This window comes from Aphelocoma coerulescens, chromosome 1A (genome assembly GCF_041296385.1).
Source record: "Aphelocoma coerulescens isolate FSJ_1873_10779 chromosome 1A, UR_Acoe_1.0, whole genome shotgun sequence".
Lineage (NCBI taxonomy): Eukaryota > Metazoa > Chordata > Aves > Passeriformes > Corvidae > Aphelocoma > Aphelocoma coerulescens.
Genome location: NC_091014.1, coordinates 4062380 through 4206558, shown reverse-complemented (window position 1 = coordinate 4206558; position 144179 = coordinate 4062380). Strand labels below are relative to the sequence as shown.

The following is a 144179-nucleotide window of genomic DNA, read 5'->3' as shown; positions in this document are numbered from 1 at the left end:
AGCTGCACTTTGTCAGTGTTCTGAGGAAACAAGGAAGAAACATGGGTCATATAAAAAACACAGGGAAGACCTTCAGGAAGGAGGTTTTGGAGGTGGAAACAAGGGTGGATGCCATGATCAAAAGCAGAGTCAGAGTAACTCAGCCATTGGGAAAGAAAGCTTTCCATGAACACACAGGATGGGATCACTCAGGAGATAACGTGTGGGCCACACTTATTTCCCTCTCCACCCTTGAAAATATTGAACAATGGCAATTGTGAAATGTGGTAGCCTGTTAACCCCCTGATTCTGTGACGCCATGTTCCCCCTGTTCCCTGCCCTAGCCCTGGCCACTCCCTCGGTTTCTCCCTATTTGCTCCTGTACTCCAACCCTGCCCAGGGATCGCCCCTGGGCCCCTGACAAAACCACCCCACACCCAGACCTCATTGTCTCTCTCTGAACATCGTGGGGACAAGATGTGATTAAAGCCATCTCAAACCCTCATGGGAGACCCTTCTCTACCTCTTTTACCAGCACTGCCCTGTAACGCTGCTGGCTGCCGGAGCCAGATCCGAAATGGACTCCGGGATGCGACTGATCGCACGGCCCGAGGAAAGCCTCGCTGAGCTCTCAGGGAGCTGCAGCCTGCTAGGCAGAGTCCAGCGGTTACAACAGTGAAAGGAACGGATTAGAATGAAGGCAAGGTCACAGCTTGGGTGTCCAGGCAGGATGGCATGGACTCCTGTATTCCCTGAATCATCCATGATCCCACTTGGGTAAGGGACAACACTGCAGGACACACTGTACCGAAGTTGAGTGTAACACACTTGTGCATTCCTGCTAATAGTTGGCACTCAAACCCAGAGAGGCTGCAAGAATTGGCAGTCCCTGGACAGCAGCCCTTGTTGGATACCTCCAGTCCTGGGTGGCCCATGGTGATTAAAGTTCCCTGGGGCAGGGATGAGCACATCCATGAGAGAGGGGAAGTTCGGAAGATGCTGAAATTTGAAAAGCGGAGACTTACAGAGGAGCAGAAGGGAGGGAACCACAAAGCTCTGCAGGGGCTGGAATGACTGAGAGGAAATCACTACGTCTGTGTTAGGTGGTTTCTCAGGACATGGGGAAGGGGATGGTTGCAAAGCACTTGTAGGGCAGAGTGTGTAAATCATCTTATTGCAGAGACCTTAGAGCCCCTTCCAGTACCTGAAGTGGGCTCATAAGAAGGCTGGAGAGGGACCTTTTGCCTTAAAAAGCAGCGATAGGACAAGGATTTAAGCTGAAGGAGGGTAGATTTAGATTAGATACAAGCAAGGAGCTCTTCCCTGTGAGGGTGGGGAGGCCCTGGCACAGGTTGCCCAGAGAAGCTGTGGCTGCCCCTGGATCCCTGGCAGTGTCCAAGGTCAGCTTGGATGGGGCTTGGAGCAACCTGGGATAGTGGAAGGCCCATGTCAGGGGTTGAAATGAGATGGGCTTTAAGGTCCTTTCCAATCCAAACCAGTTGATGATTCTATGATCTTCACAGAGCATGGCCCAGAGTTACTGATGTGTTACTGGTATTACTGGTGTGAATAGGGCTGATCTGCTGCTGCTGGGAGGATTTTTGCAGCTGCTCCAATAATGGAGATTCAGGGTGCTGATCCCACACTTCTGTGGTGGGGGTTGAATAAAGGGGCTGATTTCTTTTTGGGTTCCTGGAAAGGGTGAAGGGCATGGAATTTTCTTTTCAGAAGAGAGACATTGCTCATGCATGTCTTTTTGAGGAATTACGGAACCACAGAATGGTTTGGGTTGGAAGGGACCTTAAAGATCACCTGGTTACAACTCCTCTGCCATGGGCAGGGACACCTTCCACTAGATCAGGTTGCTCCAAGCCCTGTCCAACCTGGCCTTGGACATTTCCAGGGATGGGGCAGCCACAACTTCTCTGGGCAACCTGTGCCTCACTACCTTCACAGTAAAGAATTTTTTTCGAATACCTGATCTAACTCTGTCCTCTGTTGTTTTCCCCCTTGTCCTGTCACTCCATGCTCTTGTAAAAGGCTCCTCTCCACATGTTGCCCAGGGAGGAGGAGCAAGAGGAGGAGGAGGAAAATGGCATCACAGCCATCCATTTTCTGCAGACACTCCTAGGAATTGTCCTCAAATCACCACCAGCAGCACCAAGTGCCATTTCACAGCAGGAGCCCTCACACACAGGGAGGAGAAGGGGTTTGCAATTCAATCTCCTAAATGTCCCCCACCCCAGTGATTCCCAAAGCTGACCACATCCAGGTATTACAGCCCCGTAACGGAGACGAGCCTCTGACTGACTGACAGGACACCACGGAGCAGCTTGTGCATGGGGGAAGAGGGGGACTTTGACAATATTTGTCAAACCCACTGTCCCTGCAGCCTCACCTCAGGAGGGTTCTGACTCTGAAACCTGAATTCCTGTTGATGGTCAATGGGCAACACGACTCCCCAGAGCAAACACCGGCCAAGGATGGGAAGGAGATGGAATTTTTCTTTCCTGTGTTTTCTGCGCTGGAAGGAGTTTTTGTCATGAACGGGAAACTTGGTGACTGGGAGCATGTGGGGTCACCAGCACAGATGCTTACCAGGCAAAAGTGAAAAGCAGAAGTTCAGAAGGTCAGATTTCTTACACTTGAATCCAAAAGAACGGGAATTTCTCCTTTCAGAAAGATGCCCGGGTGCAGCCAGGGGATGGGAGCAGGGTAGTTCCTCAGTCAGGTGTTCTCCAGCAGCTCACTGGGCATCATTTCCAGTCACCTCCTACAAGGCAGAGCCCTTCTTGGTGGGGTGAGGTCATGAGGGGGCTTTGCCAGGCTGCTTCAAATCCCTAACCTGTCTTGGGAGCAATCATCAGTGCAATTCTGTCCCCTTGAGAGGATACCACCATGGGGAGAGCGCAGCAATTTTATGTGGACACTGTGGGGTGGATGAAGCCCTGTGGGAACAGATAAAAAGCCATCCTTCCTGTAGATGGGAGGTGATCTGGCAGGCAAGCATTAGCCCTGCAGCCCTCCTGGCATGCCAGGTGTTGTTTTCCATCATTCCCTGCTATCAGCTTTCTCCTGCAGCAGTGCCAGTGATAGGCAAACCCAGGCAACACCTACAACAACTCCCCAGCCGGGCCCACTGGCCAGCCCCAAAGAGACATCTCCCCTCCAAACACCTCTCTGGCTAGAAATTAGCTTCCTTTCATGAGACCTGTCAGAGAAGGGCTGGCTGGATACCTGCCCTTGGGTTTTGCCCCAGTGAGCTCAGCACCGCATCCTCTGGACTCCATGGTGGTCTCTGGAGGTAACAGGGGATGCCTGGGGTTCCTGTGGCCAGGGCAGGATCTGAGGCTGGCTGTCCATGATCATCCATGTCTATATCCTGAGTCTATAGGTTTTTGTCTTGCTACATGGTGTGTGTTTAAATCCAAAGGACCATAACTGCAGCTACCAACACAAACCAGCACTTGTGCGTGGAAGAGCCTCAACTGCAGCTCTTCACCTGGAAAATGACCCACTGGACTAATTTTCCTTGCTCTTTCCCCCATGTGAAAATGATGTTGGAGCAGACTTGCTGTCCCAGTGGAGCTACTTTGCACTACATCCATCAGCACAGTCCTGGCGGAATTTCCACATTTTCTTACAGAATCGCAGAATCTTTAATGATGGAAGGGAGCTCTTGAGATCAACCCCCCTGCCTGCCTAGAGCAGGTTACACAGGAACACATCCAGGTGGGTTTGGAATGTCTCCATAGAGGAGACATGCCCTCCCTGGGCAGCCTTTTCCAGTGCCACCCTCACTGTAAAGAAGTTCTTCCTCGTGTTGAGGTGGAAGTTCTTGTGTTTTAGTTTATAGCCATTGCTTCTTGTCCTGTCACTGGGCACCACTGAGAGGAGTCTGCCACCATCCCCTTGACACCCACCTTTACATTTCTATTTACTGATGAGATCTTACTCTTGCAAGGTCCTCCTGGTCCCCTCTGGGTAACAGGAGACAAGGATAGGAGGAGAATCCAGGTGTCCTGACAAAGAGCAGAGAATAAAAATCCCCCATTCCTAAGTCCAGTCTGTGAAACCAATCTCCTTTACATTTCACTGATTGGATTTAAGTGTGTTCCCTTCAATTTAGAGCTACTGCTGCAGGTTGGGGTTCCAGCAATGAAACAAAACAGTGGAGCTGAATATGTGAAGGCAAATGTTTAGTCCTGCTGCTTATGGCAGCCCAGAAACCTTAGTAAAAAAGAGGAAAACAGCCAACAAAACAAGTTACTGCATCAGACGGGTGGCAAACCCAGTGAGTCGATGTCAGAAGTGAACCTGTGTGCTTTAAACTCACTGAATGGTTCCATACCTGGGGTAATGCCATATAGGACCAGATCCAGAGGCACCATAAAAATAGAGAAAATGTCCCAGGTGGGATATTGTGGGTGCACATTGTGGGTGCAGAGGATATGTTATCACCCAGATGCTGAGCTCTGTCCCTAGGCTGAACTCAACCCAATGCAGAAGTTGTCCCTACCAACTCTGCTGGGCTGCCTCATGCTCCATAGCCTTGGAAGGAGGAGGTGACCACAGACACAGCCAGTGTACAGGCTGGTCTCCCTGGCTTTCAGGGCAAATTACAGGTTGATTTAACCTTTAGTGAGAGCTCCAGATACAGGGGAACACAAAGCCAGCAGGGGTGCTGGAGGTATCCATAGACATGGTATTCCATGGCACTGATTTCCACTGTGTGGGACTTTGAGGTTTGCTAGGAACCTTAAGAACTGATTTGCTCTTTCTAGGCATCAACTTAGACTTCAAGTGTTTGGTTTAGCTGGTGACTGGGGCCACTTAGCCAGGCTGAAGCAGCCCTTGCCACGTGCCTGTCTGTCCAGGAGTCTGTCAGCTCGTAGGGTGCCGCAGAACCAGTTTTCAACCAGCTCCTTCTCAAACAGCAAATCTGAAAGAAATAAATAAAAAAAAAAAGAAAAAAAGAAAAAAGGAAAAAAAAATGGAGCAGCTGCACTTGGTTTTGCTGCAGGAAGTTCTCTGATGGGGAGAAAACTTCCTTTTAAAAACAAGGCATTCATTAGCACTTCTTGTTCTTCGCTTCGCAGTTGCCTTTGGGTCATCGCAATATCGCAGCCTTTTTGCACCCATCATCCAGCCTGCTGTTGCCCCAGTGGACAATAATCCCCCCAGGAGTTCCAGGGGCCTCCACTCCTCAGGAACAAAATGCAACACTATTTTTTCCCTTGCAGTACTTTTCTTTGGTTTTTTTGCCCCCTGCTCCTGGGTGAGCCATTTTGCCTATGTGTCTCTCCTTCCTCACCTAAATCACTCCTGCTGGCAGTAATTTTTAGCTGTTGAGCTCAAGATCTAATACCAGCTAATATTTTATCTCCTGTTTCCAAACCAGCACTTCATAGCAGATAAACCTCTTTCCTCATTGCAATGATTTTTCATGTACCCTAAACCTGCTATCACCCCCACTTTGCTGAGGATATTCCTTCCCCTCCCCAATCTTGGCTGAGCTCTCTTTTTGGCCTCTACTTTGGCCACACATTTGAAAGTGCCACCAGAAAGGATCAGTTTGGGTGTCTCTGATGCAAATTTACCACCTTGGGCTAAAATGCCTGGGCTGTTGTCCAGCTCTCCCCACCTGTGGCATCACCACTGTCAGCTCAAGAATAATACAAATCCACAAATAGTGAACATTCTCTGCAACTAATAACGAGCTGAGCAAACACCAGCTCTGAAAGTGACCTGTAAGAGAACGATCTGGAAGCGTAAAACCCCAAAGCACAATTTATGGGCAACCTGGTCTAGTGGAAGGTGTCCTTGATCATGGTGAGAGGTTGAAAATAAAGGATCTTTAAGGTCCCTTCCAACACAGACCATTCTATGGCCCTGTGATTTCACAGTGAGGCAGAATGAAGGTTTCTGTTGTTGTAAGGTTTCTGTCAAGTGTTTAACCTTGCAGCATGGGAATGGTGCATGGGAATGACTTGGCTCCTCATGGGAATTCCTTAAGTTGCATCCATGGCTGCACCTGCCCCATGGCTTACACAAAAGCTGATGTGCTGGGACCAGAGGAAGTGTCCTTCATCCATTACCTGAGAAACATCACTTCTGATCATCCAGGCTGACATTATCAGCTTGTGTCTTCTCCTGACACCCTGCCTTCCCCCAGAAACCCAGAGGCACCACACAGATCCTCCTGCCCTGTCTCCTGCCAAGGCATCAATGCAGCTTTCCATGAATGGCATGGCCGAGATACCAAAATGCCCTGAAATTTCTCTGCAGGAGAGACAGCACTGAGAAAAACAGCAAGTTAACCTGTATTCTGTGAGGTTGGCAGAGAGAAACAGCCCTGTGCTGGCCAAAGCAGCAAGCCCTGGCATTTCCCAGCTCCATGACCTGCACTGGTAGAACCACAATGACTGAGGCTTGTACTGACACGGGCAGAGCTCCGGCAGCAAGAGTTGTTATTGAACTAAACTCCTGGCAGTTGCTGGTGAATAGGTCGACTTTGTGTCAAAAATCTCTCAGGAGCAGTAGAAAATGGAAGAAATTTACAGGATGCATTTGTTTCCAAATATGCCGGGAAATTATCCTGCTCTGCAGCTGACAAATGCCTGGGGAAGTTTTCCCCAGAGATGTGGATGGGCTGAAGGTGGGTTGTGGCCAAGGCAGCCCCATGGGAGAGCTCAGGGTGTAAATGGAGCCAAGCCCAGTGTGCAAGGAGAGGAGGGGAATCCTCCACATCTCCAGGGGTGAAGGGGGAAATGACTATTTTGGCTGCTTATCTTCATAAAGGAGAAAATTTCCAGGTCCCAGAGCAGCTGGTTTGGAGACCAGCCTTGTCTGTGGGTGGTGTGGCTTCCATGAGTGTGTGCTGCACATTCCCTGGGGTGCACAGACCAGCAGGACCGCCAACGCTGAGTACAGACAGCCTGGTCATCCCTCCATGCTCATCCCTCCATGCTTATCCCCCCATAGTCATCCCTCCATGGTCATCCTTCCAGGGTCATCCCTCCATGCTCATCCCTCCATGCTCATACCCCCCTGGTCATCTCTCTATGGTCATCCTCCCATAGTCATGCCCCCCTGGTCATCGCTCCATTGTCATCCCTATATGATCATCCCCCCATGCTCATCCCCCCATGCTCATCCCTCCAGGGTCATTCCCCCATTGTCATTTCCCCCATGGTCATCCCTCCATGCTCATCCCTCCATGCTCATCCCCCCATTGTCATTTCCCCCATGGTCATCCCTCCATGCTCATCTCTCCATGCTCATCTCCTCCATGGTCATCCCCTCCATGGTCATCCCTCCAGGGTCATCCTTACTTGGTCATCCCCTCCACGGTCATCCCTCCAGGGTCATCCTTACCTGGTCATCCTTCCATGGTCATCCCTCCAGGGGGAGTCTGGAGCCCTGTCCCCTTCCTTCCACCTCGTGCCTCTCCTACCCTTGCCCCCAGATCCCTCGTCCCTCCTGTTAACCCATCCCAGGAGGCTCATGCTCCCGGCAGGGTGGTGGCAGAAGGGTGCCCCGCCCCATGAGCTGTCCCCACTGTCCCCAGGAGCGGTGCCACATCCTCGGCAGAGCCAACGGTGCTCGAAGTCCCCAGCCAGCCCTGCTGGCCACGACCCTGCATTATGGGGTGCCCCTGAACCTCGTCTCAGCCCCCATGTCAGGTCCTCAGCTGTGAGAGGCACTGCAGAGAGGAGACGCGGACCCAGGCGTGTTCCTGGAGAGCCCAGCATCCCTTCAGCTGCTCCTTTCCCTGTGGCTTCCACCCACCGCCCTTCGCTGGCGCCCTGCCCAGCCCGAGGTGACGAAGCTGTCCCCTTCCTTCGGCTCAAAGCCACTCTGGGTGTCTGTGCACACTGTCCCCTCGCTGTCACAGCAGCTCTGGCGATGCCAGCAGTGCCAGCCCAGCCCCGTGCACATGGTTCTGCTTCCCTCTAGTGACAGTACGGCCTCACGTCAGCAGGATGACTGCTCTTCCCTGGCGCCTGGGGGAACGGGACCATTGGGATTGGAGCCCTGGCTGCAAGCCCCATGGATGGGGGGGGTGGGATCATCTCCATCCCCACTCAGTTGTGTAGAGCTTGACATGAAAGATTTTGTGTCCACATGAATAATCTTCATTTCTCAGTCCATGTCCTCTGCCTGCACCTGTTCAGTGTTGGGATGCTTGAGACCCTTGGGAAGGTGAACTGGGAAAGGCTGATTTGGAGAGGAGCTGCACAGGGAGGGGTCACTTGGTGGGAGACGTGACCCCTTCCCACAGAGACAAGCCCGGCTCCAGAGTCCTTCCAGCATTCATGGCCATCATCCTCACGGGGCAGCAATGAGGGGACGGGTGAGGATGGAACAGGGACAGAGCTGGACTCCAGTCTAGTGGCTGGAGCACTCAGCTGGGGAAAAAGCAGGCTCAAATCCCTTCATTTTCTGATAAAACACCCAAAACTCATGGACAAATAATGGTTCCTTGCTCTTCTGGCTCCTCTACACAGGATCCCTCCTACGGTGGCCAGAAGCAGACATGTCCTAATAACAAATCCATGCTTTTTGCAAGATGTGATCTCTGATGTCTCACTACAGATTTTTTTTTTTTTTAATCCCGAAGCTTCTGTACACAAAGCATTTTCTTCAAGAAAACCTGTTTCTCTCCACAATTTTTCCAGGCTCTCCTCATCACAATTGTAACAGCTGGACTGCTCCTCGAGGAGCTCTGAATGTACTTTCTATTAAATTTCAGCCACCCTCCAATGTTGTTCCATGACCCAAACCACAATCCCAATGTCTACTGTCTGTGATGCTCCAAGTGTCTCACCCCATGCCCCAAAAATGTGATTTGGAGCTTAGAGGGCTTTCCTGGTCCCTGGGACCCACCACCCATCCCACGGCAGTGCCCAACATCACCTCCTCTGCCCAGTTTAACACTTGCAGCCCACTTCCTCTTGCCTGAGACTCCTTGTCCTCCCATCACTTGGGGGCTGGCAGCCAGCTCTGGAGGAGCATCTCCAGGTGCTCCATGTCCCCACGGCAGCCCTGCAGCCCCTTTGCTGGGTGGACATGTTGAGGGATCATTGCTCCAGGTGCCTCTGGCAGCCAGGCCCCCCCCACCATGGCTTGTTTGCTCTAATTTATCCACTCCCTGATTGACTCCCCGACTTCTGGTCAGCCAGTCCTGCAGGTTTATTCACCAGGGGGAAACTCCCCTTTGCCTCATAATTGATTGTTTCTGTCTCTGCCGTTCTCGGCTTCATCACAGCCTTGTTTCGGGAACAGGGGCTTTTTGGGGAGATGATTCACTGCTCTGTGGATTTTCCTGCATACTCAGTTCTTCAGCTGCCCCATCCTCTCCCCCTTGCTGCTGCTTCCCCCGATTTACCCAGTCCCCAGAGCAAATTGATTCACCGTTGAGGTTTATTTTTGGCTTCCAGCTGTCGGGCTCCTCGCAGCTGCCTCGAGCTGGTGTGTTCCTCTCTGCTCCCCCAGAGTCTCTCCTCCTCCTCATTTTCCTCCTGCTGCTACTCCTGGCTATATTCCTCCATCCTATTCCCCTGCTGCCTTTTCCATGCAATGTTTGGGTATTTTTAATAGTCTGAGTCTGCCTCACTGATGACAACCAGAAGCTGGAGGGCAGCAGGAGTGTGGGGTAGCTTTTGCACAGCACAGATCTGGAGGCAGGACATGTGGGGTGAGTGGGGCTTCAGGGTAAGGTGCCACCAGCCTCTGGACACCAGGCTGAAGGGCAGCCACTCATTCCCTGATCCAGGCTGAGCACACAAGACAGCAGGATCAAGCCTATCCCTTCATTCCTCCATGTTCAGAAGGAATAAAATTCAGTAGCTGTGATTTACCTGAGGTGTCGCCACAAGCACAAGGTGTCCGGGTGGCTTTAACCACTGATCCCCACCAGATCCAAAGGAGCTGCTGTCTGTGAGTCTATGAAGCCACAGAGACGTGGAGGGGAGGATTTAGGCAGCTTGGTGCCAACTGCAGCACCTAAAGCCAAGCCCTGGGTCTGTCAATCCCCCAGCTCAGCTGTTATTTAATCCCAGAGGCGTCTCAGTTCTGCAACGCCCACGGCACAGTGGGGATGCTGGCCAGGCAGAGGCTGCATCCCAGGGAGCTTCCCCTGACCCTTCTGTTGCGTCAAACCCTCCTGCATGTACAAAATCCTGAGGGGTCTCAGCAGACGGGTTTAGTCCCTGGGTGCTCTCCAGGCCACCCACCACAGGAACCAAGGACTGGGGTCCCTTGGAAAAAGGTCATGGCAGTGGCAGGCAGAGATCCACCCTCGTCATTTGGGTAACACACTGAGCTCAGCTTCACCCTCTGAGAGTTTTTTTTTTTCCAACTTCTCCTCACTCCTGGGGCTCTCCTTTGAAATCCTTCCCATTTTTCAGCCCCCTTTTTGCAGCATGGACCCCAAGCCTGGGCACGGCATCCCTGTGCCGTTCCCCACACACTCTCCCTGCCCTGGTTTGGTATTCACCCACAGTAGCCCTTAGTTCAGGTGGTGTTTGTGTCTCCCATTTGGGTGATTACTGACCCAAAACCTGTGTTTTAGGGATTTTCCACTTCCCAAGTCCAGGTGCTCTGGCCTTGGATCTCATCCCAGACCGTACCAGGCTCAGGTTTACACAGCTGCAGGCGCCAGGCAATTCATCTCACCAATGACTTGTTTCCCCCCCAGTTTTGCCCAGCTAACAGTTTCTGCTCCAATTCCAGTTCCTTCTGGGGCTGGATGGAATAGCTGGGAGCACAGATTCAAGCCCAAGTGGACACTGCCGGGGGCAGACCTTTATCCACCCCGTTTGAGTCACATTGGTGCTGTGCTGGGTTTAACATGGGCCATGGGGGTGTTTGCAGCCTTTTCATGAGAATATAGAAACAGAATCACAGAATGGTTTGGGATGGAAGGGATCTTAGAAACCATCTAATTCCAACCCCCAGATCATTTAGGGCTAAACTGAACAACTCCTGGAAACCTGAACAGGTTACAAACCACTTTCTCAGGTGTGAAATCCTATAAAAATAAGTTGCACTATCACAGCCTCAACCAGGCACAAATTCCACAAGCTTCTGCCTTCCCCTCGCCTGAGACTCTGCACGTCTGGTTTTTCCCCACTAGGTCGCAGCATTAACTTCTATTTCCCTCTCCTTACCAAACCAAGAAACTGGGGACTTTTTTTTTCAGCAGGCAGCTCTGCCTTGTCACCCCTCCGTCCCCTCCTGGCTCCTGCTCGGGGTTCCCGGGGACTGTGGTGACTCAGTGTGGGGTGGCCGGAGCGTCCCCTGGGGTCCCCACAGAGGGCCCTCGGCTCCTATTTGCATCTGGGCTCGCCTTGCTCATATTCATTGTGAAATTAAAAGTGAAAATACAGTAATCGCTAATTACATCGCCAGCATGACGCCCTGAGGAAGGGGACAATGAAGGACCACCAACGCACTCCCTTATCTCTCCTCCCAGACAGCTCTTTCCCCCGGTGTTGATGGTGATGACTGAGAAGTTGTTCCTGCTGATTTACAGCTTCATCCTCATGAACTGGCACGTAGGAATGTTTCTAGCACGGAAAACATGAATGGTGTGTCAAACTCTTTCCCCTGGCCGAACCCTGCTGCCACCCTCTCCAAGGGCAGGATAGGATGCTCTGGAAGTTCTCATCTGGATGGGGCTAGGTCTAGCAGGGAACCTGGACCAATTGCCCCCTCCAGGGCTTCACATCTCCCCAGTTCAGCAGTCTGGAGGTGTCAGGTGTGGGCAGAGTTCTAAGCTGCTGTCTGGACCCCTGCACATGGACAGAAAGCCCCCAGCGTGGGAGACAGGGCTGGATCCCGTGGGAGATGCTGGTGCTGGTGACTCATCCCCCACAGGTGTGCCCACGGACGCTCCGGCTGCTGCCCTGGTTTTGGGGGAGCACAGCGGGGTTTGAAGGAGGGTTTCTGTGCTTTCACTATGAGCAAATGGTGCCAACAGTGGGGAGAAAGCTCTGCACAGCCCTGAGGAGCTGATGGTCAGCTAAGAACCGGCCCCAAACACATGAAAGGTGGGTGTAGAGACACTCCTGCCCACCGTGCTGGTCTGTGACAAAAGGCACTACTGGCAAGCTGGGACATGGGAGGCTCAGGCTGGATGTAAAAATCCCTCACTGGGAAACAGTGCTGCCCTGGGCCAGAGACGCCCTGAGCTGTACCCCCATACTTCGGGGTTTTAGGGCTTGGCCAGACCTTGGCTGACAGGCTGGCTGCAGTCCTGCTCAGAGTGGGAGGCTGGGATGTTCCTCGGACCCAACATTTCTATGCAAGTTTGATTTAAAATAATTGGTTTTCCTGCTTCTGTGTGTCCTCGAGCTGCTTTTGTGCTGTCTCTGCAGCCCTGAGCTCTCCAGCTTATGAAATATCGGTGTTTCCAACAGCAACAGTGATGCAGAGCTCCAGAGGTGGAGGAAGCAGTGAGGAGGAGCACAGGAATCCCCTGCGGCAGCAGGAAATGCCTGGACAGATGGGTGCCAGGTCCCCTTCGGAGCCATCCAGGCATTGTTCCATGGTGAATTACTATTCCTCCTGCTCCCAAGTCCTTCTCAGCTCCCTCCTACTCAAACCCACACCCCAGGGGCCTTATGAGGTCTCAGCTCACTGGTGCTGTGCTCATCTCCCCATCTCCTGTCCTGCATTTGGGATAGATCCTTTGCAAACTCACCAGCCATTAGCTAATGCAGCCTCACAAATCCTCTCCTCACTGCCCCACTGCTTCCCTCTGCCAAAGCCAACTGCAAGGTGCTGAGGCTGGAGGGTGTTTCCAGATGTGGGACACGGTCACTCAAAACCTGCCTGGCCAGAGGACTCTGCAGCAGAAATAAAAGGTGGATGTGCTGAAAGCTCCAGCTTGGAGGGAGCCCAGGACACGTGTCCTTGTGCGAATGGATCCGGCTGTGCCTGGGGCAGCTGAGAGCACACAGTGTTCAGCACGGCAGTTCCCAAGGGCTCCAGGGGCTGGAACATCTCAAGAGGAGCGCTGCAGCCTCACCCTCAGGGTTTTCCTGGCATTTAACCAAGTCCCACAAGTACAAGCTATTCCCAACACAACAAACACACGCTCGGTACCGCTGGCTTTCCTCTGCCCTCCCACTCCGCCCATGGTCTGCTCTGCTTCCCCAAACGCAATTCCTCCATAGCTGCCTCTGCTACAGCAACGATGGACCCAAACCCTGAGCACCTGAGGTAACCCCCAGGTTTTTCTATCCCAGATCCAGCCTCTTTGTGCTGCCTGTGCTCTGTGATGGGGCTCATGGGAGCTGCAGAGGGTAGGAGAGGTGAAGAGATCTCCACATTGCTCATGAATACTTTGGCTTGAATGATGTCCTGTTCTTTTCTTCCAGACCTGTGGCTTTTTACCTGCAGTGACCTTCCCTGACTCAGTGTTTGCCTTGAGAGAAAGGGAACATTTGCTGCCTAGTGGAGCTCAGCTACAGCTTTTCAGTCAGCGATCAAAACACTCGAAAACTAAGAGCAGCATTTGAATTTAAAAATCATAATTACAGTGCCCAAGAGGGAGAAGTTGGAAGAGGGCAATGAACAAAGCAGGGGGTTGGAAGAAAACAAAGAAAGGCATGAGAGGAATCTGCTCTTCGAACAGAGAGTCCTGAATATCTTGCACTGGCTACTTCAAATTGGGCACCTGAAATTAATAGATTCTTTGACCTTTGTTTCTCTGTGCTCTTGTTCTTTGTTTGTAAAGCAGAAACCACAGTAGAGCCTCACCAAGAAAAAAAAAAAAAAAAGATGCCATCACAGCAACTGCTCCAGCCAAAGCACTCGGATGCTGCAGAGATGAGAATGAAGAAGGGGAAAAAAAAAAACCCTCTATGGCTTTCCAGCAAGTGAGTACCAGCATCGCGTGTGGGGAGCAGGGCAGTGTCCTCTGGAATAAAAAATACCTCCCAGTCGTGTAATTAAGGATGAACCACATGCCCGCAGGGGTTCTGTGGGCAGCCTGAAGGCAGGCACCTCTTAACTTCTAAATGCTTTCTCAACCTTGTCACTTCTGGTGTTATTTTGATGGGTTTTATGCATAGGACTCTGCTATATTAAGAGCACGTCTACGTATATCACAAGTAACTCTGCCTGCAGAGGAAAGCCTGGCACAAACAAACAGAGCCTCAAGGCTTCTCCCTCTGGTCTGCAGAGATGGATATTGTGCTTGGGCAATTCCAAGAACAGGTACAGAGAATGGATGGGGAACAGCCCTGGGGAGCAGGACTTGGGAGTGCTGGTGGACGAGAAGCTCAACACGACCCAGCAGTGGCTGATGGCAGCCCAGACACCCCCCAGTCCTGGGCTGCATCACAAGTGTGGGCAGCAGGTCAGGGAGGGGATTCTGCCCCTCTGCTCCGTTCAGGTGAGATCTCCCCTGCAGAGCTGCCTCCAGTCCTGGGGCTCACAACACAGGAAAAACAAGGATGCATTGGAGTAAGTCAGGAGGAGGCCACAAAGATGCTTGTAGGGATGCATTCCCTCTGCTCTGGAGCCATGCTGGGACAGCTGAGGGAAAAAAAAAACCTGAGAGCCCCTTGCAGTGCCTAAAGGGGCTCCAAGAGAGCTGGAGAGGGACTTTGGACAATGGCATGGAGTGACAAGTGGGAATGGCTTCCCACTGCCAGAGGGCAGGGTTAGATGGGATACTGGGAAGAATTGTTCCCTGTGAGGGTGGGGAGGCCCTGGCACAGGGTGCCCAGAGAAGCTGTGGCTGCCCCTGGATCCCTGGAAGTGTCCAAGGCCAGCTTGGATGGGGCTTGGAGCACCCTGGGATAGTGGAAGCTGTTCCTGCAGTTGGCAGAGAATTGAAACTAAGAGCTCTTCAAGGTCCCTTCCAACCCAAACCATTCTGGGATTCTGTTTCGGTGACCATCACCGACCACACCACCACGTTATCTCACTGGACCTTAATGCTGGATCCCACTGGCTTTATTACACTTGGGTCTCTGCAATGGCTGCTCTTGCTGCTATGCAGGATGCAAGACTAAGGATAAAATCCACGTGCCCTGATTCTGGAGTCTTGCTCCTTTAAACAGATGTGGGAGGGAGGGTTGGTAAATCCTTGGACAGTTTTTCATCTTGCCTCGACTGGGCTGGGCTTCAGGCTCAGTCTGTTGTCTGGTCCCCTGTCATAGCTGCTGTTGTAATGATTCATCCATCTGGTTTTCTGGGAAAAGAAAATGAGCTAGGGAAATGTTTTTTTTGCTTTTTCTTTTTTTTTTGGCTGTATCTTTCCTGAAACAGTTACAACTTTGCACCCACTGGAGTTGACGGGGCGGGGGGCTGTGGGGGGTGGAGAGAAGGAGTTTTACACATCACTTTTCACTTGCTAGAGTAGAAACAGAAGTGCTAAGAATCCCATTCCTCAAAGTCAGACCGTGACGGTGTTGTCCTGAACTGTGTTTCCAAGGAGCAAAAAGGATCCAGCAAAAGCCAGCAGAAGATCCAGGCTGTCTTCAGCGGGTGCACTGGACAAAACCTCGTGCTGATCACTCCGAGGACACCCACTCCTTCCACTGGCTCCTCACCTGCCTGAGCTCTCCAGAAATGGTGCAGGATGAGCTGCAGGGAGGCAGCTTGGACAGAAATCCAGGTGCAAAACAAGGACACTGAAGGTCGTCTCAATGGATTGAAACAGCTACTCTCATGAATGGTGTAATTTATCATAAATCAGGTAATATGGAGGGGGAAAAATCCCAGGAGTTTACACTGGGTGACGTTCAGTCTGAGAGTGCAGCAGGAAGCCACACTGGACGTTTTCCTTGTTGGTTTGCACAGGGTGAGACAGTGTGCCCATCCAGCTGGAACACCAAGGCAACCACTTCTTGGTTAAGGAAAGTGGCACTGTGAAGTCTCTGCCAGCAGCCCTTAAAAACACTGTTATAAACCAGCCAGCTCCAGAGATCTCCTCCTTCTCCTCGCTCTAGGAATGCATCTTCCTTGGTCCAAGCTTGGTTAGAGGTTAGACTGGGAAAGCAGCAGCCTGTCTGGGAGCAATCACTCCTCCATTCAGACACGTTAATGAATTTCCACCAAAGGGGTCAGGTATCAAAGTTTTTTTTTTATGCTGCTGGAGCAAACCTTCCTGTGACAAATTCCTGCCCTTATTCCGGCTCCAGATCTGTTACAAGTGACTCCTGTGAGAATCAGATCCTCCTTGGACCCACCAGCACAGGAACTGCCCTCCTCACTGGTCCAGCATCCTTCCTCTCCCATCTCCCCCTTTCTTCAGGTCTCCTTCTCCTCACCAGCCTTCCCTAGCGCTTGCCCGTTCCATGATTTCATCCGAGGTGGGTGGTGAGCTCGCTCTCCCCCGCGCAGCCTCTTCCCAGCGGCTCCCGGGATCCCTGCCAGCTCCTCTCCACCCACTGCCTCTCCCGACGAGCCGAACCGCGCAGCTCCCGCTGCTGCCCGCGCCAAGGCAGCATCCCACATCTGGTGCGCTGGCTCGGCCAGGGGCAGGGGAGCCAAGGAGCACCTCACCTATCCCCCTGCACCAGCGCCTTCCAGGGGGTGGCATCTCCACCCCTGCATCCCAGGGGATCCCCAGCTTCCCAGCCAGGACACAGTGATGGGTCACTGAAGTGACTCTTGAATGCTCGGAAAGTGCAGACCCAAGTTTGAGTTTAGAAAACAGCTTTGCGGGTTGAAAACCAAATGAGAACTGCCCTCCCCCCCACCCCCCCTTTTTTTTTTTTTCTGAGTTACTCTTAGACATAAAACCTCTGTGTGGATTGAAGCATTCCCAGCCTGGCTAATGCAGGAGCACCAAGGAGTGAAGTCAACTGGTCCCACGGCTTCAGAGATTGAGGAGCTGAACATGGCAAAGCAGATTTCAATCAAATTTTGAATTTGTTAAACCAAAGTGTTAAAATTGAAAATGGAGCACAGGACAGCTTCTCAAACCTCTCAGGTTTGCTCTTTTGCCATGATTTTAGAAAATTATTCTTTTGACTATTCCTCCTGATGCCATTTCTGTGAGTCCTTAAAACCATTTTCTCCTTGTCAGAGAATTCCAACGCCGGTGATTTATAGGCTTTGCTTGGAACGCAGCACACAAGTACTTCACTTTTTCATTCGCCCTTTCTAAACGTTTTTAACGATCCGCTTCCTCGGATCTGTTTACATTTGGGACATTAAAAGCTAAGCAACAACTCCATTATGAGCAAGAACACCATAAAAATTCCACCATTGCCAGGAAACATCTCAATACAGTGACAAACGTAGCCACTCTCTCGTCCTGCTGCTCATCCGTGGGAAGACTGGTTTATAAATTATTCATGAGTGCCTTAAAATTTCCAAGCTAATCTCAACTAAAAAGTGGGGGTTTTTACACCATTGTTTCGCTCCCAAGTTCTCCAACTGGAATTTTGATTTGCATAGCAAAATCTGAAAATTTTCTTGCACTGAATTTCTTTCCTTCAAGTTGTGATTTCAGTTCTCACACTGGAAACATAGTGGAGAATCTTTACATGATAACTTATTTGGAAGCCTGGAAATCCTTCATAATTCCCATGAATTTCCTGAAAATTTAAGTTTTCCCAGATGTGTTTTTTGAGCAGGTTTGTATCTATAAGGTTTGTGGCACCTTTCAGCAGGCAATCCCACCACCTCAAGGCATTTTTAGTAATGATGAACTATCTGGGGACTATCAAGCCATTCTCTTCCCAGTCTGTTCCACAGTAAGGACAAGCAAGACTGAAGATTAAATCATGGCAAAATTTAACAGAGAAAATCACTTTGTGGTCCTCTGGAGACTATTAACAGACCAACTCACTCACCTGTGCTTGTGGATTTTACAGCTGTCAGTCTGTTCCGGGATTTAATCCGCATGGTGGCACTGGAGTATATTCCACGTAAAATCATCAATCATAAATAAATCCCGCTGGGTTTTTATGCAGTTAATGTTACAGAAGAACAAACAGTCACGATATTTGAAGGGGTGAAGCTAGAAGAGTTGCCTTATATTCCTCTTCATGTCCTTACTCTGCCATGCATTGCTTGGCAAACGGTACCACTGCCGGCTCCTCCACACAGCGCTTTGATGACTCTCCCCTGCCACTTCATCCCAGGCTGTGCTGCTCCAAATGAGGGTCAGTATCCAGCTTTCCAGGCTGAAATCCAGCCAGATATGTGCAGGGCTTGTCATGCTGATTGCTTTGGGAAAGTAGAGACCAAAAAAACCTTTCCTCTGTAGCAATATGTGAATAGTTCTTCCCTGTGAGGGAGGTGAGGCCCCAGCACAGGTTGATCAGAGAAGCTGTGGCTGCCTCTGGATCCCTGGAAGTGTCCAAGGCCAGGTTGGACAGGGCTTGGAGCAACCTGGGATAGTGGAAGGTGTCCCTGCCCATGCAGAGGGGTGGAACTGGATGGTCTTTAAGGTCCCTTCCAACCCAAACCATTCTGTGACTGAATTTCACTGGCACCAAAATACTGAACTCAAATCCTTGTGATCCCAAGGCTCACCTCTCCTTTTAATGACAAGGGGCCATTAAAAAACTTCTCTGACAAGGAAAAAATGGTTTTATGGACCTGCCCCATGACTGAAGACAGATCATCTGCTTTCACAGCAGGTTCTCCAGAGAAGAATCCTCTGGGAGAGACAGATGTGATGCTGAGAAGGCAGCACAGACAGAAACTGCATGTAAGGTGATTTAAATACCCAGCAATCCACGCAGCAGAGCAGGCAGCCAATCATCTCTCCATGGACTGTTCTTGGAAAGTTGCTGGAAATCAAGTGAGAATGACACCAGGAAAAACATTTTTTGCCTCCAGTTTCAAGGAGTTGAATGAGAATATCTTCCAACCCAGGGTCTGTAACCATTACACTGACCAGTACACACTGAACATCCTCTTGTCTGCTCAACAGCAGAGGTGGGAGCAGCCAGCTGGTTCAGCTTTTCTGCTTGGAGCCCTGAAGTTCTGCATGTTCCCAGAGGAAATGCACCTGCAGCACCTGGAGAAGAGAACCCAGCAGTTTGATGAACTGTTGTCAGAAACCAGGAGAGAAGAGCTGTCTTAGTGACACCTGAAAAGCGAGAACCTCTCGTTGCAGGCAGCTTAACCCAGGTTGCCTCACTGGAGTTTGCATCACTGCCCTCACTGGATCCAATTCACCAGATAGTTAGAAATTCTAACACTATTTTCATTAAGATTACCCAAACAAGGAAGAATTTGCTCTCCTGGCACCTTTACACTGCTGTGAGCTCTAACAGCCTGTTTTACTGCACAGCAAAGCTCTGCCAGCACAAGCCTCTGCTGTTTCATACATAGTAAAGGTCCCAGCAGGACTCAACCAGCCCACAGTGAACGCCACAATACCCAAATTTATCCTCCTCGTACCTCTGCTGCCCATTCTGGCACTGGAAATGTGTGCTAGGGACACAGCAGATCCCACACAAACAGGTTATTTTTGGTTGGCAAGTCTCAAACTGGCCTGGAATAAAATCAGGGAGCATCTTGTAGAATATCACAATTTTGTCTTGTTCACTGCTCCACTCCATGAGCATCTTATGCCTGGATGTTTCATCAATTAAATGTTGAAAATTTTATCAATTATAATAAAAATTACACTTCTGACCCTCAATTTATTTGCTGTGAAAACAAAGCCATTTTTCACCATCACCCCAAGCCCCTACTCAACATGATCAGGATGTTTTCCCCCCAGATTCCCAGTATAGGATGGATTTCACAGAACATACTTATGTAGAAGGCTGACATTTCGAGATTGTGATGCAAGATCACAAAAATCTCAGACAAATTAATTGCAGCAATTGAAGTTTAGGCTTGATGTAGTAGAATGAAGTGGCTTCATGACTCATTAATAAAAATTACGTACACTGTAAGACACTTCTGAAATATTTTTCCTTTAAAAATTTCCCAACAGACATCATCTTTCACTCCCTCTCATCCCACCATGCAGCGCATTTTGTATTAATCCAGAAGTGAGAGGACTTTTTGGGAGAAGCAGTTGACTTCCAGTGCTGCTTTTGGCTTAGTCCAAGCATTGATTTCATTTTAACATCATTCCACAACACTGGCAACAGGACAAACTTTTCTGGCCATGGAAACAATCCCCCTGCACACTGCATTTTGTGATTGCTGCAGGGTCTGTTAACAGGACAGAGCAGACTTGCAAACTAATAGTTTAAGTTATGCACTGTGGTACCTGATTGAAACTTTGAGACTGGTGCAGGTTTTGTAGGCACCATTTTCCATCCAAATTTGTGTGACAGGGAAGACTGTCTTCCAGTAGCTTCACTTCTTTAAAAGGCCAAGGGTTGAGAGCAAAGAGGATAAATTAAAAAAAAAAAAACAAAAACTCATTACATACACTTCCCTCTTCCTCAGATAGATTTTACACTGAAATGCTTCTATTTTCATCAAGCATTTTTCTTCCTTTTTTCATCCTTTCTTTCCCTGCTGCTGTAAGGAAGATCCAGCATGACCAGGACACAATCCTGTGTGTGAGCACACAGGCACACCAGCAGCAGTGCTCAGATTTGAAATACTGCCACGAGATCCAAGCACTAGGCAGCTCCATTTCCCTCTGTGGTGCAAACAGAAGAAATTACTACATCTTAAGAACTTAAGACAGAATTAAAATGTTATTAAACTTCATTTATTTCTGCATCACCTTGTAACTGGTTCTAACCTTAAGATTAGTTTTTGTGTTAACAAGTTTCCTGTAAGTCCAGACATTTTGATCCTACATGCACAGCACAAGCAGCAGAACTCCAAACAGATACATCTGCTCCTTCAGGGACTTCCCACAGGAAAACATTTAAGCAACTGTCTGCACGGGAGCTACTTAGGCAGTGGATGCACTTAAAACACAGAGATTACTTGCAAGTCACACTTCCAACACCACTTCATTCTGCACAGCTTTTAACCTCCCCAAGAACATCTGTCAAACCCCCTAAAACATGCAGCTCTCTGCATTGTACTGCAAACTCCCCATGCTGCTAAGCCAGTCTACATTTCCCTTATTTTAGTAATTTGTTGTGTTAAATTTAGGGGCTTAACTTACAGTCTTTTGTACTAAACACAGTATTTGCCACTTATCAAAGCTCCATCTAAAAAGAGACAGAGCATGAGGGTGGATTTCATGAACGGATGGAAGCAAGAAACTTGAAAGAGATCACCAAGTCCCTTTTGGTTTGTGATTATCTTAATTAGAAATAAAGACCACCTCATTCCAACCCCCTGCTATGGTCAGGGACTCCTGCCACTAGACCAGGGTGCTCCAAGCCCTGTCCAACCTTGGACAAATCCAGGGATGGGGCAGCCACAACTACTCTGGGCAGCCTGTGCCAGGGCCTCACCAACCTCACAGGGAAGAATTTTCTCCTAACATCTAATCTAATCCTGCTCACTGTTTGAAGCCATTCCCCCTTGTCCTGTCACTCCATGCCCTTGCCAAAATTCCTTCTCCAGCTTTCAGCATCTTTTCATACACCTAAAAAATTTGGAGGAGATAGAAGAAAGGTAAATTTGCTTCCAACAACCAGCCACAACCTTAGAAATTCCTCTTGAGTATTCAAAAGCTGCTCCACTTGTTCACAAAACCCCTTTCTTAATAAAAGAATTTCTGCAGTACAATGCAGAAACTTAAAAGTTTCCCCATATGGAATAGTGGGAAAAGCAGTACATTGCTGAATTCACCAGGACATCCTGGAAAACATCTCCCGCTACAGGGGATGCCTTGCTGCAGGTTGGTGTGTGCTGTGTTGCTGTAGGTTGGTTGGTGTTATTAACTCCCAAAAAGCTGGATGTAGAATGACCAGCTGATTGAAGGATGATTTTCAGAGATTATCTTCACGGATAATGAGATCCTGCTGGAACTGGGGACACGACCCAACCCACCTTTGACTCTGCCCCCGGTCAGTTGTGCCTCTGAAGAGCTGAAATTTCAGAGAAATTCTTATATATTTAACATCCTTGGAGAGATGACTCAGGTTTTTTATGGCTTACACTGCAAGAAGTGTAGGAGACAAAAATGCAAGAAGCTCTCAGGCTGGCAGGGAAAACCTCCGTGAGATCTTGCTTTTAGTATGTCTGGAGTATGGGAACTCAGATTGGGAGGTTTCCTGCTGCTCCTTTTATTTCCTCATACCTCACAGACAGATCATTAAACCAACAGGGAGCGGCTCTTCTTCTTTGATCCCAAGTCCACACTGGTTATTCTCACTGGGAAAACCACCTCCCTTGATCTTCCCTCTCAGCACTGTAAAGCTTTCCAAACCATTCCAAGGATCATCTTCACATAGAGGACCTAAACCAGGACCTTGCGTTACACACTTTACAATTCTCCACCTCCCACAGTTTAAACTTGTAGCATTTCTGAACTCAGCAACTCCATTCACTAAAGTAACACACTTCCCTGTTTTCAGTCCTGGGTAATACCATTAAAGCTTCTCTCTGGAGCCTCTTGTGTAAAAATTCATGAGGTGCAATTCCCCAATCACTATAACCGATTTCAAATGGTGCTAGAATTATTATTGACTCTGAACACCAAAAGAAATCAGTCATCCTCTAAAGGGGTTACGGAGATCTGCAAGGATGAAGAGTTAAGTGCTGGACAGTATTTTACATCGGAGAATCCCCAGATACTTGATATAATTCTTATTAAAGCACTGGTGAGAAAACAAAGGTTTGGACAGTGAAAATTTTCAAAACCAACCATCAGCTACATACATTTTTTAATACAGTACTTAAAAAAATATAATCTTGAAACACTTCTCCAGATTTCAGTAGACTTGGAAAAGGTGACCAACCACCTGTGGTCCAGTCCTCCAAGTCGCTGGCTATTTCCATGAGCACATCCGGCCACCAACCTACACGCTGGCAAAGCCTTGTCACAGAAAATAAATAACATATTCTGATCTCCCACAACAGAATACCAAACATGCAGGAGGGATGCAAACAGCATCCAGAACTCCCAGTACTCCAATGCAGAATTACCTGTTTCAAATTCTATAGTGTGCCTTGTATGATACATGTACAAAGTATTTACAAGCATGATGAAGTGGTAAGAAAAATGGATCTAGGTAAGGCTGAAAACAGGCTTTGAGTTAAAAATTTAGAGCACATGCAGTTCCCTTCCTTATCCCTCACCATGCTGTATGAACTAGTTGTATAGTTTTTACTAGTTGGGGCATTAAAATCAACATCTTCGATACTGAGTTGCAATTCTGTATTTTACTCTTTTGCCTTGTTTCTGCCTCAAAACCTTCTTGGGTTCTGAAGCTGCTGATCACCACTTAAAAATATTACAAATATGCTGACAGCAGAACTTCTGCCTTTGAGATCCCTCTTTACATTGCTCTCCCAGGAATCACCTGGGTCACAGACCCCAAGAGTCCCACCGAGGGATTTTGTTTGGTGGTGGAGATTAACTGGAATGGCACAACCACACAAGGAAAGATCTCTCTCTTCTTTTCCTCTGAGGCTCCCGAGGGTCCGTTTCCCTGACGAAGGCCGGCATTCTTCCTCCAAGAACACTGATTTCAAATGGTGCTAGACAATGAATAGTTAAATCTAAACCACCATATGAAACCAGCTTCCTGAGGGAGCTTGTGTCTAGCTGAGAGGATATTCCTGTAACAATAAATTGGAAATGCCACAGAAGAATACCTAGCCACGTTGGGTTTTTATTTTTCCTGTTAAACAGTTGATGCTTTTTTCTTATTCTTACCCTTGATTTTGGTTTGAGTCACTCAAATGTTCACTTCTGTTTTCTATTACAGCGCTACCAACAGCAAGAGAATTGCTTGCAGCAGTGTCACTCCGAGGAATTTTGTTAGTCAAGCTTGAACAACATGTACAAGGCTTTAACAAGGAATGAAGGACCTTCATCCTACTTGTGCTGCTGTCTCCTATTAACACAGTCTGTCTGCTGAGCTCTGCCCACAGCACGACTACATCCAGACACACCAGCACGGGCAGCACTGCTGCAAACTCCCTCTTGTGACAGCACAACATGTAAGGTGTTACCAAATCTTCCTTTCAACAGCAGCAGCACAAGGACCAGTGTGTGACACAAGCTACGTATCAGTGCCTAAAAGCTGAATATTCATCCCCAAGGCCACGCAGAAAGCCTGGAAACCTGCCCACCTGTCAGCTAGCTCTGGCTGAGGTGGGATTTGCAAACTGGGGGAAAAGTTTGTCTCCAAAACTAACATTAAGGACTGCGTTGATTACGGGCTATTCAGACCTGGCACTTGGCACCTGGAGACAGCACTGCTTCTTAGAAGTCTGACACAGGATTCTTTCCTGGAAATCTGCTACTGCAGTGTGTTCTAGACAATTTACTCCCTTTCAAACAGATTTTTTTTTTCCTTTCATAACCTCTCTGCAGCTCTTCATCTCAGCTGGCAGAACAAACATCAGACCCGAAGCCCATCTGCAGAGCGATGTCGAGCAAGTCCTGAGTGTTTGCACGGCCCCGCTCTCGCTGACATGTTCTGGGAAGCACTCAGGTACATCACAGTCCCTTGGAAAGAACAAATCACCCCAGGCAGGGGCACAGAAGGCACCACTAAGTGCCTGCATGGCAGAGGAGGCACAAAGACACCGCGTGCCCCATCCGGTGTAGAACAACAGAGTTTTAAGGGAAACAACCCATCGGAGCAGGCTGGGCCTCCGCAAGCGGGCAGTTCCTGCAGTTACTGGAAGAGCTGTCACCATGCCAGGCCACATCAGCACTGGATTTATTGTGCAGCTTTTCTGTCCAGAAAGTGCCTGTGTGGAGCAGAGCAGGCAGGAAGCAGCAGGACGGAGCTATGCCCGTGTCCCCGAGCTCTGCCACGAGCATGCAGCTGCCTGGGAATCTTCCACACAGGCTCAAAAAACACTAATGGGTGAAATAAAGCTGCTTTAAAGTGCAGGCAGAACCAAACTCTTTTTCCTTCAGCCATGCAGAAGTCTGAAATTTTGCCTTGCTGCACTGTTTTCAAGAAGAGTGAAGTATCTTTATTGTTTCCCTCCTGCAGTTTATTACTCCTGGGTGTGCTCTGTTCCTGCCTCTGTAAGCCCTGTGAAAGCTGATTTTAGTTGATTAGAACCACAGAACCACTGAGGTTGGAGAAGACCTCCAAGATTATTGAGTCCAACCTTTGATTTAATACCACCATGCCCACTAAACCGTATCATGAAGTGCCAGATCCACCTGTTTTCTGAACACTTCCAGGGATGGTGACTCCACCACTGCCCTCAGCCTGTACCAATGCTTAAACCACTCTTTCAGTGAAGAAATTTTTCCAACCTGAACCTCTGCTGAGACTTGAGGCTGCTTGCCATTGTCCTGTCACTTGTTATCTGGGAGAAAAGGCTGATCCCCACCTCATCACAACCTTCTCTCAGGTAAATGTAGGTCTTCAGGTAAATAAGGTCTTCCCTGAGTCTCCTTTTCAACCCTCAGCCAGTCCTTGGTAGAACTGACATTCCAGATCCTAAACCACCATGCAAGATGAACCCATCTGTGGAGTTCTGATGACAGGCAAATCTCTCAATCTCCTTCTCTTCAGGGGGAAGAAAACCACGTAAAAAAACCCCCAACTAATTACAACGGTTCCTCAAGTTTCATCACCTGCCAAGATGCAGCTCTCTCTTCATTTACCGCAAGGACAACAAATCCAACCAGCTCAGACTAGGAATCCAACTCCTAGATGGCTGAAGGAGGGAAATCAAACCAGTGTGGACAGTTCTCACATGGGAATCTGTCAGCAGCACAGCTAACACAATCCTCTCCCAGAAAATCTTCATGAGAAAAGCCCAAGAAACCTGAGATCCATCTGTGAGACAAGGAAAGCAGTGGCACTCGCAAGTGTCTCCCTTGGACAAGGGTAATTCCTGCTGCAGCATCTCTTCCATGCAGTTGTATCCATAACATCCAAGGATTTGAAGCCAAGGTCCAGCTGCGTGGCTCTGCCTTTACCACCAGCCTTAGGATGGCTGTAGACTACAGCATCTCCATCTGGCTATCCAGAGAGCAAATTCTGCCATTTAGTATCATTTGCACTTTTGAAGAAAGCATCTTTCAAAACTTGTAATAACTCTGTGTGTTTCTAGAACAGGCTAATGAGAAACACGCTCGCACCAGGGCTGTAAACTGTCATTTCTAAATTGGAAAACCAAATGAACTGCAGATAGAGAGCTATTGTGCTGCTCCAAGATGCCTCCTTCTAATTAGGTGCTCGAGGTTTTAAAACATTTTCAAATCTTGGACTGCTCCATCCTTCCCAGATTTAAAGACTGGAAGAGCTGAGGGCAATTTCCTCGCTGAACTGGGAAGAAGAACAACAGAGGAGTTAATGTCTATACATTTCCAAGTAGGAACTTGGGAAACAGGGAAGAACAAACCCAGAATTCAATGACTTAGATAAAAATGGTACCTGGAAGAGCATCTGATTACGCTTAGGTTTCTGCAGTTACAAATTAAGTGTTCTGTAATCCTCCAGAGAAAATTATGGGAATGACATGTCAGTGACTTCAAGCTCTAATCTTACAAGCTTCGTAATTCATGTTTTTATTTGACACTGATGGGATCACTTGAATGAGTAAAGTTTTGTCTGCAATTAAAGCACTGCAAGAATGAAGTTTACAAAGGCTTTGTTTTGCTTTTGAATAATTTTAGGGATTTACAGGTGGTTTAGGGGCATTTAAACACTTACCAGGGAGCCCTTTCTCTTCCACTGATGAATTCCTGCAGAATTCCTGCAATTGGAGTAACATGAGAACTTTCTCTGACTGCAAGAGACAATTGTGGGGGCACTTTATCCCATTAATCAGGGATAATCAGACAGAACAAGCACTGGGTGCGACTTGGAAAGACTTCCATGGTGGACTAATGATCCTGTACAGGAAATTCATTAAGAATCAGTCCTACTGCTTCCTTTCCATGCCCTGCCATAACAGAAGCCGTGTAAATGGATTTTGTTAGAGCTGTACTTAGGACAGCTTTACGATCCATCTGAAAGGCAGAGCCAGCCTGCAATCTGCAGACAATGGCCACATCTGACAAACTGCTCAACTTACTGTAACTTTTTTAATCCCTTTTTTAATAAAATGTAGAGCCAAGATGACAGAGTGACAAGTCTGCAGAAAGGCTCTGTCTGTACCATGGGAAGGGACTGTGTGAACTTCCTACTTAACGCCTGGCCATGGATCTCATTTATGAGCTGCTGCAGACATCCCATGGCATGGCCGAGATGGAGGAGCCACTGAGAAATTATGTGTCAACTGAAAAACCAACTAATACTAACTGCAGAGACAAAGAACTGTCTACCCAGATAGAAACTGGGATTGTGAAGTCAGTTACACATGTCTTTAAGGGATTTTTGTTTTTTCGGTCATTTTCAACTTGAACTTAAACCACAGCTATTGGGGAAAAGCTGCTTCATCTTTTCTTTTTCTGCACCATCAATCCCCCAGCGTTTTCACCACCAGCTTAATGAATTCCAACTATCAAGAGAGCTCATCCGCTCTGTAATTTGTCTTTTTTTGTTCCCTTCACTAAACAAGCAGGAAAAATGTTTTTAATTTGCAAGGCTGAATAAATACCTACTGTGTTTGCCAAGGCTTTATTGACATTCATGGCTGTCCACAAAACTGACTGACTTCTCACAGAGATGGTTTATCTCCTCAAGTAAAGAAAATAAACCTGCCCTAACAAGAAGATGTTAATCTTTCTTAATAAAATAAATGAAAAGCAGCAGTTCAATAAATAATCCTGTGGCTAGTGAAAGCCCTTCACTCAGGATACAGTCCCAGAGCAGATTTTTGTTGACAGCAAGATCACACAGCACTGGGACACCCTCCAGTGCTCACTGCTGCCTCTGATGCTGCACTCCTTGTCACCTTCAGCAGTACCAATACGACTGCCTGTGGGCCATGAAATTCATTCAAATGATTCTAATTCAAAGAAAAAAATGAAGCATTTCTTTTCTTGACTGAGTTATTTTCAGTCATCTGGTTTTCCACACAGTCAGGGGAGAGGTGGCACTGCATTGCTGCTGAGCTGGAAATGAATGGCTGGGAGTGGGCAGAAACTGATTAAGCTGGCACTAGCAAAAGACATGAACTGTGGAATTACACCTTGGATAGCATCAAATCCCATCTCTCTTGCTCAGCTGGTCACGAGGAGTTGAGATGAGTTTCAGCTTACAAGGAAACACAGTTCTTCAACTTTCACAAGAAAATCAATACACTGAACTCTGAGGTTCTTACTCAAGTTTTACTGGATTTTTACACAAGGTTCAACTTTTCCCACAGGCCTGTTTGGATTTTTCCGAGTTTCTCTCACTGAACAGTTCTGTCATCTTAAAATGTGCAACGTGCAAGGAACAATCAAAGCCTCCACAGCTGGAATTTAGTATCATCAGAAGGTCTGTGGTGGCTTGATATAAACACTAAGAAAAAAAAAGCATTTGAGTCGTTTGGGAGGAAAATAATGACAAACCATTACTGAAAAGATTCCTACACTGATGACAGTACTTCACATTCCTTCCTGTGCTTTGTTTAGCTGCACTGAGAAGTGCTATGAAGTAAAGAGATCTGGGGAACATTCCTCTGGAACAGGGAAACCAGCCCTCAAATAAAGACAATTATTTCCCACTAGTGAAACATCCAATTTACCCATTATGCAGGCACAGCATGCACTTATCTTTTTAATTTCAGAGCTCCTCAAAGCTTTGAGCAGGAAAGGTCTGATGGCTACAAGGTATTTACAACAACTGATACTAAGGAAGGACACAGATGTGCTGTACCTGAGAAAAAACAGTCTCCACCATTTCCAGCTTTATCCGTTGAACAATTCCTTACTGACAGGTTTGTCCTCAGAATCTGGAAGAAAAAAACACCAGAAGCTGTTTGAATTAGTCCCCTCTGCGTTGTTCTGCAAAGAGATGAATTAAAACACAACTTGAGACTAAATTTTCTCTTTCTCCCAGTTTTACCCTGACTTTTAACCATGTTGGGACTCCTCACAATCTGTACTTGTGTGACGGCATTTACAGTCAGAACAGGCAATCCAGGTGTGCCACATTAGTGTCTAAGTCCATCATGAAGTCCAGGCATCATGATCCCTATGGAAAGAGTAATTTTGGATTAGAGCTCCGAAATTCACCAAAAAAACCTGCTTTGTTTCATAACAAAGTGTACGTGTAAGCACTCCTTATGAGATGTATCCTAAGGTATCTCCAAACCTGGTAAAATGCCTCAAGCTGCAGCCCACTTCTGCACTGACTGTGGCAATGGTGCCACAAGGAAATAATTCTTTGTGGAGGCAGAATCCATAAATAACAGGTGCCAGAGAATCACCTGCTGCACAGAACAACATCCTTGACGTAGAAGTTGTCTCAGATTTACTCTGAACTCTGTTTTGAAATCTCTTCAGGCTGATTTTGGGGATTAGCAGGGAAGGAAATCCTAAAAATACAAAAGGAGGCTTATCAAGCTGGGGGAAAGGCAGTAAGATGTTTTTGTGACAAAGGCTTCAGGATATGAATTATGCATTACCAAAAACTGACTTCAGTCTGGATGGGAGGAGGGAGATTTCTGTGCATCCAAATCCCAGCACAACGGGCACAAGCTGCTCTGCAGGGAATTACATGCATCCTGTACAAACATTATCCATTTGAGAATCTCACTCTCCTTTTTGCCCAAGTATTATTTTGTGCTAATTGTGAGAATCTGAGGCAGAAAACCACAAATAACCTGTGAAATCCTTGGAATCAGTTACTATCCAATTCGGAGAGGGCTACTGAGACCGTAAGGAAGCAAGAACAGTCTGGCTTCAGCCTCCCTCTATTTCTGTCCACATTTCCACCCTGCGCCCATCACCACAGCAGCTGACTGCTCCTTCTGCAAAACACCAACCTTTGGGGCAGCAGAGGCAGGAAAATAGCGGGGTTTTTTTCCCAAATGCACCACCATTTGCTGGAAAAAAGCAGCTGATGTTTTCTTTTAGAAACTGGACAGGACAGCTGTAATAAAAAATGTGATTCCCTGTTGATTGCTGAGGTATGTTAATGAGGGTATGATAATGAAGCAGCCACCCACAACAAAACTCACTGTTGATTGTCCATGTCTTACATTATAAGAACACTTATTTTCATTCCCACTGCTGCCTTACACATTTAAAATCATCTCATTGGGGTCTGGGAAAAAAAACAATGACCATTAAGAATAAAAACCAAAGTTATTTCCTCAGCTTAAAATAGTTCTTCTGACTTACAGCTTTTGGGACATAAGAGCGATGAGCATCATTTTTAGCAACCACCCTGGCACCATGGCTGTTATACAAGTTTCAATAGCAGCTCTAATCTCACCCCTGAGCAGAAATGCCCCTGTCATGAAGCACTCCAAAGCTACACCTGCTGTTTGTATCCTCGTGCCATGAGCTGGATCACAGCCACTTCTGTCCCTACAAAGTGAGCTCTCAAAACCAGGCACTGGTTATCTGCTGCTCTGCTTATCTCCACACTGGATTAATTTGTGCTGCTCCACACATCATCATGGCACTTCTCCTGTCAAAGCATGAAAAGTAGCCTGGAAAGAACTGCTCTTAAGTATCTTTAAAAAATAACAATAAATGCACAAAAACATTTATTAGTCTGTGTTTTCTTTGCCTGATACAACACGGACTACTTCACGATTACCCAAGAGGAAGTGAAATTAAAATTATCACACAGAAAGATGATAACAATTAAGAAAGATAGGAAGTTCAATCAGACCACTTCAAGTTTTAACCCCAGCTGAATTCCCACGCCTCACAAACACACTGCAGAGGACCTTTCAGTCAAAGACAGATAGTCTGCACTCCTCCCATCCCGTATGACACTGCAAAAAAACCCCGAAACCCAAGCCAGAAATATTTTCAGAGTGAAACAAAACACTTTAGAACCTTTCCTTGTTATGCTGAAGAAGCAAAGAAGCTGGATGGGGCACTGAGCAACCTGGGGATGGTGGAAGGTGTCCCATCACACGGCAGAGGGTTGGAACAAGATGGTCTTGAAGGTCCCTTCCAGCCCAAACCATTCTGTGATTCTATGGTTCTCTGAAGCAGAAATCAGTATTTTTTAAAGATATTCACTTCCTACATTCTGCTGCTGCACAGTGACAAATATGTATGCCAGATACATTTATATACAACATACTTCACAGCAGGAAAAATAACCAGTGCAGAGATCTCATTCCATCAATGTACTGGAAACAGAAATTATTTACCTTTCAATTTGCACAGATTTGTAAGCAGGTTTTCCCTCACACAACATGTTCTTCCTCTGGCATATGCAAGATACCCTCATGAGATCAGCACCTGGAATTTACAAAATCGTTTATTTAAATGCATGTTTGCATTTCCACTTCAGCTTCCCCTCATGAAATGCAGAGAAGTCACATGGTTATGGTAAAAATAAAGATTTTGGGGATTAATTAATGCCCTTTTAGCTGTGCTAGGGACTGGAAGAGCCAGGAGATGAGAGGGATCTTCACTGTATGCTGAGCAAGGATCATCTGGATCAACTGGTGAGCATCTGGCAGTGCTGGAATCAATTACATCTGCACAACCATGCATGGCTTGGAATATTTACTGATCCTTACTCCTGAACCCTTTTTACTACTCAGTTTGTGCACATGACTTCTGTGACAGGACAGTCACATCATGAGGGTAAAAGCAGACACTGTGCTTCAGTAACAAACACTGATGCTGGCACCCACCATGGAAATTACAGAGCTAATTAGAGGACAACATAATGCTTCGTGTATTGAACACAGCCAGCCAAGGAATGAGAAAAGGGGATGTTGGAGTCTGAAAAAAAATTTGTTTTACAGACTAATTTTTGCTTTGATCTGCAACAGCTATTTAACAACTTTAGTTGCATTGGAAAAATATGTCCCTGTCCATCAGAAAACATAATGTACATACACCCAAACTACTCATGATCCTTTTAATCTCCTCCCCACAACTGCTCCACCTTTTGAAGCTACAAATAAAGTCAGCATCTCGTAATTGGGAGTGTTAAAGGATGGATGAAGTTCTGATTTTCTTTGGGACCTGAGAAACTCTGTTTGTGCAGTAGGTATTTAGCTTCCCAGTAATTTCCAAGGAAGGCAACTACTGTAGCAGGGCAGAGTCCCTCTCATGGATCAAGGCACACTGATCTAGAAGCTTCATATAAACAGAATAACATAAGCTTGGTTTCTAGTTTACTGCCTGAGGCAAGAAAGAGAGAAGAGACACAAAAAAGAAGAGAAAGTATAAGGAATAATAAGGCAATAAAATTTGATCTAAAGGCTGATTAATGCCCTTTCTACTCTAGATAGAGCAGGAATCATAGGAAGATACAGTTTTAAAACAGAAGCTTAAATACAAAGGTGTTTTTGTGGCATTTAGAGAGGGTTGGTATGGGAGAAAGCTCCTTTCTGTTGACACAGAACTGAGCTGCAGCAGATTGCTATCAATCCACGTGTACAAGCCACACAAACATCCTGGAAGGAAAACAAAATGATGCACACAGGTGCAGGTCTGGAACTTGACTACAGAGAGAGAGAGAGAAAGAGACTGAGTAATCAAATCCATTATTGCAATGGAAATCTGGGAAGAGAGAAGATGCAGAATGTGCAGAGAACATCCCTGTGCACATTAAAAATATGATTAAGAAAAACCACAAAAGCCCCCAGAATCATGGACATCCAGTCAGGATGGAATCTCAAGTGGAAACATAATTGATGCTGTTTAACGTTTGACCAGCGTAAAAAAGGAAGGATGTAGAAGGAGTGTTAATATTTGGTTTTAAAAAAGCAACTAGATGCTTCAAAGTTTCCAACGAATTCAAGAGGCAGATGTCAGTCTGGAAGTGGTGTAAGATGGAATTACAGAGGTGAACCCTAAATTGCAAATGACTGGTGTAACTTCCTACTTCTAAAGATGTGGCCATTACTAAACTAAGGAAAAATAAACCTAAAAAAACCCTAGTGATTCAGTCAGTGAGAGCTTTCACTGTTTATTCTGCCAGCATTCAAGTTCTCCTGTTTGTAACAGACATATTAAGTTAATTCATCAATTACTAAATGAGTTCAGTTAGTTCACAGCGGGTAATTAATTTATTCTCCTCTGTTAACAGGCACATCCTAATGTCACTTTGCACTATTTTGCAAATTCAATTTAATTTACTAGACACAATGAGAAAAAGGGAATTCTGAAAGCAGAAAATAAAACTGCAGCAAAGACAGATGCAAAACCTATGGAGATAATGTCCAACATAAATAGCATCTGGCAGCAAGGTCCCTTCCCTGCCCAGCAGGGCTGACTGTTTTGAATTAACTGTTTTGTGGTTGGAACAGGTCTGGGATGTTGGGTACAGGAATGTGGCAGCTGCCAGCCCATGGTGGTGTCCCCACAGCCATTTCCCTGTAGCTGGACTGACTTCTCATTTCTCTCACCCCTTTCAGTCCTTTGCAAACAGTTCCATCAAGAGATCCCTTTTTTCATGTAACTGCTCTGGATTTCTTTGTGGTTTTAACAGTGGCCAAGGAAATTCACTCAAGATACTCACTCAAGAGGAAATTCACTCCCCATAATTCCTGTAGCCACTGTGAAGGTTAAAAGGATTAAACGGTTGAAGTGATGACTGGGATAATAAAGTATGTGCTGTGTAACGCCAGCTGCACAGGCCTTGACAGAGTAAAGCTTAAGAAAAAAATAGAAGGGGAAAGCCTTTAAATATAAAACCTGACAGTCCCTTAACATATCTGTACTCCAAAGTCCACGTGTAAAGCAGGAGCTGGGAGGAGAGCTCAGGATGGGTGTGGGATGGAGGTTTCTGCAGCAGTGCTGAAGTGGGAGCAACCCCAGCTAGATCAGATCTGCCTCTCACACTCACCAACCCTTCCAGCACAGATGAAAAATAGTGGCAGACACACCCTCAGCCAGGGAGGGAAATCAGCTGAACCATGATAACGGTAATGGACTGCAATTACAGCTTCATTAACAGGAAAATTAAGTTAGGTTTCCATCAGTAACAAGCCATAAAATTTTTCTTGTGTTGGAGCAACACACACATGGCTGGAGCTCCCGGAAGGCCAGTCCTGTTTCATGGGTGATGCAGCACCAGGCAGGAAGACATGGTAGTCCTACAGTGTCCCCTGCCATGAGACTGGGAGTCTGCAGGCATCAGCCACGTGGCCTGTCTCGGTTCTGCCTGGATTTTGGCAGCATTTAGGTGCCTACACTCTGGAGTGATAGAACTTTCTATTCAGTAGCTGCTGGGACATCAGCAGGTGCTGTATCACAGTCAGAGGTGTCCCAGCTGGAGTGAGGGAACCTGCTTCTCACCTAGACTTTTCTGCAATCAAAAAGCAGCCTAAACACCACTAAGTCCCCTGGGAGAGCCTGAAATCCACCAAACTCCATGCCACCACCAGAACCCTTTCCAGAACAAGGCTGCACAGGAGCCGTGGTGGTCACTACCTACCACTGGACACTGAAGCACTGCTCAAAAAGCAGGAGAGACCCTTTCTGTGCCTGCTCAGCCTTAAGCTTCACACTACCCTGGGAAACACGTAAGGCTGAACACGTCTCTGCATCATTTGTATGGCTCCTGGTACCCAACAGGCTGTTTCAGAGCCAACCTGAACTTCCCTGCCAGGCAAACACACCCTCAGAGCAACTGATGCCCAAATCCTGGTCTAATGCATCACAAACAAGGTCCCTCTGGAGTGTTTCACTCTACACTGGTTATTCTGATACCAAAATTTCATTACATCCATACCCTTGCCACCTTCTCAACACTTCAAGGGTCCCCCCCAGCCTTTTCAGTCTCATTCTGTCCCATTCTGGTGGAAGCTCAGCTCTGCCCTGTGATCCAGGATTTTTTCGCATCACATGTAGGAAGCATTTCCTAATTCTGGCCCAGGCAGTTGAGTTCCACACCCAAGGGCAAAAATCCAGCATGGATACACAAACAAACTGGGCACCTGTGTGCTTTAAAGTGATTTAAAACTAGCTCAGTACTGGATATTTCTGAAGAGGGTGTATGTTGAATGTACAAGGGGACACAGCTAAGCATCATTTTGAGCTGAAGCTTAAAATACACAATCTTTCCTGAACTCTTTCTGTATTTGCATGGAAAACTGGTAATATTCTTGATGAAAAATGAATAATTAAAAGGATTTTGAAAGTGCTTAAAATGATAGCAACAGAGAGAAGACAAAACTGATTCAGAGTACAGCACAGCACTGCAGTGAGACAAGGAATGACTATGATTATGTTTGAGGTACTGTAATTTAAGACAAACTGTAGCAGAACTGCTACAGCAGCTTGCTAATTCTATTACTAATCCTTACATCACACTTTCCAGACTCCTTACGGATTTCCCTCCTAACAGCCTCTGCTTTATCAGCATTTTTTTTGGCAAAAGAAATTACAGTAACTTCTGCTACGAGGGAATAATTGTGTCAGGGGGTTGGTGAGGAATATTCCCTTGCATTTCCAGACTGGAGCAGCACTCTGCTTACTGCGCTCTCTTCAAGACTGAACTCTTAACAACCCTCATCCTGCCCTCAGGGCCATGAAAGGTGTATCAGGTTTCCAGCTAAGGTGAGGATGATGTGTATCCTGTGTGGATGTGACAAGATAGGCTAAACCAGTTAAAATAATTGAAGTAAACATGCAAACTGTACTGTACGGATCTGTAAAACACTGTACAGATGTATAAAATAATGCAGACTTTGTCAGAAGTCTGACAAACCATAGGAATACAGATCATGAAACCATGAAAATTCATTTAAAGCTGTATAATTAAGCCCATGCAACAAATACTTCTTTTTCTTCTTCTTAAATACAACATCCCTCACTTCATGTGTCAATATTATGAATATATTGTCTTGTATTACTGCCCATGGGTACAAACCTCATTCTTTAAACACCCCAGTCCCAGATATTTTCAGATGCAAAGGAATGGAGAAGGATTGGCTACAATGCCCCAATCAAACTTGTATTTTTTTTTTCTGCCCAAATCCATAGTTCTGTATCCTAAAAGACAGATGCTGAGCATATCTGCTGCATCATTTCCCTGAATCCCTGCCAGCTCTATCTGCTCTCTGAAATCCCCTGTGGAGATTTCCAACACACCGTGAGCCCTGCACAGCTCCGCCTCCGACCCTTCCTGTTAGGGACTCCTGAGCAATGGGTTTTATCTCATTAATTCAGTGTTTTTTAGGAAACTACTTTTCCCTGCCAGTTTTTAAACCCAGAGGAATTTTCTAGATGTGCAGTGACAGCGCATGAGTAATAGCTCCCTCATTAAACTACCAGGGAGTCATAAAACAAAACAAATTGTTCAGCTTCCCAGTGTTTTTCCGATTTGCTTTCCCTTTCCAAGTCCTGTAGTGCTCACAAACATCCAAACTATCTAAGTGACGTCATTTCTAGTCAGAATTCTTAAAGGAAACAACATGTCCTTTACCCGTTGCTCAATCCTCTGGTATTCTTACAGTCATGTATTTGTGTCCTAGAGCAGTTTCAAACAATTTTATTTTTTAAGTCAAGAGCTAGTTGTGCCCATGTGAAACATATACTTCCAAAACACACCATGAAAAGCTTGTCTGGCATGGCAGAAGAGCCGTGTTGTGTTTGCTCCCGCTGGGAACAGGTTCTTTATCCCATTTTGAAACCTGGGAGTCAGAACTATACCACTGTGAGCAGCCAATTCAGTTTTGCTGCGCCTCAACAATGGCTGTCGAAGGCATGTGGAAGAGGGGGTGCAGCCTCGTCTCGGGGAAGACTTCGCCTGGCAACACCCCACACGAGGCCGGCAGCAGGAGACACTGTGGGGGAGCCTCTCCCATCACGTCACGAAAAGGTCTCCGCCAATGGACGGCAAAGAAAGGTTGGACTGGACCAATGGTTCGCTGTTAGCGAGCGGACTTTGGAAAACTGACTGCGTAGCTGCTCGCTGGGGAGGCCCCGGCCCCGGCCCCAGGCCCCCGGCCCCGGCCCCGGCCCCCCGGCCCCGGCCCCGGCCCCCGGCCCCCCGGCCCCGGCCCCGGCCCCGGCCCCCGGCCCCCCGGCCCCGGCCCCGGCCCCGGCCCCAGGCCCCCGGCCCCGGCCCCAGGCCCCAGGCCCCGGCCCCGGCCCCAGGCCCCCGGCCCCGGCCCCGGCCACCCCTCTGGCTCTCCCGCCCTCGCTGGCTCGCCCTCGCACCTGTCCTGCCTTCCCTGTGCCCCTGACCGCCGCCTTGCCACTTCGCCTCGTGTCTTTACCCGGACTGCCTGCTTCCTTCCCTGCCGCCGCTATCCAGCCGTCACTGCCCGCCCTGCCCAGGCTCCCGCTCCTCCCGTCCGAGCGCCGTCTCACCGCGTGCCCGGGGCCGTCGCCGCGGGAGCCGCGCCCCGCCGGGAGCCGCGCAGGCTCGGTCAGAGCCCACAGCCCTGCCTGGGCACCGACAGCCCTGCCTGGGCACCGACAGCCCTGCCCCGCCTCGCTGCTGGTAACGCCCTCTTTCTGTCCCCTCTCTCTCTTCTCCCCCATTCCTTTTCCATTTTCCTTTCTTCTTTTCTGTCTCCTCTAGCCGTCTTTCGCTCGGGCAGCTCGTTTTCCTTCTCCTTTTTGTTATCAATAAACGGTTCTCTGACACAATGTTTGTGCCTCGTTTGGCTTCGTTTTGTTCCCGACCACCCATTTTTGAAAGAACTCTTCGCAGTTTCTCACAGTGGAACGCGACAACAACATACAGAGCAGTGATTTCAAGGAGCACTTTGAAAGGCCACAACTTCTGCACTGGTTTGTGAGAATGAGACAAGATCTCAGTCATCCGCGTTGCTGTTCAGGATGAAGAACAAGATACCAGAACAAGATACCAAACAAACCTGGGAGGTAAAAAGGCTTAAAAATATTTGCATTCAGTATGTATTTTGGCAGCCTGCAGAAGTGCTAACTACCATCGTTTTCAGAACAATCCTTTAAGGTGCTCTTGCAATCCTCACCTTAAGATAGCAAAGGAAGGACTGAGTAGAGTCAGTCTAGGGTGACCTGAATTCATTGTTCAGTGTTTTTACTGAAAAATGCTTCAGGAAAACTTCTGCTCCTTTTGCCTGAACAAAATCTGGGAGATGCAGAATGAAAACCATTTCAGACAGCCCAGACATCTCATACCACTGAGATTTTAATTCTTTTTTAATCTTTTAATGAGCAGCAGAAAGCAAAGGAATGAGATAAACTGGGAGCTCCAGACCACACAGTCCCTAAAACATTCTGGCAGCTGCAAGGAGACCCATTACACACACCAAGCTCACTGACCTTGCAGATTTCTCTAAGATAAGCTGAAGGCTTATTCCCTTTTACAGGGAACCGTGCTCTCTGTATCTACAAGTCAAATGTTTTGATGCTGATGAATAATCAGCAGCTTTAAATACACACCTGAGTCAGGCAAAGAAGTGATAAAAGTCAGGGAAAAACTACTTGAGCAAAAGGTGAGCAGAGACCCCAGCCCAGAGCCTCAGGGATGCTCAAGAGCCTCACTGCTGATGATTTCACTATGAGTTAGGTATTCAAACACCTCTAAGGACACGGGCTGTCAGAATTGGCCTCTTTACACTGCTCTATAGTTGGGAACAGAGGTGGGAACAACTTGCCAGCTTTGCTTGTCACATCATCCTTACGACAGCGTGTGGAGGTACCGCTGAGGAAGGGGGATTTCGTCAGGACTGAAATACATCGCAGACACTGTGGCAGATGGCACTGGGTGAACTGAAATGGAATTGAAAAGTTCAGGGTATTTCAGAGAAGGTTCATTTAAGATGAAATGAGGTAACAGCTTCAGAAATACAGAGCAGTGAAGGGAGATAAAAAAGTATCCTCTTCATCCTTCTCCTGACATACGGAGACGCTCAATGAACTAAAATGACTGTAAATATTTTGGCATTTACATCATGGCCACAACTGAATGCTGACTTGTCCCAGTACACTGGAAACTCCCCAGACACACAGCCCCCACTGCCCTGCACATTCTGCAGTCCAAAGGGCGAGGAAATCTCTCTTGGCATCTGTTTAAATGCAAAGCACAGGTGAAGTGGGGACCTCACAAAAATATGCCAAGAACAGAGAAAGGTTAAGAAATCAAGTTTCTGGACAGATAATGGAAACACCCAAGATTATTAGACTAGTATGTAAGAGCAGAAATAACCCGTTGAATCTTTAGTAATTGCTCTCTATAAGGACTCCATCACCTCTCCCCTGATGTCTTTGGTATTGGCTGCTGTCAGGGACCTTACTAGAAGGGGCACATCACAGGTCTGAGACTCTGCTGATGCCCTAAGATTCAACTGAGTTTGACATTTCAGAAACAAGCCTGCTACTGGAGCAGAGTTTGGACAGCATTCCCAAAGCCACAGAGCCCATCAGGCCTGTGGATAGCTCCTCAATAAAAGAAGCAACAAGGAACAAAACCCCAACCTCTTTTCCAGGCAGTGAATGACACCAGCATGAGACTGACAACTTTCAGGATGAGGTCACCTCCGTTTCCCTTCAGAAATGAAGCTGGCAAGTAAATTAACAATAATTAAAAACTCCTTTCACAAAGGGACACTACACTTTTATTATCTCTGCTGAAGCCTAATCAAAAGCATCACAATGGGCTTGTTGATTTTTTTCAAACCAAGACATGATAAAAGACAGAAAGAAACTGGCAATTAAGAACAGAAACCCTATTTTCTTGGGTGCCACAGTATTTAGGCTCAAAATACGTATTGTCCCCTGCTTCCCTAAAAGAAATGCAGTACTTACTAGATAGCCATGGGAAAACATATCCAAAAATTTTAATTTACCAAAAAGAGAAGCTTAATGGATAAATAAAAGCGCTTATGACCCTGAAAAGTTATATGGTAAGTGTAAGCAACAAGCTGTAATCACAGTCATAAAAAGTTCCTGGCATTGGATCTAATGATTTTCTTCAGCACAGAGCTCCAGCTGCATTAAGTTCCTTTGCATCCCAATTTACTATTAAAAAAATAATTGTATGAGAGCCAAACCCCATCCATGTATTCTGCTGCACATCTACAGGGCAATAATAACTTTATTAACCCTTTAAAATGTTTTTATTTTTGCTGTGGACACTGAAGCTCCCACTGCTCTTTATCAGGGAAGGTGTTTTGCTGCCAGTGTCTCCCCCCATATGCAGGCAGAACTGCTAGATCAGATTTATCAGCAGAGCTTTAGGCTGCAGATTAAACCTTGGCAATTTCACTCAGAAACTTGAGTGCTTAAATCACACTTCCAGAAGTGTGATTACTTTTGGAAGATTTAGTGTTACAACCCCAAAATGACCCTGCTGCTGTGCCGAACAGGCTGCGCTCCCAAGCGATCCGAGCGGCATCGCGCACACGGGTCCTCCTCTCCCAGGAGCGTGGGTGGACAATTTCCCCAAGACTGAGCCAATTTTAGGACAGAAGGGTAAGCCTAGGAACTGAGGATTGAGAGGGTTAAGTGGGAAGCAGGCAGAGTGGAGGGTGAGCCAGCAGCAGGAAGCCCACCTGCCCGCAGGAGCGATGCCCGCCGGACGAGGAGCGGTGCCAGCCCACAGCCCAGAATAGCAGCGGGGCTGGCGGAAGGGAAGGAAATGTACAGTCTTAGGCAAGAGGTCACCCCAGTCTGAACACATCAGCACTTGAAGTATGGTTTTCCAAGGGCCTGACTCCACAAATCCCCGCTGGTACCACGGGTTGTGACTCAAGAGGCCAAGGACCAAGGACGCTGTGACACGATCCGGTCGCTCTGTCACTTCATAGACAGGGGCTGAGTGTAAACAGGGAAGTCACGTGGCACCCACAGTGTCATGTAGTGACTTCTTGAGTGCCACCCGGGCTCAGAACATCGCCTGCAACATCTCTTAGCCCACACAGCGTCTGCAAAAATGGGAACCTTTAAGCACCTCCTATTACCGACAGCCCTGCCCGCCATCCTCCGTGACTCAGGAATCCGTTTCTGGATGCTAGCGTGCATTTCCCACTTCCTTTCCCTGCAGTGCACAGAACAGAAACGGAGCTGAATGCTGACACAGTAAGTAGATTGATTGCAGTATTTTGCTTTTTGGACTGAGTCCCAATTTCAGTCTGATCTGGTTCTCAGATAGGAGGCTGTACATTGTCACAGCGTTTGTAAGAGCGGTTGCTACACTGATTCCACAAGATAGGCGAGGCTGTGCATCTGCATATCAGAAAACCAGATCGTGCAGGCTGCAGATGCATCGAATTTTCTCAGAATAATAAAGTGGAGAGACACTGAAAACAGCATGGAAATCATTTGATGGGCTTCTTCCAAAGATGCTGATATAAATACAGGTCAAATTTGCAGAGAGTGTTCAAATTTGCATCGTTATGTTTTTAAAGCCTTTTGAAAAGCGAAGATTTTCTAACAGTTCAGACAACAAGCCTAGGAGACAGCAGATTTTGGACTGATTTCTCCTATTACTACAACACTGACCACAGATCTTGCCAAAGAAAAACTCAACTTTCAGTCAACTGCTCAAATAACAGGTGAAATTTTCCCAGTGCTCAGCATCCAGAAGATGTCCCCACAAGCTGGAATTAAGCACACAGGTGCTTCCTGCTGCCTGGAAGTTGAAAATCACATCTTAAAAGGATGGTTATACTCTTAAAATGGAGCTGTATTAACCAGTCCATATCACCAAATATATCTGAAGTACACAAGCAGCTCAGAAGCTCCTTTCCTACATATTATAATCCCAACAGATCCCTGTCCTTTTCTTTTGACACTGTTTTATTAAGTTTACTCAATAAAGAATGCAGCCTTGCTAATACATGGCACTGCAATGATAATCTTTTAACAGTTGTACCATTTTGAGACCATTTTTGACAGGAATTCACATGCTATACCACTAGGACTTGATCTACACATATTTTAGACCAAAACCTTAAAGCTTCCAGGCATCTCCTGAAGAACTGGAGGAAGGAAGGTCTTCAGACACCTCACTTTGTGTTAGTTGCTCAGCATTTCTTCTGGTAAATGAACCATAACCTTCTCAGGCAGACAAATTGCCTCTCACAAATGTACTGGTTCTACCAGACTGAGTAAGACAGACAAACAGTGAAAACTTATTTCTGACAATAAATAAATAACAAGCTGCTTTGAACTATTTTTCAGCCCAGAATTGCAAAGTAACAAGTCCACGCACAGTCTCCATCAGAAAGCACTGTAATATGTAAAAGGATGCTATGAATTTTAATACAAAGGTGTGTGACATTATCTTCCAGATGGGAAGCATTAGAAGAAATGTTATTACACACACATATTTTTAATATTAGGCAAATGAGACATCTTACATTCAGCCACGTTCTTGGGGCAGCAATCACAACTGAAATGCGTGGTTGATCGTAGGGAATTAAAAAAAAATATTCAGACAAAACCACAGAATCACAAGGGATGGGTGATGTATTTTTTACCACCCTCCTTGCCCTACCCCTTTGCAGCAACTTAAATGGTTTCAGCATGTTAAAAAAAAAAAAAAAAGGAAAAAAAAGAAAAAAAATAATCTTACTTCTTGAAGCTGTCTTGGTTGTTTTCCTACAGACACTATCTCAGCATTATGCAGCCACTACAGCCATGAACTGCTGCTTTCTGGTTTGCTGAGATCAAGTGAGTGGTTCCCTTCACTTTCTCTTGAGCAACAAACAGAAAAACTCTGGGTAATGAAAGCATTAGAAGATAGAATCTCCAGTAATAAAATCTATTTTACAACAGCAGGAAACAAATTTAAGGTAATATGTAGGGACTTCAGGGAGACCTTGTAACAGCTTTCTCCCACCTAAAGGAGCTCTATGAGAGCTGGAGAGGGACTTTGGACAAGGACATGGAGCGACAGGACACAGGGAATGGCTTCCCAATGACAGAGGACAGCATTAGATGGGATATCGGAGGAAATTCTTCACTCTAAGGGCAGTAAGGCAGAGGCACTGCAACAGTTGCCCAGAGAAGCTGCCCCATGCATGGAAGTGTTCAAGGACAGGTTGGATGGGGCTTGAAGCACCCTGGTCTAGTGGAAGGTGTCCCCTGCCCATGGCAGGGGGTTGGAACAAGAGGATCTTTGAGGTTCCTTCCAACCCAAACCATCCTGTGATCCTGTAACTTCATGTCAGTGTGGTGTTTCAAACAGGAGCTGAAAGGCTCAGAACTCTCTGGGGCAGAATGAAGTGAAACAAGCCAAGACAAAGGGTTTTATTTCTCATCAATGCACCTTTCAATTGTGCTGTTCCCAACTTTCTCTGTAGTGTCTGAAACATACGGATCCCTTTCGTAATCCAAGCCTTGGAAAAGTCAGTAACCTCTACTCCTGTAGTAGCTTCCTGCACCTGCCCCTACAGGTAATAAAGGATTACACGGATGAGAACTGCAGTGTTTATGAAAGTTTGTTTTTTCTGCTCAGCAAGCAGCTCGTTTATTCTTAAAATGAAAGGAGTGGCTGTGTTAGGGGGGGGAAAAAAAAAAAAAAAGGGAAGAAAAACAACATAATGAAAAGGAAGAACACACCCATATGGAAAAAAATGGCCAAAGACAAAGCAGGCTTATTGCAAATGCTGTGCAAATGCTGTCAATGACAAAAAACAAACTACTAATTAACCAGAAGAGAAACTTCAAGGTTCTCATTCCTGTGTACACTTAGAATCTGTCCACACTTCTACAGAAGTCTCACGCTGCTCTTATGATTGTTGTGGTTAAGTTTTCATATCAAGCAGAACAATAAACATACTTCTAGTTAGGCCTGCCACTGTAAATATTTTAACTGTGTCTGTGCAGACCCACAGGTGGCAATTGGGAGCAGTGTTTTTTGACAAAGCAGTTCAATTCCTGCAGTTCCTAAAGCACGTGTAAACACCACCAGGATCCCTGCTTATGTAAGAAATGCAAATTTGGGGCTTTGACAGATCTACAACCCAACAGGCTTGTATTAAACATACCCCCACGTTCCTCTGGATTTTATTCTGCACAGTTACTACAGCACTTGAACATCAGCAAGAGATTTGGGCTTTTTTAATGGTAAGAAACATCTGCTTAAGTACAGCAAATTGTTTCTGGATTTGTCTAGGATTAAAAAAATGAGTAAACACTGACTACTGTACAAGCTGTCTTGGCTGCAGTTCCAAGCTTTATAGGAAACTTACTTTGCAACAGGTGACCCTGGTCAAGATGAGGAAGATTTCACTAAAATGCTCCAAAGTGTGGAGCACATCTGATACAAGGAAAGGCCAAGGGAGTTGGGGTTGATCAGCCTGGAGAAGGCTCCAGGGAAACCACAGAGCCCCTTCCAGGGCCTAAGGGGGCTACAAGAGAACTGGAGAGGGACCTTGGACAAGGGGGAATGACTTCACACTGCAGAGGGCAGGGTTAGATTTGGTATTAGGGAGAAATTCTTTCTAGGGAGGGTGGTAAGGCACCTTATCCGGCTACTGATGAAAACCTGCGGGGACTGATGTTTTCAGAACAGGGCATATGAAGTTATTCCTTAGTAAATACCTTTCTGGCAGCTAAGACCTGTCACTTCCTGCAATCACTCACCTCTATTTGGGCTTCAAAAAGGATTTGCTCTATTACAATAAATATTGAGAATGTACTGTGTACAACTTAATATAACTGAACAGGGCAGCAGAGACCTTACCTTGGACAACAGCCTGACTGCACCTGACTACAGAGTGGTCACAGCTGGGACAGTAACTCTGCCATAGTAATTAAGAACAGGTGCAGATTAGTTACAGTGAACTATATCCAACCTTACAGCACTTATAGTAAAAGATCCTAATAAAAGCCTTGTGTCACGCAGGGTCTGATAATGATTTAAAGTTACTTTGCTTTCCGATCTCATTCATTAATATTAAAGGAACTTCAAGTTAGGGAGATGTCTTTATGCTGAGGCATTGCAGGTTTGTAATTCCAGCATATCCCTCATCTTCACACCTTTTATTAGCCAGGTAACTCCTTCCCCCTGCAGCTCTCTGGTCATTTCAGCTCCTGGGAATGCCCACTACAAACTACAAGGATCCAGACAGACTAAAAGTCTCTGTCTGTGACTTTGTTAGAGCCAAAAAAACCTGCAAATGCATAATTATGGTCCTACACCTTTCTGCAGGAACAGCAGCAGCATGCAACCAGCTGACCAAGGTGAGGATTACTGTTTACTGCATGCCCAGACACAGTGAAGTTCAGGCAGAGTAAATCACAGAGTGCCACCCAAACCAGCTGGGAAGCAGCAGGAGGGTCTGTGGAGCTCTCCATCTTCTCTGCCTGTCTCGAGGAGCGTGGTTGTTCCCAAAATTTCAGGTATCCTCACAGAGCCAGCCCGTAATGCTACTCCAACTTTTTGCTACCTCCCTCCCCCGGCACTCACCCCCCTCTCCCACCTCCTCTCTCACTTGCCAGTCTCGTTCCCTGCCCACTCACACTTTCCCTTACTCACTCCATAACCCACCCATTTACACATTCCTCATTCATCTCCCCGTTCACTTACACAACCTGAGCCTCAAACACCTCCAATCCACTCAGGGAGAGGAACTTTGCCTCCCAAGACCCACCTTCCAGATCTCTCTCATCAACATTCCCACGCCCTGCATCCAGCTTCCCAGAGTTTGAGGGAAGATGGCTTACTGCTCCGTGCTCCCTGTGTCCATGAGGCTCCATAAATCAATCCCTCCACTCACACCACTGCTAACCTTCTCCTGACATCCTTTCTGGATGAGCCAAACACTTTCTTTGGACACAGCGAGGATGGATGGTGGGATAAGGACTGGGCACTGCTGGCCCTGCCTCTGCCATGTCCATGCACGCTGTGCCCTCCAGCAGTTCCACCCTGCAAAAACCCCATTCCTGGAGGCTTCCAAGCCAACCCTCTCAACCTCTGGGATACTCTGGAAAGAAAAACAGAGGTAATGCTTCAGGAACGAGTCAAAGACTGGGGTAAAGGTGCTGGATCATGACCAGAGGGCAGCTCTGAAGGGACTGGCTGAAGCCAGCGTGGCCGTGTGCCAGCTCACACCAACCACCCTGTCTTTCTCTCCTGGGGTTGACTGCAAAAAAAAAGTCCATTTGTCCTTTTTATAGCCACTGAATGTTTTTCTTTAAGGAAGGGATACTGATCTAGCTCTTAGTGGTCAAGACGAAGGAAAACTTTTGAGACAACCCTCGTCAGGCACCCGAAGCTTCTGGTAGTGAAGAGCAAGCCCTGAGGAAGAAACAGCAAGCAAGCAAACCCCAAATTCCACAGAAACAAGTACAACTATAAAAAGAAACAATAGTTATGAAGAAGTTGAATGGAAAGCTGGGATGGGGGGTTGGGGAAGACTCCAGTAACTACACTGCAACTTCCACTAATTCTGTCACTAACAGAAAACTAATTTTTTTGGTTTCCCTGCAATGCCCTCTGCAGACTTGCCTGCACACACAGCTTTCCCAGATTAAATGCCACAATGGAGTTAAAAATCACTTGAATTTTATCTCCTCCATACAAAAACATTTTCATTTCCAATTCAAATTGGCCTTTTCAGGTAATTTTCAACAATTTCTCAAATGACTCCAGAACAGACCACTCTTATACTGTAATAAAATATGTGTCTGAGAAATTATACTATTAGCAGTTAAATTTAAAACCGATCTTCAATCAGTAGAATTTTCCCAAATCTTGAAAAACTGAACGTGCAGCACTTAAGGTAAGTGATACATTTAATATTCAAGAGCACAGAATACTATTCCACTCACATTTATGGGCTGTTAACACCAGAGAGAATTACTGAAAGATGAGAACGTAGACTTGAAATAATAGGAAATATTACGAAATAAAGAAATGGAAAAATTTAGGGCACATATTAGGCAAAGAAAAATCCTGCCATCAAACTTTGTGGGAAAGATTCCAGAGGATCAAAGTGGAAGGCCAAGTTCTTAGAGTATCTCTATCCATAAAGTGCAGGGAGATAAAAAAAAAAAAGCAAAACCCAACAAAACAACCACCCAAAACCACGCAGCAGGAAACATGTACTGGCAAGACAACGGCCTGGATGATCTAATGCACCTTCCATCTCTAACATCTCTGATTCTGTAATTCCATAGAAGCTCTTAGCACAGGGCTGGCCAACTTCTGCAGCAACTCAATCATCTGATTGGTGTGTGATAATCACAGTGCTCTGTTAAAAGGAGGCCCTTGTAGCTGGGTGTTGTAGCTACTCCCCATCAAAGCCATGCCAGTAGGGATGTGACTGGCAGGGGCTCGGTAATGACAGGGTTGTGGGGAGCTCTCCTAAACAGGCACAACAGAATTTATGTCATTAAAGAGAAAATCATCATCTTCCTTGCAAAATGCCTGGGGTCAGCTTTTGACAGTGGATTTGATAACGCCGAGTTCAACTGTGTCAACATTTATGTATGCAAATAACTCTGCTCCTACGTGCCAGCGAGCCTTAGTGTGGCTGGATCTATATTATACAGCATTTTTAACTATTTACTCTTGATTTGTGCACTGAGAAAATCTTCCCTTAGGGTAAAATACCAGCTTGTTTCTCAGATCATGTGCTTTGTTTGCTATTTTCAAGTTGTTAGGTAAGCACACACGCAGGAAGAAGACAGCGCAGAAGGACATACGGTATGAGCTCACCTCTGGTGTTTTAAAGAAGGTAGTTATGAGGGAAATGGATTATAGCAACAGCACTAAGAATCAATCAGGAGAATTGAGAGAAAAATGCAGAAGAAGAGAAAGAACTCCAAAGCAGAAGAGCAGAAAGCAGAGGCATGTAGAAAGATAATCCTTCCCAACACGCAGAACTGTGCTGTGCCTGCTGGAAGCTGACTGCCCCAACTATTGCTGCCCCAAAACCTCCTGCAGAGAGATGAGTCCAGGGGTATTTTGCCCTTTTTTTTTTTTACCCTGGCCAGTGGAAATTCTATTACAAGAGGATGTGATTTGTGGACTAATAGACAAAGGGAAGTTTTGTGAAAAGCGTGAACAGAAGAACAATTTGTGACACTTTGAAAAAACGCCAGTTTGAAAAATGCCATGAGCCTATCAAGGCTATCTATAAAGTTTATTTCTATATATTTATTTTTAACAGTAAGATTTAAGGTTGAGATTGGATATTGGGAAGAAATTCTTCCCTGTGAGGGCGAGGATCCTGGCACAGGTTGCCCAGAGAAGCTGTGGCTGCCCCATCCCTGGAAATGTCCAAGGCCAGGCTGGACAAAGCTTGGAGCAACCTGGGAGAGGGGGAGGTGTCCCTGCCCATGGCAGGGGTGCTGGAATTAGGTATCCTTAAGGTTCCCAATTCAAACCATCTTTTGATTCTATGATCAATAACCAGAAATTTTAGCAAGGGATGGACCCCTCTCTGTCACTATGCAGTATTATTATCCCTTTTCTTAGGTACTTCTGCTCTGAACAGATGCTTAAGCTAAATGCAGACACCTAAAATCCAGATGCCAAAGGAACACAGGAAACAGTGTTCAACAGATTGCTTGTTTTGGAGAACAAGGTTAAATCAGCTCTTCCTCAAGCTCCACTGTGATGAACAGACAAGAGAGGTGAGGTTTCCTGAACATGCTGATGAACTTCATGCAGGTGCCACTGTAAGGGACAGTGTCACCTCTTCCTTTGCTTCTGGCCATGAATTCCTCCCACCTCCCCATCAGCACCAGCAGCCCTGCAGCCACGCCATGGCATGGAGCAGCTCGAACTTCCCTAGAGAAAAGAAACGCAGAAGAAAAATCTCTTTTTCAAACCAGCTCAGCAAATGGAGCTGTTCGGTCTGGTGCACTCCGAGGCCACGTGGCCATCAGGGATGGCCATGGAAAGGAGCTGAGCTTGAAACCACACGTGAAACCTGCAGAGCAGGTACCCTCTGCTCACACTGACACACCAAAGCAAAACAACATCCAACCACCACTGCAACCCAAAGCCATGTCCACAGAGGACAATACTGTCACCTCTAAACAGTATCCTGGCGGTCAAGAGCTCACCTGGGAGGCTGGGCACTTCTCCCAGGGCTGAGTATTTTTCCCCCTGCAGATCCCACCTCCTGTGAGTCCCTGAACCAGCAGGCTTCAAGCAGAGCTTGGGCTGAGGCTGCCTTCTGCCCTCCCACTGGAGCCAGGCCAGCTCACAGAGGAATTCAAAACTCACAAAGCCATAAAGAGAAAGCCCTGCAGGGCAAGTATGACTCCATGAGAAAGAGAGTAGGGAGTAGGGGCAGAGCCCTATATTCTGGTCTCTTCTCCAGGAATTGCTCATGCCTACTGCACTGAAGATTAGATAAAATGTATACATAGCTCCTTTTATACTAAAGCTTCAAAAATACATCCTATGAGCTATGTAAACACACCTAAGAGCCAGTGAGAGCTCTGCCCTAACAGGAGAATGGCATATTCCTACCTGTATTTTTGGAAATATTTTTATACTTGGTGGATAAAAGTAAATCAAAGAGCAAAGCTGAGATCTTCCCAGTTATGACTCACTTCTGCCAACCTCATGTTTTGGCAATAAAACTGCATATACAGTCTCACCTGAGCCTGTAATAACAGGTCATATAGGGAATTTCTGTAGCCACTTGGGTTCTTAAAGGTAAAATTCAGGAGCCCAAACTTTGGTGAGAAGTGAAAACTGCCTGTCAGTGTCTGTTTGCTGCACCCAAAGTCCCAGCAGGGCATGGCAGCACTGCCTGGAGGTGGCCCAGTTTGGCAGCAGACACAAATCCAGTTCTGGATGTCCCATCCCTGGAAATGTTCCAGGGCAGACTGGACAGGGCTTCAAGCAACCTGGTCTAGTGGAAATTTTCCCTACCCATGGCAGGGGGTTGGAATTGGATGGTTTTTAAGGTCTCCAACCCAAACCATCCTGTGATTTTATGATGCGGGAAGGAAGTGAGGGGATGAGACACCAGGGATCATCACACACAACTCCACTCTGAAAATGCACCCATAAAAGTGGCTTCCATTCATACCTCATGCTTCTGGAAAACATGCACTTTTATTTGCCTCAATTACCTATTTTGTTTTAGATGTTGGTGTTACCATTCCAGTGGAGTGATGGAATAGGAAGACTCCTCACTCCTCTTTTCCAGGTCCAATTTTGAGCTCACTATTTCCTATGCAAACTTTAGCTGCAAACTAAAGCTAAACGTAGCTGCTACGGGCCATAAAAAAACCTTGAAAATTTACAAAACAAACAACAGCCTGTGAACTTCCACATGGGAATCCCTCAGATATCAGTACAAATCAACACTATCAAAACACTACCCAGACCTAAAACATCAAGCACTGTGTTGGAACACACCTGTGCATCCAAGTTTGGACTCTGTTAAAAGTGTTTTCCTTACATGCAATTTATGGCTTGTGTTTCAAAAGCTACTATTTATGATGAAGGCTTTTTTCTTTTTGGTTAATTTTTGTTAGTTTGCCTGGTATTTTAAAAACTCCAGACTTTCATTAACTACTGCAATAAGCAATACTTTGCTTCAGAGACAAAGTGCTGTTCCACCCTCCACGTGCTGCTTTTTGGCTCAATAACCAAAGGCATGGAAAAACATCACCTTTGCAACATATAATTTAGATTCTTTCAATCATATTAGGTGACATTTTAAAAGCTGCCAATAAAAGGAGATACTGCTTGCATGACCAACTCTGCAAATTCTATGATTCTATGACACTATGTAAAAAAATCCCGTTTAAAATATTTTTTTTCAATTATTCTGGGTGCAAACCATCCCTGTGCACTGCATCAAAGGTAAAAGCCAGTTTCCCAAAACAGGTGATTTTAAAGAGCAGCAGTTTTGCTGTCCCACAGGTGGGTACACAGCAGTGAGCTCAAGATCTAAGACTCCTTCTCCTCAAACAGGGCCTGCTTGGGATTTTTAAGTAAATGGAACTGCTCCACTGTGATCCTGAGGAAATTTGATCCACTGCTTCAATACAGGTTTAACAGTTAACAATTTAGCGGCAATAAAAAATCTGCAACTTCCTTTCTTTTCATCTGAAGTGATAAGAAAACAATGATTTTTTCTTTTTTTCTTTGGGGAAAAAAAAAAAATCCCTCCTGAGAACATTCTGATAAGCTTACGGTTAAATAAATGATTTTCAGGAGATACGCAGTTAATCCACAAAAATATTTGGCAAAAATCTATCTCTGAATATCTAATTCATATAACGTTCTCCTTTATTTGTTTAATTCAAGTAAAATATTTTCCTCCATCCTTTCCTTTTCATAGGCTTTTCACACCCACATAACAACCAAGTGACTCTTCCCTGACCCGGCCTCCCACGCCTTTTGGTACAACTGCTCTCCACTCTTGAGCTCTTCTCCCAAGATCCAGAGGAAGCACTTAAGGAAGGGAAGAGGAAACCCAGCACAATGCTGAACCTTCCTTTTTCTTTTCTTTTCTTTTTTTTTTTTTCATTAAACCACTGGGTTTATTTGCTGTTCCGCAGGGATGTGTGGTGCACGGACTGCCTCCTCTGTGGCTGTTTTGGAAAAAAGGGAAAAAATATCCCTGAGTGCCTTCTACAAGTGCCAACACAAGTGGGTTTGGGAAAGCAAGGTGTCCTGGTGTCCCCATCCAGGGAAATAACAGCAGCAGTGAATCCCTCCCTTCACAGAGAACCTGCAATTGCTACAGCTGTTGTTCGGAGAAGACATGTCACAGAGCAAGATAAATTCAATAATCACTATTCTGCTTTTCCCATTTTCTAATAATCTCAGCATTCCTAACAGTGCTCTGGAAATCCAAGAGCTCCAGTATCCCATATCAGCATCCTCTCTAAATGGAAAACACAGCGATAATGCTGGCAAAGCAACGAAGGAAAAGTTAAATATCACTGCCCTCATTTCATCGACAACTAAAAAAAAAACGACTTGCCCAAGAAGCTCCCCCCTCCAAAGAATTCCTCCCAAATACAGTGACAGTCGACAGCAGATTCAGGGAGCACAACTTCCAGACCCAGCTCTGCCAGCCAATGTGATTCCTTCCAGCCAATAGTATGTTAATGATTTGGGGTTTTTTGAGAAACCACTAATTGATATCTTTTTTTCTTGGCATTTTTCAGAGCCACTTGAAAATAACATCGTTTCTATTCTAGGCGTATTTTAGGGAAAGTATCATTAGATTTAATTCCAGAGATGAACATCTGATTTTCATGTGAAATTCTGGAAGACCAGAGCCTTGTTCATTAGTGTAACAGGGCAATTACAGCTTAGCCATGACTCTGGGATGATGTGATCCCAAAGCTGGAGCTCTGGCCCATCTCCTTTGCTCTGTACCAATGTCAGCAAAGGTTTATAGGTGAAAGGTGGGAGGGAAAAGCAGTTTCAAACTGTTTCTGTCACCCTGATCAAGAAAGTTTCCCTCTCATTCACAGACTCCCAACCTGTGGCAGGGCAGGCAGTGCTTTCTGTAAAAGCTCCAGCAAAAAAAAAAATGAAAGCACCTCTTCAAAGAGCTGCTGACTTTCTCTCAATCACATTTAGCAAGATACCATCTCAGCACTGAAAATAAGCATATAAACTTACCAATGCACTATCGGGAGAAGCATCAGAAATAAAGTTCAGGTGTTACTCAGCCCATCAGCACCTCAGCTCCTCCCTGGCACCAAGTAAATCCCACAGCAGCAGGTACCAGAACTGCCTCTCCTCTGCTGCTCACACCCGAATGCTCACAGCTGGGCTCTGAATCTGCCACCAACAAAAGAAACCACAGGAAGACTGCTTCCCTAATGCTTCAGAACTGAGTCAGTGGGTCAACAATTCCTTCGGTTTAGGAGCCAGACCAATTCCCTTAAACACCCCCTTTTTTTTTTCTGATGGAGAAGCCAACTGTCTCCTGCCAGTGGCAGCCCATCTGCTTCCAGAACAGAACCAAACCACTCCAAACCACCACCTCGTTTTGGCACAGGCATCCGTCCTGACGCAACTCCATTTTGTCTCCCACGTCTGGGAAAAGCCATGAGAAAATACTTACAATTGAAAAGGCAGCCGGGAAAACTGCTCCGTGTGCACCTTGCACAGGCTGTGCCGGCTCGCAGCCCACGCTCCCATCTCCCATGCCTGGGATGGAGTGGCACGAAGGAGAGCACTCCACGTGACCCCAGACCTGTTGCCCGCGTGGCCTCGTTCCGTGCAAGCACAGAATATCCCGGGTGTGCATTTCAGGAGCACTGCTTGAACAAAGAGAAAGCTCCGGAGCTGCTATCCCTCTTCCCCATCCATGACTCAAAACGTCTGGTTGAAAATTGGTTTCGTAATAACCCTTTAGTACCACCTACTCACATCACAGAGCGATTCTTGCAGCAAATGTACAGGAAATCACCAACGAGTGCCAATGGAGCTACTATTCCAAGAACCAGCTCTTTCGGTTATTCCTTCATCACTTGGAAACCAAGATGCTTTTACTTTCCCTATTGCACAGAGTGCAATTTTTTTTTTAAGATGAGCCTTTAACTATGATCCTGTAAAATACTTTGTTGATAAATCACCAGCTGAAAACTTGCCCACTGTATTTAAAAAAAAAAAAAAAAAAAAAAAAGAGAGAGAGACAGAAAGAATTTCACAATAGTCATTCCAGAAAATACAGTAACTCCTTTCTGGAAATAACTCACTGGACGAATCAAGCGGAGAGAATTAATTTTTGGAGACAGTTTGCATCCTGCAGAGCACACAAAGGTGGTGTCGTCAGCCACGTGCCTTTGTGACCACCAACAGCAGACCCCTGACTCACCCAACCACGAGATGAGTCGCTATGAATGGTTTCCTCTTCTTCCACGCTCCCCAGGGGTGCTCTGTGCCACCGGCATATCCTGCGCCTAATCCCGATTTTGATGGAAATTCCAAAACTCATCTGGGAAGGCTGTGGCCACGAGCTAACGACGTGGCCATCTGCTCCCTCCTGCTTTGAGTCACCTGTCAGCAATACAAAAGGAAATTACTCAGCAGCAAGCACGTGGAAGCCTCTGCTACAGCCTCTGGCGTGCCCCTTACGGGAATACAACATTCTGGAGCACTCGGATCACCCTGAAAGGAAAGTGTTACGTCCTGTAGCACTCCCATTCAAAAAAGTGAAATTTGGTTTAAAATAAAGATAAAGAGGAATGCCAGGAGTGCAGGGAGAGCACGTTTCAGCTGGGTTCTCAGTGCCAGCATCACTGAGGCTGCCATGGAAGGGGGGACAAAAATAAAAGAAGACATTTCACAAACACGAGACCTTCACTGTGCGTGACAAGAAAAATAATTAAAACAACTGAGAGAACTAATCTGTGGCTGCTTAGGAAGTTAACTCTTCGAAGGAAGTGATTAAGAGAACAAAAGCAAAGTGTTATGTTTATCAAACAAGTGAACTTAACCCGTGGAGAGGGCTTACTCCTGCGAGTAAAGGCAGAGTACTCCCACAGCCCTCCCTGCAGGCATCAGTTCACACCAGGCTGGGATCTTAGTGAATATTAAGAAATAATTATTTCAAAGAAATAAATCTTATTAGAAATACGAAGCACAGCTTTGCCAAAACACCAAATACTAGCAGAAAGGCAGCCACAATGTCCTGTGGCTCTCTGCAGAATTCCCTTGATCGAATGCCTATTCAGGACAAAATTCGCAAGTATTTTCCTGGGAAGACCTGATTAACCACTTACAACATTCACAAATTCAGTCCCAGCCACAGACATTTTTTGTTTCATCACACATTACGCAGCACACGAATTCAGCCCTCTGAAACAAGGCTCCCAACTTCTCCCCAAAAAAACAACCCACAAATACAAGACAGTTACTACAAACACTGCTTTGAATCTTCAGGAATTTCATAAAAATTAATTAAGACTAAAGATCTAATTGTCTAACCTGCTTCTGCATGCAGAAAGAGCCAGACCTGGTGCCTCTACAGGGGGGGAGGGAAGCGTTTCTTGTTCCTGTTTCGTACTTGACTTTTTTCCTGCGCAGGAGATGATCTAATTATCCAACGTGTCAGTATATTGCTTCACCCTTCCTCGTGTGTCTCCTTACATTAACATATTTTAACAATTCAGCTCATTAGGAAGGAGGCGAGGAACAAAATGGCAAATTATCCTTAAAAATCAATCACAAAGGCAGAAGTCTTTCCATGTTTTGTCCTGTATCTCTCCAAAACTCTACCGGAGCACACAACCAACAATGCTGAATGTAAACAGGTCACAAATCTCCCCCAAATCCCACATCCTCACGCTGCTCAGATGGAAGCGTACCTGTTGAAGACAGGAGCCTGATGGGTGAGCTGTGCAAGGGAGTAATTTTGGGTCCTGCCCAATTAGAAGGGAAAGAAACTCCCAAATGCCAGCCCCTTATTGTTCCCAACCGTGCTGATGCTCAGCTGCAGGCACTGTGGCTGCGAGGGGGCTGGTGGATCTCATGTATAATAACTGGGGATGGGTGATGAAAGCGAGCCATCAAACCACATAAGGCTGCTACCCATCGCCTTGAAATGGATCTGAAAAACCCTGAAATCCAAATATAACATGGACAGCACCTGCATTTGCATATGTAGGATGCCAGCCGAAGTTTCCGAGCCTTTTTATCGAATGCCTTTTTTTACAGCCAAGAGCCATTCAACACCCAGCCCTGTCTGCAGACGTGGATTTGAGAGATGATCTTGTGTTTTAAACCTTCCCCTGAACTCCTACAACAGGTTTAGCCTGAGCAGAGTCCCCATGGCACACAGTAAAACCACGGGATCTCAGGAAACATTTCTTCAGCAAGTTTTGTGTATAATAGCAGTGTCTATATATAAACGTGTTTACGGCTATTCCCGAAGAAGAGCCTGTTCTGAAGCAGCTCCTTTATTGTGATCGAACACGCTGGATTCATTCCCAGTTTTAAGCCTTATATAAGGCCTTCAAGGAAACAGAAACTTATTTTGTACAAAATCATGCCAGTATAGTAGTAGGTGCAACGGAATTATTCTGTTACACATTAAGTTTTACTAATAAAAGACCTTGCCTTGCCGTCATAAAGTCAAATGCTGCTTCCCACTAGTACAAACAAATATTTCCTGCCAGGTACGTCCACTCTGACTAATAAATAACACAGCTTTCTGAACCGTGGGCTGCAGCATAAACCTGTTAGATTATCCCTGTGGCCTGTTATGAGGGAGCACAGCCCAGCATGCTTACAGGGATGGCTCACTCCAAAAACCCTCAAGGATGCAGCACAGGTCAGGCCATCCCAGGTTTCATTCCCACATCCCCATGCAGGCTTCTGGCCCTGCTCCAGCAGAGTCTACAGTTCCCAGGACCACCAGGGAGTCAAATCACTCCAAATTCAAACTGTCATTAGGACCAAAAAGCTGGGTATGTGACCAGGTCTTAAAAACTCAAGCTCTTGTACTCATAATAAAACCACTAAATTGGTAATTAGCATCAGAAGCTTTAAAATGAAAAACACCACCAAAACCCAACAAACCAACAAAAAAACCCACTTGACAGAAATGACAGGTTATGATTAACATCTTATGATGGTCTCCATGCTGTGCTGCTGCAGAGAAATCTGCTTGGGCAGAACACAGCCATGCCTTACGTGGCCTGGGAGGACAGCGCAGCTCCCTGAGTGGTACAGGCAGCACAGACACAGCCAGAGAGACAAAACCACCCACCTCAGTGTCATTTAGGTGTCTACATCCAAATAAATAAATCAGTCTACACTGGATTAGCACATGCATTTTGCACAGCACCTCATCGATAGCACCAAGGCTTTTTTCCCTGCAGCCATGTCCCATTTTGTGTTATCACACAGAGGCAGCTCAAGGACTAAACCAGATCAAAACTAAACCTCCTCTTGCTTAAGATTAAATTATTACAGGACTGACCTTGCAGATACCTTGGCCCAGCCTTTCAGAGGGGTTCACAAGCCAGCACTAAGGTTCAGCACAAAGCACAACACTAAAATTTTCTTTGGGAAAGAGACGCTACTCACTCTTCTGCATCCTCCCATTGCAAAGTCTCTTCCCCGGGACGTGGGAGACTTGTAGTCTGTTTTTCCCTCCTATGCCCACAGCCTGGCACTGTGCTGTAATTTTGATACTACACATTTATGAGCTCAGTAGTGACCTCTCACTCCTCCTTCTGAAACACACCACTGCTCCCAAATCACATAAAAGATTTAGAAAGAGACAATATGCAAGCACAGCTTGACCCTTAACCTACAGAGAAAAGGACTTCTCTGGGCATTTGGAAGTCTACATTTTGATTTCTCTTCTTAATTCTGTTTAAGCAGACCCCAAGTCAGGACACCATTTAATATTGCCACACCCTTTTCTTCCCACTTCACTTGCTGGCAAGACTTAGATGCTTAACTCTTCTTATTCATTCTACAGGCATCTGCTGTATTATAAATTTTATGTCTGCAATTCCAGGGTTGGCTGTTTTTTAGATTTCATTTCATGGGCCTGCACACAACCCATGTTCACAAATACATTCTGGAGCTGTAGAAGCTGACAGGAATGGCTGAATTCTGACCCTGGCATGGAAAGGATGACGTGAGGGGCAGGCGAGGCAGGACGGAATTGCTCTCCTGACTTACTCTGGTAGCTACAACAGATGGATCACATAACCCAATGCAAACAGCGAGCAAGCTTCTTGGTCATGAGAGAAAAGGACACGATGACCTCTAGGTAAAAATCCTGGGAACAGCAAGCACACATAAACATCAACCTGAGCAACTTTAATTCTGTGCCAGAGCCTGAACTGAAGATAACAGCAAAGACAAACACCCAAGACAGATTTAATTCAGGCTGTAATTCACTGCATGAACATGCCAAATTGTGGTACAAACCTCATGCCTTTTAACACTCCTCATTGTAAGGCCTATTCTTATCTTGGTGATGAATGTAGGATTTTAGAAAGATTGTTTGGTTTTTTTTTTGAGCCGTTTGCAATTTTTGTGCTCCCTGCTTTAGCTGGGAGGAAGCTGGAAGTACTTCAGGTTATGAGCTGGGGTGGAATATGTCCTAGTACTGATCCACAAACACAGGGCATCTCATGACAGGGCGCTGATAATGAATTGTTGCATGGATACAGACAAGCACATTACTGTTATCCTCCTCTCCCCTCCTCCCCAGAAAAGGGTGTTTTAATTTAAGATTTATTTTGTTTTGCAAAGTTGATTCAGCTCCTCCAATGGGAGGCAACAGCAGCACGAACTGTTTTCTTGGTATGAAGGTACAGATCTCTTAGCATATGCTTTAAATAACAGACTAAAAACTCCCTGTTCCTTCTTCTGATTAAGAAATCCTTGAACAGCTCAGTTCCCCAACATGTAGAAAGCCCAACAGGGCAGCAAGGGCCATGAACACTCATTTTATGCCCCAAACACGGGAACACTTCAGAAATAACGAGCATTTGGAGGAGGGTGGATTTTTGGGGGGGATTTCCTTTATTTTGAGTGCTCCAAGCTCATACCACTAGATGGCACGTTTGAAACTCCTGGCATCTCCGTGAAATCACAAGTCTCTGCTCGGCATCGCACCATGTTTATCCTCTCCTGGGATGGAAAAGTACAGGTAAAATGATATCTCAGGAGCCAAAGAACCGGGACAGGCGGACAATGGCACGGAAAAATGCGCCTGCATGCAAAGGCAGTGTCTGCCAGCGAGCTGAGGGAGGGACTGCTGTGCAGAGCTGAGCTCCAGCACTTCCAGCTCTCATCTTGCTGTGGCCTTGGAAAATCTCTTCATGTCTTGGGAGAGTACCTGAATGCATGTGCCAAAGGGAGCTGAGACAAGAGGAATATGGCAAAGGAAGGGGAGAGTTGAGCCTTTGGATTCACAACACCACATTCCACTGTGAGCTGAGCAATGCCCTGCTCTCTGCACGTCCCTGAGAGCTCAACAGACCAAAAACCATCCACAGCCCCTCCAACACATCACTGCCATGAGCTGACAGGAGGGAGACATTCAGGGCACCACCAAACAGCAGGGGAAGATGTGGCCAACCCACAGCATCCCATGCAAGATGTGACTTTTCCAGAAGCGTCAAGCACTTCCCGTCCCACAGACCACCACAAGAGATAAGCAAACACACAGCAGCCCATGACACTGAGTCACAGCCTCATGGGCAAGTCACCTCTTGTGCAGGACACGTTCTGGAGTGTACCTGGATGTGCCCCACTGTACTGGCCTTGGCAGGGATGCCAGAGCCTGGCAGCACCACTTCCTTAAGGCTTCTGGCTCGTTCTTGCTGCCAGTTCCTTAATTTAACTCAACCCACTTAGAAAGTGCATTAGCACAAGCATGTACCAACATTCCAACCAAGCAAGTAACATTCCCTCAAAGAAGAACAAGTCGGTTCAGCGCCACTGTAACGATCGCGGGCACTCGGAGCTGGTACTTGTCATGGCATTGCACCCCACATTCCCTCCATGGGCAACTTCAATAGACAGGGATTAACAATCTACTATGAGCACTTCAACATCTGACTCAGTCCTTGGAATGGGCACTCGTGTCAATGGAAAAAAAAAAAAACCTGTCAATTTGAGCTGGAGAAAGAGAGAGATGTTGTTGATAGACCCCCAAGGGCACTGGCAGAGAGTGCTCCTTGTCTGGGTGGAAGAAGAAATACCATCTTCCTTCTTCTAAGAAAGAACAGCTCAGTCCCAGAACTGCAGCAAAAAAAAAAAAAAAAAAAAATCCTTATGTAGGATTTAGCTTTGCAGTGCCCTCACCATCATCATCCTCAATGAAGGACTAAAATACACTCCTGAGGCAGCACAAGAAAGCTCTGCTGTAGCACCATCCATCCTACCCGGGTCTTTGGGAATTCTGCTCTTTCCTGATCCATCAGTTTGGCACTACTTTGTGTATTTACATGCTCCTGTTTACACAGTATGGACCTGCTGGGCAAATACTCCTCAAAACACACCATTTTTGTGCTGATGTCTGCAGGCTCTGCCAGCAAGTCTGTAGACATCAACATGTGGCTGTAGCACCCTGCTGAAATATTCCAGCAGTGCCTCTAATTTCAATGGACAAACAACTCAAGAGAATTCAATTTCAAACATAATGATGCAATAATCTCATCTGAATCTTTCCAGTCCCCTTGGGCCTGCACTTTGGATGCAGCTCTGTCCCTCTAATCATCCCTCTCTCTAATGGTGGGTGATGCTGAACCTCTTCCAAACAGGAATATACCATGGTGTGTCTTGACTGCTTTTAAATGAAAACCACAAGTACTCCAACAGACAGGTAAATTCCTCAGTGTAACTACAAACCCCACTGCAAACTTTTGTGGGGGGGAAAAAATGGTGGATCATCTACAAATGAAAATCCTTGGAATTCTGGTTCAGATTTTTCCTCCTAAGGCAATGAAACATTCAGTACACTGCATCCCAACTGAAAGCGAGGAAAATACTTCAGGAGTGGGATTATTCTCACTTCTATTTAAATACCTGCAGCACAGATGTTGGTATCTGGGTTAGTCACAGGGAACTCCTTTAAAGTCAGCGCAAAGAAACTGTCACTTGCATGACATGATTCATCTGACTTATTCCAAGCAGTTACTTGGGATGTTTTCCCTCTCAGAAGGGAAGCCAGGAACGTCACAGCCCTGTCAGATGAGTTACAGTGACACCAATTCTCAAATGCTGTTTTAAGCTACTGTAAAAAAATGGGAACTTTTAGATAATGACTTGTGGCATAAACTTTTATGTACTTATTTAAGTGGAAAACCACAAGGAAGAATGGTGCCCCTTAAGAGTTTTAATTCCAATAATCTTCTTCCTCAAATTTGCAAACTAAATTTTGCAGTGCTGGCGCAGTGCACAGAGATGGACAAAGAACTTTGGGCAATGTGAAAGTAACTGATCCATTTCCCTCTTCAAAGAATTAATTTGAAAGCAAACACAGTAACCTAAAGAGCAGACAGTGGATTTCATCACGCAATACCCTTTTACGTTAATAAAAGGATGTTTATGAGGAAGGAGGAGTAATCTTATGGTTAAGGGCAAGATGTTCAAAGTGCACTGCTAGCTCTGGACTGCATTTTTCACCACTCAGTCTCCACCTCAGTGTCACACACATTATGTTTATTGCCTCAGATTTACATTTTTGGAGAGGACACAATCAGGGAAGGAGGTCTTGGGAGGAAGATGAGGCTGTTTTTTCTCTAGCACAGTATCAAGAGCTGAGCCCTCCTTGTATGGAAAAGCTGACTGAGAAGAGGACGGATCTCACGGACAGTCACAAGGACATGGCTATTAATGAGCAGAGATGAAACTCATGACCTTGCTCTGACCTCTGCAGCATGGCTGCATTTGATGTATCTTATCTGGAAACTCCCTGGCCCCTCAGCCTTGCTCTCAGCGCAAGGAGAATGAGCACCAGCATTTCCTTAGCCTCTCTGCCCTTGCTGCTCTCCTCCTGAGCAGACAACCACATGTATATAAACAGCTTTCTGAAGAAACTGGAGAGAGCACAGGGGTCACTTCTGCGGAAGTGACGCGAGCTCCCAGCGCTTGAGCGCGTGTCCCGGGGAGGTGGCACCGGCCTGGCCATGCCCTCTGCACTCTGTCCGAGCTCCCCGTGCCAGGACTGACCTCTGAGGCACCACACTCACTGGGAACGCAGCAGACACTTCTGTCATTTCCGAGCTCTCTCCTGCTGGTGCAGGATCAGAAATTCTGCATTCTGTGTAAGTAATTCGGACAATCACAGAATGGTCTGGGTTGAAAGGGACCTTAAAAGTTCACCTCATTCTAACCCCGTGCCACAGGCAGGGACACCTTCCACTATCCCAGGTTGATCCAAGCCTTGTCCAACCTTACTTTGAACATTTCCAGGGATGGGGCAGCCACAGCTTCTCTGGGAAACCTGTGCCAGGGCCTCACCAGCCTCATAATAAAGAGTTTCTTCCTAATATTTAATTTAACCCTGCCCTCTTGTCAGTTTAAAGGCATCCCCCCTTTCAATACCTGCCCTTGTCAGAAGTCTCTCTCCAGCTTTTCAGTTCTGTTTTTATTTATCTCCTATCCAGAAAAACAGACCCACTCCACTGTCACCAACCCTCATAACTGAACTACTGTATTACGGTAGATTACCAGCTTCTTCTGGAAAACCCGCCGGGCTGCCAGGGAGAGTCAACATCCTCGGTCAAAGAGCATCCAACAATTAATAAACTTCATTTAGCTGCCACCAAATGATGTCACCAAGAGCAAAGTACAACAACAGAAGTGACAGCCAGGCGGGACATGAGCTTTTCCCAAGTATTGTTCAGGCATCAACCGAACAAACCCCTCATTGTTGGTGTGCCTGTGGAAGCGGATGGCACACACGCAGCTACCTACGTGTCTCCCAACACATACTGGGAGACGCTCGGGCAAATTTATCACTGGGAGAGAACATCACCTCCAACAGACTGCAAGCTGAATCATGTAAATTTGGGTAAAGAGAATCCCATTAAAGAAGCAAAATTAACACTAAGTGTATCAGATGAAAGACTTCACTTCTAAAGCCAGCGCCTGAACGCAAATTCAAGCTACTTCGAAGATATTCAGGTCATTCAGACAATTATTTTAAAATGGCAGAGAAAGACAGCCTGATGATCCATGTATGGAAACAGGAGCCAGAAGCTCTGAATCATTCATAACAACACTTAGCAGCTCTATCATCTGCAGATCTCAAAGCCACTCCACAAAATGGATATGAATCGCTGGCACCCAGCTGTGGCTCCTCTGCAGTGGGTTGGCATCGCAGGGCTGCACTGGGAGGCCTGGAGAGCACCAGGGTGCTTTCCAAACAGCAGGCAGTAATTACAGCTCTGTCCCTGTTTATCCACCTACCTACCTGCAATTCTCGTTTAGCATTCCCATGGCTGACAGCTATGGCTACACCCAATCTCCCTCCACAGGAGCCCCAGAGAAAGGGAAGTCTTCATTTAACTCTGTGAAATTTCTGACAATCTCCCTTTAGGATTTAAAACAAAAAAAATCACTTGTGTTTTGTTCCCACCCTAAACAGCTGCATGGATTCAGTGGATTCCTCAGCACCTGTTCTATCTGAGAATGATCTTTCATGCTATCTTTGTATTGATGAGCAACACAGAGCTGAGCCAAACCCGCCTCTCCCATCCCTACCACGTGTTCTCACATGTTTTTCCTCAATTACATTGATAGCCTGAAACCTTTCCATTTACTTTGCAAAAATCAGGAGGCTAATGCACGGAGAAAGTAAGTGGAGTGCTGAAATAACAGGATGACTCTCCAAGATAAAAGCAGGCTCCACATCACCTGAGTCCTGGCCTCCCACCTGATCCAGTCAGGGCTGCTACACCCAGTTTGAACATTTACTTTGAGGTTGCATAAGATTCCTATAAACTGTGTCCCAACATCCCTCTGTTAATGGCAACAGCTGTTTCCCTGGGCAGAAGTGGAGGTCTGAAAGGGTACTTGCCTTTTAACTGAAGAACACTTCATTAACAACACTGCACTGCCATTACCCATCACAATTTCAGTGGCTCTGTTACAGGTTAGAAACAGGTTCCTGCTTCCACACTGCCTTTATCCACCCTGTTCCTGCTCCATCTGTGTGCCAAGTAACAGGGCCATCAGCTGCTGCAACCTCCTGTCCATGAAAAGTCTGAAGTACAGCACACTGGAACCTTAAGCAGCTGTAAATCACACTGTCCTGCAGATGAAACTCTGTGACAGGACACGTTTCCAAGAGCAAGAGATGCAATTAAATGGAAAAAAAGAAAGAAAAACGCTGCTACCAAAACTCTGTGAATTTCTGCTGGCTATGAAAGACTCAGACACCACAAGTCTCTTCTGCACTGTTCATCCCTCAATCAGTTTTCCTACACTTTAGAGGCCCAGTTTAAACCAACAGCTGAGAACATTATTTAACGAAACCTTCATTCTACAGCCCAATTTCACTCACTACCACTACAGTTAGTGTAGGATTAAAACTTACGTTCTCTCAGATGCTCCCTTTTACCTCTAAAACCCTGGCAACTAAGTCATAATTCAGTTTTAGATACTCTCTTTCTTTCCTTTCCAGTGATGCGTTGATGGGAAGAGAAGCAAAATTCCTCTGCAGGTTGAGCCTGAATTAGGAGAGACAAAGATTTTACTAGAATTGGGAAATGACTGAGGTTGCACAGGAAAACATGAACTAAACCCACTGGGATAAATGAGATTTTTATCATGTAAATCTGCTTTGGGGAGCAGGGTCCTGATTTTTATATAAAGCTTTGTGTCACACCTTCTGGGAGTTTTCTGTAACATAGAAATTGCCTTGTAAATGTGTTTGAGGTACTTCTCCCAGCACTGCAAACATCATATAATGGAACTACAGGAACTTCAAAGGAAGTGGCTGCTCAGGGCAAAGCTGAAAACATTTATTGTCACCCAGACACGTTTTTATCAACTTGCTCAGGCAGAGTCACTTGTGATACACCTTCCCCAGACGTGCCTTCAAAGAGAAGCGAAGCTGATTCCCCTCAACACTAAGCTCCAGAGAAAGTAATTTCCTGGTCAAGCCCAGCTCGTGCCAAAATATTCCTTGGACGATCTATAGTGCCAAGCAGTGCCAAGACCTGCAGCTCACAGCAAGGACTGATTTTAACAAGCACAGCTTCCTGCTTTTCAAAGGGGCTTATCTGAACTCCTCTTCTTCCAAATGTGCTGGATATTTCTAAGATTTGTCATATAATTCTTTCCCTCAGTGCATGTACCCACGTCCCTCCACTGGCCTCAGCTGGTACCCAGGAATTAACTCTCTCCTTAGCTCCATTAGTTACCAAAAAAACCCAGCCTTCCACTTCTTTCCAGGTCCAGCATTTGTGTCACATTATTTCCACTTCAAGTATCATTTAAAATCAGCAATGGTCACTGGTCTTCACTGGGAATACTCAGACTCTGAAGTCAATTCACTATGCCTAACCATGAAGTCAGGAAATCCTATTTTTTAAAAGACCTATCAAATTTTGATAATTATTTTATTGTTGTTCTTTCAGCTCACAGAGGAATTTCAGAAGTAACTGTTACTAAAAATTAAGGCCTCGGTGCACAAGATCCTAATTTCATGTGGATTACTGATAGGCATAAAGCACTTTGCTAGATAAGGACCTATCAGGAGATCTCCAGTTCTTCCAGAAATTCCAGTGCAGCTCAGTATGAAACACAGCTCTGCTGAAACAGGGGAACTCACGTGTCCTGCTGCCATTCACACTCTCCCAATTCTGCACCAACTCCACCTCTGTTTGCAGCCATCCCACTGCACAAATCCTGCACCAGAGTAGGGTCCAAGCCTGGATTAAGGATAAAGATGGGGCAATGGGTCCCAATACTGACATCGCTTACAGGTTAGTTAAAACTCGTATTTGGTAATTGCTGAAAATCAGTACAGGGATGATCAGTTAGAATAAGTTCATTATTGCTATGTCTGATATTCTCTTTATCCTCTTTGCCTGCATCTCCCAAAAACACCTGCTTTTTGGAAATTAATTATTTTTTTTCCACAGCATTGACCAGTGGCCTTTATTCTTCCAGATATTTTTTCACTACAAAGACTAAATAATCACAACTACTTCTAAAATTTCATTTGCAGCAACATTACCAGGTAAATTCCAGAGAAAGCTTATCCTACTCTGAGTAGGAGGTTGGACTGGAGACCTCATGAAGTCCCTTCCAACTTAAATTATTCTGTGATCCCATGATGTGAGTATCATGTTATAAAAATCCATGCAGGCTTGTTCATGTTTTTTGAGTCTCGTGGAGAAAAAAACAAAACAAAACAAAACCCACCTCTGCTGCCAAAAGGTAGGGAATTGGGTGGCAGCAAAAAAAAAAAAAAAAAGGACCTACCAAATTTCACTTCTACTGGTAATGCTTCAAACTTGTCTATACTTCTCCAAAATTATTTTCATCCTGGAATCTGAAAATTCCCTACGCCCGGCTTCCATTTCGTAACACCACGCTCAAATGTCTATAAGCAAATTCACTCTGGCACAGTCAGTGATACCTTATTTATTTCCCTGTGAGTTCCTCTTTGGAAAAAGCAAGGATATGGAGCAACCAGACGAGTACGGCTGAAGAAAGGTCACCAAAAGAGACAGTATGTCCTCATTTACTATCCACAGTTGAGGGTCTGAGGGAAAATTTGACTGTGTACTTCCACCCAACCATGCTGCTCTCAGGACATCGTTCTATTCCCCAGAGACTGAGGGCAGACTTTGGGTCAGCCCTAATTCTGTTCTCACCCAACTTCAGCTCAGCCTCCCTTGAGCCTCCCCCAGCCCACGCACGTACACGTAACATGTTAAAGGTCACAGCATTGCACACGTGAACAAATCTGCTTTATGTCTTCTAAAACCTTGAGAACTTAATCCTTTGACAACCAGTCCCCTTTCACGTCTTCCTCTGCAAGAAATGACATGGATCTGGAGCTCTGGGGCTAAATTTTAGTCGAGCCCAGGGATTTCACTCCCAGTACAGCGAGCGCGCGTTGGCCATCGCACCCCGAACTCTCCACCAGTGCTTTGGTACATCTTGGCTGTTCTCCATGGCAAGTAAAGGTTAAGGTTACAGAAGGTCTCTCCCAGGTTTCAACATGCAAGCAGCCAAGAACGAAGATTTGGGACTTGGTGTGCAAGTGAAAAGGAAAGGATCATGAGCAGAATTTAGGGGACAAAGGTACTGCGCTCTGCAAGAAGGATGAAGTTTCACTCTGGAAAGACTGACAACAAAATGCATTTTGTGTAATCTCTTTCCTTTGCAGAGTCAGTGTAATCCAGATTATTCTGCAGCTATAACAGGACATTTGAGCAGTATTCCACACGAGAAACTTCCAACTGGGCTCAGGTAGGAGCTTCAGATTTAAAAATTGTCAATATGTTTGTCAGCCAAACTGTGGAAGTCAAATGCATGAGTAACTACAAGATTATACAAATTCCCCATACTAAAAGCCCCCTGGATGCTCTTTTCATCGTAAAAAAGGATTAGCAGCACATAAACAATTTATGTAAGCAGACTTGAACGATTTTATTGTGACGTGCTATTTAGCATTTGCAGAGGCTCCAATTATAAAACTTTTACTTAATTTTCCACAAGTCACCCAGTGAAATAGCATGTTTTGATTTACTTAACAGCAAGAACTCTTGGTACGAGACCGTTTTACTAAATGTGGTCATGCAGCCCTATCATCACACTGCTGCTGGATGCAAGTTCTGTACAGAAAAAGGAAATTTTGCTCACTGAACATTAAGCAATTGTTCAATCTCACCCAGCTTTGAAGAAGCTCATACAGTGACCGCAGCGATACTGAAGATTTGTGTCTCAAAACAATCCGGCCATGTTTGGATCACAAGTGATACTGAATAAACAGCTTAACGCTATCTCAAAAGAAAAGGCGAACTTCTGGACCATGAAGCAGGAGAAAGGAACTCTGATACAATACAGCACAGTCAACTCTCAAATATGTCTGATAACAGGAAGCTGGAGTAACCTAGTTAATGAAAAACCATCAATAACAATACTATTCTTTGCAAAGGCAGCTCCTGGCATCTTTGGGCGGTTTTATTGCCTTGGCCATGGCATTTCCGAGAGGCACAGATCCAGCCTGGATCCCAGAGCTCCGTGGCCCTGTTACTCCAACGCAGCACCTGAGCCTCGAGGGCTTGCACGCAGCAGTTCGTGTCTCTGCACAAGGCCTCCACCACCAGAGTCCAGAGTCAACACGGCTGCTCTGGTGTTTGGCCACCCCAAGGTCTGCACACAGACATCACCGACCTGACCGCGCACCCCAGAGCGTTCCAGCTCTAACAGCAGAGAACTACTGGCATACTGGGGGCTGGGGTTGTTCCTGCAGCACATCAGCTTTAGATCTTCTTCAGGGAGACAAGCAAGAAGCCACCTTCATCCTTGGGAGAGCGATGTCCTCCCCAGAGCGCAGGTCCCAGCACACAGCTCCATCAGGACAAAATATGTAACCACACGTGCCCCAGGCAAACTGCAGCCCTAAAACAACCAAAGCACTCATGCCCATTCTCCTGAAGGCACAATGCAGGTGGAATTTACACCAATTTCCATTTTTTCCATGACCAACAACTTGCCTAACACGAGCAGCAAATCCCAGGCTGTTGACAAAGGTGGGCTATACAACAACACAGTGATACTCTGGAGGGGAAAAAGTCAGCAAACAAAACAAAAATAAAATGCAGATGGTATGTAGCTAAAACAAACTGTATGGTTCGCTGCATACCTAGCAGGCCAAGAAGGAAGGGAAATTCCTTCTCAGAGTTTATGTGAACAATGAGTTTCCCTGAAAACTCCAGGAGGCCGTTCCCAGCATCTCCACTGGCACCATTACTAGGACAAGCAAATGCTGGAAAGGTTGTTTCAGTTCATTACTGACCTCAGCTGAAGTCTGAGGACCAGTGAACTCCAGTGTGAATCAATGTGACCTCTTGCTTCAGAGTGTTATTGTTGTTACAGCGTGTACAGCACACAGTGCTGCTTTTGAAAGAAAATACAGCTGTGGCTGTGCCACCACACTCAAATCCACATTCCAGCAGTCACATAGGTCTGATCAAACCCTGTTCCATGTGCTGCTGCCCAGTCTCATGCTTAGGATACAGCCAAATTCTCCTCCATTTTAAGACAAAGCATGAAAACATCGTAACAGGTGACTGTAGGTAAGGGGTAAACCCTTGAAAGGAGCAACCCAGATATTCCACATAAAAATCAGCAAGATCTGTAGCCATCCTTATCAGACTTGTGTATAAAATCCACATTTTGGGATATGTCTGTCTCTCTATTTGTTAGCAAGCTTTGGACAACTGAACATGGAAATACAAATGAATGGGCCTCTGAAATTCTCCATTAAAATATGCTCAAAAATCCATCAAGATACCCTTTAAATCTTCTCCAAGCAGTAAGATGGCACCAATGTATCTGATGGCTATTTTCAAAAGAACTGTGGCTCCTCTGCTGCATTGTTTCTATTGCATGAAAATGCCAGAAATGGTTGAAATGTGAAAAATAGGAAAGCCTCATCAATTCAGACCAAACCGCAAACCACTTTGTAAGATCATGGAATTCTACAAGTGAAGAGACAAATGAACAAACATGCACACCAATAAAACTGCACAAGAAGAAACATGCCAGCTTCTATTTATTTTCATTTGCTCTGTTCTGCAGATTAGGAAAAAAAAGGGCTGCAGCAGTGAAGTGTTGCTGAAGCTGGAGGTAAATTTTGGAAGTTTTCGTTAGAGAATGCAAAATCATTTTCTTTTTCAACATGGCTTCAATTCAAGGCAGGGATGTGAATGGAAAAAGTTACGAAAGCGTTTCAGAACCTCAAAATAAGGAAGACTGGAACAAGCACGAAGTCATCTATGGATAATGCTCTACAAACATGAATTCCTACGCTCAGTTTTTTTGGTCACATTTTGATGTGTGCTGTGGTTAAGCAGAGGGTTGAAAGAAAGGACAAAGAAGAGGCAGGTTCTTCAGTTGCCATGTAGGTGCAAACTCATTGCAAAGTTTTGGTTCTAAAAGCCAGTTAAAAACACTGGCACAAATTATTATGGAAGTTTCCATCTCTTGTTTTCATAGGGGCTTAGAATCACTAAGAAGAATTTCTGAACCTGTGAACAACTCCATATATTACCCTCATTTTACTGACAACAGGAACACCAAGTCTGTGTCCCAGGCGTGACCCAGCAAGCCAGGGAGTGGAAAACTGCTCCTCTCATGTCCATTTTTCAGCATAAATGAGGACAACCTTTCCTCCCTTAACAACTTGGGAATCAATGGCAAAAATACAAATATGTTAAAACCAATTCACTGATTTACCACTTTAAACCCCAGCTGAAATAGAGCAAGAAGAGACAGTATCACCTTGCTTACCTCCTGTACACTGCATTTCTACTTAGTCAGCTTCTTACACGCAGTAAATGTATGTTAGCACATTCACAGCTTTTGAGCAAAGAGGCTGAAATCCAAATTTCCAATAGCTGAGTTATTTTTTAAGTCTGGAGAAATACATATTAAAAAGAATTTTTAAAGAACTACATGCAGTTAATCATTGAACACAACTGCCACAACAGCAAATCCATTTGTGAGAATTTTGTCATCTTGGCTTGGTCACTGAAGGTGTCAGGTTGGAAGGGACTTCAAGATCATCTAGTTCCAACCTCCCTGCCATGTATTACTGCACAATTTTAATTTAAATAAAATCTTATTTAGCTGATGGTAATGACTACCCTTCATGTAAACTCTTCTTGCTCTTCAACAAACCTAATTTTAGGCTCTAATCAGCTTGCAACTCAACAGAAGCAATCAGAGTACTAGCATGAGCTGCTATAGGAATAGAGTTTAACCATTAATTGTAACTTATCATGTCTTCTTTGTCAACCCTTTACCATCACTTGGAAGAGCTCCTGACTGTAGCAATTCTTGATTCTTACAGATTATACTGAGACAACAACAATAATGGATTCATTCAGTTTCCTTCATATAAGGAAAGAGAATCATTAAGGTTGGAAAAGCCCTCTGAGATCATTAAGTCAACCATTAACCCAGCACTGCCAGGTCCACCACTAAACCATGTCCCTAAGCACCACATCTACCAGTAGGTACTATTAATCCTAATTTTCCAGATAGGAAACTGTAATATGGAAGAATGCAATCACATGCCCAAGATCTCAGGCAGAGAACTCTAATTTTAACCTTTAACTTAAGGGTTCTGATGTACATTTTCCCTGCTCAATACAGTTGACTGCTGTTCTTCCAACTCCTTGGACTGACACACACAGATTTCACCGAGCACTTCAGAAAATCTACATTTTCAGAGACAAACGGACCTGTACTGCAACCGTGAAAATTAACGCAAACATCAGAAGCCACACTTACACATATCATTAAGCACTTGGCAATATTTTTTTAAAGCCAGGGCACATAACCAGAGGGTCCTTCTCTCTTTGAACTTGTCGTCTTGCCCTTTCCCATACAGCCACCACTTCCCCTTGCACACACGCTCACAATCACCATGTTTGTTGGTGCTACACAAGCAAGAAGACCCAAGACTTTCCAGGATTAATGCTCAGGGAAATGTTGCATGTGAAGAACACAGAAATACACCCAGTAATATTTCTGGAACAGCTCCAGAAGTGGCTATCTAAGGTAATATTAGCAGAATCGAAAGGATTTCCGTTTGTCCTTCCTTCCTTCCCCCATTAAAAAACCTTGCAAAGGCGTTAAGGAGCACACAATTACCCGGCGATATTTAAGAGGCTTTTCTGCCAGTGCTGCTTCAGCCACCAGCCAAACCAAACTTTTCTTTGGTCGTTAACATACCTCTGGTCTCATAACTCTAACAACCTGCACTCGCAGCCAGGGACCAGGAACACTTCCCTTGCCTCGGGAGAGCGATCCTCTCGGAATTCAAACGCTGCCAGTCCCGCGTTTCCAGTTCGAAGCGAATTAACAGAAAAGTATCAGGAAGTTCTGCACTTCTGAAACGATTTTCTAAAAATATCCTACCCCGCCAGAGCAAACAGCAACCAGAACTTGCTCATCAGTTTACAGTAATGTATTTTCCCTAACACGAAAGTGCTGGCAACACCAACAGCACAGAGAGATGTTCACCGTGGTGGATGTGGATGATTAAAACAAAAACCCACTACAGACTAAATTTTGGCTGTTGATGTCTGCTGGAAGCTGCTTTGCAACCTCCAGTGGAGAGAGCTGGGATTTCCACCTGTAAAACATGGATCTGAATCTAAACCCTCCCGTTTCTTTACTCAAAAAAGCCATAAAACTTACTGGAAAAGGAGTTCGCTGAGATTGACAGAGTATGCCCAGGCAGCTGAATCCACATATTTAAAGCAGTTAAAATAACAGATAATCATAAAGATATAAATAACTTTCCTGGTAAAATTAAAGCACTATTAAAAGGAAAGAGACACACGAAGAATTACCTCTGTTCTTGCTGACAGACAAGTAGTCAGAACAAGACAGGCTGCACGCTTCGAGCCGCTAATAAAAAGAGGAGCAAGCGAATGAACAGCTTTCGGGTGAATCCAAATAGTTTTTGTTTCTCTGCTGCAGTTTCACCACTCCCACAGGGTAATTTCTACGTTTGCTTTATAACGAAAGCAAAGTACAGGTCAGAATAAGAAAGGGAGGAGACCAAAAAACTCCGCTTTCTTAGTCAAAGTTGGTCATTCTTGCTGTCTTCTTTTCAAATGGGGGGAAAGCAAGGCTGGTGTGACCAAAGGGGATTTAGAGGGGGTGTTCTGCTTACGCTTAATAAACCAGAAGCTGGGCTCATCTGCATTTTACATGATCTGATTCGTAAAAGCAGGAAGTAAGAAAACCTTTCAAGTACATGATTTATGGAAAGATTATCACATGACTAAAAAGCACAGAACAAGAAGGACCAAATTCAGCTTTCACTTACAGAAATGTGGGTCTGCTCTAACTCTGTTGCCTTTGGCAGATTTATCACGTTCAAAACGAGATAAAATATTTGGTCTCTGTGAGAACATAAAGCCATTCTAAAATCAGATTTCAAACACCATAATTGTCTCATGTCTGCTCAGTGAAGAACTTCTGTACTGCACAAAAACCACATGAACTATTTGGAGGGTAATTTCAAATATATTTCTGCCATCTCTACCATTCTGCCTCCAAATAATCCAGCTACTCACTGGTGTGCTACACACTCTTGCACACCCCATGAATGTTTCAAAATCTATTCGAAAATATTAAAAGGCAGGACAGCCCACAAGTGCACTGGAAATTCTCTCTTGCATTTCATAAAGGAAGTTAAAGGGTTCACTCACTTTATTACCTGGGGAACAAAATATTAGGATGATTTTATGATGTAGCATCCATCAAGGTATGGAAATTTTTGTACAAATGACAATTAAGAAACAGTAACAATCTGGTTTTTGGCTCTATTGCCAGCAATTAAGTCTACATTTCCATGAAAAGCTGGTAAATTATACAAGCTACAACCCCCTTTTTTTTCCTCTATCTCACACATGGATTTCTATACTAAAAGGGGAAAGTGTTAGAGGTGAAAGAATAAGTAAAGAGGAATGTTTACCAGGATGCCACTTGAGTGCTGAGGAAAAACAGAGAGTAACAAAGGGCTAAGAACTAAAAGCAAACACTGTGAGACAGTGAAACAGAGCTCTCCCAGCAGAGGCATTTTTTTTCAGTGATGGCCTCACAGCTCTGCTGTCCCCTGAGCAGCTCACTCAGATGGCAAAAGGTTAAAAGCACTGAGGAAAACCTGAATCATCTGACCCAAAAGTGGAAAAAAAAGAGAGAGAAAAAAGACACTGTGGTAAGAGCTCAGTTTTAATGCGATGCCCTCTTTTAAATACTGAAGGACTCTACTCCCTTTTGACAAACACTTGGTGAAAACACAGACTTTATGTGTGCAGACAACAAAACCATAATGGCAATACATCTTCTAAGGGGTCAGAAACCTCAATTCTATTTCACACACTGTAGCAACAAAATATGAATCAACTGGGTGAATTTTATACATGGGGTTTGTGATACAGTCCAGTGTTTCAGTACAATGTGATTTTACTGCTGTGTTTAAAAATGACACACAGATTCACTGAAGACAGATTTTTCTGTGCTGTCTAAAGAGACATGGCACATGTCTCATGTAAAGAGCTGAGCAATAATGTAGGTGGTTGAAAATACAACTGGTACTCCCTAAAGTGTTTTTTCATAGTCTTTAAACACCAGATCCTCAGGTACTTTCCTGTACATCACAACAGCCAGATCTGTCTCCAGCATGTGGGGCAGCAACCCCAAGAAAGATTCCAAACAAGATAGGAAGATTTCCTTTTTCTGAAGTAACTGCTTATCATCCTGTCCAGGAAGTGGTTCTTTTTCAGAAATCCTGAATAAAAATGAGTGCTGATGATGAACCTGTCTTCTCTGGAGTTACTCCAGCACCCCTAACCATCTGCAGTGAATAGGATACAGCACTCACGTACACAAAACACCTTCTGGGAGACTCTGCACCCATACAACAGTGACTAGATTACTGGTGTGGATCAGGATTGGGTTTATCTTACTCAGCTACAGGTGCCAAAAAATTACAGGCTTACTTTAAACTACATCCTTGAGCAGCTGTCAGAGAGAGGCAACTGCCGGTGGTGAATCTTGTTAAATTCCTTAGAAATAAAAATTTACATGAGCATCAGAGAGAGAAACAGCTTTGCAGGTCAGCATGACAGGGAAGCAGACTTCTGAATTCCCTCAGGCAAAAGATACTTTCTCCAATTTGGGAAACACAGAGTTTCCCAAAAAGAAATCAGAGCATGACAAAATCTCAAACCTGTTGCTCTCAGCTTCTTGCTAATTAACTCAGAAATTACTGGCAGATTGGAGATGAAGGAAGGTAATGGAATCACAAACTCACAGAGATGGAACAAGTCAGGAACTAGACAGAAAAGGAGTAAAGAAAGTACAGAACACCTTTTAAACACTGTATTTCACAAAACTTTGCCAGAATTAAACTAGAGAAAAAAAAACAAAACCAAAAAAGTGACAGGATTGCTGCTGGAATCCTGAATTCCACTCTTCTACAATCATCATCTTATAAATCAAAACCTTTTAGAAAAGATAATGAAGATCTGAATGATCTAAACCCAATAAATTTCAAAACCATGACGTTCTTCATTGAGAGTGAAGACAACTCTGTGCTGGTTTGAGTTATAGAAGAATTAAAACCATCCAGGGACCTACAAAGGATTGTGCATATCATGTATCTGATGCTGCCAACCCATCTTTGTATCACAAGTAAGTAATGGCAGAAATCTTTCAACTGCTACATTTGAATTCCATCACTCATTTCCTCTGGGTCCCCACCAAAAACTGCGGAAAAAAAAGCAAGTTTCAAAAATTCCTTCTAGATTGACAGCACACAGGAATAGGGAAAATAAATGCATGCCTGTCTACCAGTTCATTCAACACAGGAGGGATTAGTCACTTTTCTGAGCACAATATTAGGATGTTTGTTGACTCGGCCAGTCAAAGAGCAACGCTTGAGAATGGAGCCATCAAACTCATTTCCTGGTCAAAAAGTCAGAATCCAATGAGAGATTTCTCAGAGTGAGGGTTAAACACCGGAAGAGAGGAGAAGAAACTGGGACTTGGAAAGTGCCTGTGGCTCGAGGTTTAATGGTCATGTAGTTCCTTCCAAGGAAAGGGAGGGTTCCTGCATGACACAGCCAGCAAACCATGTGGGAGTCACATCCTGCTGAAGGGTGGCAGCTCCAGACACTTGACCTGGGAGGACAGCTTTATGCACACAAATGTTGGCATAAGGAATGCAAAGCATGGGGAAAGGCATTCATTTCCAGGAAGGCATTAGGAGAATATTGCTCTTGTTGTGAGAGTTGTGTCTGGAAGCCCAACATGGCTCCCAAGGGATGAGCAGAGTGAGGTTTTGCCACCTTTTCAATTCCAGGGACAATGCTCATCCTCGTGTCCCTAAGGCTGTCCAGAAGGAAGGCAGAGCTGAGCAACATCACCCAGGATGAGCACACTCACATGAACCCTCTCTCAGGCCCTGGATGACTCCCACAGGAGCAATGAACTAAAGGGAACCTGTGTCCATTCTCCATGCTGAGGATGATTCCCTGCCCCTCCTGGGCACCCAGGCAAACCTGAGCTGCCACACTGCCCCATCACCTCTGTCCACCCTGTCCCCCCTGGCACTCAAAGGGACACTGCAAACTAAATCAGCTTCAGAAGCCTTTTCTGTGCACAGTAATAATACTGGTCTAATTTATACATCCATTAGACTGTCTTCAAACGAATTCGAGGACAGGTTTGACTCATTTAGCAAAATCTGACTCACGCTTCTTGGGTATGGAAAAAAACAGTTTGCAGAGTTGACTCCTGCAGGCTCTGAACTCCTGAATCTCAGCGTAGTTTTACTTAACAACAGCCACATTATGAGACCTCAATTTCCCAGTGCACCTTGAGCACTGGAGCAGAGTACAGGGAGAACACAGAAAGCACAAAGGGACTTGAAAGAGTCACTGTTTGCTAAGGCAGGAGCTCATGGCACACACACTTTTTTGGGGAAGAAGATGAATATACTTTTTTTACAAGAGGCATGTTTCAGTTCAGTAGAGATACTTTTCAAACCCAAAGTCAGACTAAGAAATCAAGTCAATATCCGATGCTTGCTTAACCAGCTTAACCTCTGAATACAAAGGCCACACTTTCCTATCATGAAAGTTTTGTAAGATTAAACCTCCTTTGATTTCTGAGGAACTACTTATGTGTTGTGTCCCTGGATGGGATCCTGTGAAGTTACACTCCATGTACACAAGAACCACCAAACCTATTCAAACTAATCACACAATAGGAGAGTTTTCCTATTCATTTTGGTTTTACTGTTGCTCTTGGTTATCATCTGGGTTCTCCTCCAATGGGATTTACACACCCACCTTTCACACAGTAACTGTGCAAAGACTGGAACTCCAACAGCCAACAACAAAATCCAAACATATTAAGTCTTTTGTACTTTCAAATATATCCTTCCCTGGTAGATGGCATTTCATTTAAGAGAGGCTCAGCAAAATTGTACAGATGATTATTTATATATGTGTAAACATCAGATCCATTCTAAGGAATACTCAAAGGCCACAACAACATGAGCTGTTTCTGAGAATCCAGGTCACATTCATGTTTCCTCTGAAAACAGCAACAACTTAAGCAAAGACCAGTTTTACTTGATGTTATTTTCAGGGAACTGCTAATTTGTGATTCACTGTAAACTCAGAGCCTCAAAATGCTTCATAATCTAAAGAACCTTCCATTGAGGCAGATTCATTTATTGAAGAGAACCAAGAGAGAAAATACACTCATGATCAGCCTGATCTGTCTCAAGTGCTGGATGGATGTTCTGCTGTGCCAGTGGGTTTGAGGGGTTTTACAGCAGATGCTGAAGAAGTCCAGAAAATGCCAACATCATTCCACAGCAGTACCTTGGGAATGCAAGTTGGCTTCCTCCCAGCACTTCCATGACCCAAAGGCCAGAATCCCATGACTCCTGACAGAGCACCAGGCATGGCTGTGCAGATGGAGTGCAGCCACACACTGTCCTCCAGACCCAAAGGCTTCTGCTGCTTCTCCCAGGTTGGGTTTCCCCACTGACTGCTCTTACTCTGCCCTACCAAAAGAGGTGCGAGGAAGATCCAGGTCCTACATGGTGTGGATTTCCCCCATTCTAAGAAAGAACAGTGGCCAGCAGTTTGATCAGAAATAGTTGTCATGCAAGAGTTGTGGATGGGGAGTGTAAGGTCGCTGCCAGCCAACTCACCTACCTGAATGTGTCATGCATCAGGCAATCCCTCTACCAGCTAAACAACATCCTTCCAAGAGGATTTTCTTCCTAGAAACACCTCCTCTCTTCTCCCAGAATCATCTCTAGTAATTATTAAAATTAGCCAACCATTTCCCAAAGTCACAAGCTGCAGTCTAAAACCAGAGCCGCCCAAAAACCTCCCAAACACAACAAATTTGCACTGCAAAGCACTGATTGCGTGGAAATGTGCTGATTTCACCAAAAAGCTCTATAAAAGGCAACAAGATTGGCCGGCAGGCCAGTCTGTCCAGCTTCCTGCCAGGCTGCCTGCCAGCCCCAGGGTGGGTACTCCCAGCTCCCTAATTCAAAAAATATACATCAGCCACGAGAAGGCTTCCAAGGGATGCGGATTTTGCTTCCTGTAGCTCTCTGATTGAAATAAGTGTTGCACAGGTATGTGTGTGTCAGGAAGGCAGGGACAGCTCTGCTATACATGGTAAGAATGGCTTCTCAACAACAGAAAAATTTAAGAAAAATTGTATTTTGAAAGACAGATGCCATTCCTAACAGCACAGGAGGGAGAGGATGAGACATCCCTGCATAAATCTGTGAGTGGGAAGACAATGGCAAAGAAATCCAAACAGCAAGACGATAAATCAGAGGTGGGGAATCCCTGTCTTATCCCTTCTGCAGCGTGCATGCAGCTATTGTATTTAATTAAAATAAATTACAGCTCGCTTGTGTACAGCCTGCAGGGCTTTTAACACCCCTGAACGGAAGCACAGGGATGAGCAGCCATCCTTCAGGAGTTCACTCTCCGTGTCTCCAGACGCAGAATGCAGATGCTCTGTCACAGCACAGTCGCAGCAAGGCTGACGGATCGAGGCAGAACAAAAAGCCCAAAGAGTTCTGCTTTTACCCCATCCACTTCCTCAGCTCCGTCCCTGGGATCCTTGCCAGGAGGCTGGTAATGTTTTAATGGAGAATGCAAAGCTGCCCAGCAGTGTGGCAGCTGCTTCTGAGCACACAGATTTCACTGGAGAGGGGTTTCTTCTAATGGCAGTGATTTAACTCTATAAACTAAATTTCTGGAACACTCGGCTGAGCAGGATCGATGCATTTTCCTGGTTAGCCACTGCATCCACACCCTCTAATTCCTGCTTGAATTCACTTCACATATTCACAGCAGCAGCAGCACCTGAGGTCAAGAATGTCTCCCTGCACTGAGGTTCACACTCACTCTGCCCCAGTTTGGCACAGGAACATCAGTCCAGCACCTCTGAGGACCAGGAGGTGAGGAGATTGCTGTGCCACACACCCAAGGATGCTGCAGAGAACATTGATACCCTGGCAGTGCTTTTGGGAGATGCAAACTGAGTTTCCAGCATCACCCAGGACAGCCACCCACACACGATGCTCCAGGCTCTGGCTGATTTCTGTGGAAGATCAGCCTGTGAAGGTCTCTTACACCAGGACATTGGGAAACTCCAGGCTGCTGATTACAATGAGGAAGGAAACACCTCTTGGCAGACCATGGCCCTAAGAGAATTAGAGACACTATGTACCCAACAGGACTCTGGATTTGGAGCTGCTCAGCGGATGCTCAGACATCAGGAAGGACCAGTTAAATCCTGCCATGAGCAGCTGCAGAATGTCAGTCAATCCATAGCATTTAGAAAAAAAAAAAAAAAAAAGAAATTTCCATTTATTCTTGTCTTTAGGAGGGCATAAGTGAGGAGGAAATGGATTTGAAGCAAGCTTAGAGAAGTCCATGATAATACTACTTCAAGATTTTGAAATGCTTTGCCATCAGCAAGTGAAACACAGAGATCTCTGACAGGAGAAATGAAGCAGGAAAATGCAAAGCAGCTTGTCCAAGCTTATGCAACAGATGAGAAGCACAAACAACACACAGATCTCCAGGCTCCATCTCTGTGTCCTATCATTCTTTCATTTATTTTAAAAACCTAAATCCATTTTGCACTCTAACACTCCAACAAGGTTTTCCACATACATTTAAGTGTTAATTCTGGGTTGCGTAGATTTTTTTCCTTGATGTGGTATCTCACCCATTATCTCCTCTCTACACATACTATATAAAAGGATTTAGTATTTCAGAACCAAGAAAACAGGAAAAAAAAAAAGAAAGTCCTAAATTTTTATCTAAAGGCAAATTCTTTTTCATATGGGCACAGTGAATTGAACTAGCACTCCTTCATCTTATAACGAGAGAAAACATTGCTAGGAAACTATGAAAATTGAAATTGCTAAGATGCTACTAAATATATATATTTATGATGCCTCTATTTCCTGCATTAATGTAATGTATAATGCATTTTATGTATTCTCTGTTCAGATGCAGATTTACTTCACTGCAGGCAGAGATGAGGCAATTATCCAAAACACTGACAAACCATCCTTTAGCCCCATGAAGTGCAGTGGGTAACACAGATCACTCCAGCACACAGCTCATGTGGCACAAGGACTACTCCTACAAAAGGCACATAAAAGGTTCTCAGTGACCACTGGTGGTGCCAGGGTTTTCTGTGTGAAGCCACCTCACCACAGAGGCAAGGCACAAAAAGGAAATCTAAGAACTCATCTTAGCAAACTCCTCACTTTTTGCAGAGCACACATTAAACTTACAGGTACTTTCACATCTGATATAAATTAAAAGCCCTCTTTCAAAACCAAGTTGTGTTTTTCTGTTTCTAAGTCTTCTAGAAGACAGCACTGTCAAATGGAGAGTTTCTCTCTGAATACCCACTGCCTGTGTGAATGGCTACTCCCCTCACTTCCAACAACACTGACCTCTTCAGGGTTTGTCTCCTTTACTGCCATCCAAGCCTGTGGACCTTGTCAGAAAAAAAGGGACACCTGAAGAGGGAAATGGCTTCCTCTTTGCCCTTGCTGTCTGTAATTTTCTTTTCATACCCTCCTTCTCATTCAGAATAAAGGGGAATATGCTCCAAGACACCAACTTGCTCACAGATGAGCCAGGAGTGAGCTCCTTCTGAGGTCAGATATTGGGCTTTTACTGCTAAAGAGTCAAAATATTAATATTTATTGTTGTGCCTGAGATCTGAAGCAGCCCTGGTGCCCTCACTTCACAGGTACAAGTGACAAACACGATGGACAAAGCCACTTTGTGGAAGGTACATGAGTTAGCAGAATGCTCCCTCAGCCAATAAGAGCTTCTTATCATCTGGTCCCTTTTTAAGACCAGCCTCACACAACCAACCAACCAACCATTTAAACAGAGCTATAACAGAAAACACTTCTACCAACCCTAGATGTGTCTGTGTGCATGGTACTACCATTTTTTCTGTAAGACATAAACTGGAGTGAATACACTGACATGACACAGCATACTCTTGCCAAGATCCTGCAGGGCAGATGGAATTTTGGGGTCCATCTTTTAAGTGTAGAGATTGTTCTCTATCATGACTGTAACAAAAGTTATTTTGGATCATTTTAAAGGACATCTTTGAAAAAACTAAGGTTTATGCCTTGCAGTAAAAGCACCTGATTAAAATGCACACCTTAAATGGAATTATCTCTGTTTGGCAGGTGAGGCCTGTAGGAATACAAGGTTCCCTTTTCCAAAACAAATGTAAGAGATTTAATCTAATTTAATACATTAATCTGCTCTAAACCTTGGGGTAACTGCAAAGCTTTACTTCCTGTTCTGAGGTAGGAAAGAGAATCAAGAATCCCAGATCCCAAAGCCTGATTATTTTGAGGAAATGCTCATGTGAAGAACTAACCCCAGAACTTACTGCTTCCCTCAGCATGAAACCTGAAGGACGATTCGAGCATCATAAAAAGGCTTGGATTTGAAAGGACTTTAAAGATCATCTCGTTCCAACCTCCTCCCATGGGCTGGGACACCTTCCACTATCCCAGTTTGCTCCAAGCCCTGTCCAACCTGGTCTGGAACATTTCCAGATAGAGCAGCCACAGCTTCTCTGGGCAATCCTAGAGGTTGTAACCGTATCTGATGTTCAACTTGGAAAACATCACCGGAAGAAAACAGCAGTAATGCACAAAGATACAAATTTTAAAATCAAGGGATGCCATTTCTCCTTGAATCCCTCTCTAACCTGCTGGTTATTCACCTGGAACTCCAGATGTGCAGAGTTTTCACCAAAAACCCATCTCCTTTTCCTTTGCTCGCATCATGTTCCAGATGAGCTACTTAATACACAGAACTCCTCATGGGCTCTTGGTTGAATTCCTTCCCTGCCTGCCCCCAGTAACTAAAGACCAATTTAAACAGCCTTTTCCAGGTGTCAGAAAGCCACAAGGGGTTACATAATGCATGACCACCCTCTAGAGATTGACAGATCAGGTATCAGAAGTCAACCACCCCCACACGCCTGATAATTTATTAAATCAACCTCTCCCCCAAGGACTGCACCCTCCCCACCCTCATGTGCAAATGGATGAGGAAATTAAGGAAGTCTTGGGTAATTTCATTGGTACTTCCATATGAATTTTGAGACAGACCTTTTTTAAAATGAGAAGTTGCATCACACCATGACAAATCTTTTACTCTGCATCTGGATCAGCATTTCTCAGTGTAATTTAGTACCTCTTAACAGAAAACTCATTGTGAATCCGCAAGAGATGAGCAGGGAGCACTGGACAACTGAAGTTCACCAGAACAAATGTTGGCAACATCATTATCACTTCCAGCACTGACCACATGTATTGTGGGGAAAAAAGGGACCAGGTTAAGGACTTTTCCACTTCTATCCATGATCTCTCAGGGAATGTGCTAAGGAAACGATTGTCCTACTGAATCATTTCAAGAATTTTACAGCAAAGAGGATTTATTACCATAAAATAGGTCTTGGAAGCAAAGATACTTGAGGAGACTCATTAGCTATTAAATCATTGTGGAAAACATGATGCTGAAGGAATTGCAGATGCCTGACACATGTTCTACCACTTCTTTTTTTTTTTAATATTGAACATCCATAAAAAGCAGCTCTGCAGAATTACTTAGAACTTTTCCAACAGAAAAAATTTAAAAAGAGAGACATGGGTATAAATTAAAATGGCATTCATATAAGTAAAAATAAAAATTACAACTATAACACCCTGCAAACACTGTTGGAAAAACTGGAGTGACCAATAATTTCAAAACCTATGCATTAAAAATATACTTCTCACTTAGTAAACAAGCTGAGACACATTTTGCAGAGTTATAGAAATTTTAGAGTTGAGTCAACAATACATAGAAAACCTCACATCATCTTATAATGAGTCCACTTGTTAGCTGGTGTGAAACCAGATTCAGAATCACCTTAGGTTTTGTTATTACAATTGCAATGTAGATGTTGCTATCACACAGAACATGCTCTGTTCAAGACAGTTGGAAGCATCTCTCTTTAAAATTTGCCATTGTCTACTACAAGTGAATCAGAGAGATGGTCTGTAAGGCTTGCTATGCAAAATACCACTGAAGAACATGCTGCTCTCTTGACCAAAATGGAAAAACTCTTGTGCTAAACCTTCCACTAGACCAGGCTGCTCCAAACCATGGAGCCACATCAAACCATGAACACTTATGGTACTCAAGTAAATGTTTTAAATATATTCCAAAACACTCAGCCAATATACAGCAGCCTTAAAGTGAGGTCCAAGCTTTTCTTACACCAGCTGGTATTACAGACAATATACTAACAAGTTTTGGAGGCCAAAATCTCTTTCCAGCCCTTCTTTCCTTCCAACCTCTCCTCTCCACATCCCTGGACCACCACAGCTGTAACAGCAATAATTAAGACACAACCCAGCCTTGAATTGTGCCTTGACACAGTGATGACAAAGGGAGAGAGAAGATCCACCTCGTGCCACTCTCCCTGAGCCATGTGGCTCCAAACCAGGGAACCCAGACAAACTGCACTCACAGTCCAGGAAATGAGGAAAACTAATGGCCTTTTTAATTAAATGGATGTCTTATAGAACAGCTGACCAACAGTCTTATAAAATGGGAAAATGAGTATTCCTCTTTGACTTACATTTTGTGTCATCCTGCTCCACTTGTGCAACTCAGCCACCACTTCTTTTTCTGCAACACAACAAAGAAAATTCTGTTAGAAAAAAAAGTATTTGCTTGAACTGACGTTTCTCATCACATTGTTAAGTAATGCTTCAAGTTTACTGCTTGCTTTTAGTCAACACTGGAAAATATTTCCATCCTTCTCGTCTCTCTGATTTTGATTGCCAGAGTATTCCTGTTACATGAAACTGCTCTATAAAGATGAACCTTGGAGACTGCCAGGTGATTTGAGCATAACACTGAAGAACTAGAAATAAATTCCAAGATCTACTGCAGAGTTGACCAAAGAAATTCCTCGCATCCACAGAGAAAGTGAATAAACATTTTTAAAAAAGGATCTAATTGCTCAAAAATATCTTTTTAGATATGTCTTCTTAGATCTGTGAGTGTTCCTTGTTGGCCTCCAGCACCTAACTGAGAGAGGTGATGACCTGCCCTTGGTGTGGGGTCATACCTGGGCAGCCCTGTGTTCCAGGCACTCTAAGTAACTTCTGCAGGAATTGAATATTGAAAGGGTTGTCCCTTATGTCCTGCTGTGTGCTTTGGATTCAAATACATAAAAAAGGAGAAAGTAAATCCGTACCTTACTGGGAATTGAAGCAAAAGAAAAGCAAGCAACCAGAAAAACAAACAGAAAAATCTACTAAGCAGAGTTATGGGAGTATTGTCCTGAAAAAGAATGCTCTGATGCTACATTCTCTATTTAACCACATAATTAGTAAACTTCCAGAAGAAGTAGCAAAAAAAATTCCTCATTCCCTTACTAGGCTAAGTAGCGACCTGGAAGAACTTCTCAAACCTCCATGAAGAAAAACTGGTATGCTCCAGATAATGGAATAACTAAACAACTGGGGACAGAGTGGAAAATGAAGCACAGAGACATCTCATCGCTCAAGGTCAGGGCTGCTCTTGCTCTGCTGAAAATGGTAATTTGCAAAGAAAAAAAAAGGAAAAAAGAGCATTTAAGAAAAAAAAAAAAAAAAAGAGAGATGGAAGGAGGAGGACACCAGCCAGAAAGAATCCTGTCTCTGGCTATGGTTTGCAGCCAGGAAGGGATAACAAAGCAACAAGTAAATGCTGGCATGGATTTGTCAAACTGCTTCCCTTCCCTTTCCAACAAGTTAGAAAGCCCCGGGATACAGAAACAGTGCAGTGATCACCAGAGTCACCTGAGCATGGCATTTTTCATGCCATGTCATTCTCCCAAATCAATAAAGGATCAGGGATTTGGGTAGAAAGACACATTCAAAGAATAAACTTAACTGCTCACAAGTGATCACCCAAGTCTTAAGACGTGGCATCCAACCTTCAGCACCAGCAGAACCCCAAACATTCAGAAAGAAGCTGAGTATCTCATTAATTCATCAGACAACTATGCAGGAGAAGTGTTTTCTCAATCCTAAATTCTAAAATCACAATATGAAATAAATACATGTATCATTAGGGGGTATGAAATCATCGAACTCATTTATAAGGGGCAGAGTTAAACTTCAAGCTGTTTAATTTAGCAGAACAATACAGCTTTATGAAGTGTGTTTCTCACTAATGACCTGAACACTATTTTTGTTATTTCAGCCTCTAAAATGCACAGCCAATACTTGTGGTTTTTAAAAAAAAATGCCATTTCTTTCTCAAAATGTTGTTGTGCAGGGGAAAAAAAAAATCAAGAAAAAATTAAACTCGGAATACAATCAAATATACAAAGGAAAACCACACAAGTACAGATTTCATCATACTCCTCCAGATTTTAAATAGATCAACATATTTTGGAGATGGGTGTGATTTTACACGAGCTGTGCCCCTTTAAAATTGGCAACTACATTTAATTCAGTGCCGCCTTATTCCAAGTCCCAAACTCCAGTTGAAAATAGATCTCACAATGGAATCCTACAGCTGAATATACTCTGGGAGAAAATTAATACTTTAATTTATTCCAAATTCATTTGCATGACAGTATATCATTAGTATATACAAAAAAAAAATGTATTATACCAACAGAGGAAAAATTCTGTGCAAACAGTGAAAGAAACTCACATCCCACCAGTGAGATGAGCTTGGAACTTAAAGCACAAAGCTGTTTTATTTCTCTGAGAAACAAACACACCAAAAAAAAAAAAAAAATACCAGAAAGAGCTGTTAATAGTCCAGATTGTCAATTTTAAAATACCATGTGACCTTAAAAAACTTATGAAGCTAATATGATTTCTTGCAGGCCAGGTATCTCCTAAACAGCTAAAAAGAGCCACATGGACAATCAAGTGCAGACTAAAAATAACTGATGTAACACAGCTCATGTACAAAGCAAAGTTTTCCTACCTCACTGATTAATAAGTTGAAGAGGAAAGAAAACTCTCACTTTGTAATTCCATCAACCTTGTCGTCCTGGAAACAATCCCTCTACAAGAGAAGTATTTAACTGCCAAAACATCTTCTGCTACTACTTTTCAGCTTTTTTCTTCCCTCACTTCCCTCTCTGCAGTGCTCTCAGTGTTTGATAAGCAGCCAGTACCAAACCTATCCCATCAAATGGCACAGAAATCGGATCTCCTGCTCTTAAAAGGAAATAAGTAATTCCATTTGAGTATGCAGCACTTAGGGAACACCAGGTGTGCACAAGGGCTATGGAACGGACCCTGTAATTTTGTTGTTGCTGTTGTTGTTAAAATATCCTACTAACTGAACCTTTCATTTTAGGAAATGGCCTCAAGTTGTGCCAGGGGAGGTTTAGATTAGATATTAGAAAGAATTTGTTCATGGAAAGGGTGGTCAAGAACTGGAACAGGCTGCCCAAGGCAGTGGTGAAGACACCATCCCTGGAAATGTTAAAAAAAAATATGGATACAGCACTTGAGGACATGGTTTGGGGGTGAACATGACAGTGCTGGTAAGTTGATGGTTGGATTTAAGTGACCTTAAAGGTCTTCTCCAACCCAAACAACTCCATGATTCCATATAAATCAGCAAGCCTACCAGCCTTCCTTATTCATATGCCCAAGTACCTGGGGCAAGAATCCTTTCTCAACACTCAGTACCTCTGTGGGAGTGCAACAAGGTCATAAACCCCCCAAAAATTTATCTTTTTTGGGTTTTATGGTTACTGTCAGTGTTTGGAAGGGAACAGAACTTTCAAACCCAGGTCTTGGCAATTTGTGCCACATTGCTGCCCACAAACAAATTAAAAAAAACACTTCCATGTCCCAGTCCTGGAAACACTTGTGCCCTCCCTTTCTTAGTTTAGAATAGTTTTTGAAACAGGTCTGTGCTTTTACTAGAAATCTGAATTTTAACCTTTATATGAAATAAAAACTGCGTTTAGAAACCAGATTTGTCTAGGAAACACCAGGTTTGTTTCAGACCACAACTTTACTCTCCACATCTCTCCATACATTGCTCTTTTTGCTACACACCCTGTTTGGGCACATACAGCAATTTGGCCTTACCTAACTTGGTCCAATCCACTGCAACAAATATACTTATTTAAACACCTGTAAATTCCCAATTTCTAAACTAACAGTGTTCAGAAAAAATTGGCATCTGAGCCTCTCAGTCAGCCTGACTATACACATTGGGCAAACCTGTTTTCCAGTAAAATGACAGAGTCGGCACCAGTCTCAGATGGGAAAAATCACAGTACACTGTCTTCAAATGAGGCCTGTTAATTACCAAAATTATTCCCACAGCAAGTCCAAAGGGATTTTGGTTCCTCCAGAAGATCCATGATTAAACACAGTGACTCTCAGCAGTTTTACTCAGTGTAGTATCTCTGATTTATTATCTTCACTCTGGTAAGGAGACCTGCATTATCCCTTGACTTCTTTCAGTTTCCAATGTATTTACAAGGTTTTTTCCATGTTACTTATCAATGCTGGTTATCCATCTTTCTGTCCCTTAGATTTTTATACAAACCCTATCTAACTGTTGTCCAGAGAAGCTGTGGCTGCCCCATCCCTGGAAGTGTCCAAGGCCAGGTTGGGTGGGGCTTGGAGCAACCTGGGATAGGGGAAGGCATCCCAGCCCATGGTAGGGGGATGGATCAACATGGTCTTTAAAGTCGTTTCCAACCTAAACCATTCTGTGCTTCTAATGCACTTTTACATTGATTTTAAATTGTACCCTTGTATCTACTTTTCAAATGACTTAAATTTAATATATCAACATGACACACACAGCTTTGTTTTCCTTTTTCTCTTGTGATTTTATTCTAGACACTGTTAACCTTTAAGTCTCTGTGTATCCTCTGTATTTCTTGAAGTGTTTTCTGGAGAGACCACAGATTCATGAAATGTTTGGGATAGGAAGGGACCTTCAAGATCCTCTACTTCCTACCCCTGCCATGGGCAGGGACACTTTCCACTAGACCAGGACCTTCCCCTGGACCAGGTCATATGTTTAGCTGGCAAAATTAGCTGAAATCCCAATTAATCAGGATCTGGAGTAGCTACCAATAAACTCCTACCACTAAGAGATCCAAAATCTCAACCTCACAGTCTTGAGCTGCCTCTGCAAAATGCCTCAGTCGGGGATTAAAATTTCTCATCTCCTCCACTACGGATCCAGTTCCCTCGGCAGCATTTTACTGCACAGGCTCAATAAACACTCCATGTGTCATCAAGCAGGCAGTGAACATCCACACAAGTCTGTCTTAACACGTCAAAAATCCAGCATCCCATCCCTCATACCATGCACGAGAAAATTCAACGGCAGAGACAGAGAGGAGGAAGGTATTTGGAAACTTGGTACATATGAGCACATTTAAGATTATGAAAACTGTGGTGCCTTACAGTAGCAGCACTGTTGCACGTGTTACAAACATCGAATTTTGTCAAACTATTTCCAGTAAATGCATTTTTTTTTTCCCCACCTCAGCACTAGAAATTCCCGACACATAGTATAAATCATTATATTCTGCACTTTCTAGCTCAAAAGAGGACCAGGTTTTACCAGCCAGCCTTTAGGAGTGTTTAGACCCTCCCTCTCTGGTACAGAAGCACCCTGATCTCAGGCTGGAAAAACATTTCTTATGCTGATTTTTTTCCTTCTTATTTCAGGCAAAAATTCCAAACCATAGCAAAGCTTTTGCCTTCTGCTGCTGCTGAATACCAGTTGCTGCAAAAGTAAAACAGAAAAAGGCTAAAGTTATTTTAAAACAGCTACTTTTCTCTATTTAAGTGTTTAGTTTTCAGAAGTTGAGTATGTTATGGGTGGGAAATTAATGCCCAAAGTAATGCAACCACTAACACCCTTGAGCAGGGAAGTGGCAACAACTGAAGGAAAAAAAATTTGCAGGGTAATGTAAAAACATAATATGGAGGATAGAACAGCATTATTAACTGGGGAATAAAACCCATAAAACAAACACAACAAAACAACACCCTCTGATGATCCATTTTAGACTCGGGCAGTATTGCTACAAAATACCTAATAAAGGTGACACAAAGAACTTCTAAAACGTTTATTAATTACTTGAGGCTGTTTTTCATTTTACTGCTTCACTGCAATTTCCATTAGCATGTGAAATGGTATCATTTTTTTCCAGAGAGATATTTCCAGTGAAGTCAGCGCGGATTCAACAAGGCCAGGACCACCATATAAATAGAAATCAGAAAATAGTATTTCCATAAGAAACCACTCAGATTTATTGGATTAACAGGCACTTACAAGTGACTCACGCTGACACAGCCTATAGTAATCCAATCTAGCTGAGATAAGAATAAATTCAAAGGAAACCTTAAATTTAGAAAATCACCTCTGTGGCTGCTCACATAGTTGGCTTTATTACATGAAATCACATTAAGTGTTCTCTCCAAATGGGAGGACAAATAAATTAAAAGCTAAATTCTAGCAATTTCTTATTCCATGAGTGCAGCATGTCCTTAACAGCAGCAGCTGCCACACCGATCATAATTAGAGCGGGATAAGAGAGCCCTGTGTGGAAGTGCCTTGTGGAACACAGCAGCTTTCCTGTCCTACGATCCCACAGGAATATGCTGGGCTAAAAGGAGAGGGAAGAAGAAAAGCTAGCAAGCCACCTCACCACCCTTGTCTCAGAAGAATTAAGGTAGATTGCTACATCCACAGTGGCAATCACCATTTCTCCTGCCTGTACGCTGGTTTTGGTTTCTGTCTCGGATTTCTTGGGGAACTCTGACTTATCTCTGGGGGATGTTATCATGAACTAAATCCTAACAAACACTGAGGTGTTCTGGCTCAGCACACTGAAACATCAATGCTTTCCTGAAACCCTGAAGGATGCATTCACAGCTCTCACACCTCCTTTAAAACATGGCAGCAAGCAGGGAGCTGGGATGGAGCTTCATTTCTATAAATACTCCTCCGCAGCAATAAAAGAATTCTTACCTCTTGATATTGCCATGAATAGCAACAGTCTGAAATAATGTATTATTAAATATTACAGAGCCATAGAATGGCTTGGGTTGGAAGGGACTTTCAAGATTATCTAGTTCAGACTCCCTGCCATGGGCAGGGACACCTTCCACTACCGCAGTTTGCTCCAAGCCCCGTCCAACCTGGCCTTGGACACTTCCAGGGATCCAAGGGCAGCCACAGCTTCCCTGGGCAAACTGTGCCAGGGCCTCACCACCCTCACAGGGAAGAATTTTTTCCTAATATCCCATCTAAACCTGCCCTCTTTTCATATGAAAAAGAAAAAGCCAGTACAAGGAAAGGTGACACTGGCCAGAGCAAGGGGTCATGCACTGACGACCTGGACTTTTATCACCAATTACTGTAAGACCTAATTAAATACCACCTGTGTGTAAAGATATTTGAAAGCCACGTATCTTCTGCCGTCCATAAAGAAAAGACACTTCACTGTGTGCAGGGCTGTAAATCACTGAGTACACAAATTAAAACTCATTTTAAGAACCAGCTGCACACTACTGAGGCCAACAAAATCTTATCAAATGCAGATTTCAAGGCTAAAGTGACTTATTTAGAGAACTGCTGTGCTGCTCTCACCTGTAGTACCCAGTTAAGTTAGATCAAGGACAACAGCACACACCAACTACACCATAAGCATGAGGCTTTAATTTTTTATGCACACTCTCCTTCAGGCATACACACCCACTCTCAGCAAATTCCCATTAATGGCCATTCTCAATCCTGAAAAGCAGTATGTTATAGCCTTAGGCTAACTAAATTAGAGTGAGCTATGCTGAAGCTGCAATCAGAGTGAAAACCTGAAGTATGACTTTCACCACAATAAAGATACTTCCTCAGAGAGCCACTTCACAGTGTAAGATTTTCAAAAAACCTCACCATAGCCTGCATCTCCTGTGAACTTGGTCATGACACCCTGGGGCCTTGCCCAAGGACACTCAGAATAAAGATCAAAAATTAACCAGCAGTCAAAAAACGTTGATTATACACAAGATTTTTAATGTACTTCAACTGGGGATGCAGATTCTGGCTTGAAGGAGTGCAAAACAGATGAGAACTCAAATGGCAAAGTGCAAGGGGACAAGGCACAATTTGTTCTGACTGAAAGACAAGGTTAGAAATCTCATTTTCTGTCACAATTAATTGGGTTTTCAAAGTGAGACCTCCCTGCCCTTGTGCATTTTTCAGGTTTGATTTTCAGAGAAATTCTAGCCTTTACATTACAGTAAAACGCTGTAAAATTTTCAAATAGCTAGATTTTGTGCTAACCCTAATTCATAATCATTCTGGCCTTGCAACCGTGGTGTGAAATTCACTGAGCTAGACAGCTGGGAAGGGGGGGGTGTGAAGAGTGGGGGTGGTGTTGTGGTTTTTTATTATTATTGCACTTCTGGTGTTCAACCCTTCTACTCTATACGAAATCCATATTCAGAAGTCTGTAAGGATGAAGATGCTTTTACGTACAAGGATTTGGTCAGACTCTAAAAGCATCTGCACCTTCATTTGCAATGAATGAATCTCCCTTCAAGTTTTCTTTGGTGACCAAAATGTGTGTTTCTAGCCTGTAGCCCTGACTTACGTAAAAAGTGGTGCTGCTCAAAAAATTGTTTTGTCCATGTAATGCTCTCCAAAATAATTTTTATCCCTTCAAAACCCTCTAAAAGACACCTACTGAGAAGTGCTTTCCAGTGAGACCTAAAGAAAACTGCCTGAGCTCACAGTACTGGTACAAAACTAAACCTCAAATAAAATTCTAGGAAAGAACCACCAGCTTTTCACGTAAACTTGTGGTGAGTTTTCACTGAAGCCCTCAACTCTGCCTACCCATGGCTAAATGTCATACTTCATTTCCTATCCTAAATCAGCCATAACAGCAAGATGGTTTTGCTCAGTCATTTTCAGACCTCATTAAAACCCAAAACTAAGCATAATTCTGGATAGTGGAACTTGGCTGTGGACTGGATAAAAAAATCACCAACACTGAGACAATCTAAGAAAATTTAGCCCCTTTTTTTCTACCTAAATGGGCCTTGGGCGCAGCTCTTCACCAAAGACATGGTTTTGCTTTTTCACATGCTCTTGATCCGTGCTGGATCAACATCATGAGGTGTGCAAATTTTAAACAGAATTATTTAGGTTGGAAAACCCCTCTAAGATCACCAAGTCCAACCATTAACCCAGCACTGCCAAGGCCACCATTAATCCATGTCCCCAAGTGCCACATCTTTTAAATCCCTCCAGGGATGGCGACTCCACCACTGCCATTGGCAGCCTGTGCCAGGGCCTGGCAGCCCTTTTGGTGAACAAGTTTTTACTAACATCCAAATTGAACCTCTGCTGATGAAACCTGAGGCCACTTCCTCCTGTCCCATCACCAGGAAAAGACAAACACAACCCACCTACAACTGCTTTGTAAGACGAGTACATCAGAAAGTCAAACTCTGGATCAGCTTCTTACGCAACTATCAGTCAACTTTTAATTATTTCCCCCCACCAAAATCTTCTATTCTTAACAATTCTTTAAAGGCCACTACCCCCCACGCACGCCATGAACTATGGAAAGCAACACTGGGCTGTTTCATGGATCACCTCCCAAGGTATCATGCTCCAAAGCACACGACATCATTGTATTTCTGCCTCTGTAATATTGTCTTTAGGCAGCTACAAGTTGTCTCAGTGAGAAAACACTATCTTGTGCATGTCCTATTAAGAAGGATTAATCTGTTCAACACCTGATGATTCACTCACCCACACATTAAAAGTCCACACAAAAATGACTCATTCTGTCTGTAAGAATATTCACCTGGGATACCCAAGTCCCCTCATCTTTTCCAGAGCTGGTAACAGCTTTTTCATGCAAAGGTGGTGGATGGCAGCTTCCCTATTAGAGCACAGGTGACATGAGGAGCAACAGACGTGGGACTGGGCCCTAGAAATTTTATAAACAATCCACATAATAAAAATACTTGAGAGTTAAGTTTTTAGATAACTGAAGCATTGGCAGAGGAAACAGTAACACTCCATAGCGAGACAGTGGTTGAAGGCAACAACTGATTTTAATCCTAACAAATCAACGTCACCCAGATGTGAAGGAATTCAGGCTACTCCTCCGTGACTTGGACACTTTCTCCCAGAAAAGGGCTCGGGAGCAGCCGTACTGAATCACCCTGGTAGGGATGGCCAGTGCAGGGCAAAACCACCTTAAGGGCTTGGCTGATGACATCAGCTCAGTGTTCGTGCAACAAATCAAGCTGAGTTCTAGGCTAGAACTTCATGTCCAGTTCTGATACCCACGCTGTGGAGATGCCAAAGGACTGGCAAGTGTTCAGGGAAGAGCTCGGAACACAGTGGGTCTGGCTGGGATACAGACTCCGTGACGCCAGGCCAAAGTCTCCTTCATTAGGGAGATGAGTCCCTGACCTTGTTTTCATAGGTACTTTGTGAATATAACAAATAACAAACAGCCCTGTGATCCTTGCAGAGAACGGCACAGCAAGGTATTACAGCTGGAAGCCAAACAAGCTCCAAGTTGAACTAATGTGTCACTTTCTAGCAACAGCACTGCTAAGTATTTATCAGGACTTGGTGTTTTAGGATGGCAGAGCTTCTAACAGCACTCCTAGATGCTCTTCTGAGGAAAAATTCTCATCTTCCTTCACAGCAAACCAGAGAGGCTTGATAGAGAGACATGAATCTAGAAGTTCCATGGAATCACAGAATAGTTTGGGATGGACAGGACCATAAAGACCATCCAGTTCCACCCCCCTGCCACAGGCAGGCACACCTTCCACTAGCCCAGGTTGCTCTAAGCCCCACCCAACGTGATCCTGAAAAACTCCAGGGATGGGGCAGCCAGAGCTTCTCTGGGCAACCTGTTCCAGTGCCTCACTACCCTCACAGCCAAGAATTTCTGCCTAATATCCAAACTAAATCTACTCTCTTTCAACTTTAATCCATTCCTCTTCTCCTAATGCTGCTTGCCTTTTATTAAAAACCAGCTATGAAATCCTTGAGTTAGTACTGAAGTTAATTTTCATGTTTAATTTTGTTACTGCTATGTAATGCCTACTGTTTTATGTTTGTCTCAAGATCAAATTGGGCTCCTTTGTCTGGAAATAAGCATTTCTCCTTGGTAAAATTATCTGCAAAAAATACAGGCATGGAAAATACCTGATTTACTATTTTTCTTGCACCTCATTACTTCAAGAAATAACATGGAAAACCAAGAGAGAAAAGAAAGAGAATATAGGACCTTAATTTAGAGAAGTAAATGGTAACTCTGATTGTGTATTATTAGAATATGATGAGAATTTATGCAAGAGGACACTAGTTTAGCCAGAAAAGCACTTAACAGAAGTGACTAAAGACATGCTTGCTGCTTGCATGACACAGCTCCCACTTTCCAGCCCTTATATCATCCAAACACATTTTATTGCCACCCCTCCTGCAACTCCTGAACCTGAATTTTTGACTGAAGTTTAGACAGTACTTGGAGGCACCAAAGTGCACAGCACACCCAGTTCAGTAACCCAGGAGAAGATAAGACTTTTAAATGTACTTGTTCTTCCAACACCTTGAATTTCGAGAGGAAAGGGGAACGAAGAGAACAAGCTGGCCAACACCACAAATGAGCCCTGAGAAATGAGAAACACAAAAATAAAGGAAGGACTATTGTTTCCTGACACAAGAAATGAAGTACACAGATTCTGTACTCTTGCTTACTTCTAATTTTGTATTTAAAAAAAAAAAATAAAATTAAACAGAATAAGGAATAATTGACTCATTTTTAATCCTGAAAATTCCCTAATCAGTGGATTCCTGTGTCAGACTATCTGTGCCCTCAAGAAGATAATGGAATATGCCAATTTCTAACCCACTTAAGAATCAGGAAATTCACACAGCAGGTAACACTAACAAGCCACCATTTTCACTTTATACTGGGGGGAAAAAAAAAAAATCAATCAAGCCCTCTCTATTGAATATAGTAAGAGTTCTGAAAAGAGTGGATAAGATAAGCCACACTGCTCCAAAAGAAAAAAGCAGGTCAAGTCCTTCCCTGGCTTGCCCCACTAGAATTACAGACCTTGAACTTGGAGAAAACAAATAATAAACCTCTTGACAGCAGTAAGAAATCAGGGCAACCTCCTCCACACTGCCCTGTGCTGGGGGCTGCACACACAAACCACATCCTAAACAGCACCAGCTCTGCTCCCGATGCCACGAGGCAACAGCTCCTCACCTTCTCCTCACACTTCCACTGTACTGCAATTTAATATTCTGCAAAAGCAGATACACTGGGTTTGTGTAATAATTGCCAGTGTGTCATTCACTCCATGGGATGTGGAGTTTTAACTCCTTAAGGACGCAATCCTAGCAAAATCAACGTATTCCAGGAGCTTGGAACGCTAGTATTTCTGGGGAATTTATCACCGAAGTATTTAGCACAGTGGTTTTAAATCTTCTAATTTTACGAGGAGATTCGAACTGCTCAGCATTTTTCTTAAAATTCTTGTTCCCAGAATTACCAAGTTACATAAGAATCTCAGATGCCAATAATGAAACTTTTTCTAGTCTCCAAGGTAGCACAGAAACGCCAGAAATTTGTCTGACATTCCTCCCTCTTCCAAAAAAAACCCAGCAAGCACGTAAAAAGAACTCAAAGTGTTATTTATGAAGTCACATTAATTATCAGTTATTGAAATACTAGTAGCCCAATTGTTCCTGAATACTTGGTCAGGAATGTTGTTGATAATTTCCATGATTTCCTGTCCGGTCTTCTTTATCCAGGGAAAGAAAGAGAAGAAAGAAAAAAAGAAGAAGAAGAAAGAAAAAGAAGAAAAAATAAAAAGAAGAAGTAAAAAGAAAAAGAACTGGTTTGCATCACAGTTTTCCAGCCTTTTTTAGATTACAAGTACCTGATGATTTTATTAAAATAAATATCTATGGCTTTAATAAAACACATGAATTGAACTAAGTTGTTTCCTCCCAATATCACGGCATCAACCACTATGGGATCAGCATTTGGAATAAAATCAGCAGGAGCACTTCCCCATCAATGACAGCAACATACAGCTCTGTTAATTTATTTCTCATTATTATTCATCATTACTCTGGCTCAAAACAACTTTCAGGAGAGGAGTAGCTGGGAAACTTTGCATTTTTCCTTAGCAAATATCTATGTAAAATATAAAAATGCATCTAAACTATCTGTTCCCAATTAGGAAGCCTGTTTATATGGTCCACAAATTCTCCTAAAATACACAAGTAGATTTTAGAAGATTAACACACACATTAAGAAGTCCAAATCCTAGCTAACACTTAAATATCAGTGCCTTAAAGCTATTTTAAGTAAAGAGCAGCAGTAGAGACGAGTGTGAAACTATTGCTACAGGTCTGGAAGCTACCAAATTATCTGGATTAGTCCCACAGAGCAGGGTAGCTGGATGTCCAATGCAGTATCCAAGCTTCTTGAGCTGCTTACAAAATCTCCCTTATCTCTTTATTTGCTACAGGTGGAGCACTGGCACCAAGTCACCTGTGCCTGCCCCTAGATCAGGACAAGAAATTGGAAAAATTTCTTTTCTCTCCCTCTCAACTTCTTCATCCCCATTTCAGACCCAAAGCCTCCAAAATGTTTTGCACAGGCATGTTGTAAAACTAACTTTAGGTGTTTAATAGAGTGAAAAAGGGAACCATTTTGGATCCCTCTGCAGAACGAAAGCCTCAAACTGCAGCTCTGTTCATTTGTATTTTAATCCAGTCCGTGTGCTGGTATTCCAGCAGCATATGGCAGTGTGTATTTCAGTTGGAAGAGCTTCAAGGAGGAGAAGCAGCATCATTCTAAAAAACTGCTTATATATCAAATCTTTTTTTTTTTAAGTGAGTTTCACTTCAGTCTTTAGGATGCTCATCCTCTTCTACCAACACAAAAACCCTCCACATCCAGCACCGAGTTTCCTTTGCCCAATTATCTTTAGACTGTTCTCTGCATTTATGGCAGAACACCAAGAAATAACAACTATGAAGGAAGCTTAAGTTCCCTCTTTAGAACCACGATGATAGAAAGAAGATAAGATCTTACTACTTGCTGTTTGGAATTATTCCAGCAATTAGGAGACTCTGGATAAATCTCATCTCACTTTAAAAATCAGACACCCAGGTGAGATTAATCTTAATCCAGTGGGATTACACGGTGAAACCCTCAGTTCCAGGGGAACCAGGGCTCTGAAAACCTGCAGAAGAGATGGTATTTGCATTACAAATCTGAGCAGGAGTTACCGTAAACCAGACACATGTTGTACCACTGCCAACACCTCAGCAGAGTTTGAAATCCCACGTCAAGTGTCTAAAATAGACAACACCAGAAACATCATTCCTGAAGTAGCCTTAGGAGCTTACAGAAGGTGAAAATAGACAACTTGAAGGAAACAAACGCTCTGAATAAACACCAACCTGATTATTCACTGATTCCTGAGGAGTCCTGCCCACCCTTAAGGCAGTGCAGAGGTTTTTTCAGGCCTTGATACCAACAAACCAGTGATTTCAGCAAGATTTCTGCCTGTTCAAGGACTGTGGGGGTCCTTCCCTTTAAAAGTGCTCAGCAACTGAACTACAAGGTACTATATCCCAAAGAAGCTGAATCATCCCCCTGCAAATTGGATGTGAACCCTTGTTTCAAACCAGTTATCCCAAGTACTCCCTACAGCCCCCATCTGTGGAGCAGACAACTCCTCCAGTGAGTATTCTCCCAAACCACAAGAATTTTGTGTTAATTTTCCTTAATTCTTGGCAGACATTAACTGAAAACACCCCTCATCCTCTCTGTCCTGACACCATTCCTGAACATTTGCATTCAATCCACGCTTATTTGATGGGAAAAAACAAACGCCAAGCTCTTGAAGCATCCTTCAGTCCTCCAGAAAAATATTGTCTTTACCCAAATTAACATAACAAGAGATCAGCAAATGCCACTGGTGAAGCAAGCACCTGCTCCAAGGTTTGGTGGGCAGAAGAGCTTTTCAAACCTGCTAGAAACTGAGATCAGCTACCACTCAGCTGGAAGAAACCCCAGCCCTACATTATGTAATCTACATAGTTTTTAGACCAGTCTGCATTCTTGCAGAGCCCAAATCTGAGGAAGCTACAGACAGAACAAAAGAGAACAGAAAAAGTTCATTAACCTCAGCCCAGAGGCTGCTGAAGAGTCTGTATTTGCACACTGAGGCAGGACTGCACACTCACCCACACAAACCTTAGCACTGCAATCTCATAATATCAAGGGTAAAGCACCACAAAATTTCCAACGAGTCAGAGCAGTCCTTTATTTGGATGAACAACCACTAACAACTAATATGCTAAAAGATCCACTTCAGGTCTGGGTTTGGGTTTTTCTTTTCTTGGTAGTGTGTGAATAAGTGCAGACACAAACTCATCTTAAAAATTCAAAAACAGCTCAACTGGTGCTGCCACTGACCATATGGAATGAACAGAAAGTGGTAACACCCAAATACAATCTGACCTTTAAAGACAGATTCATCTCACCCAGTTTCTTCTGTTGAGTATGCTGGGGTTTTCCTCATTTCACAGAATCACAGAATGGTTTCAGCTGGAAGGGACCTTAAAGCCCATCCAGTTCCAACCCTCTGCCATGGGCAGGGACACCTTCCACTATCCCAGGGTGCTCCAAGCCCTGTCCAACCTGGCCTTGGACACTTCCAGGGATCCAGGAGTAGCCACAGCTTCTCTGGGCAACCTGTGCCAGGGCCTCCTCACTCTCACAGGGAAAAATTTCTTCCCAATATCTAATCTAAACCTGCTCTCTTTCAGTTTGAAGCCATTCCCCCTTTTCCTGTCACTGTATGCTTTTGTAAATAGTCTCTGAAATGGAATTTATACTGCTGGAAATGCAGTCTCTGAGTACATCTCCAAGTTGCAAACTTTTCACTTATTTATCTAAGAATGAGGAGAAACAGGTAAAATTATCAAGCACCCAAGTCAAACCAAGCTGTTCCTTGCAATCAGCCTAATTTTATCACATCCTTATATTTGATTTAAAGTTCCACTCTCATTTCATCCCTTTAGGTCACCCACCAAACGGTAACTTCTTTTCACCCAGAGAGACTCTGCAAGCCTTCTCCTTGCTTTTAATCAAGCATCAAATTGCTCTTTCTTAACCATCATAATGACTGAAAAAACTTTCTAAAAGGGAAAACATTCACCAGTTCAAAACACTGAAATAACAGGGTGGGATTCAATTCACTGAATTTCAAATGCCTGCACTCACTAGAGCTCAGGGAACGCAGACAGCAGCTCATCTGACCACACAGAGATGCTGGCAGGATGAATCTGCTCATTCCACTTCACTGGCTGGGGCAGCATCCTCCAATTATTCCAGCAGGATGAGAGCCACAACAAGGACAAATTTTCTGGTAAAAACTTTCTCATGTTGTTTTGTCTAAGATGAGTATCTCAAAGTGCATGGAAGCCCATGAAGCTCAAAACTTCTTCCTTCCAAGAAGAGCACATTAAGGGAGAAAAGACACAAAACCAAGTTCAGAAGGATAGAGAGACTTCCCAGTTCCAGACAATGCCCCATGCCTGGAAGTGTCCAAGGCCAGGCTTAGAGCAACCTGGTCTAGTGGAAAGTGGCCCCACCTATGTCGGGGCTGGAACTGGAGGGGCTTTAAGGTCCCTTCCAACCAAAACCACTCTGTGGTTCTGAAACTTCCCAGCCCCATGAAAGTACCTGAGAGTTGTCAGCATCAAACATCACCTCTTGAAATTAAAGTGGCCAAACTGTAGGATTTTGGAGACAGATGAATTCTAGGTATAGTCACTGTGATGCAAACACTGCCTTTTTAAGACACCATTAATTATCACTCCTTCAAACAACTCTGAAAACCCACAGCAGAGGCAAGACTTGACCCAGTCCTGACCTGTGTACAGGATCTTCACTGCTGAAGAGTGGCTGCATTACTGATTACAAAGCACTCAAGTTCAGTACTTGAAACAGTAGTTTTCTCTATTTTTAGCTGTGCAACTAAAAAAAAAATCCCCACTTGAGCATGAGGGTTGGACCAGATGACCTTAGTCAGGTCCTCAATAACCTCAAGCATTCTGTCATGAAGAAACAAGGAAACTACTTTAAAGAAAACTAAAATGAACAGGCAAAAAGGTGAAGGTATTGAGGAGGTGACAGCTTGCTAAGGACCCCATACTGCCTATGAAGAACAGAGTAAGTGAAACTTAAAACAAAGAACAAGATTAAGAAAGTGTTCAAAAGCATGTCCTTCAGAAAGAGAAGTCATACTGTGATTCCAGGAAAAAAATGAACACTTTAACAAACTAAATGCAAAATTCTAAGATGAAAAAAAAAAAAATACTGAGAACTGATGTGCTAAGAGGAAATTTTATCAAATACACCAGAAGGGTGAAGCTTAGAAGAAATTCTGCTCGGCCAGTAGGCGACAAAAGACAAAAGGCTCAACAGGACAAAGGTGTGGGGAAGGGGAAATAACCTCAGAAATACTTCTTTGCCACACGAAAACCCAAATGAACTCACTGTTCAGTATGTAACAGTTATGGGAACTTCCACCTCTGGCACCTGTCTGCAGAGAGGACCAGGAAAGAGAATCCTCTCCGGGAAGCTGAGCATTGCTCACTGCCAAAGCCTACCAGGAATTACACAGCCAGGAGCACGTGGACACAGCCAGATTTCTAAGGAAACCAAATTATTAAAAACACCAACTGATGGACTGCAATCTGCAGGTCACAGACAGCAGGGCTCTAAAAGAGCTCCGTGGATATTGGGAGCCCCTAAAAATTACCAACTTCTCCAGAAGATCCTGAAGAAAACTCTGGTGTAGGAAGGAGGAAGGTCTTATTAATCAACAGTTAATTTACATGCAGAGAACATACCCCTTACACACGCACATAAAATCCTACACAGGTCTGGAGTTAGACCTCTCTCATTTAACTGAACAATAAATTATGCTGAAAAGGACACACTGTGAGGTCACAGGTCTAATACAGATAAACCAGTAAGTGCATCAAAGCAGTTATCCTCAATCTTTTCTTCCAGCTAGTTATTATACAGTGTGACTGGAGAGAAAACAGAAGATGAAATTCAAGTAGATTAATTCCAAGGCCCTGTATATAGAAAAAGCAGCCAACTACACACAGAAAATGAGGGGTTCTAAATTAGTTTTTTTCCTGATTAGGAGAGACCTTGAAGTCACTGTAGATAGCTTTGTGAAAATACAGTTTTCACAGGGGTTGATAAGAGGAGCAGTGAAAAAGCAAACAGAATTTCAGGAGTAATTAGGAAGAAACAGAGGTGGTAAGAGGAAGCAGCAGTGGAACATTGGGACACTGCACTCATGGGCAGCACGTTCACATCCTCAACTCTCCACTTCCCTAAGCAGCAGCTGCAGGACACCACTGGAAAAATTACACGTCCTTTACATCTGGCCCAGTTTTATATTAGGTGTTTGCTATGTTAATGTCAGAAAACAAGAGCAAGTAACAGTTCTACTGCTCAGGCAACTTCCTACACTTCATCATCTACCACAAGCATGTATTTATGATTGTGGAGATCTATTCTGTAGCCTAATTTCCCTTATTTAATCTAATTTTCTGTTTACTGGTAATGCAGAGAGCGAAAAACCAGCACGTTCCAACCAATCTGTTTTTCAGACTGAAAACTCAGAAGGTGAAAAATGTTGTGAACAAAGAAGATGTGGACCTTTTAAACATTAAACATCATCCTCAGTCATCCAGAAAGGTGAACCCCTTGCCCACCCTATCTTTCAAAGGTGAAATTACAAACAGGCAGCACTGGAACACGCTGCCCAGGGAAGTGGTGGAGTCAAAAAATGCGTGGATATGGCACGTGAGGACATGGTTTAGTGGTGAACATGGTGGTGGCTGAGGGCAGAACTTGGTGACCTTAGAAGTCTTTTCCAAACATAACGATTCTGTGATGAAGAATGACATTGTATCTTACATATTATTATCCATTCCTATAAAGTATTTTACAGTGACTCCACATTTGCCAGTGTACCAAAACAGCACAGCGATTTTACCACAAATTCAGCTGTGCCACGTGCAGAAGCGGGCAAACCCACTCTGCTTTTGGCAGGACTTGGTGCCATTTCAGCTCTTCTTTCCACAGGGATCTGAGCTGGGATCTGTTCCCAGCACTGTTCAATGAATTCATAAATGACATTAAAGGGGCTCAACAGTGAGATGACAACATCTGCTGATGATAGTAAAGTTATTCACAGTAGCAAAGGCAGTAAATAAGTTGGAAAAAACCAAAAAGAAATGTGTGCAGATTACTCACTGGACATTAAAATGCATAAATGAAATTCAGGAGTGAAATTCCTGAGGAATCTCAATGAAATTAAGTGTGAAGTAGGATGACTGGAGGTGGGGAAAGCGGCCCTACTTCATGTGCAGGTCAGCAGGCTTTGAACTGACTCAACACCTGTAGCAGGCTGAGCTCTAGCTAAATTATGATTGCAATGAAAATAGTTATGTATGAATTATTTAAGTCTTTTCCAGTGCAAGAAGTGGATTTTAAATGAAGTTCAGGCTCAACAGTTAACAACAGAACATGGTTCCTCACTGAACAGGCTGATGTGTTAGTTAAGCTGGAGAACCATAGAGCTTTAGACTTCCTAGTACTTCTCATTAATGAATCCCAAAAGCCAAGTCCAGTAAACACTGCAAAAAAAAAAGACATCCAGCTCAGTCAATCCAGGTACTACAGACGTCTGGAGAATGAGGAGTGTGCAGAAGGAGGATCCTATGCTCATTCTGTTGCTGTGCTCCTCAATAACTCACCTGGGGCCACTGCTGGAGACAAATCACTGCTCTAGATGAGTGTGCGCCAAGAACTGCTTTTCTACCCTTACCCTCACTGCCTCTCTGCAAGCTGTCAGACCTTTTTATTCTATTCTGGACTTTTTGTGCTGTCTATCAGGGAAAATCATCTGAACTATGCTGGAAAAGCATATCCAAAATGCCCAGCAGGAGCAGGTGGAGGGGAGAAAGGCATCTGGTGCCTAAGCATAAGGTCTGTCACCTTGTAGATAATTCTGTTTGCACTGAAGTTGTGATGCAGCTTTGCTCCCCATAAAGCATCCATCCACTGAAGTGCAGCAGAACAGTTCCCTCCTTCTGAAAGCAAAATCAAGCCTAGGCAAAAGGGTCCATTCATTATTCGAGTTCCCATTTCTACAAAAGTGACTTATTGCTCTTATCCTAAATTTCCCCTACATTTCCAGTGTAAGCACCTCTTTCTAGAAGGAAAAACTCCCTTTGAAAAATCCCAACCTGAAAAATCACCTGAATTTCCAAGCAACAAGATGAAAGTCCTACCTATTCTAGGAAACACTCCTAATTCATTTAACAAAATTAATGGGTATTTTAATGACACTTTTAGACTACCACACAGTAACTGACTCTTGATACAGTTGTTCTGACAGTATAAAAATAGGAGAATATTAACCACTGTATCAAAATAATCTTTGAAGCAATTACCATATCACTATTTCCCATTTTTTTCCTCTCAAAAAGACATCAAGTTACCCCAACATGGAGCATAACATCAATCTTCTGCCACAGAAAGAGAATTAGAAAGAAAATTTTACTCTTCTGGGTGCATATAGCACTAACACTAATTAGCCAAGGCTAATTCTAATAGCCAATGCTACAGGAACAACTTGTATGTCGACAGGTACTGAATCACTTTAAGAGATTTAAATTACTGAACCAATCAATACTTCTAGCCTTTTACTCCCTTCAGTTCTGTAAAACTTCCCAGAGATAAAAGATTATTAAAACATAACCTATATACAGAACATCAAAAATCAATTCTGCCTGTATTTGCTTTCACACAGCCCAGCTGCCTAAATTTAGCATGGATGTTTTTATTTCTATTACAAACTATGTTAACAAACTCCATGGGGCTCTTCACTACCCTTGATACTGAACCACAGGCTTGCAGATGAAGGTTGGAAAAACTGACAGGGTCAAATGTACGAGTTGGGAAGAGGAGGATGAGCAAAGGGGCTGTACCAGTAATCAAATGCAACTCCATTTAGCTCTGGAAGGTCTGGAATAGGAATGGAATACAGACAAACAAGCATGGATGAAATGAATTTGATACACAAATGTATCTAACTGCACACTTGAAGTTCCTGAAAGGTCTGCCACCTAGGCTAAATCAGCTGTCCAGGCTGAACTCTCCATGGAAAAGATGGATTCCTTTCTAGAGGCACCTTTTTAGAGACAAGTCATCCCCTTCAAGGGGGTGTGGAATAGGAACTTACAGGAAGCTGTTCATCCTACCTGCTGTTCACCACCAGCTTCAGCACTACCTGGACATGTAAGCTTCATGAGAAAAACCACACCCACAGCATTTGAGGTAGAACAGAAAAATGGAGGTAATTGTATGGGTTTGGGATGTTTTGTAGGAGCATCCAAGCTGCAACTTCTCTGTGTACACTCCTGGGAATCCTGCATTACTGTACCTGATTACTATTACATTAGGTTTCCACAAATACACCCATACACTCATTTACAAGCATCCAATTCCATCTCTGAGAGTTATTTATGCTGCTTGGAAGGATCAAGGATCTGGATCCCCACACACCAACTACCTTCACTCTACTTGCAGAGTGTCTCAATTCCATATCCTCCTCCCTGTGCTTGGTGCAGACACTTTGCCAGCACACCCCTTCCACATGTGAAAACAGCATTTGCCTGAAAACCCCACTTTCCTCAGCTCCACACTGAAAGAAATGAACAGGCTGAAGAATTACTTCACAAAGAAAACCACTTTGGCATTTAAGATGTGGTGACAACAAACCAATGAACAGGAAGTCAAGTATTAGGGTGAAAAACTGCAGCTGTGCTCAGTTGGTACCTGCAAGTATTTGCTGCTGAAATGAGGTAGCATCTGTAAAAAGGTGACTGCAGTTACAGGATAGATTCTATTTCTATTCCCTCAGATCACAGAGCTGCCACCACACAATTCTTATTTCTTCTTGGACCCACCGTATCTAAAAAACAATGATCCTCTTGTGCTGTGGAAGGGATGGAATGTGAAATCCCATCCACATCCCAACAGAATCCCACAAACATTTTGGCAGGAAAATTTTATTATGTAAAGCCCAGATGGCATCCCAAATATTTCTACTTCAAAATTTAGAACTCCTTTTTTTTTTTTTTCTTAAAATAAATTACACAAAAGCATCACGCCTAAAATTAACTGTACAAGAGCATCAGGCAAGGTAACCAGACTTAACTGAGCAGTTATTTGGACTATGGGAAGAATGGGAATGTGGTTTTTCTCCATTTAACTCCATTGTCAGAAATGAATAATATTTTTCTATTCAACTATATTTGAATGACTGGCAGAGAAGGAAGATATAATAAGCAGATACATCCAGTAACATATAATACTTGGAGAAGAATTTTTTCAGTTATCTGAAGTCTAACACCTTTGCCCTCAACTTCTGCAGCGACATTTCAAACTTTCAGAATGGAAGTTGCCACTTTATGTTATTCTAACAGGGTTATTTTGCTTAATATTTGTTTTTTCCCACCATGCAATTTCAGCTCTGAATCTGGGAATATGTGACTTCAAAATGGTTTTAGCTGCTGCTTCACCAAAGCAGCTAAACCTGATTACCAGTTTGGTTCAGCATGGACTTAGTCACTGCCCACCCTTTAAGCTCTGGGATAAAGATCAATCCCTGATTCCGACTGTCATTTTGCAGTGAGCCCACTCCTACATTCCTTTTATATCTATCACTTCACTGAATGCCAAAGAAATCTCAGTGTACTTGGCATGAAGGCTGCACTTCCTATATTTATGCTCTAACTAATGTATGCTCCATTTTAGTCCTTCCCAGCTTAAAATCATCCGAGGGAAGACGGCATAAAGTACAAAACAGTCCATGCAACTGTTTTACTAATACAAAATACTGATCACCCACACTGCCGTTCCATCACCACTTTTCTCGTGCATTTTCTGTTTAAATATATCCAAAATATTAACCCAGAAGGAACCATGGTCACTTCTGTATAGCATACAGTCACATCAGGTTTGTTGCTCCACCTCAAACTTCCAGAAAATAAACCATTACTTTTTAATTGTACTACCTTAACTTTGCTGGCAGAAGCACATTTGATTCTTCAAGACAGATGAAAGTGAAACGCTCTCTCCAGGCAGGAATCCCTTATATCTGGCACGCTAACACTTCATCCTTTTTAATTATTCCACAGGTGGTTGCCTTGGAAACTGCCAAGTAGCTCTTGGATTTGAGGGACCCAGCATGAGACAGTAAGAAGCCTTTGTAGCCACAGCATTTGGACCCACGTTGGCTGCAGCAGCAGCAGCAGCAGGACACGGAACGGTCACAGAAAACCTGGAAGAGATGGTTAAAATTAACAGGCGTTAATTATATTGCTCCATTCTTCAAATATAAAATACAAGGAATGCTGATAGCCCCTGAACTGTGGATAAAAACTACATTTTAAAGGCATCTGCTCCTGCAACTCCCCAGCACAGCCCCGGGTTTCACCTTCAGAGGACGGCACTGAAACAGAGATGCCGGCAGAGCTCACGAGCTCAGCTCTCAAGACCCAGCAAGATGATATTTTTTCCCCTCAGCTTCAAGAGGGACCTTCCTGAGTGTCTGGTCCAACTGCCTGAAATTCAGTGCTATTGTTTTGCTTTGAATAAAAATAGAGTAACTATAAATAGCTGCCATCGAGAATGCTGATTCACTGTATTCCGTATCATACAGCAAATTGCTCCCAACTTCACTCAGCCTGAAAAATTAGGAAAATTCTCCTTGCTTAAAACACAGCTAGAAGCCCAGCAAAGCACCCAATTCTGCATTCGTGTCGCTGGTCTGAAAGTACAAAAGATTTTCCTTTCCCTCTCTGATTTCTCATAATTTCAAAAGCTGATGATTTGCACATAAATATATAAATAAAACCACCACAAAACCAAACCAAAGCAAAACCTTATTACACTTTCTGTCACTGGTCAAAACTATAAATTTCTACAAGAATCTTTTTTTGTTTCCCCATTTTCACTTTTTAAACAAAAAGACAGGTTAACATAAGCCTTAAAAACATAATTTTCATTAAAACTATCCATGATGGAAATGGTCATTTCTGCACTCAGAGGTCTCCCTGTCTTTGATGATATGATTAATATGTCCAAGTCAGTGATCTCAAGATATCACAAGATATAAATGCTTGGATTTGTGGTATTACAAACTGCCTGGCAGGACCTCAAAAGTGAGAGGTGGATTTACTTTCTCCCTTCCATGATGAGACACCCAAAAGAGCCAAGAGTATGTTTGTTCATTCTACAGCTGAGTTTTACTAGAACCAACTAGATTAAATATACATTTATTGCACAGAAAAAAATTACAGTGAAATAAGAGAAATGAAACTGTTTCTAAACTATCTCCTCAGTGCTCACTTTGCCCTTCCAGGGCAGGTCCTTCTCTCTTTCTTGTCTTCCTCTATCACTTGCTTGATTAAAAATTAGAAGGTGAAACCATTTTTTTTCTCTCTGTCACCAAACCCCACCAAAGACAAAGCACAGCTGAGTAGTCCCTTCACAGGCTGCCTCCTTCCTGCTGGGTTCCACAGTTTTTCATTCCTTGCTTCCTCCTGCACATCCCTTTCAGTCACCTGATTTTCCCATTTATGAACAAGGTTTCTGAAAGATGATGTGACAAAAACAAGCATTTCCTCTCCTTCATTCCCAGCATTTTCAGAAGTGAGACCTGTTTAATCCTCTCTGGATTCAGTTTAGGATGAACAAGAGTTTTGCCAATTCCCTCATCCCACCAGCCCAGGGCACACTTGCCATCCAGCCATCCACCTCCGTACTCTGGGAGGGAAAACATGCCTCCTTTTCAGCCCATGGGGTTTAGTTTGTTAAGCTTCTTTCGGGGATTTTCCCCTGCAGAAGTGGCATTCTAAAATACTGTGGAAAATCCAGAGCATTTTCTCTGTTCCTCCTCTTCCTAATTACAGCTGTAACCTCCTGTATGTCCTGCTAATGCAGGAGAAAACCTCTTCTCTGCCCCAGTTACCTCCAGTGTCTCCGACAAACCGCGTCTCCAAAGCCTCAAAATGACCCTTTTATCACAGATGTTTCTTTCCTCTGAGGAAAGGTGGATTTTTCATCCCTGCCTCAGGCATCTTAACACCACTCTCAAGCACGTCCTCACTCTGCACTCATGATCCCAATTTTGTTGCTTCTCACAGGGCAGACAGGTGAACTTGAGCTACAATGTTCACTCAGACCAAATACGGTGCTTGACCAATTTCTTGGTCTAAGTCCTTTTAACCCACTGAGATGTTTTCAAAACCAGGGCACCCAGTTCTCAACAGGCACTAAATGCCTCCCATTTTCATTTGCCTTAATTCTCAGAGCACCCTGAGATTAATTCCAAAGTTGTGTTGCAAGTCATCTTCTAACCTGACTTAAATCCTACACTGTTCTAAAGGAATGTCTCAACAAGCTGATTTCTGGAGACTACACCTACAGGAGGTGATGAAAATACTGCATCTTTTCCCTATCCTCACCATCTCAAAGTAAATAACTTTAAAGACTGCAAGAGAGTTCTTGCTAGCTCTTCTCCTTCTTTTTAATATGCATTTTGGAACCCCCTGTGTGATGTATTTATATTAAATGTGCTCATTTTAACATATACTCTTCAGACATTCTGTTTCTGTGAGTGGTCCCACCTGTGCAGTGGTTTATCTCTGCCATGTTCCTCCTGCTCAAGCTTCTTAATCCCAGTTTAACCTCTGCCTATCTTGTGATCTGACTGGATTCTTGGGCTCTTAGACTTCATCTCTTCTTCATATGAAGGTCATGCATGGGAGCCATGGGATGAACTCAATAAATTACTTCAATTTCTTTTGTTTTCTGTAACATTCATCTGTATCAGGTGCTACAAACACACCTGGATCAACACAGAGCTCCACCAGCTGAGTTTCTGAACAAGCCTTTGAAGAAAGGGATGTCACACTCTGCAATTCCTTCCCAGACTTGGAAGAGTGCTACTGACTCTTTAAAATACAAAGAAAACCTTCTGTCTCAGCCTTCAGAGCACACAGGTCTTTGCTCATTTCCAGCCCTGGAGCCCAAGGCTACCTCAAGGTTCACATTTTGCCTCTGCCAGCCCTGCTCTGGGACCCTGAGTCACAGAGTGATGGAGGAGCTCTGCTCCCTCCTTCGGAATGAGCATCAGGAAACACTAAAAGCACTGTAAACTGCAGAGCTCCATGTTATTAGTAACATACATAAAACATGGAACTCGTGAATAGTAAAACTAAAAGCAAGATGAATAAAAGACTTTTAAGTAACTGGTCCATTGTGGTTTCTTTTTTTTTTTTTTCAGGCTTGTTCTCAATCCATTAACAACCTAATTTCCCAAATCCCTATGCATCCCTGAAATAAGTCTTTGTTTCCCTGTTTGAACATTTCCAGAGACTGCTGGTTTTCCCCTCCTCAGTCTCCATTCCTATCAAAAGCTCCTTTCTGACCAGTCTCTATCCCATCCTCCAAAAAGCTGCTTCCTAAAAATACCCTCAGATACTCTCAGGGAATGCTCCATCTCCCTCCTATCAGAGACCTGCACCTGATGGCAAACACAGCACAACAAGGAACAAAATTTTCCCCCCAGCATGGTCAGCAGAGACACAAGAAATTCAAACACCAGACACAATGAAAACCAGGGGTTTTCAAAAAGGCCCAAAAGGTCAGCTTGCCAAAACCTTCATTAACAAGATCCGAGTTCTTACTTCCCTTTTTTCTCTGCAGAATTTCCTGTTTGGTTCATGGAAGGTACATTGAAGCCATGATCAGGCTTCTTAGTGAGAAGTTCTTTGTCCTGTTGTTGGTTTCAGCCACAGTTCAATGAATAGATGACCATCATTGTTAAAATTTTGGGTTTTGTCCTGTTGTTGGTATCAGCCACAGTTCAATGAATAGATGACCATCATTGTTAAAATTCTGGTTTCTCTAGTTACAATTTTTTTTAAAAAAGAAGTTCTTCAGAACTCAGTATGCATAGAAGTGATAAACAACCACCTTCTTTAGCCAACCAGAAAACTGATGTTTCCTTGATAACTGTACTAGATTCTAGCATCTGCAGGAGGCACACAGACAGCTTGAACCACGTACAAAACTTCATTTTATTTAATGTTTTGAGCATTTTACATACATATATATAGATATAGATATATAAAGTAAGGAGAGAGAGAGAGAGAGAGACACACAAAGTCATAGATACAATAGCAGATTGGGACTCTAGGGAGACTGAGCCCCACTGCCCTCTTTGAAAAATTCCAAAGCCACTGGATTAAGGTTCCAGAAGCAATTAATCATTTGAGATTCTTTCTAAAAAAACCAAAACAAAAAACCTCCAGCTTCCATTTTGGCACTGTTTACTAATTTTCTCTTCTAATATCCATTATTTTCCACCTGAAAAGAAGTTAAATGACATTTTATAAAAGGTGTCAAACCTGGACACCATTTTTTTTGAAAAAGCTTGTCAACAATTTTTTATCTTTTACTATTTGACACATATTAAGAAGAAAATAGGAGAAATCTCTTGAAAACTTTGATGGCTGGCAAGAATCCCATCTCTTCACAGAAAAAAAGAAAATACCCTGTGTTGTAAAGAAAATTATTTACTATTTGCTGTGATGGGTTTTTAAGGTTTACTTGCAAATGCCTGGTAAACAAAAAGGCACCTTTTTCTTAAATTATTTTGAAGTATAAACAACTAAAGCAGACCACAAAACCTTCTTTAAACTATTCCACCTCCACTGAAGATCATCACAACTTGGCTACTTTACAGCTTTACCAGGGTAATACACATCTGCACAATGAATACTGAAACAAAGACAAAAAATAGAAGCAGAAAAGACACCCTTTTCTGTCTTCAATAAAAACCTAAAGTTAGAATTTTAAATGAGAAATATGGGAATTTCCCCTATAAAAACTGCAGGTGGCCAGAAAAATTTCTGACAAGCAAGCTTACCCACAGATTCAATGACAAGATTTTACAAAATAGATGTAAAAAGAATAATCAGGACACAAGGCACTGCCTCAGACAGGACTACTCAAGATCAGATGCCAACCAGAAACAAAGTACAAAGGGAAGTAAAAAATGTAAGAAAGGTATCAAAGTTTGGAGGCTCAGTCAGTAGAAACAAAGACACCTGAGGAAGAGAACATCAAAATTATTTAGGTTGGAAAAAGACCTCCAGGATCATTTTAGTCCAACCATGAACCCAATGCTGCCAAGGTGCAGCAGTAGAAGACCCTTGGGACAAGTGTGGCCAGGCAACTTTGAGAAGCTTCAATTAAGGCAGCCCAAATCAGATGGTCACTTTAAAGATGTTTATGAGTTGAATGAACACTCAGTCAGATCTCAAGGGAAAGAGGGTTTCCATCTAAGTGGTGGCAACAGCTCTGATGACCTGGGCTGTCAGGAGCCCCTAAACAAAAACGAAGGGGAAAGAAGATTCCTCTTGCAAAACAAGCCTGTACAGCTGAGTTCATCAGTTCCCGTGCTTAAAATGAGATCTGTACCAGCTAACACTTGTGAAGGTGAACTCTTGCTGAAATAATTCCCAATCAGATTATCCAAAACCAAATCCATCTCAAAAGAACATGGAGTATTTTTCAGTCTGAAATACAAGAAGGTTGTGCTCTGTGCTGCCAGAAGAGACGTGAAATCAGGGTGCTGAATAGTGACTTCTTGCTTCAACTGTTCAGCACCATTGCTTGAACAGTACTGGAGTCTTTTGGTAAGAAAAGACAGGCCAATTTTATGTAACAACTTTCACTACATTAAGAGTTACTGGTAAACTGAAATGCAAACAACAAAAATTATTTTGACAGTAGTAAAAAAACAATCAGTCAACACTTTCAGCAGTATCTGGAAAAAGTCATCTCCCATCTATGGAGAACAACATCAGCATGTGATGCTCCAGGAGATGGGTATAGCCTGAATTTCTAGCTCCTAACTCCACAGGGACAAACTCCACAGTGCTTTGTGGTGACAGAGCCATTCCCTTGCCCAGACTGCACAATCCTTTGTTGCTGGGGTTGACTTGTCCTCGGATCTTGTTCTTTACAGCTTCAGCTCCTTCTTCCTCTATCTCAGAAAACCTCGCCCTTCCTCAGACTACAGAGGAAGCACATTAAACTAATACAATGTTAGTATGATGTACATCTCAGACTTTTACAGGCTGAAGATGCTCTCCTCTTACTACAAAGCATGATAAAGTATTAAAAACATGAGAGCTGGCACAGGGACTTCTTACCAAATGCTCTCCTAAGAGAAATAAACGTTCAGTTGAGAGAAAAAAATTATTTAGTGTGAAGTTCACCTGGTCTAGCACTAAATACTGTTCAACAGCTGGTCTTAAGATAAATATCAATTTGTGTCTTTAAAGTAGTTTATTTTTTGAAAAAATGTTTACTGAAAACAGTCATCACATACTGAGAATTTCCACATTCAACCTAACACTCAGACTAATTTGCCTCATATAAGCCCTCCAGTAAATCCAAAGCCCTTTTCCCTTGTGTATTAGCTACCAATTACTACCAACACAGATACTAAAATCTCAGAAACAAAATAAATGCTAATACCTAGATAACACTTCCCTCTGAACAGCTTTTGCTACATCAAACAGCTGTATTTTTTTCATTCCAGGGTTCTGATGCACACCTGGCTGCGAAGTTTTCATGTTTAACACCATGAGGATGAACCCACAGACACTGCTGGCTGCACAGCAACCCAAACCACCACTACTCCTATCAGGAAAGGGCCAAGAACCAACATCAATCCCACCAGGAAAATGCCAAGAACGAACAGCTGAAAGCAACTCTATGGTTTCACCACCTGCTGCTAAAACCACCTTTACCCATTTTCCAACCCTGACTGTTCATTCCCCCTTCATACAGCTGTGCCATGAACTAGATCTTGGTACTGACCCTGGACAAATCTGATTTTGCTTCTTTTGTTGCTGGTTCTGCAGTGGGTTCACCCACAGCTTTAGGAGCACCAGGCCAGGACCAGGGGCCAGCTGGCATCCAGGAAGTAACTGGGGGATGCTGACTGCTTCTTTCAGCAGTTCTGCCAGTTTATGCCAGCTTAAAATTCCCAAGGAACTACGTAGAATTAGGCATATTCAAGTTAGAAATGCAGCAAAACACAACAACAACAAAAAAAGAAGCAAGCACAGACTGTTTGTCCCATAGAACAAATTACTAGGGGAGATGTTGAAATCCTCATTTCTAAGTAACTCCCAACCAAGCCAGCCTGCCCTTCTGAGAAACATTTTCAGCAGATGCCTGTTAATTTTTCAAATTTTCAGTCAAACATAAGCTACTGAGCTCAAAACAGAGAGTAACAGTTACACGTAATGACCTGCAACACCCTAAATGTCAGACCAAATTACCCAACAGCTCCTTCTGCCTCCCATCTTTGAAATGCAGATATATTTTAGTTCCATCCCTGGCTGTGTCAGATCAGCAGGCTTTAACAGTGCGAAACACAAGAGTCAAATTTAATGATATCCCTTGCCTGGAACAAGTCCAGGGGTTGAATCTGATTTCTGCACGTAGAAACAAGCAGCTCTTAACATTTGATCTGGAACTCGTACCTCATTAGGAGGGAAGCAGAATTCTCACCCAGTCCCGGTTTCAAGCTGGCGATGAGGGAGAAGGAAAAGTAGAAGGAAAACGAGAAGGAGCTGTGCTCTGCTAGAGCTGGCCACCAACCCCGTCAAAACCCTCAGCTGTGAGTGCAGGGAATGATAATTTTGCCTGCCACGAGCAGACAGCTTCTGTGAGTCGGGAATCTTCACGTTCAGAAGCTCTAAGGAGGAGGGTCAAATCAGAAACCTTGGCTTTCAGCATCGTTCTTCGTGCCTCAGTGTGTCAGGGTGAAGGAAGATGTCTTCTCTCTGCTTCAGTGACTGTGTAGTATTTCATCCTTTGCAAAAAAGAAAAAAAGGAAAAACAAAACTCTAAATTTACAAGACGTGTAGCACTTGGCAGGATTTTGTAACTGCTGAGTGACTGAGATGAGCTCATTTAACACAATTTTGAAATAAATGTATTATTTTGTATAGCTGAGCCTATAAAATTCTGCAAGGCAATGAGAGAGGGGAGGGATGATACAGAGCATGGCCTGAAGAGTGTGGCCTGTTGCCAGTGCCCACACACACTTATCCCTCTCTTTTCCAGCCTCTATCACATACACACACTTCCTGGAAAGAAACAATCCACTCAGGGCAAGTAGGAGCATTTTTCCAGTGCTGCCAACTTCTGCCAAAATTCTATTTTCACTTTAAAATAAAGACCGTGTTCGTTTAACTACAAGATCCTTGACTTACATAGCAACACCTGTCAGAGAAGTAGAAATAAAACAAGCAGGGCAGGGAATGAGGATTTTTCCCAATTCTCTCCTGCTTTCTGTGTGACCAGGAAAAGTGGAATTCATCACCACCATGGGCAAACTGCACTTTTAAATCCATCATGCAGAGACAGAGTGTGCACTGGAGAAGAGTGGTCAGGAACAGTCACGGATACACAGGATGGGAACCAAGTGCTGGGAGAGCCAAGCCCACCACTTCTCACACCTGATGCTTCTGGCTTTACACACCTTAAAAACCAACTGTGTAAAGGAACACACTACACAGAAATATCTTCAGCAACACGAGGCTTTAAAGTCCTTTTACACTTTCTGCAAATTCACAGCCTCTGTTTAGATCTGCTCCTTTAAGTAGCTCAGGTGTGGGATTTAAAACAAGCTCCTCAGCTGAATGAGCTGCATGTAGCTGACACTGACAGAGTCAGCATCAAAATCCATTGCTAGAGATTCTTCATCCTGTTATTTACATTAGTCAATAATATTGAGTAGGTTTTTTAAAAAAACAGAACAACTTTCAGTGTTGTTTCTAATAACCTAAAAAAAAAAAGGCATTTCAATCTTTCAGAAAATTAATACCTGAAATTATCATCCTCCAAGTACATGTACAAAAACACCCAGTTAAGAGATACCAGCAGCCTAAGGATTACTGAGAAATAATATTTTCTGCACTTTCATTCCAACACTGACTGCCAGACTGTCTAAGAACGAGATTGAGCAAGCCATGGGGACAAGTGGCAGCCTACTCATGTACCAGGCAATGCAGCAAGGACTGGAAAAAGGACAAATTAACCCATTTTCAGCTTGGGCTGATCTGGTTATATCACCAACCCGAGCTAAAACCAGCTTGGGAATCAGAGCAGAGACACTGCTGTCGCTGAGTAAGCACATAAAGGAGGCCAGAGGCATCAATCAAATTCAGGAGGGAACTGTGTAAGTAATAATCACATAAATATGTATGTTTAGGGGTAAACTAAATGGATATGTTTTTAAAAACCCAAGAAAATTCCTTCTCTCTTTTACAAGCCAGATCTGAGCTGTTCACTGTGGAAGGATCCCTGTTTGATCAATGCTGACAACATACAGGGAGCACTGGAATTCTCTCCCTGCACTACCATGTTTATGGTCCAAGTAATGCAAAGGTCAAGAATGAACACACCCAGAACACAAAAGACACCCACTCTTGTGTATTAGAGAAATATTTACTCAATTAGTCATAAAGAAGTTAATTCACCCCTTGAATGACTGAAAATACCTTAAAATTGCATCAGTTTTCCCTTTGCTATAAAATAATTAAAGGCCTAAATCAGTTCCACAAGAGAAACTCATTCCTAACCACAACTAAGGCATGAGCACTCCAAGATCTCCTCATGGAAAAATAATTATATTGATTTAAATAAAACAATGAAATTACTGTTAGTAGCTGAAAGCTTGCAGAAATTTACAAGTTCAAGCAAAAATTACCAGCATTTTAAAAAATGTCTAGAGAAATTCTACATAAAACCACTCGATTTGAAACAAATCATGCCCTTTTTTGAGCACCACAGTAAGTTATACTCAACTATTACACGAGTATTAAACTAACCCAGTTCTCCTTTATGTAAGTCACCAAGAGAATGCTCCTTCTTTTTACCCTTTTCTGATTTCCAGAAAAAATTTCTTGAAAAACTGCTTCTGCTAGAATTACTGGAGTCTGAAGTATGACCACTAATTTACAATCAGCAAAGGACATTTCTTATCCCTAAAAAATTTAGAGATAAAAATATTTTTAAATCGAAGTACAAAAATTAAAAAAAAAAAAAAAAATATCACAGTAGTCATGACAACCCCATTCCCTTTCCTTCTGCTCACCCATGTCATCAATATGATACCTAAAATAATCCACGGTAATTAAACTATCTGCAAGAGACATCAACTTGTGCAGAAAATAATTCTAGAAGAACTTACACCAAAAACTGTCAGGGTTTAATGCCAGCCAGGAACCAAGTTCGATGCAGCCCCTCGCTCCCAGCACAGGGGGATGGGGAGAACTGGGAAAAGTTAAAACCCATGGGTTGAGATAAGGGCAGTTTAGTAATTTAAATTAAGTAAAATATCACCCTAATAATAGTAACGAGAAGAGAGATAATAAAAAGAGAGAAAACAAGTGATGTACAAGTCACCAGTCACTGACTGATGCCCAGCCCATTCCAAAATACCACTGACTCCTCCTGGATAACATCTCCCAGTTTACATACTGGGCATAATGTTCCATGGTATGGACTATCCCTCTGGCCAGTTCAGGGCTGTTGTCCCAGCCACGTCTTCATCACCAGAGCCTGGGAAATTGAAGTCCTTGACTAGGAATAACCACTCCTTAGCAGCAACCAAAACATCAGTGTGTTATCAACGCTATTCTCACACTGAATCCAAAACACAGCACTGCACCAGCTACTAGGGAAAATTAACTCTATCCCAGCCAAAAACATGACAGACTTGTTAGTCTGACCTCAGCTCCTGAAAAAAATATGGAGAGGATTATACTGGGTGCTGCTGAGAGTCTTTTGAAGACTACAACCACCAGGCACAGTCAACACAAGGTTAATTAATTTGATAGGCAGCTATGATAAGGTCAGCTGCCCAGGGGAGGAAGGGGATTTAGTTCTTCTGGATTTTAGTAAGGCTTTTGGTACTCCCAGCATCCTTCTGGACAAGTTGTCCCACGGTGGGAAGAGCAGGTTCACAGTGCTCTGGGTGAAGAACCAGTGGAAGAGCAGAGCTCACAGAGGCTCCCCAGCAGCCTGGGAACTGTCACCAGTGGTGCTCCTCAGATCAGCCCTAGGGCAGTCCTGTTCAATGGCTTTATCAATGACCTGGATGTTTTAACCCTTTAGCAAGCCCTGAATTGCTCAGGTAGATGGCCTAGATGATCACTGTAGGTCCCTTCCAACTGAAATATTCTATTCTATGCTAACATCTACACCTGGGTGTAAAGCAAGCACCAAGTGGGAAAGATTGCACCTAATCATTTCAGCAGGGCACTTAGTGCCCACCTAAACCTTCCAATAAAATCTCTAATTTCACCAATATGATTCAATTTTTACTTTTCCTCCCATTATTTCAACGGCAGGTGACACGTCCAGAGATGGTGAAATCATTTGGGAACATTAGAGCAGAGCCCTGTAATTCTGCACCTCTTTAATCAATCCATACAGGTATTTTAAGACTACAGTTAACTGCACTGCAGAGTCTGATTACAAGAACAGAATAAAACTCATCAGGACTATTTCTGGGAATTTAATAACAGAGTGGCCAAGGTAGCACCATGGTGTCTATTATGTATCTACATTTGACAAACTGATTTTATTCTAACCCAGTACATTCCCCTCCAACTGCCTGACTCAATTCTTACAACTCAAGAAAGATTCTACACATCAACACATATGTTAAAAAAAAAGGAAAGTGCAATGCTAGTAATTCCCCATTGTGCATTCTTCAAAAGCCTATTTTGGCATATATTGGAGACAAAAGACCTGGATTCTACAGATTTCCACAGAAAAACAGCACATCTGTAATAAAACCGTATTTCTTACAAAGCACAGTGATCAAATCACGGATTATTGGGATTTATCTCAATTGTCCACACCATGTACCAGCCATCCAGGTATGCCTGTAGGGAAAGGAGATCTACTTAAACTACCAGAGCTTTTAGTATGGTTCATGTCACTAAATCCAGTCTCTCCATGAGAAAATGAGGAATCACATCCTAAACTTCTTAAGGTAGCCCTCCACTGACGGTAAAGTCCAGAGTAACCTGCTCAGATCAGTCATTCCCTGACACTGCTGGTTCCTGGAGCCTGGAGGGATTAATCTTGTTGGCAATTTTAAGTTCCTCCTGGGTGGTTTCAAGGCAACACTCGTGTCCAAAAAATTAAACACTTGGCAAAAGGAAGGTTTGTACTTCTGGTATCAAAAATTACATACGCAAGCCCAGAATATTAATTAAAGACACAGTGACCCTGTGGTCATCAGCCAAGGAAATGATGCTGAGGACAAAGACATTCTGCCCTCCTGCTCTGACCACAACTCCCTCTGTTGACATGATGATATTTCATCTTTCTATGAGAGAAATGAACCATCACATCTATTTCCTGAAACTGCTGAGTCTTTTGTACCTAGAGAGGATACAACAGATAGACAAGACCTTCAGACTGAAGGAAACAGAAATTAAATGGAGGTAGCAAAGCACAATTTCTCTTCTGCACAATACAGAAGAGCAGTTCCCCTCATCTGATCTTTACATCAGTCAGTGACCTATGTCTTATAATTAGACAATATCGTTACCCACATAACACAACATGCAAGATTGAAATACCTAATACTACTACTAATTTACTTAGCATTTGGTTATAAAAACAAAACAGAACACAAAAAAAACAAAAAACAAAACCAAACCAATCATAAAAAAAACCCAACCCCAAAACCAGAAAAAACCAAACAAACTCAGTGTTTTCTATTAAAAAAAAAAAATATTAATCAACTCTGAAGTTTTCTAACCAAAAAAGAAAATTACCTATTACTGAGTATTTGTCCCATTGAGATCCAGAAAAGCTCCTGGGCTGTTTTAACATGCACTTCACTGACTTGGACCTGGTTTCAGCAAGGGTTTTGACTCCTTAAGCAAGCACTATCAGGTCTGATCACCTTCCCAGTTTGTCATTCCTGTTCATGATTCAACTGTATTCCACAGAAGAGAAAAACACCCTGAGCAATACCAAGAATAACATGCTTCCTTTCCTGCTCGGATACATTTATGTCAGTCATCTTCCTCTCCCAATAAATTTCAAGGCATCTTTTGAAACACGGAGCCATAATTCCATTGGAACTTATCAGTCCTGTGGTTCAAGCAAGCTGAGCAAGCTTCACCCTTGGTGGCCCACAGATCTGAGGTAACTGAGAATAAATGGACTTGGGAAACTCTCTCTGGATATGGATTTCCACTGTTTCTGCTGGAAAAAAACCGACTGGACCAGCCTTCATGCACCAAGCAGATTCCTGCCCCTGTTTGTACACAAGAATTGATTTATTTCTTTACTTCTATTCACATTATACAGGGTGAATCCTCTGGGTCTTTCCTTCATTCTCCTCCTTTGCTGTGCCACTCTCTGTTTCAATTCAAACTTGAAGAACATGCTATCAAATAACATCAAATAATGTTATCAAATTCAACAAACTGACTAAAGCAAATGAAGGGAACAACCAAAGGCCCTGGAAATGGTGTCTGGAGAAACCGACTGCCAAATGGCCACGGACACACTCTGTACTTTTCCACTGTTTGGTTAAAAGCTGTTAAGACGGGTCACATGGAGAGATGGAAAAGCCTTATTTAATCCCATGTTGGTTCAATTACCTTTCATCTTCAAAAAGCCAACTCCACTGGGCTGCAGCATCTATTTCCCGTAAGACAGTTAAAAAAAACAAGTGTAAAAACACTCCTCTGCCACCCAAGGCACTCCATGTGACTGCTGCAGCCTGGATCTCCCCTCCTGCACCCTGGATCTACTTAAAAACTGCCCAGCAGATGGATTCAGGTAAAGCCTCTGCACATGAACTTCTCTGCTCCAGATCCCAGAACTATTTACAACATGACAATACAGACACGAAAGACACAGAAATTGCTTTCCTGTTAAAACAGATCTTTCAGGTCAAAACAAAAGATTATGTTCTAACACTGACAACCACACGATGTATACTTCTTTTTCATTCCCAAACTAACCCAGTACCCCAATACTGCTGCCACCTGTGGCACTTAAAATCAGAAAATCCATTTAGCAACTAAAACCATTTTTAGTTTAAAAAAAAGTCTAAAGAGTGCAAACAAAAAAAAGGACAAAAAGATTTTAATGTAAAGCAGGAGAAAAAAATTATCAAATATTGAGTACAGCAAAATGAAGATACATTTACTACTGGAAAATAGTTGATAGAACCCTTTGATTGTTTGCTACGATGGTAAAATCAATTCCAGAATTTCTGCTTTATCCTTAGACTTTCCAAAAAGCCAAATGCAGATGATTCTTTGAAAATTTTGTTAGTTATGCAAAGCTGGTTTCTTATTTTTGGGCTTACACTGGGAAATAATTAGAGAAAAAATTGGCAATTACTAGAGAAACTACACCGAAACCTACATCACTCTACAATAACAAGATCTGATTCTGTCCACCTTTACCATGTAAAAGATGCCAATTTTGGCAATACAGTGTTACGACGACAGACTTTTCCACCAGTGCTAATGCAGTTCTACACCAGGGCAAACAAGTACCAAATCTATTATTCACTGAAACAACAGCATAAAAATCCTGGAGATAAGGAAAGCCTTCTCCCTTGTTGTTTTTTTTTTTTTAAATTTGGTCTTCTGATTAGAGCAAAACAATCCTGGGTATATTCTGGAAGTAAACCTCCTGGGTATATTCTGGAAGTAAACCTACAGCTTCTTGGGAGAAGCACTGCAGTTCTGGCAACCAGCTGAGAAAAGCTGATCTATAACAACCTCCTATTTCAGCACGTCTGAACTTCCTCAGCCCTTGCCTCTGTTCAGCAATTCCTTTTTCCCACCTCACATTATCCACCTGGGAAGCTGAAGGCAGAAAGCTGCTTCGTCCCTGCTCTGCTCTTTGCAACACCTCACAGGGCTGCAAAACGCAAGCCTGGCAAATCTGTCGTAACAGAGCCTAAACGCTGCAGAAATTAGGATTTCACGTGTGAGTACACTCCTAGTGGTAAATGCACACAGGATCCTCGTGTGCTACGTTACAAATACCAATACTCGCAGTAGTGCTGCCATCTGCACTGCTCCTTTTGAAGTGCCTGCCCATCAGATGGTCGCCTGCTGTAACCTCCTGCCTCCCTCCATCCTGCCCTGACCCGCTCCTGCTTCCAAGTGTGTCCCAGCTGTCCATCCCTGAGTCTCACAGCTGAGTTTATGAGGCATCATTTAATTTGATATTATTCACAGAACAAGAACCCAGTATTGATCTGTTTTCGCTGCTCTCAAAATCTGAATGATTACCTCAATGTGCTGCCTTGAATGACTTCCAGAGGACTTGCTTTTAGTAGAAGGTTAAAAATCTCTGTTGTAAAACAAAAACGTGATCAAATTAATGTGTGTAATTGAATATAACTTACAAAGCCATTTTTAATTTAAAGGCTCTGAATAATCCAAAATCTGCTTCCCTACAACATTGCAAATATTCCATGGTATTAGTCTCTGTGTTAACACCCTGACAGTAGCATCAACTATTCCCTAGTATGAACAAGAAATGTACTTCAATATTTATTCATCCTGAGAGCAACTTCTTTTATTCCAGTAATCCAGCATAAGTCCTCAGTACACAGCAGTTCACCCAGCTTTTGGGGAAAAAAAAAAAAAACAAAACAAACCCCCAACAAAACCCAACCCTTATTTTTAGCAACCTACAATTCAGTGTTGCAGCCTCACCCTCATTTTCCCCATTAAATTAAAAAGATCCTCATCTTTCCTCTGGGTAGTAATATGAGGTCTCATCTCTCCCTTCCATGCTCCCAATTTTCCAAAATTCAAATCAGATCATTCACAAAAACCAGTGCAGACCTCTAGTGACATTCTACAGTGTTTCTGCTCATACATCAATCACTGCTTAGCGTATTCCAGGCTATTTTTAGGACGAGTGATTAAAAGGTCTTTTTAAAAATCATAAAGACAGACTGAGAAGCCTCAGTCATTAAAACTTATGCAGTAATTAAAAAGAACTTGAAGTACTTTGCTGAGTCAGGTCCTACTCCACACTTCTAGAAAGTTCTGCAAAATACAGAAAATCTCTGCAGGGTCAGAAAATAAAATGTTGCCCTGACAAACCTTGACAATTTAGCCCAAATGATGAAGAATTAATTGGGCCAAGAGACTTAAGCCCAAGATCTGCAGAGTGCCCAGTCTTGTCCACAGACTCAGCACAGGTACTCAAGAGTTTGGAACCAGGCTGGATCCTTGTTTTCCAACCACTGAGGGCCTCACACAGAACACCAAGTTTCTGTTACAAAGCAGAGACTGATTCTCACTAAAAATAATGATAAAGTCAACAGAACTAATGGGAATACAAATGGATGGACAGGAACTCTAGTCTGCAGGAAAATTAAAATGCAGGATTTGCTGCAAAGGTGAAAGAAATGTGTGAACAATTAAATTGTGTTAGACATAGACACTGAGGGGAAGGTGAACAAGCATGTTCCAACACAGAAATTTTGACAAAGCAACTATGCAACAGTTCCAGACCACGGGTTTTATCAAAGGGAGATTCAGTGGTTTGTTTTTTAGTCTGACAAAATGAACTACAGAAACAAGTTTCAATATTGAGGAAAATGTCTCCCAATTAAGTAAATTTATGAAGCTAGAGATGTAAAATCACATTGATTCCACAAGTATTATTTTTCATAAAGATAGAGCTCAATCTTGACCACATCTACCACGGCAAAACAATTGGTATGTTTTCAAAACTATGTTTTCAAAAGTGACTTAGAACTGGGTTGTGCTCCTTTTTGTATCCTCAGGGACTATTACTTTGGAGGAGTGAAATGATGCATTTTCACTTTTACAGATGACAGGGACTATTGCCAAAGTAACAACATTTATACACTGAAAGCCTGCAGGATTCTATTCTATACAACAGCAACGCACCACGCTTATTAATAATCTCTTAGTTTCTCTTTCTCTCCATCTGGTGTTATTTCTGTGCATCCCTCAGTAACTTCAAATTTGAAACCATTTTTCATTTTCTTGTGTCATTTTATTTGAAACATATGCTTCAGTTATCATCTTTGTCTGCATGTGTGATATCAATAATGATTCTATACAGAAAGAGTCAGATTCCAAAGTCTTTATTAGGTAACAGCTTGCCTGAGCAACATGGGCAGTCTACAAACTATTTAAATCAATTAGACTAATTTCCATATTACTCAACCTGACACAGACACTGTACATCAGAATCTAAGTAAACACATATAGACAAGTAAAAGAAAAGCTATTTGCAAACACTGTGAAAGATCACAAACAGATTAAATGAAGATTACAGTGAACGCCACATCAAACCCCAGCCGCTGATCCACCTCACGTGGTGTCCTGCCCAGCAGGAAACTCCACGAACATTTCACAGAAAGGTGTGAGGAATTCCTGCAACACAAAGCTGTAAAGTAAATGGTAAAAAAAAGGGATCACTTCTACCTAAATGTCACCTGTTTCTGGCAGGCAAACACCCCTGAGAATCTATGTTCTGCTTCACCGACAAATAATTGCCAGGAGATTTCCTCAAACCATCACACTCCGGGTTTTGTCCATTACACAACTCTCTTCTTTAATTTCTAGTAAAATAAAGTATCTTAATTAACACATTATTATATGGCACCCAATCAAGACAAAATTTTCCAGTACCAAACCAGTTAATAGGAGAAGGTAAACAATTAGTTCCTTAATATCACGGTCTGTGTGTCCTCCTAGTGATAACTATCTGAAACTGCACTGATCCGCTGCTACGAGCTCGGTCCTTGCTTTAACTCTTCATTCCCTTCATTCCACTTTGATTTTGGGAAATTCCAGCTGTCAAGCCACATACTGCTCACTGTTACTCACCCAAATAAAGCCCCCACAAGATCAGCACTAGGTAATAAAATCAAGATGCAAAGATAACTATTAACTACTGCACAGCAAATGTAAAACCAATAAAGCAATTTAAAGTTTCAAAAGAACAAACAAAGTGCAAAGTACTTCAAGGCTTAGGTTTTTAAGCAACACAGAAAACTAAGTGACTCCAACATGATTTTCAGCTAAGTCTATGTGCCAGTTTCACCCGAAGACAAAACATTTTAATCCGAATAAACATGAATGCTCCTCCAATGTGATCATTACTGAAGATTCAATTCCATTTGTACAAAGCAGCTGGACTACAGCTCTGCAGGCCAAAGGCTTTAGGTCACTTTATCTGAACCCTTTTCTATCACAGGTTATTGCATTTTGTCCAAAACAGAACAAAGAAGAACTTTATCTGACTTTTTTTTCCACCTATCAGATGACCACACACTGACCAGAGAATCGACAAAAAAAACAATTCAAGAGATATTCCCAGATTATCTCAGATGAAACACAACACCAACCTATAGAGGAATGCAAAAATCATCGACAGCTCTACCAGACTGAACTGAAAGTTCACCTGGACCTCAAACAAGTACAACTTTTTGGGATTACCTGCAATTCTTATGACCACACTGCATTCTCCCCAACACCCCGGATAAAATGATATGACCACCTTGCCAGAAGATGAGGATACTGGTGCCACAGCTACAAGTTTAAAACCCAGACAATGAGGGGAAAAAAAAAAAGTAGTATCAACAGAACACAGGAACCTCAAGGGGTTCATACTCTTGGTTCTTCCTACAGGGGTGAGAAAAGTCATAAAGTTGAGTTTTAGGAATCTCATTGCTATACAGGCAGAAGAGGTTTGAGATATGTAAGGGTTATGACAGACAAGCTATTGACAAATGCTAATTACCAATAAAATTACCATGGAAATTCACAGGAATGTTGCCAACTTTAGGTTGACAGGCAGCATGTCTTTCTGGAAATAGAGTTTTTAGCTGTTATAAAACAGCACGATGACTGGCTAAACCCACAGTATTATTAGAAGTGCTTGTAAATTTAAGAACTACTTAAGAATTTCCCATTGTTATTACTTCTGTGAAGCCTGGCAAGTTTCAGTATATTGTGAATGGTCATCAAACGAAGACCTGATTTGAAATGAATGAGTATATTACTAACCCCAAAAATTCACATTTATCTTCGACCTTCAAACTGACACATGATGTTCAAACACTCATTTTCACAGCAGAATCTCTGTATTTTCATATCCTGCAATACTTAGATCATTTATCAAAGCACTCTTTTAAAGGTGTTCTAGCTAGTCTTTACTCTGCTAGGTTAGGTATTAGCCTTAAGTCGTATTTTAGCCAATTAATATGAAGAAAAAAATCCCCACAAAGTAGAAAAAATATTCAACTCAAATATGTCATCCAGGCATTTTAGGATTATACTGTTATTTTAGAAATATGCATACACTTTTGAATTATTTCAGTTCATCTAATCTGGTTAAAAAAAATTTTAAAAACCCCAGACATAACTCTATTAAAACTGCTTTAGAATTCTAATTTTTCCTTCAGACATGCTTTTCATCTTTCCTGGTTCCCACACAAGCTGACCTGCCACAGTTTAGTTAATTTATGTTTCTCTATGAGGACCATATTTCACTTCAAATAACGCGTTTTGGTTGGAATCATCTCTTTTACATTATAAATGTCATACAATCCAAAACTGTGTTCTACGTGATGAGTAATAAAGCTTGGCTGCCTGTTTCCTTTATCACACACACACATATATATATATGCTTGGGGTTTTTTTATTATTGCCAAATCCTTCATGTCTTACAAAAATTTGATGGCTACTTCCATCTCCTGAGCAACAAAAGACAGGACAAGAGAAAACTACTTCAAGTGGCACCAGGGGAGGTTTAGGTTGGATATTAGGGAGAATTTCTTTACCAAAAGAGTTGTTAAGCATTAGAACAGGCTGCCCAGGGTAGTGCTGGAGTCCCCATGCCTGCAGGGATTTAAAGAACACAAAGATGTCATCTTTGGGAACCCAATTTTTCCCAGTGCTGTGGGAATGGTTGGGCTCCATGATCTTAGAGGTCCTTTCCAAGTCTCATGATTCCATGATTCCAAAACCTACAAGTTCAAAAGCCACTGACAGCATGACAACTTTGCACTAAAAAAATAAAATCATTTCATTTCAACACGTTTTGCAAGTAACTAATTGTTTTTTTACACCCTTGAAATTCAGCAGGAAAATAAGAACATGGAGCAATTTTGCTGATGCTGGTTTTACCTCTTTATTTCAAACGTAACTGCATCACTTGTCAAAGTATGACTCAGAGTTTGCTAAAGCCTGAGACTATCAATACTTTCTACGTGTCAGACTATGCATTTAAGTTGTTCCCATGCTCCCACTGCCTGCTTTGGGTTTTGTGTACTCCTCCAGTACATCCCGTGCCCTCTGCAGCATCACCCTCCATCCCAAGGATCATTATACTGCAGTGCTATACAAGCTCTGGGGTAGAAACAAACGTCAGGTGGTCCGGCAGCAGCACGAGAAGGAAAAACAAAAATCAGCTGAGTTTTTCTAAGAAGTACATTTTTAGATGTACCATGTAGAACAAGGTTTTAAGGAAGTGGCTCATACCGGAAGCCAGTGACCTCACAGCTTCATGTAAACACCACACAATTACAACATGAAAAAGAGCAATATTCTCTCACTGCCCTTTCTTTTAGCGTGTTCACTATTCACTCAACGCTTCTCAATTATGAAAACTGCAGATCAAAGGAATTGGGTATTTACAGGTCTAAAAATACAGATCAATGCAATGCTTGTGCCATATCCAAGCAGTGAAACACCATTAAATCTCTGTAATATCACCACCTTTCAATGATTTCCTTATATTTTGACTACTAACTTCATTGTGCCAAGCCCCAACAGGCAGAGAATGAGACCCCTCACAGCCATGCCAACCACCAAAAATCCCTATATTCTCTACCCCTTCTTTCCACTTCCAAAACTACCTGTCCCTACCTCTTTATCCACCTTCTAAACCATCACATCCATTAATTATCTGGCCTTTCCTCATCCTTACGAAGAAAGGACTGAACCAACTGTTAAATGCCATCACCTGCAATGAGAGCTGTGCTTCCCCATTCCATTTCTGATTTGAACTGACTGAAGACTCTTTGATATTTATTTATCGTTGTTTGACATGTGTTAGAGTGGCTTTCGGGTTCTCCTTATCTTCTCATTTTTTAAGGCAGGTTTAATCCTTTCTCCATTCTTTATGTTGTTTCTTCTTTAATGAACTTAGCCAAGTATTTGGATTTGAAGCCTTCATTATCTCTACCCAAATAACAGAAGAATGTAACCACTCTCTTAGGAGCTCTTACACCACTGTCCGGAAGAAATTCCCACGTTTCTCCATTCTCAAATCTCCAGGATCTCTGTCTGGTTTACCTCACTGAGCAGAGTATTTCCAAGTGAGCTGCAACACCTCCAAGAAGAACTAGACCTCACCATCTGCTTTTTAAATCCACTCCTATATCCTGGGACATGTTTAAAACTTTAGTAAAAGGGAACATGAAAAAATCCAACTCTTTTCAGTGCCTGGACTGCACTAAGTTCTCCACCAGTAACTAGTCATGGTCTTGGCTGATGGATACACAGAAGCTTAGAATTACAAATTTGTCAGGTTTGGGGATAAGTTTCTGGGGTTTTTTTCCACTAGTAATCCTGACTTTTGCTTATGGTTTTTGATGAAACTGAGTTAGGAAAGGAGAACTAGGAGAATGTACAAAAAGAACCTAGATAATAAACTTAAGTAATGGAAGTGGGATGAATTTCAACAGCAGCAGATGTGCAGTCACATACCTGGGTAAAATGCATATTCCCACCAGGTAAACACCTCCTTAATTTGGAAACTATGAAGGAGGAAAAATCCTAGCCCATTACTAAGTGACGGTCGGCCATCAGAGTGACACACCTGCTAAACAAAGCAACTGTGACCCTAATTTATGGCTGCCTGGAAAATTCACCTAATTACTGTGCATGCCCTGCTTAAGGGAGCTGGATTCACCCTGGAACATGGAAAGAAAGGTGGATTTAGGTAGCAGGAATGGCAGCAGATGGTTAAGCTCTGCCTTGCAACTGCGAGTTCTGCACTTGGCAGATTGACCTGGCCCACTTCACTGCAAGTTTAAAATGACAAAAAAGCAAAGAAAAAAGGACATTAACCACTAGCCATGGCCTTAGACCTGAAATTCTGATTTCTCAGCCAAGATCAGTGTCAGCAGTCACAGGACAGTGGTTGCTGGTTCTCGCTGCCTCCCAGAACCGATGAATCCTTGCCTGGACAAGCTCCTGCTCTGCCGTCCTCTGCTCCATCAGTGGTTTGTGTTCAACTGCAGGCATCAGCTGAGGGCAGCCATCAGAAGCAGCACCTGCAGCCTCCACCCTGGGAAACAACACAGGAGCCCCAGCTCCAAAATGAAAGGCAGGACCATGAGGTTTGTGAGGCAGGAAATGGAGGGTGAGCCGAGCACTCATTTTGTGCAGCCTCAGCTGCAGCAAACAACAGCAACATGATTAAGAATAGTTCCTTGAATCATGTTTGTGCTTTGATGAACGATTCCAACTGCACGTCAGAGCCCAGCACAGCGAGCTAAACTCACCACAGACGTTCTAGAGGAATACAGAGATCCTCAGGGACACAGTGTCCCATGCTGGTTTAACTGTGCTGGCTGCAGGCAAACCAAGGTGCAACGCCAGCTCCAAGCTGAGCCAAGAATGCAGAGCAGGCACAGTCTGGGGCAGTCAGGAAAATGGAAAATTCAATACTGAACACAGACTACAGGCCTTGTTTGCTTACCTGACTGAAGAGGTAGTAACTGATATAATTCCTGGTCATAAAAGCATTAGAGTAATAAACACAAGCTAAGAGGTATAAGGCAAACTCTACAATTATCATTAACAAGTGAGCATGAAATGGCTCTTCAAGATGTTAGGCTGGCAATTTGAAGGCTTGCAGGATCCTGGATGCTCTGAAAGTTGGAATCTTTCTTCTAATTCCAATAATGGAAGCAAAAAAACCTGTCCTTAAGATGGAGTTTGATTATTTTAAAGAACAAATTGTATAGCAATTATACAACATCAGGCTTCCTATATCAAGTGACAAGACTTGGAATCCTAGGAAACCATTTCCAGTTCAATATTCTTAAAAGCAGTTAGCATTAATTCTGCAGGAATATCACAAACACCATCAGCAATAAGTATATTAGACAGGAAACGAAGGTAAGAAAGAGAATTATCCAATATTGAAGAAATAATGAAGGAAACTGACCCAATCAAAAGTTCTGCTATCTAAAATAACCCCTTCAGGAATAAAAATAATGAATAGAAACTGCAAAATCATCCTCCAGAAAGCAAACAAAAACAATACTCTAAATCTCTGACTGTAAAAAAAAAAAAAAAAAAGATCTTAGAGAAACCAGAAGAACATACCTAGTAATGCAAGGAGAAAGGGAAATGGTCACTAGCTATTAATGGAATACCTCAGTGAGAACAGAAATACATGGACAATGTTTCTTCATGATTTTTTCAAGTCCAAATGATCAGTAATAACATCTGCCATGATAGCTCACTCACTATTTCATCAGTACAAACACACACCACTGCTACTGAGCAAGTGAGAGCACCTCTAGCAGCTAAACTCCCCCAAACACATCAAAAGCAACACTTTTGACACCCTAAGTAAGTTGTAAGATTCACACATGCACCAGGGCAACATAACTGAAGCTCTAATTTTGACTAACGGAGAAGTAATAAGAAGACTGCTAATTTTATGGGCAAGCAGCCTAAAACATTTTTTTTGGAAGCTAGCAGTCCCTGGAGGAATTTCTACATTGGTAGTAAGTCAAACCTGAATGCCCCAAAACATGATAATTAAAGGGAAGAACAAATCCTTTAAGAGAAAATAACCATAGTTACAAATGCATGGTAATGAGTCATGTTAAAAGAAAAACAAAATATTTCCAGTATGTGAGCCAGATGACTGCTGGACCACATCAGTTTATGGTAAAACACAAGAACAGATTTTTAAACATCTGAAGATAAGCTCTTCAAAAGCCAGCATTATCCTGGGCCAACACATTAATCTAGCAGTAACACAAAGACATATCTTTCCATGAAATCTAAATTTAAGATCCCTGCATTATTCCTGAACTAACTTCTGCGCCACAGCTCCAGGCACTTGACATCCCTGAAGTTAATTCCTCCATCAATTCCAAGTTTCTTTCAATAAAAGGCACCAAACCCTTCTGTGTTTACACAACCAGGTCGAACACCAGCACTCATTAGGAAGAGCAATAAGCAAATCAACAGGAAGCACAGCCAGTTGGAAGGATTATGGAAGATCCCAGCAGAAATCTGACATGTGGCAACATGGGACAGCGAAGTTGGGAGCCTTAAGAACTGCTGCCTTGGAGCTGAGCACAGGATGACATCTTCCCAGATGAACACATGGCTGTCTTCCCCACCAAAAGGTAAGTAATATAATGTTATAATAATATAACAAACAGTTTATGAAAGTCAATTGACAGGCCCCTAAAGTTAGCCAAAATGCCTAATAATAGGTACTAGGAACATGAATTAGTAATAAGCAGATTTAATACAGAGAAGTTCAATGAACTCTTCAAATTTGATATTTGTGTACAGAGGAAACAGTTTTGTTTGACTTTTACATTAAGCTGTGGACTTGGCAGTGCTGGATTAATGGCTGAACTCAATCTTAAAGGTCTTTTCCAATCTGAATGATTTTACGATTCTATTCTGGTCTCCCTATGTTAGCCATTTGTCTTTTCTTCACAGTCTCTGATTTTTAAATCTTACCCAGTCTGGATTTCTGTGCTTCTACACTTTCAGAACAGATGCTCACAGACAGAATCCCCTCCCCAGCTCCTCTGCTGTGCCCTCAGTGCTGGTGATGCTGACCCACATGCACCAGATTCCACAGGAGGAAAGGTGGCTGTGCATGCATCTCAGGACACCCCCTTTCCCTGCAGGGCTGGGGAATCCCAGCCCCTGCTGCCCAGGCCTCCTTCTCTGCAGCTCCAAATTTTATTTACAACACTCCCAGGAGATGAGGGACTTTGCAGCAGAACTGCAAATACAAACAGCTTGAATTTTGAGCTACCAGTGAAGCTGGTTAACATAATGTAATACTTAAATATGCTCTTATAAACCACAGGAGGGATTCAGCAGTAGATGGTACTATTAATATAAATATTATTTAACAGAACCCTTGAGAAACACAGAATGTAGAAGTAGAGGGGTCAGCTGAGTAAGATTAGTTGAAAAAACATGTATTTATGATCTTCATCCATTTTAAACTAAATGCTAGCAGGGAAATTCATTCTGAAGTCAGTTATGCAAGAAAGGCTGCTACAAAAATCAGTCTTAAAAGCAAGCATCCTGAAAACCTTCATCCATCTAGAACACACAGTGAAGGTGCCAAGAAAACATACCTTACAACCACAGCATGGGAAGTCAGTTACTTACAGGCCCTGGTCTAGAGAAAAAAAAACTGGAATAATTCTTTTATAGGAAGAAATTACTCCCTGTGAGGGTGGGGAGGCCCTGGCACAGGGTACCCAGAGCAGCTGTGGCTGCCCCTGGATGCCTGGAAGTGTCCAAGGTCAGGCTGGACGGGGCTTGGAGCAACCTGGGATAGTGGAAGGTGTCCCTGCCCATGGCAGGGGTGGCACTGGATGCTTAAGGTCCCTTCCAACCAAAACCATTCCATGATCCCATTCCTCACTCCAGAGACCTCTAAGTTATGAACCACACTGCTACAATCCACGGGAACATTGCCTCAAGCCCTGGTAAGAGCCTAAGATGGATTTTGCCCATCCCCATGCTTTAGGTGCCTGGTGGCAGTGATGGGCAGAAGGGAACAAAACACACGTCAGGATGGAAGGTTGATCTGAGGAGACTGACTGTGACTGGATGAAGAGAACCTCCTCCCTACCGCTGCCCTTCCCTGCTGGAATTTCTGGTCTTGCAGATTCTTTCTTTGCATTTCCAGAAACAACAAATCACAAAGATAACCCGGCACTCAGCAAAGAGGCAAAGTCTCCTTTTGCTGCAGGAAAAAGCAGAAAAACAACTCAAGAAAACAGACAAATCATGAATGCCATTCACAGGAGGAGGAGGATAGATTTAGACACCTCATTTTCGTTTCCAGCAGCAGCCTGAAAACAAGACCTAGGATGGACACTTACTGCAGGCACAACCATGAGGGAATATTTCAGTGGAAAAGTCGTGAAGTGGGAAAGAATCACTGCAGTGTCTTTCAAAAACAAGATGCATTTCCGTCCATGTTACCAGAAAGAACAACGAACAGCTGAACAACGTTGTTTAGGATCTTTGCAAAGATTTACGGATCAAGTATGAAAATTAAATAAGCCAAGCATAGTTTACCCAGGAGAAACGTCGCAGGCCAGAAGAGGTGTCACTTCATACAGTAACATTAGAGCTATACAATAATTAATGTTGACACAGCTACCAAAGAGACTGCATCCGAAAGTCTCAGAGCTGACTTCCAGTTTTCATCTAGCCAGGGAGATTTTTCTAAAGTAGGAGAATTAGAAAAAAATAAATTACATTCCTTGTCTACCAGGAATTGTATGCACATCACAAGCCTGTGCTTCAAAGCAGACTTTACTTTGGGTAAATACAATTTTTTCATGGTAACTGATCTCACAAGAAACTGCCAGAAGATGCATTAGCACTTTATCAGCCCACAGCATCTGGAACAGAATTAAACCTGTTCATGATATAGGAGCACTTTGTAATTGCAAAAGTGAACATCAACAAAAGGGATAAATACAACCAGATACATCCTACAGAGAACTTGACCAGAAAAACATCAGACGTGACAAACTGTGTTTATAGTATTTACCTGATCCAAGCAACCAGGAGAATAATCTTACCTAAACCTTCTCAGAGTAACTTTACCCACAGGAACACAATGTTTGCTTTACAGGAAAAGGCTACCAGGACTTGTTTTTGAAACCAGTGGTCTTTAAACGACCAGGGATTGCAATTTATCCTGGAAAGGGGGAAGGGCACAAAAAAGCTGAATAGCAGAGCAGTGAGGGTTCCAATCTGGAGCCTGAAATCTGTTGCAGGAATCATACTGCACATTTACTTGCAGTAGTGAAGGGCTGGATCCTGCCATGCAGGCTGCACCATGAGGATCTGTTTTCCATGCTTCTGTAATTGGAAGAGTGCTCTGACAGATGCTGCTCTCCCATCACAATGCTGGAGGCCTGAGTTAACCTATCAAACATCCCTACCAGCATTTTTCACCCACTGTATTACACAATTTTGGTCTCCAGTACAAATTATTGCTGCTTATAGACGTGACTCATTCACTGCTGAAGTAATACTGCTTTTGAGGAATTCAGTTTTATTCAATAAATAACATTTCAGCTCACAATTCCTGCTTACTTCTACACAGTCACCATCTCTGACTTTTTTCTCTCCAATATTCAGCAAGGACTTCCCTGTGAATGTCAGCAATTCCATTAATAAGGACTGGGAGAACAGAGGTCGCCACTCAACTCCCATTGAAATAGTACAGCTGAGCTCTGCCCTGCTTAACTCCTTTTAACATCAACACCAGCAACACATGAAACCTGCAGTTTCTTGAAAACCAAAAAAGGCAGCCTTTTCCTAAGTCACAAAAACACAAAGGAAAATAAAATTTCACACGCCCCCAAAAAAACAATAATTATTTTATCTTTAGTAAAATAGTAATAATCCAAATAAAACAAAAAAAACCCCAAGAACAAAAAAAAACCAACCCAAAACAACACAAAACCACAAAAAACCCACACAAATAACAAAAACTAAACAAAAAAAAACCCAACAAACCTCAAAACAAAGAAAACCCACAACATATAGCTGTGCTATAGTACAGGCTGATCAGAACAGCAGATACAGTCAGTGTTAGTGCAATCTTGTACATTTAATTGCTCCAATCTTATTCTTGTTTCATATTGTGTCAACACCAAACAAATTTAAACCAAATTTAAGTGCATTTACATCCAAAATACTGATTTTTAGATTAATATTGTTTTAAAAGCATCTGGATTACCAAAGCCATACAGGGCTAATAATCCAAAGACTAAAGCTGTTTTATGGGAAAGGTGCACAACCCCCTGCCAGAATTAGTCGTGGTTCCAGGACAATAACCTTTGGAGAAGCAGCTGATCCCATAATGCTGGATCCACTGTTTGGCTTTCAGTTTATCCAAACAACCACCGGCTTCCCTGAACAGATGCCCATGGGCACGGATAAGAAGGGAAGAGCAGGAATCAGACGCTCTGGCTGGAACAGGGGCCCCTGCTGCAGCTCCAGGAAGAAGGTGGGCTCTTGGAACAAGAGCTGCCAAGGAAGTGCCAAGTGACAGGGACTCCATCCAGGAGCCCGCACAGCAATCCCTGGCGCTGCAGGTCTCCTCCGGCAGAGGGCAACGCTGGAAAAATCGCCTGGGAAGGAGCGGAGTATTCCATGGAACCGAGGCACCGCCGACATCTGCCTCGGAGCACACGCAGCACCGCACGCCGCGGGGCTTGAACGCTGCTGCTCCGCCGAGGCTTCTCCTCCAGATGTATTTCCTGCACTTGCGTTTTACAGGGCGGAAAAATACACCTGCTGCTTTCCAGATTTGGAATCCTGTTCTCTATCAATGGGATGAACGTAATCCTGATTGCTCCAGGGTCCTGGAGCACTGCCACGAAGCCAGAGAAATTAGGATGTAAGGATGTCCCAAGAGCTACAGATGATCCATCAATACCCAGCAGATGTTGGCAGATGAACACTGAAGTTACACTAAAATAAGAAAAAGCGGTGGAGAACGACACTGCAGAATGATACAGCAACTACACCCTGCTCGGGAACACGAACGGTGCTTTCAGTTTACAAAACACATCCAGATAATAGCCAGAAATGTCCTTTTCCTCCTCCTGCGGGAAGTAAACACGGTGGCTGGAGGCTTCGTCTCCCTCCCAGGAGACCTGACAGCTGCTCACATGAGCTGCTGCGTAGCAAGAAATCTCCCAAGTTCCAATGATCCAAACACAAGGATCCCTCCTGCTTCAGACACGTCTCACCAGCACCTGATCACTGGCAAACACCTTCCTGTGCTGATGTAAATAATCATCAGGATAAAACCCAGGCAAATGCTTGTTTTCTAGCCGAACCTCTGTTTGATTTTCCCTTGTTTCCTCAGCACACTGGAATTTATTCAAGGCCAGTACCTGCCTTCATTTTACAACTCTATTTTTGCAGAAGCTCCTGGAGAAGCTACTACAGTTGTGTTAAAATTCAGCAACCTGAGCATAATGCAGGTATTATTCAAAACAGCACATTTTTGGGGCATTCCACATACAATGCTATTAAATGACCACAAAAATCATCTTGCTTTTCTGAAAATCTGAAAGCTACCAAAAAAATATATACCCGATGACAGCCCAGATGAAAAAGAATTAGCCCAGATTCAAGGTATAATTTCCAGAGAAATACAAACTTGCTCCACCTGTAACAGAAGAAGTTCCATGGATGATGTTCAACACAAGTTAATAATCACTACAAAAAAAACCAAGGATTACTTCAGGCTCAGCACTGAAATTGGTACATTTTAGTGTAGCACACAGGTAAACTGGGGCAGAAATAGCTGTATTTTGTAACAACAGAGAATGATGTTTACCAGGTTTCCCTCTCCCCATTCTGCTCACCTCGTCTTCCCCCCCAGACAATTAATTGCTGCTTCTGATAACTGGCAAGAAAACACAAATGAAAAAAAAAAAAAAAAATAAATGAAAATAAATAATATCATGCCACTATTACTGGCAGGCTGACTTTGTAAGATTTTGTTTAGATGAGACTAATGTTCAGCACTATGCACATATAAGCACACCATGGGCTTGGCTGCAGAGAGCAAGGATCCGAAATATAGGACAGAAAAAACAGGATGACTGCTTCAGAATTTACCAACTCTGCTGATTTTCTACACAATTGCACAATTTACGTTCCCTAATAGGACCTGCTGCTTACACAAGACACATTCAGAGGAGTGTTTGTAAAATCATGGCTTACAAATGGTGTTATAAACGCCCTTTAAACCATTTGTTTCTCAATTTCTTTTGCTTGTATTTTAGTAAGACATTTCTAGCCTAGCAAGAATTTTAAAAAAATCCCTCACCATCAGCTCACTAATACTTCATAATTATGAAAAAATAATTCTCAGGTAACAGTACACTGAAATTCAGCCCACTGAAACAGAGTAGGACCATCTCCCCTAATTCAAATTACTTCCCAGAAGTCATAAACCACTGTCAAAAGCAAAACTTCAATACCCATATTGACCAAAACTATTTAAAACAAGAATTATTATTACAATTATTGCCTTTTTTTTGTCCTGCCAATTAAACCAGTTCTATGTAAGAAATTAGATTTTCAGCTTGACTTTTTTATTACCATCATGAATATTTCTGCCACACAGACGTCACGATTTCAGGCATTTCCAAACGTACGCTTGGAAAGAAGCACAACACGGGGACATTTAAATTCATTCCAGAGCTCAAGGTACCTCATGAAAATTCCTAAATCAGGACCCACTGCAAGTGTTAAACTCCCAGATCAGGAATCTATGGCAGGATGAAATCTCTGACCTTGGTAAGGGTAAAACTCAGCACAAACAACTCCCATTTCCAGCCTCGCTGTTAGACAACAATGCTACGTCTGCTGGCTGAGGTGCAGCATCCTGAGGGACTGGGAAAGGACGGGGGATTTTTCACTGCATTTGCATGAAATTCAAAGCCGAAAGAAAAATATTGTTTATGCTGAAATTCATGACAAGGAGCTGCAGCCCCATTAATTCCATCTCCAGCCATTTAGAAAACCACGAGTCAGGATCCAAAATTATCATCAAACTGACTTGAAAGAACTGCTGGGGAGAGGTTTTTTGTTTTTTAACTTTGTATTTCAGCGTTCCTGTTTGCAAAAGCTCTAAGCCTTTATGTGACAGTATTTTTGAGCTCATATTCTGGTGCTACCAATAACTTCAGAAGCAAGGCATTTATGGAAAAACACCATGCAAATATGGCATGAACTACAGCCAGTCATGATATACACGAGGTCAAAAAACCATGACTCTGTGTTTTCATTTATAAATACAAATGAAATATAGTAAACGCATGCTCACAGCAATTAAAATCTAGCCTGGATTAAAGAAATCCTTTTAATTTTAACAATATAACAGACTAATACAGCATAATCAAACATGTTTTTAAAGTAAGTTCACAATTTCCCTATTTGTTAAAACTGAAAAAAGGTTTTACTACTTCCTACTGCAAAACCAATACAAACACTAATTTAAATATTTGGTTTTCAGCTGCTTTTTGAATACTTGCAAAGACTAAAACAGCAACCTTTTTCCCACCAAAATTTGGCAAGGCATAAGACCCTAATATGACACTTTAAGTACTTCAGAGCAAAATGGGGATTGTTTATATAAAAAGTGGAGACAACTGGCACAATACCTATTTTTCATAGCCCTTTTTTCATATACATTTGTCACCAAAACAGCTCAGTGGAACACAGTGTGCAGCACACATTGTGCCTTGTCATGAGCTGACAGCAAATGAAGAGAAGGTGAACCAAGTTACAAAACAAAGTTGTTTTTTTTTTTTTTTTCCTTCTTGCCGCCTGAGAAGATAAATGATCTTAGTTATATTAAAGAGAAATGGGATACGGGATCCAAAGGGCTCGTTTTACGTTAACTGCATCTCACCAACAAAAATAGAGAAAGCAATTTCCTGGTGCATCAATTCCACGCCAGCACCTCCACGTACGCTCCGAATTCCGAGGCGCTGGTGCGCTGTGCCACTGCGCACCTCCGGGTATCCTCGCATCTCCAGCACGTCAACTGCTCCCCAGCAATTTCCTCTATTAAGGCAGGGTTCTTTCCCCCCCCCCCCCAAAAACCAAAGATAACACGGATATGCCTGCACGAACCAAGTGCACCACCCCGGCTGAATAAACATCTTTCTGTAGGTAACACCGTGTCAAATTACTCCCGTAACCAACACAAAGTACCAGGTCTCTCCCAGGACGTATCACCGCCCCAGTTCTCTCACCACTACAGTGCCACTCATTCCTTTCTATAATTTCTTGTTATTTTAATGCCAGATTTCCTTCCTCAACCACAGTGGTCAATATCTGGAAATTCCCATAATTTCAGGTTGCAAAAAACAGAAAAAGTCAAGATGGAAGAGAAGCTGAAAATGTGAAACATCATAAGGTATTCGGGATCCGTTTACCGGACTAGACCAGTATAAAACTGCAAACTTCATCTCCCCATCCTCCTTCTCATGTTCTGTATTTATAAGGTATTAAAATCCTCCTCCTCCTAAGCAAAGACTCATTTCTAGTGCAACACCAAAGCAGTTTTAAATATCTATGTACAGTCCTCACCATTATAAAACCCTCTCTTCCTCTTCTCGACCCAGTCTCGTTGATCTGCTGTTATTTAACTCTTGAAGGCTACTTGAGACACATCACGTTACTAAAGGTTATGTAACTCTTAAAAATACACTGAATTTTAAATTCTTAAGCTGTATAATAGAAACACACACAACAAAACACACAGCTGAGGGTTTTTCTCCCCACCCCTCCTCTACTTATTCTAAACCAAAACATTTCAGTGATCTAGAATAGTGGACTTCCGTATTTCTTTTCAGCTTGTCGGCCACAAAATCTTTAGCAGTGCAGAAAACAGTATAATGAGCATAAGCCTACAGAAAACACGATGTCCTTTCCTCTGTGGCTTCCCACTGACCCTGCCTGAGTTGTCCACTGCCTGCAAAGCTGAAAGCTGCTGATCTAGAACCGAGTATCCCCTTACTGTTTGCTCTGCCACCCGAGAAGTTGCATTAAAATGGCATCACGTTCCTTAACTCCAAACTGACTCGCCTTTCTCCATATAACCTACTAACAACCCATGCTCCAGAGCATTTCATAAAACCCTACTCCCAGGAACAACCACCGAAAACAAAACACCATCATTTAAGACACCTCACTTTGCCACGGATTCGGACGTGGCATGAGTCCTTCACACTGAACACTGCCCAACCCACCTATAAATAGGCTCAAAGCTCCAGGCTCAGGAGACTGATAGCTCCACACAATCCTTGCAGTGTTCCCTGGCTTCACCTACATAAGAGCCATGCCGTAACACTGCCGGGCTGGGCAGACACCGAGCTGCTGCTGTGGCTTACGCAGGAGAGCACAGAGGGAGGGGAAAGAAATAAAAAAAATAGAAAAAAAAAAAAAATCACTGGGCATAAACAGCTCTCCTCGGGAGAGAAACACCTCCCTCTCTGGAGGCCAGAGCCAGCCACGGACAGGCTGTCACGGCTCGGCCATGACAGGAACAACAGCCATGGACAGGCCCTTCAGGGGAGGTTTAATGGGGCTGGGGCTGAGTGGACACTCATGGTGAGCAAGGGCCTGGGGACAATGGCAAGAGGGTCCTGGCCACATTCCCTGGACAAGGGGGCTTCAGGTTCCCTGGGCCTGCTCAGGTTCCCTGGGCCGGTAGCCACACCCACACCCGGTCAGACACCCTTGGGCAGGGGGGCTTCAGGCTCCTCCCAAGCTGGCTGTTCCCCATCAGACCCCATAGATCGGACAGCCCCAGACACCCCTGTTCCCTGTTAGGCCCCACACACAGGACAGCTCCAGGCTCCCGTTTCCCATCAGAAACACCCTGGACAGGAGGACTCCAAGACCCCCAGTGTCACCCTATCAGATCCCACAGACAGGACGTCTCCAGGTCCCCATGGTCCCATCAGACCCCCACGAACAAGAGAGCTCCACACCCCCACGGTCCCCGTCAGACCCCACGGACAGGAGGGCTCCAGACCCCCACGGTCCCCGTCAGACCCCACGGACAGGAGGGCTCCAGACCCCCACGGTCCCCGTCAGACCCCACGGACAGGAGGGCTCCAGACCCCCACGGTCCCCGTCAGACCCCACGGACAGGAGGGCTCCAGACCCCCACGGTCCCCGTCAGACCTCACGGACAGGAGGGCTCCAGACCCCCACGGTCCCCGTCAGGCCCCACGGACAGGAGGGCTCCAGACCCCCACGGTCCCCGTCAGGCCCCACGGACAGGAGGGCTCCAGACCCCCACGGTCCCCGTCAGGCCCCACGGACAGGAGGGCTCCAGACCCCCACGGTCCCCGTCAGGCCCCCCGGCCCCGGGGGCCACGTGACCGGCCCGAGGCGCCGGCACGTGGCCCAGACCGTAACAAACAGGCGGGTGGGCGACGGGGGGCGATGGAGGGGGGGCCGGGGTGCGCTGCGATTGGTCGGGAGGGCGCGCCGCGCGCCGGGGGGGCGTGTCCCCGCCGCACCGCCCCCGGCGATTGGCCGGCGGGGGGGCGCGGTGGGCGTGGCCGCCACCTCCCCCCCTGCGACCCCCCCCCCCCCCGCCCCGCCGCCTTGGTGCAGTGCTGAGGAGGCGCCAGGCGGGGGCCGCGCGCGCTTTTCCCGCCCTCGGCGGGGCCGCCGGGACCCCCCTGAGGGCGCCGCTCCCTCGCACCCGCCATGGCGGCACCGCCGTCACCCCCGCACCGCTCGCGGCACCCGGAGCTGCGCCACTCAGCAACCCGCGGCTGCCAGGTCCTGTTCCCGCACCCCGCTTCACTCTCAGCCCCGGCAGCGCTTCCCGCCGCGAGTCCGCGGAGTGCGGGACCGCTCTGGCGCTCCCCGCACGACCAGCGCTTCGGCCCCCTCTCCCCGCACGCACCCACCTGTGGCCACCTCCATCATCAGCCCGCGGGCAAGTGCTTAAATATCCCCGCGGAGGCAGCGCCTGTGTCACGGACCGGGGCTGCGAGCGGCAGTGCGGCCCTCCCCGCCTCCCCCCCCGGCCCGCCCCGCTCTGCATCTTGTTTTCTCCATACGCACTTGGAAATGCGTATTGGAGAAAAGCGGGACTAGGGGGGGGGGCACCGCTCTTATTCCCGCTGTTATTCCCGCGGTTATTCCCGCTCTGTTCAGGATACCCACGCAGCACCGAGGAAAATAACGCGGCGCAGCCCCGTCCTTTCACCCCCCCCCCACCACTCCGCGCTGTCGCTTGGCTGCTTCCCCCATGTCGCGACGCGCACACACCCCCCCCCCCCCCGCCATGTCGCGACAGCGCCCCGCGCACCTGCCGCGCCGCGTCCCCCCCCCGCCCCCGACCCGCCGTGTCCTACCGGGGGTGCGGCGAAACGGACGCTCGGTTCTCCCTCCCCGGGGAAAGCAGCGCGGTGCCGGCGCTCCCCCAGGTGCGCGGGGGCTCCGCGGGTGCGGAGCAGGGAGAGCGGCGGGGAGGGGGCGGCAGAAGCCTGGATGGAACCGGGATGGAACCGGGATGGAGCGAGCCTCCCTCCCCCCCAGTTCCCCGTCCGCCCCCCCCCCGCCGCTTGTGTTTACCTCAAGTTTGAATTTTATCTGCGCAACATGAGCTGGAATGCGGACATGGAGGGCGGGAGGGCGCGCACACGCCCGGCGCTCCGCGGGGACACCGCGGGCACCCCGCACACACACACACACCCCGCATCCTTTCCCCGCGCACACCGCGCCCGCGCCCCCCGCCCCAGTCCCGCCGGTAACTTACCTCCGCCACTGGCTCGCCTCCTTCTCCTCCTCCTCCTCCTTCTCCTCCTCCCCCGGGGAAGGTGCCGCCCGCAAGCCCCATCAGCGGGGCGGACACCGCGCTCCCGGCGCGCCGAGACAGGTGCAGCCGGGGCGGGCGGGTCGGGGGGCGCCGCCACCTCCCCGGGTTCCCCCACTGCTTCCCTCCGTCCCTCCCCACGATGTTGTTTCGTTATATCATGTCCATCATGTGACACCCGGAGGCCTCTCTATGGAAACTTAAAGGGGACTTTCACGTCCGCCGCCGCCGGACCCGCCGGTACCCCCGGGGGGCTGCGAGCCCCGCCGGTGCCCGCCTGCCCTCCCTCCGCTCCCTCCCTTCCTTCCCCGGGGGGCTGCGCTCTCGCCTCCTACCGCCCTCTGCTTAAAGCAAGTTGCTGCGCTTGCTTCTTCTATTATTATTATTTATTGTTTATTAGGGTTGCTTTGGTGTTTGGGTTTGGCTTTTTTTTTCCTTTTCCCCCTTCGCTTTCCGCAGAAGGGAATAACCGGGGAATAACCGGCCGGGCAGGCACCGTGCGGGAGGATGGACCCCGCTCCTGGAGGCTTAGGGATCTAGTGCTCGTCTGCGGGCGCGGTGGGTCTCGGGTGCTGGAAGCGGCAGAAAAAAACAAAAAAAAAAATCCAAAACAACCAAAAGAAAAAATAAAAGAAAAACGGGGGGAAAACCCTTGTTTGTGTCGGACTGAGGAGGAGCAGATGCGAGCGGTGCTGCCCGTGCGGGGTCGATGAGGTGGTCGCGACCGGTTTAATTCTCCCAGTCGGTAGCGAAGCGATTCCACCGTCCCGACCCGTCGCACCGTCGGCTCCCGACAGCCGGCTCTGTGCCGAGCTGCTGGAAGGAGCCGCTCCCAGGGATGTGCGCTGGCCACTGCAACACTACCAGCAAGCAGCCAGCCTTTACAGAAGGGAAAGGGGAAGATGCCGACAATTGCCCGTGGTTCGGGCAGCCCCCGGTTCCCCGCGCAGCCCCCGGTTCCCCGCGCATCCCGCCGCCCGGCCGCAGCCGCCGGGGGTGCGGGGCCGGCCAGCGGCAGCGCCGCGCTCCTCCGGCTGCTGTTCCGCCTGCGGTGCTGAAGTGGGTTTTATTCCCTGCTCTCCACCAGCCCCCAGGATTTGAGATCAGGGAGCTGAAGCCTACCCGCTCCACGGTCCCACCACCGGGCTGACAGTGAGCAGGAGGCTCTTGGGGTTTTTCCCCCTGGAAGGTTCCTGCGAAGGCCCCCAAATTCTGCTCCCGATCCGGTGGCATCACGTCGGTGTTGGTGGTCAACTGCAAGGTTTTAGGGGCTAGATTGAGAGGGGCAATGAATTTGGTGTTAAAAACTGAAGGAGGAAAAGCAATCCCACATTCACTCCTTCTTTACAGCTTCCAGCAGCCCTTCAGCAGATTAAAAAAACATGACCCACAGATGCAGTAAATTTTAAGTTGGGGATTTAATTTCTTTGGTGTCCCACCAAGATTTCTTGAAAGGAGTCATATAAACGACTTTTTTTCTGATTCCCGGGTTGGTGCTGATGCCTGTCGGCCACAGGAGGGGACCAGAGCCTCCCGGCCCCCCCGGCACAGGCCCAATCCTGCAGTGACAGTGGATCATGTCCCTCCGCTCTCCCATTTGTGCTTTGCACTTGAAGTACCTGTTCTCTGCCCCGCTCATTTCCAGGTGCCCATGCAATGAGCTGTATATCTAACAGATCAGTATTCCAGATGCCTCTACTATTTTTTTTAATTTTTTTTTTTTTTTTTTTTAGTTTTGTAAAAATTACTAATGATTTTAGCTGGAAAGAGTTAACAGAGTGAGGAGCGGTTCATCCTCCTTTCCTTCCTTCTCATATTCTTCCCTCCATCCCCCGTACACCCTGTTTATGTTTATCTCTCCTTCCCATCTAATTTTGGGGGAATTTCCTCTCTGGGCTCCTTTCTGCCATTTATCCAGGCTCTCCCACTGCTGTAGAGCCTAACTACAACATGCCTTGCTTCCCATATCTCTGGGCCTTATTTCCCAGCTTCACTAAGCTTCTTTTTAGTCCGTAGTCCCTTCTTCAGATCATCCTTATAGGAGGAAGAGAGTGGAGCTGGGATTTAAAGTAGTCTTTTAGGAGTACTGCCAGAACCGATCTGTTTTACTCTGCTGCTGCTGCTGCTGTTGCTGTTCTGCTGTGTCATAGGAAGAGTTTCCTCTCCACACCAACCCTTGGAAGCGGCACCTCAGGCAGAGCCACTCACTGCAAACCCCAGCCGTGTTTTGCAAAGCCCTGGGTAAGTTTGTCTGGTGCAGGATTGAGCCTGGAAGGAGAAGGCACCGCTCCCTTCCCAGGCTCTGACCTGGAGAGCTGTGCACGATTTTGGGAGGTTTGCAGGAGGCAGAGTGGCGGCAGCAGCAGTGACAGCGCATCATCGCTCAGCTTTATTTCATTTTCTCGAGCCAAG

The 144179-nt window shown here is 44.1% G+C and overlaps 1 protein-coding gene and 1 long non-coding RNA gene across 2 annotated transcripts; both read right to left on the bottom strand.

Annotated features, from left to right (window-relative positions):
* Nucleotides 1-4798: 4798 nt before the first annotated feature.
* LOC138121132 (uncharacterized) lies at nt 4799-38088 on the bottom strand. The gene is made up of 9 exons (XM_069034370.1): nt 37382-38088; nt 31252-31342; nt 29902-30008; nt 29229-29451; nt 28980-29108; nt 28791-28866; nt 20192-20286; nt 17805-18979; nt 4799-4921 (listed from the first exon to the last, which is right to left on the bottom strand). The coding sequence occupies exons 1-5, from the start codon at nt 37836-37838 to the stop codon at nt 29084-29086; spliced, it is 903 nt and encodes a 300-aa protein (XP_068890471.1). The 5' UTR covers nt 37839-38088; the 3' UTR covers nt 4799-4921; nt 17805-18979; nt 20192-20286; nt 28791-28866; nt 28980-29083.
* A 14259-nt stretch (nt 38089-52347) lies between these two features.
* On the bottom strand, nt 52348-142203 carry LOC138121164 (uncharacterized). The gene is made up of 5 exons (XR_011156118.1): nt 141711-142203; nt 113555-113886; nt 105998-106263; nt 83385-83434; nt 52348-53954 (listed from the first exon to the last, which is right to left on the bottom strand). It is a non-coding gene; the product is annotated as an uncharacterized lncRNA (long non-coding RNA).
* Between the last annotated feature and the right edge of the window lie 1976 nt (nt 142204-144179).

Bases quoted from the DNA above. Each gene is read 5' to 3' on its own strand.
- LOC138121132 (XM_069034370.1), bottom strand. From the start codon at position 37,838: ATGACTGAGATCTTGTCTCATTCTCACAAACCAGTGCAGAAGTTGTGG. The intron at 30,009-31,251 runs GTAAATAATTTC...TTTTTATTACAG, and splicing joins AAATCTGTGCAAATTGAAAG to CTGTCCTGTCCAGTTTCTAA. The intron at 29,109-29,228 runs GTTTGGAGATAC...CTCTTTCCATAG, and splicing joins AGCTTGAGGCATTTTACCAG to GGATCATGATGCCTGGACTT.